Genomic DNA, 124269 nt, shown 5'->3' on the forward strand with positions numbered 1-124269 from the left:
AGTTTTTAAACTGCAACATTAACACCCCTCCTTCAGAGTGCAGGCACTGTACTTCCCATCTCCAGGACTCGAGTCCAGCCTGCCGGTTTCCCTGAATCCCTTCATAAATGTTACTTTGCTCACACTCCAACAGCACGTCAAGTATTAAAAACCGTTTGTCTCCATTCACTCCTATCAAACACGCTCACGCATGCCTGCTGGAAGTCCAAGCCCCTCGCACACAAAACCTCCTTTACCCCCTCCCTCCAACCTTTCCTAGGCCGACCCCTACCCCGCCTTCCTTCCACTACAGACTGATACACTCTTGAAGTCATTCTGTTTCGCTCCATTCTCTCTACATGTCCGAACCACCTCAACAACCCTTCCTCAGCCCTCTGGACAACAGTTTTGGTAATCCCGCACCTCCTCCTAACTTCCAAACTACGAATTCTCTGCATTATATTCACACCACACATTGCCCTCAGACACGACATCTCCACTGCCTCCAGCCTTCACCTCGCTGCAACATTCATCACCCACGCTTCACACCCATATAAGAGCGTTGGTAAAACTATACTCTCATACATTCCCCTCTTTGCCTCCAAAGACAAAGTTCTTTGTCTCCACAGACTCCTAAGTGCACCACTCACTCTTTTTCCCTCATCAATTCTATGATTCACCTCAACTTTCAAAGACCCATCCGCTGACACGTCCACTCCCAAATATCTGAATACGTTCACCTCCTCCATACTCTCTCCCTCCAATCTGATATCCAATCTTTCATCACCTAATCTTTTTGTTATCCTCATAACCTTACTCTTTCCTGTATTCACCTTTAATTTTCTTCTTTTGCACACCCTACCAAATTCATCCACCAATCTCTACACCTTCTCTTCAGAATCTCCCAAGAGCACAGTGTCATCAGCAAAGAGCAGCTGTGACAACTCCCACTTTGTGTGTGATTCTTTATCTTTTAACTCCACGCCTCTTGCCAAGACCCTCGCATTTACTTCTCTTACAACCCCATCTATAAATATATTAAACAACCACGGTGACATCACACAGCCTTGTCTAAGGCCTACTTTTACTGGGAAAAAATTTCCCTCTTTCCTACATACTCTAACTTGAGCCTCACTATCCTCGTAAAAACTCTTCACTGCTTTCAGTAACCTACCTCCTACACCATACACTTGCAACATCTGCCACATTGCCCCCCTATCCACCCTGTCATACGCCTTTTCCAAATCCATAAATGCCACAAAGACCTCTTTAGCCTTATCTAAATACTGTTCACTTATATGTTTCACTGTAAACACCTGGTCCACACACCCCCTAACTTTCCTAAAGCCTCCTTGTTCATCTGCTATCCTATTCTCCGTCTTACTCTTAATTCTTTCAATTATAACTCTGCCATACACTTTACCAGGTATACTCAACAGACTTATCCCCCTATAATTTTTGCACTCTCTTTTATCCCCTTTGCCTTTATACAAAGGAACTATGCATGCTCTCTGCCAATCCCTAGGTACCTTACCCTCTTCCATACATTTATTAAATAATTGCACCAACCACTCCAAAACTATATCCCCACCTGCTTTTAACATTTCTATCTTTATCCCATCAATCCCGGCTGCCTTACCCCCTTTCATTTTACCTACTGCTTCACGAACTTCCCCCACACTCACAACTGGCTCTTCCTCACTCCTACAAGATGTTATTCCTCCTTGCCCTATACACGAAATCACAGCTTCCCTATCTTTATCAACATTTAACAATTCCTCAAAATATTCCCTCCATCTTCCCAATATTTTATGCTTTTTATACTTGCATCACCTTGATCTATTTCTATTTTCATTTTTAACTTTCTTAAGACACCCTCCCAGATGCCTCTGCCATCCTTTGATACTTCTTTTCATAACTGCCCAAAAGCAAAATGTCATCAGCAAAAAGTAACTGTGACAATCTCCACTTCATAACAGATTCATTATCTTGTAAGCCTATTTGTACCTCTCCCAACAATCTAGTATTCACTTCTTTAAGAAATTAGACTTAAACTTACTTATTACATGAAATAAGCTTACTACCAATAGTATTATTATATTCAAAATTGTTAAACCAACCTGGATCATGCAGTGCTGCATGGTCAAGGCATGCATACTGGTACATTAGAGGGCACAGATGTAGAAAGTAGTTATAATTATTACATATAGGAGAAAGCACTAAACCCATAAGGATCATAAAGCACCTGAGGTATGGGAGGCAATCAGGTTCGATCCAAGAAAGGGGAGGACAAATTCAATTCCTTGGATCAAGAGCCCCTCACCAGCATTAAGGAAGGAACTGCCTATGAGGAGTGTGGATATTTTTATACATTTAGGAGGAAGCACCAAACTCAGGGGTCATTCAGCATCTGGAGAATGAGAGGCAATCAGGATCAATCCAAGAAAGGAAAGGAAAAATACAATTCCTTAGATCAAGAGCCCTCTCACTAGCATCAACACACCTCCATTGAGAGATGAGGAGTGTGAAAAGAAGTCACTTCACAATCTATACTGTACTTTAAAAAAAAAAAAATATGTACTTCACATGAAGGGCCTCCCCTCACAAGTCAGGAAGCCTGGCTTATGATCATCCTTAATTAAAAACAGGAATTATTATTATATTTAGGGATAAGCATTAAACCTGCAGGGGTCATACAGTATCTGGGCAATGAGAGGCAATCAGATTCGATCCAAGGAAGGGGAGGACACACCCAATTCCTTGGGTCAAGAGCCCCTTATCAGCATCAAGAAACCTCCCTTGAAGGGTAGGACCAGGAAACCTGCATCTTGTTAAGGGTCCCACTTAATTAATAACAGCAAGCCTGCTACTTGTAAAAGGTCTGCCTTAATTAGGAACATGAAGCCTAACGTGTGAAGAATCCCCCTTAATTAGGAACAGAAAGTCTGCTACTTGCAAAAGGTTGCCCTTAGATATGAACAAGAGCCCAGCGACTTGCCTCAGAGGCAGATAAATGATTTCAGATTTATTAATCTATGAGAAGTGGTATTGCATATTTTTCATGCAGTGTGGCTTGGCATACTTTAGGTTGTAGTTCTAACCCTCATGCTGGCAAGGGGCTCTTGATTTAAGGAACTGAAGCTACTCTCTCCATCCTTGTGTCAAGATAAGATAAAGTTTATTTCTTTGTAAAGGTTACAATGTTTAATTACAATTTTGATTTGCTAAGTACAAAGATAGCCACAATCATGCATTCTGGCAGACTAATCCTAATACATAGTAACTAATCAAAAAACTAGACAAGATAATATGTACATAGTAACTATACTTAAAACTAGACAAGAAGTAGTGGTTAACTGTTTTACAAATTTATTTAAACTTAATACAAATGTAAGGTTCCATAAAATAATCTTGAAATTGCACACAAAATCTATATTACAAGTAATGGTTCACGTGGCAATATTTTATGAATTAGCAGAATTAAAAGCCTAGCGGTCACATAAAACTAATTAGCAGATGTTTTGGTTGATTGGTTAATAATGAGAGATTATTATTATTATAATCAAAAAGAAGCGCTAAGCCACAAGAGCTATACAGCGCTGCAGGGTAGAGAAGGAAGCGAGGGTATCGGGTGGCAGAAGGGGGGAGGGATGATTAGTAGGTTACGGAAAACAGCGGGGCAGGGGATAGTGTGGGGGTAGGGGGTAGCAAGAGATTGAGGTAGAATGGGCTGAAGGTCTCATCAGAGTTTGTGGAGTAAGTCAGTTGTTGTCAAAAAGTCAATGAGAGAGTCCGGATGAAAGGTGGGTCCATCAGCGAGAAAGGAAGGTAAAGAGGGAGTAGTAGAGTGGAGACATCGTTGGAGGTAAATTATGCGTGCTCGTTGATAAATTGGGCAGTCTAACAGAATGTGGCTGACCGATAATGGAACCTGACAATTCTCACAGAGAGGAGCAGGGAGCCTCTCCATGAGATGTCCATGTGCAAGACGAGTATGGCCAATGCGAAGGCGGGAAAGAGTAGTCTCCCAAATAATGAGAGATAAGATGATTTTTTAGCAAAGTCCTAAATTTATAAGTTGTCAGGGGATCCTTAACCTGATTACCACCCATTCCCCACATTTTGTAAGACCCCTATGGGATTAGCACTTACCCCTAAATATAATCTAATATAATGTAATCTTGTATATGCATTCCATTAAATTTTACACATAAAATGGGATATTATACAGTAAGGCCCCGCTTTACGGCGTTTCGCCTTGCGGCGTTCCGCTAATATGGCGATGTCAAATTATGACCAAAATTTGCTATACGGCAAGCGGTCTTTCAAATACGGCACCCCCCCCCCACCCGGTTTGTTTACATTTTCCGTGACCTCATCTATTTTGTCAGGAAACTTGCCAAAATTTCAAGTGTTTTAAAGTTACTGCATATTTTATATGTACTCTGATAATTATACTTAAGTGTACCTGTACTTAAATATACTAACACACTGTGCTGGTGTACAGGTACACATTAAAATCATTAAGTCTCTCTCTACTCATGATGCCAATACAGTACTACGTAATAATAACCACTCTTTGGCACACTAAATGTCTTATTTTACATCAATATAGGCATTTTCATTAATCCATCTATGATATTTTCCTCAAAATTATATATGAAACCCATTACATAGCATGTAAACATGATACATACACTCACAGAATAAAAATTGACGCAAATATGAGATTTGTTTACCAAGCAGCTGTGTAGGTAGTGTCGGAAGAATTACGTTTTCTCTAGTCAAACTGGGAGATAACTGTACAAAAATATTCTTTTCGTATGCCTTTACTCTATATATAGCAATTCACGACCCTTGTGGGTTTAGTGCTTTTTTATAATAATAATAATATTATTATTACTATTATTATTATTATTAATAATATTATTATTTTTTTTTTCAACAAGTCGGCCGTCTCCCACCGAGGCAGGGTGACCCAAAAAAAAGAAAATCCCCAAAAAGAAAATACTTTCATCATCATTCAACACTTTCACTACACTCACACATTATCACTGTTTTTGCAGAGGTGCTCAGAATACAACAGTTTAGAAGCATATACATATAAAGATACACAACATATTCCTCCAAACTGCCAATATCTCAAACCCCTCCTTTAAAGTGCAGGCATTGTACTTCCCATTTCCAGGACTCAAGTCCGACTATATGAAAATAACCGGTTTCCCTGAATCCCTTCACTAAATATTACCCTGCTCACACTCCAACAGATCGTCAGGTCCCAAGTACCATTCGTCTCCATTCGCTCCTAACACGCTCACGCACGCTTGCTGGAAGTCCAAGCCCCTCGCCCACAAAACCTCCTTTACCCCCTCTCTCCAACCCTTTCGAGGACGACCCCGACCTCGCCTTCCTTCCCCTATAGATTTATATGCTTTCCATGTCATTCTACTTTGATCCATTCTCTCTAAATGCCCAAACCACCTCAACAACCACTCTTCTGCCCTCTGACTAATACTTTTATTAACTCCACACCTTTTCCTAATTTCCACACTCCGAATTTTCTGCATAATATTTGCACCACACATTGCCCTTAAACAGGACATCTCCACTGCCTCCAACCGTCTCCTCGCTGCTGCATTTACCACCCAAGCTTCACACCCATATAAGAGTGTTGGTACTACTATACTTTCATACACTCCCTTCTTTGCCTCCATAGATAACGTTTTTTGACTCCACATATATCTCAACGCACCACTCACCTTTTTTCCCTATCAATTCTATGATTAACCTCATCCTTCATAAATCCATCCGCCGACACGTCAACTCCCAAGTATCTGAAAACATTCAATTCTTCCATACTCCTCCTCCCTAATTTGACATCCAATTTTTCTTTATCTAAATCATTTGATACCCTCATCGCCTTACTCTTTTCTATGTTTACTTTCAACTTTCTACCTTTACACACATTCCCAAACTCATCCACTAACCTTTGCAATTTTTCTTTAGAATCTCCCATAAGCACAGTATCATCAGCAAAAAGTAACTGTGTCAATTCCCATTTTGAATTTGATTCCCCAAAATTTAATCCCACCCCTCTCCCGAACACCCTAGCATTTACTTCCTTTACAACCCCATCTATAAATATATTAAACAACCGTGGTGACATTACACATCCCTGTCTAAGACCTACTTTTACCGGGAAGTAGTCTCCCTCTCTTCTACACACCCTAACCTGAGCCTCACTATCCTCATAAAAACTCTTTACAGCATTTAATAACTTACCACCTATTCCATATACTTGCAACATCTGCCACATTGCTCCTCTATCCACTCTATCATATGCCTTTTCTAAATCCATAAATGCAATAAAAACTTCCCTACCTTTATCTAAATACTGTTCACATATATGCTTCAATGTAAATACTTGATCTACACATCCCGTACCCACTCTAAAAATGGCGCGTTGCTGTTTGTTTATTTTGAGCTAACTTGTACAACTTGTACACAATGTAATAAAAAAAATATTGAGGTAAATGTTTTACAAACTCTTACAAATGGACGTGAATGAACTAAAAGTAGACACATATTAATACGCATTTATTTCGCCTGACCAAGCGATCGTCCACTACCTGTTCAGTTTGTGTTCTTACATTGTCTCAACTCTGTATCTCGTTCTCTCTCTCGTTTACTCTTTCGTTAACTAGTTGGCTCTCATTGACGATGGCGTCTAAGGTTAGCTGTGATAAAAAGAGAAGTCGTAAGCCTCTTGCTTTAACCCTTTGAGGGTCGACAGGCCCTCTCCGAAACTCGTTCTCAGGGTCGGCCAAATTTAAAAAAAAAAAAAAATTATTTTCTCTTATGAAAAGATAGAGAATCTTTTCCCGATCATAAAGACACCAAAAGTTTGAAATTTGATAGAAAACTTACGAAATTATGCTCTCGCAAAGTTAGCGGTCTCGGCGATGTTTACGCATCGGCGATTTTGCCCACTTTGAGCCCCATTTTCGGCCAATTTCACTGTACTAGTCGACAAAAAACATGAATATTTCGCTAGAACTCCATTTTTTCTATCGAATGGGTGCAAGAAACCACCCATTTATGAAATTCAACTATCCAGTACAGTGGTCAGAATTTAGCAATTTTGCCAATTTCACACAAATTTCAAAAGATGCCAATTTCCGAATAGGGTCCAGAATAAACAAGAAAGACATTCCTGGCACTAAAATGACATTTCCTCTAGTCATTAGTCACGTCTCAAGGCCCCTCTTATAATCTTTTGCTTTCCATTTTGAATTTTTATTCTCACAAAAAATATAAGATTTACTGTTATGCAGACTACTGCATTAGTGTAAAAAATGGTATAAATATTATTGGTGCACTTGTGAAAGAATATTAGACTCACCAGTTGACGTGTCTTGCACGCTTGGCACGATTTGTTTACTTTTGAAGTTTGGTAAAAATCGAACATTTCTGCTACTTTGAGCTCAATTTCAAGGCACCTTTCATTGTAAAACCAGCCAAAATCATCTCAATTTCTGTAATATGTCTTCCATTCTATAAAATGAGACCAAGAAAACTAGAATACAACAATAAATACCATACAAAAATACACTGCAAAGTCGCTGATTTATTCCAAAAAAATGGTCAAAGTTTTTTTTTTCTCATTATGCACTGTGTGCTGCAGGATTTTTTTTAGACTGTGCACACTGACCACATAGACCCATTCTTTCATATGAAGGCCTACCAGCTTTCTCCCACTAGATTTGAGGCCGCTAGAATTTATGCGTACTAGTACGTCAAAAACCCCTACGCGTAAGACGTACTAGTACGACGAAAACCCTCAAAGGGTTAAGTGCCAAGTTAGAGGATGATGGTGTGCCATTCTGATTTTATTCAATAAACACCCTGCCACTCACCTCTCACACAATAATATTAATATTTTAAGGTAAGTAATAAGTGTACTCTGTGTGTATCTTACCTTTTATTGTGTTTTTAATGCCTATTTCTATTGCTAACTTAATATAAGTTAGTGTAAACTTGTTGTCTGGCATTTATTGCATATTTTATATGCTCTGATAATAATACTTGTGGAGCTGTGTGGTAGCCGGGTGGAGGGACAACATTACGTTTTCTCTGTTCAGCCATCAGAGAAAGCATGTATGAATCTGCGTTTGGCCCAGCCACTCCCTCACTCTGCTTTTGTTTACAATTTTCGGCATGAATTATTCATTACTTCTACCTTCGTTTATGATGGCATCTAAAGGTAGTTGTTAGAAATGATTAAATTCAGTGAACAAGGCATGTCGATGTTAATAATATGGCTCTGGGCCACAGTGTAGGTAGTCGGTAGGTGTAGCCCAGGCGGGGCTACACCTACCGGCTACCTACACTGACTTCCTACAAATAAATACTACTCACCTCTCTTCCTATATTAACCCTTTGACTGTCGCGGCCGTATATATACGTTTTACGAGGTGCCGTGTTTGACGTATATATACTCATAAATTCTAGCGGCTTCAAATCAAGCAGGAGAAAGCTGGTAGGCCCACATGTGAGAGAATGGGTCTGTGTGGTCAGTGTGCACCATATAAAAAAAAATCCTGGAGCACGCAGTGCATAATGAGAAAAAAAAAACTCCGACCGTTTTTTTTAATTAAAATGCCGACTTTGTGGTCTATTTTCGTATAGTATTTATGGTTGTATTCTCGTTTTCTTTGTCACATTTGATAGAATGGAAAACATATTACAGAAATAGAGGTGATTTTGATTGATTTTACTATAAAAAGAACCTAGAAATGGAGCTCAAAGTAGGGGAAATGTTTGATTTTTGCCAATGTTCAAAAGTAAACAAATGATGCCATTGTCCAATAAATGTCCAACTAGCCATTCTAATATGCAGTCATGAATGGGTTGATGTTATTTATACAGTTATTACAGCATTGCAGTAGTCTGCATAATAGTAAGTCTAATATTTTTTGTTTGAATAAAAATTCAAAATAGAAAGCAAGAGTAATATCAGAAGGGCCTGGAGACGTGACTGATGAACAAAGAAAACGTTATTTTAGAGCCAGGAATGTCTGCATTGTTCATTCTGGACCTTATTTTGAAATTGTCATATTTTTTAGTTTTCGTAAAATTGGCCAAATTGCAAATTTCTGACCACATTATTAGGTAGTTGAAATCAGTAAATGGGCAGTTTCTTGTATTCAATCGATAGAAAAAATGAAGTTCTAAAGAAATAGCTATGAGTTTGGGCGACTGGAACAATGGAATTAGCCGAAAATAGGGCTCAAAGTGGGCGAAATCGCCGATTTGTAAACAGCGCCGAGGTCACTAACTTCGCGAGGGCATAATTCCGTCAGTTTTCCATCAAGTTTCGTTTTTTTGGTGTCATTACAATCGGGAAAGGATTCTCTATCATTTCATAAGAAAAAATATTTTTTTTTTTTTTAAATTTTGCGACACCAGAAGACACCTCAGGATTGGGGGTTGCGACAGTCAAAAGGTTAAGACTACACATATTTTAAGGTAAATAATGAGTGCATTGTATGCGTATTTACCTCTCTGGGATGTTTTAAATATCGTATATTAAGTATGAGACGGGGAGCCAGGGCTACCTACACCTGGGCTACCTGCACCTAACTTCCTACAAGTGAGTACTACTCACCTCTCTCCCTACATTAAGATTACAAATACTTTAAGATAAGTAATGAATTTACTGTGAATGTATTTTACTTTGTGTGTTTTTAACCCTTTCAGGGTCCAAGGCCCAAATCTGGAGTCACGCACCAGTGTCCAAGAATTTTCAAAAAAAAAATTTGTTATTTTTTCTTATGAAATCGTAGAGAATCTTTTTGTGAAGGTAATAAAACAAAAAGTACGAAATTTGGTGGAAAATTGACGAAATTATGCTCTCGCGAATTTTGATGTGTCAGCGATATTTACGAATCGGCGATTTTGCCGACTTTGACTCCCATTTTAGGCCAATTACATTATTCCAATCAACCAAATTCTTAGCTATTTCACTAGTATTACTTCTATTCTATCGATTGAGCACAAGAAATCGCCAAGTCAACTGTTTCAACTACAAAATAAAGTGATCGGAAATTGTTAATTTGGCCAATTTAACAAAAAGTTCAAAATATTCCAATTTCAAAATAGGGTCCAGAATGAACAATGTAGGCATTCCTGGCACTAAACTAACATTTCCTCTGATCATTAGTTATGCTTTGAGGCTTTACAAATAAATTCCATTTTGATTTTTTATTCACATAATGAATTTTTATTCACACCAAAAAATAGAAGATTTACTGTTATGCAATACTGTAATAATTGTATAAATATCATCACCATATTTGTGAATGTATATTAGACCCACCAGCTGGCGTGTATTAGACGTGTGAGGTCGTTTGTTTACTCTTGAATATCGGCAAAAATTTAACATTTCTGCTACTTTGAGCTCAGTTTCAAGCCATTTCCAATGCTAAAACCAATCAAAATCATCTCTATTTCTGTAATGTCTTCCATTCTATCAAATGAGACCAAGAAATCGCAAATACAACTATAAAAAACATACGAAAAAACACTGCAAAGTTGCTGTTTTAATCGAAAAATCATGATTTCATTTTTTTTCTCTCATTATACACAGTGTTCTGCAGGATCTGTTTTATGTGGTGCACACATACCACATAGATGTATTCTCTCATATCTAGGCCCAAATGTACCACTCACAGTTTATCAGAGTGAGCTGAGCTCATGGCGTAGATCTACGGTTTGGACCCTGAACGTAAAGCCGTAGATCTACGGGACGGACCCTGAAAGGGTTAATGCCTGGTTCTATTACTAACTTAATATAATTTAGTGTAAACTTGTTGTCTGGCATTTATATGCATTTATAAATGGAAAAAAAATGGCGTTCTGCCTTCCGACGATGTCTGCTTTCTGGCGACAGCCTGGAACCTAACCCGCCGTATAAGTGGGGCCCTACTGTACTTGAAATAACAAACTTAATCTGTTTGCAAACATACTTTATTAGTCTGTGCATTTTTTATTTGCAGAGGTGATATAAGGTAGCTTTTAAAAATCACATCAAATTAGGGAATTCCCCCCCCCCCAAAAAAAAAAAAATTACATTATATACATACATAAAACATTATGCAAAAATTATATATTGGAAGATTTAAATAATTCACAAACTGCTTTATTAAAGTTTGTTTTAAAATCATTTTAAATCAGGTTTTGTGATATCTAAACCAACATTGTCCCTAGTACAGTGGACCCCCGCATAGCGAACGCCTTGCATAGCGAACATTCCGCATAGCAAACGCTTTGATCGCTAAAATTTTGCCCCGCATAGTAGACAAAAACCCGCTCAGCGAACTTCGTCCGAGACGCGTCCAATGTGCGGCCTCAGCCAGCCTCACATGTGCCGCCTGTCCCATTGTTTACCAGCTAGCCTCCGCGGTAACATTCAAGCATACACTCGGAATATTTCGTATTATTACAGTGTTTTCGGTTCTGTTTGTTGAAAATAAGTGACCATGGGCCCCAAGAAAGCTTCTAGTGCCAACCCTGTGGTAAAAAGGGTGAGAATTAGTATGGAAATTAAGAAAGATTTTGAAGGGTTTGGGGCTAACCCTGAGAAGCCTATGCCAGTTGTGGAATCCATTGTGCCTACTTCAAAAATTAAGGAAATGTGTGCACAGTGGGTTGAACTGCAAACCTTTATGGATGAAAATCACCCTGACACAGCTGTTGCAAGGCGTGCTGGTGACTATTTCAATGACAATGTTATGGCCCATTTTAGACAAATCGTAAAGGAACGGGAGGTACAGAGCTCTATGGACAGAAAGAAGTCCAGTGACTCTGAAGCTGGTCCTAGTGGCATTAAAAGAAGAAGGGAAGTAACCCCGGAAAAGGACTTGCCTCCTCAAGTGTTAATGGAAGGGGATTCCCCTTCTAAACACTAACACTCTCTCTCCCCTCCTCCCATCCCATCAATCATCACCAGATCTTCAATAAAAGTAAGTGTCATGTAATTGTGCATGCCTTTTTCAGTTTGTGTGTACTAAAATTAACATTTTTTTGTGGTAAAAAAATTTTTTTTTCATACTTTTGGGTGTCTTGCACGGATTAATTTTATTTCCATTATTTCTTATGGGGAAAATTAATTCGCATAGCGAACATTTCGCATAACGACCAGCCCTCTTGCACGGATTAAGTTCGCTATGCGGGGGTCCACTGTATTAAAACATAATTTTATTTTCAAATATTGTACTTAAGTCAATCAATTCCATTAATCATTTCATAAAAATATAATATTGCATCATTTACAAAATACTTACAAAGCAACTTGGCCAGCCTATCACCTTGGCACAGCATGTCATAAAGGCAATATGTATATGGTATACCCCAAAATGTTAAAAAAAGGTGCCCACTTAAAATTACCATTTGAACTAGAGGCTTCTCACAATGTGGAGCAATCTTGTTAAAATACTGGAAAGAGTTATCAGAGAAAAGTACTGCAGATGAAACCCTTGGAGTATGATGACTACTGACTAGCAAACAGTTTACCTGATGATTGGCAAATTCCTGTATATGATATCAATGATGTTGCTATAATGATCACAAAAATTATTCCAGTACAGTACTGCATTAATTTAGGTTTCAAGAAAACTTTCCATATACAGTAATTCCTCAAGAGAAGCTGATATTGAAACTGCAAATCTTTGAAAGAATAAGACAAACTATTGCAGTAAATGAGACCAAGTGGGCCCAGGTAAGATGAGCCAAAGACTGCTGAGCAGATGTGTGGATCAGCTAGCATCACCTTTTAACACACATCTATCAGCACTGCTTAGCATGGTGTATAGCCCAGTGTCAATCCTGTCAATCACACATTTTTTAATTATCAACTAGCAAGATGGTTTCAGAAAAGGTCACTCTGCTGCTGATCTGTTAAACCTCTCCATTATGTGTCATCAGTCACTGAATGAATCCAAGATCAGCTGTGTAGTAGCACTGGACACAGCTGGAGCTTTCAATTTATTATGGCAAAACTACAAGCACTAGGAGTCACTGGCTCTGCACTATGCCTCCTTAGTGATTACCTTCAAGGTAGTGTACTTGGGTCATTGTTATGGAATGTCAACTTCAATGACCTTCAGCTCATCCCAGAATCACATACATATGCAGGCGACTATACTCTAACATTTATTTATCCAAGGAAGGACATGTCAGCTGCTCTTAATAACATCAATCACTAGCTTACAGCTACATCAACCTGGGGAAAATGATGGCAGGTTACATTTGCTTCTGAGAAAATACAAATGATGATGGTCTCTAGGCACCATGATGGTAATGCTGGAGCAGTGGTAAGACTGAATGGGAGTGTTGGAACCCAGGGATGAGGTTGATATTCTTGGGGTAAAATTTGATTTCAAACTGACTATAAAGAAATCACAGAATGAGTGGGGATTGAACCCATGGCAGCAGGTGAGTCCTAAAACTCAAAGGCCAGTGCACTAACCACTCAGCCAGCAGGCTCTAATAAGATTCATCCAACCATGTAAGTTCCTATATTACCATAGGAAGGGTAGCATGGGCCCCACTGTGACTATGAAGAACCATGTAGTAACTCTCTTTAACAAAGCATATCTCACATCTGCTAAACAGTAGAGGCTGTAAGACTGTACAAGGCACAGATGCACTCACACCCTGAGTATGCTCCATTTTCATGGATTGCCTGCCCCATCTTGCCTATGTCTTCTTGACAGAATAGAGAACAGAGCAATACAACTTATCTCTAGTCTGGACAGATCTGTCATTTCAGCAGAGCTTTCAACACTCGAGGAACATAGGTGGCCTTACTGTTATGTACACTTGGCTCCACTTTGTAGTCAGTGAGAAAGAGCTTTTACATAACAAGATGGGCAGTGAACAGCAATTACACTCTGGTTATACCCTTCTCAAGAGCATCACTTCATCTGATTATTATTATTATTATTATTATTATAATCAAAAAGAAGCACTAAGCCACAAGGGCTATACAACCACTTCATCTGAGATCATTAATTCCTAGAATAACCCAAATCAAGAGCATGTTCACACAGCATAATGACATCAATGAAATAAAGTCAGTTAACCAAATGAAATTGCTGGCCCACATATATGGCTACACTACAACTTTGTCCCATTCTCTATTTGTATGTCTAATAACAATGAAAAGGCTTTCCAATGAGCTGAGATAGGTAACAGCTCTTCGCCTGTAAATAAAGGTAGGAACTCGTAACTTAACCTGGTAAAACCATTGTGCAAATAAAAAAAAAATTGTTTTTATGTGGTACATTATTATTACATTCATGCAAGAGGCACCAAACACATTGGAATCATACAGCACCTGGGAAATAGGAGGCAATCAGGTTTACGCCAAGTAAAGGGAGTGGTCCAATTCCTTGGATCAAGAGCCAATTCCAAGTTTAACATCTCGGCAGGGTGAAGCACACACTAATGCTTGCTTCAAAAGTATTTTTTATGCATACAGAGTAAATGATTTCCCAGAATTTATACAAAACTATTGTCTCTGAATATGACTGCAGACAATGAAAAGATCCTATACAAGACCTGGATAGACCAAGCAAGTGAAGTGACGGATAATAAAATTTAATGTGAATATGTGCCTGTTTTGGCTTTCAGTAGAAAGCCAAAAAAGGCACATATTCAGTAGAAAGCCAAAACAGACTCACAAAGCATGTGATAAATTAGTAAAACAATTAGAGGCATATATTACATCATTGACAAAAGACTCTCACCTGAAGATCATACTAATGAAAGATTGAGAAACTTCTGTACCACACTGGCCAACTTTAAAACATCTTTTAGATAGACAAAAAAAAAAAATACCAAAATTAGACCATGCAAGATTGGTAAAATATTCACACTTGTAAAAACAAAATGCAGACACACTAGAAAAAGTCCAAAGATTAGCTATAAAATGGCTCCTGTAGCTAAAAAAAAAATGAGCTAAGAAGAAAGGCTGAAAACATTAAACATGCCCCTAGTGGCTGATGGCAGGAAAAGAGTTGACATGATAGTTAATAAGCATGATTATAAAAGGATACACACACTAGTACCAGAAGTTGGCTTTCCTAACACCACCACCAAGATGACGACAAACCACAGATGTAAACCAAGACAGAGGAAATGACAAAAGGAAATTAGAAAGTTCTTTGCAGAGTTATAGAGCAATGACATGTTATAAGAGGAGGTAGTAAGTACTATAACTGTAGGAAATAAAAATAAAATATATATATATATCTTTCTTTCTTTCAACACATCGGCCATATCCCACCGAGGTGGGGTGGCCCAAAAGGAAAAACGAAAGTTTCTCCTTTTACATTTAGTAATATATACAGGAAAAGGGGTTACTAGCCCCTTGCTCCCGGCATTTTAGTTGCCTCTTACAACATGCATGGGGCACAGAGGAAGAATTCTGTTCCACTTTCCCATGGAGATAAGAGGAAATAAACAAGAACAAGAACTAGAAAGAAAATAGAAGAAAACCCAGAGGGGTATGTATATATACACTTGTACATGTATGTGTAGTGTGACCTAAGTGTAAGTAGAAGTAGCAAGACGTATCTGAAATCTTGCATGTTCATGAGACAGAAAAAAAGGACACCAGCAATCCTACCATCATGTAAAACAATTACAGGCTTTCGTTTTACACTCACTTGGCAGGACAGTAGTACCTCCCTGGGCGGTTGCTGTCTACCAATCTACTACCTAGGGTATATACAGTGGACCCCCGCATAACGCTATTAATCTGTTCCGGAGAGCTCAATGTTATGCGAAATTATCATTATGCGAATTAATTTTCCCCATAACAAATAATGGAAATCAAATTAATCTGTGCAAGACACCCAAAAGTATGAAAAAAAAAAAATTTTACCACATGAAATATTAATTTTAATACACACAAACTTAAGAAAACATGCACAGTTACATGACACTTACCTTTATTGAAGATGTGGTGATGATTGATGGGATGGGAGGAGGGGACACTGGATGGTTTTAGTGTTTAGAAGGGGAATCCCCTTCCATTAAGACTTGAGGTGTCAAGTCCTTTTCCGGGGTTGCTTCCCTTCTTTTAATGCCACTAGGACCAGCTTCAGAATCACTGGACTTCTGTCACACAACATATCTGTCCACAGTGGCCTGTACCTCTCGTTCCTTTATGACTTTCCTAAAGTGTTTCACAACAGTGTCAGTGTAATAGTCACCAGGACGGCTTGCAATAGCTGTCTGAGGGTGATTTTCATCCATGAAGGTTTGCACTTCAAGCCACTTTGCACAGATTTCCTTAATCTTTGAAGTAGGCAACTTCTTCAATTTCTCTCTCCCCTCCTCCGAAGCAATTTCCTCAGGTGTGGCCTCTTGTTGTTGAAGTTGATCTAGCAGCTCATCAGTGGTTAGTTCTTCATTGTCCTCCTCCATCAACTCTTCCACATCCTCCCCACTAACCTCCAACCCCAAGGACTTCCCCAATGCCACAATTGATTCCTCAACTGGCATAGGATTCTCAGGGTTAGCCTCAAATCCTTCAAAATCCCTTTGGTCTACACATTCTGGCCACAGTTTCTTCCAAGTAGAGTTCAAGGTCCTCTTAGTCACTCCCTCCCAAGCCTTACCTATAAGGTTTACACAACTGAGGATATTAAAGTGCTCTCTCCAAAACTCTCTTAGAGTCAATTGAGTTTCTGAGGTCACTACAAAGCACCTTTCAAACAGAGCTTTTGTGTACAGTTTTTTGAAGTTTGCAATAACCTGCTGGTCCATGGGCTGCAGGAGAGGAGTGGTATTAGGAGGCAAAAACTTCACCTTAATGAAGCTCATGTCCCCACAAAGTCGCTCTGCCAAGTCTGTAGGATGACCAGGGGCATTGTCTAACACCAGGAGGCACTTAAGGTCTAATTTCTTTTCAGTTAGGTAATTTTTCACAGTGGGGGCAAATGCTTGGTGTAACCAGTCATAGAAAAAGTCCCTAGTGACCCATGCCTTACTGTTTGCCCTCCACAGCACACACAAATTAGCCTTGAGGATATTCTTTTGCCTGAACGCTCTGGGAGTTTCAGAGTGATACACTAATAAAGGCTTCACTTTGCAATCACCACTAGCATTGGCACACATGAGAAGAGTAAGCCTGTCTTTCATAGGCTTATGTCCTGGGAGTGCCTTTTCCTCCTGAGTAATGTAGGTCCTACTTGGCATTTTCTTCCAAAACAGGCCTGTTTCGTCACAATTAAACACTTGTTCAGGTTTCAGTCCTTCACTGTCTATGTACTCCTTGAATTTGTGCACATATTTTTCAGCTGCTTTTTGGTTCGAACTGGCAGCCTCACCATGCCTTATCACACTATGTATGCCACTACGCCTCTTAAATCTCTCAAACCAACCTTTGCTGGCCTTAAATTCACTTGCATCACCACTAGTTGCAGGCATTTTTCTAATTAAATCCTCGTGCAACTTCCTAGCCTTTTCACTTATGATCGCTTGAGAGATGCTATCGCCTGCTATCTGTTTTTCGTTTATCCACACCAATAACAGTCTCTCAACATCTTCTATCACTTGCGATCTCTGTTTCGAAAGCACAGTTAAACCTTTGGCAAGAACAGCTTCCTTGATTGCCGTTCTCTTGGACACAATAGAAGCGATGGTTGATTGGGGTTTACTATACAACCTGGCCAGCTCGGAGACACGCACTCCACTTTCATACTTAGCAATGATCTCTTTCTTCATCTCCATAGTAATTCTCACCCTTATTCCTGTAGGGTTGGCACTAGAAGCTTTCTTGGGGCCCATGGTCACTTATTTTTCAGGTGAAATCACTATAAAAAGGCTGTAATAATACGAAATGTTCCGATTGTATGCTTGAATGTTACCACGGAGGCTGGCTTGTAAACAATGCCACTGGCAGAACAAGTGAGGCTGGCTCAGGCCGCATGGACGTGTCTCGGACGAATCGCATTGAGTGAATTTTTTAGCACTATGCGAGGCAAAATTTTAACGATAAAATGTATCGCTATGCGGATTTAACACTATGCGATGCCAACGTTATGCGGGGGTCCACTGTGTGTGTTGGAGTGTGAGCAGGGTAATATTTAGTGAAGGGATTCAGGGAAACCGGTTATTTTCATATAGTCGGACTTGAGTCCTGGAAATGGGAAGTACAATGCCTGCACTTTAAAGGAGGGGTTTGGGATATTGGCAGTTTGGAGGGATATGTTGTGTATCTTTATGTGTATGCTTCTAAACTGTTGTATTCTGAGCACCTCTGCAAAAACAGTGATAATGTGCGAGTGTGGTGAAAGTGTTGAATGATGATGAAAGTATTTTCTTTGTGGGGATTTTCTTTCTTTTTTGGGTCATCCTGCCTCGGTGGGAGACGGCTGACTTGTTGAGAGAAAAAAAAAAAAAAAAAAAAAAAAATTTATTGTTTACCAGCCAGCCTCCGCGGTAACATCCAAGCATACACTCGGAATATTTCGTATTATTACAGTGTTTTCGGTGGTGTTTCTGGAAAATAAGTGACCATGGGCCCCAAGAAAGCTTCTAGTGCCAACCCTGTGGTAAAAAGGGTGAGAATTAGTATGGAAATTAAGAAAGATTTTGAAGGGTTTGGGGCTAACCCTGAGAAGCCTATGCCAGTTGTGGAATCCATTGTGCCTACTTCAAAGATTAAGGAAATGTGTGCAGAGTGGTTTGAACTGCAAACCTTTATAGATGAAAATCACCCTGACACAGCTGTTGCAAGCCGTGCTTGTGACTATTTCAATGACAATGTTATGGCCCATTTTAGGAAAGTCTTGAAGAAACGGGAGGTACAGAGCTCTATGGACAGATTTGTTGTGCGACAGAGGTCCAGTGACTCTGAAGCTGGTCCTAGTGGCATTAAAAGAAGAAGGGAAGTAACCCCAGAAAAGGACTTGCTACCTCAAGTCCTAATGGAAGGGGATTCCCCTTCTAAACAGTAAGAAGATAATGCTCTCCCCTCCTCCCATCCCATCAATCATCACCAGATCTTCAATAAAAGTAAGTGTCATGTAATTGTGCATGCCTTTTTCAGTTTGTGTGTATTAAAATTAACATTTCATGTGGTAAAAAAAAATTTTTTTCATACTTTTGGGCGTCTTGCACGGATTAATTTTATTTCCATTATTTCTTATGGGGAAAATTAATTCGCATAACGATTATTTCGCATAACGATGAGCCCTCTTGCACGGATTAAAATCGTTAACCGGGGGTCCACTGTATATATATATATATATATATATATATATATATATATATATATATATATATATATATATATATATATATATATATATATATATATATATATATACACAGTGGACCCCCGCATAACGATTACCTCCGAATGTGACCAATTATGTAAGTGCGTTTGTACGTGTATGTTTGGGGATCTGAAATGGACTAATCTACTTCACAATATTTCTTATGGGAACAAATTCGGTCAGTACTGGCACCTGAACATACTTCTGGAGTGAAAAAATATCGTTAACCGGGGGTCCACTGTATATATATATATATACAGTGGTCCCTCGCTTTTCTTAGTTCTTGGCAATCGTAAATTTCGCCAATCATAGGGGTATTTTCATATAAACATGGACTCGCTTTTCATAGGTTGACTAGCGAATAGTAGTTCGTCCGGGACGCGTACGCAAGGTGTGAGCCGGGGCGGCCTCCCTACCCAGCCAGTCTGGCATTCTTTACCAGTGAGTGAAGGTCCCCTCAAGTGCTCCTACGAAATATTTCATAATATTCCACTCATTTTAGTGCTTCCAATTACTAAATAAGCTACCATGGCTCCAAAGAAATCTCTTAGTGCCAAGCCTGTGGTAAAGAAGGTGGGAAATATGTACAGTGACAAAGTCTTGGGCCATTTTAGGGAAGTGTTAAAGACACGCCAGAAACAGAGCTCTCTCCACAGTTACTTTGCGAGACAGGACTAGAGTGACTCTCAAGGTGGTCTTAGTGGCATTAAGAAACAGAGAAGAGAAGCAACCCCAGAGAAGCAATTGGTACCTGAGGTGTTGCTGGAAGGGGATTCCCCTTCCAAACTGTAAACAATCCAATCTCTCTCCTCCTCTAATCTCCCATACACTAAGAAGAATCTCCAATAAAGGTAAGTGTTATGCTGTTAATGTTTCATTCATCCTTTCCCATTGTATTGTTTATGTACTATATGTATATTTCATGGAAAATTATTTTTTTTGTTTTAATACTTCTGGGTGTCAGGAACGGATTAATTGTATTTACATTATTTCTTATGGGGAAAATTGATTCGCAAATCGTAAATTTCGTTTATAGTAACAGCTCCAGGAACGGATTAATTACAAAAAACGAGGGACCACTGTATATATATACATATATATACATATATATATATATATATATATCTATATATATATATATATATATATATATATATATATATATATATATATATATATATATATATATATTTATTATCCACCAAGGCAGGGTGGCCCGAAAAAGAAAAACTTTCACCATCATTCACTCCATCACTGTCTTGCCAGAAGGGTGCTTTACACTACAGTTTTTAAACTGCAACATTAACACCCCTCCTTCAGAGTGCAGGCACTGTACTTCCCATCTCCAGGACTCAAGTCCGGCCTGCCGGTTTCCCTGAATCCCTTCATAAATGTTACTTTGCTCACACTCCAACAGCACGTCAAGTATTAAAAACCATTTGTCTCCATTCACTCCTATCAAACACGCTCACGCATGCCTGCTGGAAGTCCAAGCCCCTCGCACACAAAACCTCCTTTACCCCCTCCCTCCAACCCTTCCTAGGCCGACCCCTACCCCGCCTTCCTTCCACTACAGACTGATACACTCTTGAAGTCATTCTGTTTCGCTCCATTCTCTCTACATGTCCGAACCACCTCAACAACCCTTCCTCAGCCCTCTGGACAACAGTTTTGGTAATCCCGCACCTCCTCCTAACTTCCAAACTACGAATTCTCTGCATTATATTCACACCACACATTGCCCTCAGACATGACATCTCCACTGCCTCCAGCCTTCTCCTCGCTGCAACATTCATCACCCACGCTTCACACCCATATAAGAGCGTTGGTAAAACTATACTCTCATACATTCCCCTCTTTGCCTCCAAGGACAAAGTTCTTTGTCTCCACAGACTCCTAAGTGCACCACTCACTCTTTTTCCCTCATCAATTCTATGATTCACCTCATCTTTCATAGACCCATCCGCTGACACGTCCACTCCCAAATATCTGAATACGTTCACCTCCTCCATACTCTCTCCCTCCAATCTGATATTCAATCTTTCATCACCTAATCTTTTTGTTATCCTCATAACCTTACTCTTTCCTGTATTCACCTTTAATTTTCTTCTTTTGCACACCCTACCAAATTCATCCACCAATCTCTGCAACTTCTCTTCAGAATCTCCCAAGAGCACAGTGTCATCGGCAAAGAGCAGCTGTGACAACTCCCACTTTGTGTGTGATTCTTTATCTTTTAACTCCACGCCTCTTGCCAAGACCCTCGCATTTACTTCTCTTACAACCCCATCTATAAATATATTAAACAACCACGGTGACATCACACATCCTTGTCTAAGGCCTACTTTTACTGGGAAAAAATTTCCCTCTTTCCTACATACTCTAACTTGAGCCTCACTATCCTCGTAAAAACTCTTCACTGCTTTCAGTAACCTACCTCCTACACCATACACTTGCAACATCTGCCACATTGCCCCCCTATCCACCCTGTCATACGCCTTTTCCAAATCCATAAATGCCACAAAGACCTCTTTAGCCTTATCTAAATACTGTTCACTTATATGTTTCACTGTAAACACCTGGTCCACACACCCCCTACCTTTCCTAAAGCCTCCTTGTTCATCTGCTATCCTATTCTCCGTCTTACTCTTAATTCTTTCAATTATAACTCTACCATACACTTTACCAGGTACACTCAACAGACTTATCCCCCTATAATTTTTGCACTCTCTTTTATCCCCTTTGCCTTTATACAAAGGAACTATGCATGCTCTCTGCCAATCCCTAGGTACCTTACCCTCTTCCATACATTTATTAAATAATTGCACCAACCACTCCAAAACTATATCCCCACCTGCTTTTAACATTTCTATCTTTATCCCATCAATCCCGGCTGCCTTACCCCCTTTCATTTTACCTACTGCCTCACGAACTTCCCCCACACTCACAACTGGCTCTTCCTCACTCCTACAAGATGTTATTCCTCCTTGCCCTATACACGAAATCACAGCTTCCCTATCTTCATCAACATTTAACAATTCCTCAAAATATTCCTTCCATCTTCCCAATACCTCTACCTCTCCATTTAATAACTCTCCTCTCCTATTTTTAACTGACAAATCCATTTGTTCTCTAGGCTTTCTTAACTTGTTAATCTCACTCCAAAACTTTTTCTTATTTTCAACAAAATTTGTTGATAACATCTCACCCACTCTCTCATTTGCTCTCTTTTTACATTGCTTCACCACTCTCTTAACTTCTCTCTTTTTCTCCATATACTCTTCCCTCCTTGCATCACTTCTACTTTGTAAAAACTTCTCATATGCTAACTTTTTCTCCCTTACTACTCTCTTTACATCATCATTCCACCAATCGCTCCTCTTCCCTCCTGCACCCACTTTCCTGTAACCACAAACTTCTGCTGAACACTCTAACACTACATTTTTAAACCTACCCCATACCTCTTCGACCCCATTGCCTATGCTCTCATTAGCCCATCTATCCTCCAATAGCTGTTTATATCTTACCCTAACTGCCTCCTCTTTTAGTTTATAAACCTTCACCTCTCTCTTCCCTGATGCTTCTATTCTCCTTGTATCCCATCTACCTTTTACTCTCAGTGTAGCTACAACTAGAAAGTGATCTGATATATCTGTGGCCCCTCTATAAACATGTACATCCTGAAGTCTACTCAACAGTCTTTTATCTACCAATACATAATCCAACAAACTACTGTCATTTCGCCCTACATCATATCGTGTATACTTATTTATCCTCTTTTTCTTAAAATATGTATTACCTATAACTAAACCCCTTTCTATACAAAGTTCAATCAAAGGGCTCCCATTATCATTTACACCTGGCACCCCAAACTTACCTACCACACCCTCTCTAAAAGTTTCTCCTACTTTAGCATTCAAGTCCCCTACCACAATTACTCTCTCACTTGGTTCAAAGGCTCCTATACATTCACTTAACATCTCCCAAAATATATATATATATATATATATATATATATATATATATATTTATTTATTTATATATATATAAAGGTGAGTGGTGCGTTGAGGTATATGTGGAGTCAAAAAACGTTATCTATGGAGGCAAAGAAGGGAATGTATGAAAGTATAGTAGTACCAACACTCTTATATGGATGTGAAGCTTGGGTGGTAAATGCAGCAGCGAGAAGACGGTTGGAGGCAGTGGAGATGTCCTGTCTAAGGGCAATGTGTGGTGTAAATATTATGCAGAAAATTCGGAGTGTGGAAATTAGGAGAAGGTGTGGAGTTAATAAAAGCATTAGTCAGAGGGCAGAAGAGGGGTTGTTGAGGTGGTTTGGTCATTTAGAGAGAATGGATCAAAGTAGAATGACATGGAAAGCATATAAATCTATAGGGGAAGGAAAGAGGGGTAGGGGTCGTCCTCGAAAGGGTTGGAAAGAGGGGGTAAAGGAGGTTTTGTGGGTGAGGGGCTTGGACTTCCAGCAAGCGTGCATGAGCGTGTTAGATAGGAGTGAATGGAGACGAATGATACTTGGGACCTGACGATCTGTTGGAGTGTGAGCAGGGTAATATTTAGTGAAGGGATTCAGGGAAACCGGTTATTTTCATATAGTCGGACTTGAGTCCTGGAAATGGGAAGTACAATGCCTGCACTTTAAAGGAGGGGTTTGGGATATTGGCAGTTTGGAGGGATATGTTGTGTATCTCTATACGTATATGCTTCTAAACTGTTATATTCTGAGCACCTCTGCAAAAGCAGTGATAATGTGTGAGTGTGGTGAAAGTGTTGAATGATGATGAAAGTATTTTCTTTTTGGGGATTTTCTTTCTTTTTTGGGTCACCCTGCCTCGGTGGGAGACGACCGACTTATTGAAAAAAAAAAAAAATATATATGTATATATATATATATATATATATATATATATATATATATATATATATATATATATATATATATATATATATATATATATATATATAATATATATATACAGTGTATATATATATATATATATATATATATATATATATATATATATATATATATATATATATATATATATAGGTAGTAGGTTGGTAGACAGAAACCACCCAGGGAAGTACTACCGTCCTGCCAGATGACTGTGAAACAGAAACCTGTAACTGTTTTGCATGATGGTAGGATTGCTGGTTTCTTTTCTTGTCTCATAAACACGCTAGATAACAGGGATATCTTGCTACTCCTACTTACACTTTGGTCACACTTCACAGACACGCACATGCATATACAGTGGACCCCCGGTTAACGAACTTTTTTCATTCCAGAAGTATGTTCAGGTGCCAGTACTGACCGAATTTTTTCCCATAAGGAATATTGTGAAGTAGATTAGTCCATTTCAGACCCCCAAACATACACGTACAAACGCACTTACATAAATAAACTTACATAATTGGTCGCATTTGGAGGTGATCGTTAAGCGGGGGTCCACTGTATATATACATACATCTAGGTTTTTCTCCTTTTTCTAAATAGCTCTTGTTCTTCTTTATTTCTTCTATTGTCCATGGGGAAGTGGAAAAGAATCTTTCCTCCGTAAGCCATGCGTGTCGTATGAGGCGACTAAAATGCCGGGAGCAATGGGCTAGTAACCCCTTCTCCTGTAGAAATTTACTAAAAAAGAAAAGAAGAAAAACTTTATAAAACTGGGATGCTTAAATGTGCGTGGATGTAGTGCGGATGGCAAGAAACAGATGATTGCTGATGTTATGAATGAAAAGAAGTTGGATGTCCTGGCCCTAAGCGAAACAAAGCTGAAGGGGGTAGGGGAGTTTCGGTGGGGGGAAATAAATGGGATTAAATCTGGAGTATCTGAGAGAGTTAGAGCAAAGGAAGGGGTAGCAGTAATGTTGAATGATCAGTTATGGAAGGAGAAAAGAGAATATGAATGTGTAAATTCAAGAATTATGTGGATTAAAGTAAAGGTTGGATGCGAGAAGTGGGTTATAATAAACGTGTATGCACCTGGAGAAGAGAGGAATGCAGAAGAGAGAGAGAGATTTTGGGAGATGTTAACCCTTTCAGGGTCCGTCCCGTAGATCTATGGCTTTACGTTCAGGGTCCAAACCGTAGATCTACGCCATGAGCTCAGCTCACTCTGATAAACTGTGAGTGGTACATTTGGGCCTAGATATGAGAGAATACATCTATGTGGTATGTGTGCACCACATAAAACAGATCCTGCAGCACACTGTGTATAATGAGAGAAAAAAAATGAAATCATGATTTTTCGATTAAAACAGCAACTTTGCAGTGTTTTTTCGTATATTTTTATAGTTGTATTTGCGATTTCTTGGTCTCATTTGATAGAATGGAAGACATGTTACAGAAATAGAGATGATTTTGATTGGTTTTAGCACTGGAAATTGCTTGAAACTGAGCTCAAAGTAGCAGAAATGTTAAATTTTTGCCGATATTCAAGAGTAAACAAACGACCTCACACGTCTAATACACGTCAGCTGGTGGGTCTAATATACATTCACAAATATGGTGATGATATTTATACAATTATTACAGTATTGCATAACAGTAAATCTTCTATTTTTTGGTGTGAATAAAAATTCATTATGTGAATAAAAAATCAAAATGGAATTTATTTGTAAAGCCTCAAAACATAACTAATGAACAGAGGAAATGTTAGTTTAGTGCCAGGAATGCCTACATTGTTCATTCTGGGCCCTATTTTGAAATTGGAATATTTTGAACTTTGTGTTAAATTGGCCAAATTAACAATTTCCGATCACTTTATTTTGTAGTTGAAACAGTTGACTTGGCGATTTCTTGTGCTCAATCGACAGAATAGAAGTAATACTAGTGAAATAGCTAAGAATTTGGTTGATTGGAATAATGTAATTGGCCTAAAATGGGAATCAAAGTCGGCAAAATCGCCGATTCGTAAATATCGCTGACACATCAAAATTCGCGAGAGCATAATTTCGTCAATTTTCCACCAAATTTCGTACTTTTTGTTTTATTACCTTCACAAAAAGATTCTCTACGATTTCATAAGAAAAAATAACAAATTTTTTTTTTGAAAATTCTTGGACACTGGTGCGTGACTCCAGATTTGGGCCTTGGACCCTGAAAGGGTTAAGTGAATGTATAGGAGCCTTTGAACCAAGTGAGAGAGTGATTGTGGTAGGGGACATGAATGCTAAAGTAGGAGAAACTTTTAGAGAGGGTGTGGTAGGTAAGTTTGGGGTGCCAGGTGTAAATGATAATGGGAGCCCTTTGATTGAACTTTGTATAGAAAGGGGTTTAGTTATAGGTAATACATATTTTAAGAAAAAGAGGATAAATAAGTATACAAGATATGATGTAGGGCGAAATGACAGTAGTTTGTTGGATTATGTATTGGTAGATAAAAGACTGTTGAGTAGACTTCAGGATGTACATGTTTATAGAGGGGCCACAGATATATCAGATCACTTTCTAGTTGTAGCTACACTGAGAGTAAAAGGTAGATGGGATACAAGGAGAATAGAAGCATCAGGGAAGAGAGAGGTGAAGGTTTATAAACTACAAGAGGAGGCAGTTAGGGTAAGATATAAACAGCTATTGGAGGATAGATGGGCTAATGAGAGCATAGGCAATGGGGTCGAAGAGGTATGGGGTAGGTTTAAAAATGTAGTGTTAGAGTGTTCAGCAGAAGTTTGTGGTTACAGGAAAGTGGGTGCGGGAGGGAAGAGGAGCGATTGGTGGAATGATGATGTAAAGAGAGTAGTAAGGGAGAAAAAGTTAGCATATGAGAAGTTTTTACAAAGTAGAAGTGATGCAAGGAGGGAAGAGTATATGGAGAAAAAGAGAGTGGTTAAGAGAGTGGTGAAGCAATGTAAAAAGAGAGCAAATGAGAGAGTGGGTGAGATGTTATCAGCAAATTTTGTTGAAAATAAGAAAAAATTTTGGAGTGAGATTAACAAGTTAAGAAAGCCTAGAGAACAAATGGATTTATCAGTTAAAAATAGGAGAGGCGAGTTTTTAAATGGAGAGTTAGAGGTATTGGGAAGATGGAGGGAATATTTTGAGGAATTGTTAAATGTTGATGAAGATAGGGAAGCTGTGATTTCGTGTATAGGACAAGGAGGAATAACATCTTGTAGGAGTGAGGAAGAGCCAGTTGTGAGTGTGGGGGAAGTTCGTGAGGCAGTAGGTAAAATGAAAGGGGGTAAGGCAGCCGGGATTGATGGGATAAAGATAGAAATGTTAAAAGCAGGTGGGGATATAGTTTTGGAGTGGTTGGTGCAATTATTTAATAAATGTATGGAAGAGGGTAAGGTACCTAGGGATTGGCAGAGAGCATGCATAGTTCCTTTGTATAAAGGCAAAGGGGATAAAAGAGAGTGCAAAAATTATAGGGGGATAAGTCTGCTGAGTATACCTGGTAAAGTGTATGGTAGAGTTATTATTGAAAGAATTAAGAGTAAGACGGAGAATAGGATAGCAGATGAACAAGGAGGCTTTAGGAAAGGTAGGGGGTGTGTGGACCAGGTGTTTACAGTGAAACATATAAGTGAACAGTATTTAGATAAGGCTAAAGAGGTCTTTGTGGCATTTATGGATTTGGAAAAGGCGTATGACAGGGTGGATAGGGGGGCAATGTGGCAGATGTTGCAAGTGTATGGTGTAGGAGGTACGTTACTGAAAGCAGTGAAGAGTTTTTACGAGGATAGTGAGGCTTAAGTTAGAGTATGTAGGAAAGAGGGAAATTATTTCCCAGTAAAAGTAGCCCTTAGACAAGGATGTGTGATGTCACCGTGGTTGTTTAATATATTTATAGATGGGGTTGTAAGAGAAGTAAATGCAAGGGTCTTGGCAAGAGGCGTGGAGTTAACAGATAAAGAATCACACACAAAGTGGGAGTTGTCACAGCTGCTCTTTGCTGATGACACTGTGCTCTTGGGAGATTCTGAAGAGAAGTTGCAGAGATTGGTGGATGAATTTGGTAGGGTGTGCAAAAGAAGAAAATTAAAGGTGAATACAGGAAAGAGTAATGTTATGAGGATAACAAAAAGATTAGGTGATGAAAGATTGAATATCAGATTGGAGGGAGAGAGTATGGAGGAGGTGAATGTATTCAGATATTTGGGAGTGGACGTGTCAGCGGATGGGTCTATGAAAGATGAGGTGAATCATAGAATTGATGAGGGGAAAAGTGTGAGTGGTGCACTTAGGAGTCTGTGGAGACAAAGAACTTTGTCCTTGGAGGCAAAGAGGGGAATGTATGAGAGTATAGTTTTACCAACACTCTTATATGGGTATGAAGCATGGGTGATGAATGTTGCAGCGAGGAGAAGGCTGGAGGCAGTGGAGATGTCATGTCTGAGGGCAATGTGTGGTGTGAATATAATGCAGAGAATTCGTAGTTTGGAAGTTAGGAGGAGGTGCGGGATTACCAAAACTGTTGTCCAGAGGGCTGAGGAAGGGTTGTTGAGGTGGTTAGGACATGTAGAGAGAATGGAGCAAAATAGAATGACTTCAAGAGTGTATCAGTCTGTAGTGGAAGGAAGGCAGGGTAGGGGTCGGCCTAGGAAAGGTTGGAGGGAGGGGGTAAAGGAGGTTTTTTTGTGCGAGGGGCTTGGACTTCCAGCAGGCATGCGTGAGCGTGTTTGATAGGAGTGAATGGAGACAAATGGTTTTTAATACTTGACGTGCTGTTGGAGTGTGAACAAAGTAACATTTATGAAGGGGTTCAGGGAAACCGGCAGGCCGGACTTGAGTCCTGGAGATGGGAAGTACAGTGCCTGCACTCTGAAGGAGGGGTGTTAATGTTGCAGTTTAAAAACTGTAGTGTAAAGCACCCTTCTAGCAAGACAGTGATGGAGTGAATGATGGTGAAAGTTTTTCTTTTTCGGGCCACCCTGCCTTGGTGGGAATCGGCCAGTGTGATAATAAAAAAAAAAAAATATACATTATATATTTTATTTTTTATTTTTCAACAAGTCGGCCGTCTCCCACCGAGGCAGGGTGACCCAAAAAAAGAAAGAAAATCCCCAAAAAGAAAATACTTTCATCATCATTCAACACTTTCACCACACTCGCACATTATCACTGTTTTTGCAGAGGTGCTCAGAATACAACAGTCTAGAAGCATACACACATAAAGATACACAACATATCCCTCCAAACTGCCAATATCCCAAACCCCTCCTTTAAAGTGCAGGCATTGTACTTCCCATTTCCAGGACTCAAGTCCGACTATATGAAAATAACCGGTTTCCCTGAATCCCTTCACTAAATATTACCCTGCTCACACTCCAACAGATCGTCAGGTCCCAAGTACCATTCGTCTCCATTCACTCCTATCTAACACGCTCACGCACGCTTGCTGGAAGTCCAAGCCCCTTACCCACAAAACCTCCTTTACCCCCTCTCTCCAACCCTTTCGAGGACGACCCCTACCCCGCCTTCCTTCCCCTATAGATTTATATGCTTTCCATGTCATTCTACTTTGATCCATTCTCTCTAAATGACCAAACCACCTCAACAACCCCTCTTCTGCCCTCTGACTAATACTTTTATTAACTCCACACCTTCTCCTAATTTCCACACTCCGAATTTTCTGCATAATATTTACACCACACATTGCCCTTAAACAGGACATCTCCACTGCCTCCAACCGTCTCCTCGCTGCTGCATTTACCACCCAAGCTTCACACCCATATAAGAGTGTTGGTACTACTATACTTTCATACATTCCCTTCTTTGCCTCCATAGATAACGTTTTTTGACTCCACATATACCTCAACGCACCACTCACCTTTTTTCCCTCATCAATTCTATGATTAACCTCATCCTTCATAAATCCATCCGCCGACACGTCAACTCCCAAGTATCTGAAAACATTCACTTCTTCCATACTCCTCCTCCCCAATTTGATATCCAATTTTTCTTTATCTAAATCATTTGACACCCTCATCACCTTACTCTTTTCTATGTTCACTTTCAACTTTCTACCTTTACACACATTCCCAAACTCATCCACTAACCTTTGCAATTTTTCTTTAGAATCTCCCATAAGCACAGTATCATCAGCAAAAAGTAACTGTGTCAATTCCCATTTTGAATTTGATTCCCCATAATTTAATCCCACCCCTCTCCCAAACACCCTAGCATTTACTTCCTTTACAACCCCATCTATAAATATATTAAACAACCATGGTGACATTACACATCCCTGTCTAAGACCTACTTTTACCGGGAAGTAGTCTCCCTCTCTTCTACACACCCTAACCTGAGCCTCACTATCCTCATAAAAACTCTTTACAGCATTTAATAACTTACCACCTATTCCATATACTTGCAACATCTGCCACATTGCTCCTCTATCCACTCTATCATATGCCTTTTCTAAATCCATAAATGCAATAAAAACTTCCCTATCTTTATCTAAATACTGTTCACATATATGCTTCAATGTAAACACCTGATCTACACATCCCCTACCCACTCTAAAACCTCCTTGCTCATCCGCAATCCTACATTCTGTCTTACCTCTAATTCTTTCAATTATAACCCTACCGTACACTTTTCCTGGTATACTCAGTAAGCTTATTCCTCTATAATTTTTACAGTCTCTTTTGTCCCCTTTCCCTTTATATAAAGGGACTATACATGCTCTCTGCCAATCCCTAGGTACCTTCCCCTCTTTCATACATTTATTAAACAAAAGTACCAACCACTCCAACACTATATCCCCCCCTGCTTTTAACATTTCTGTCATGATCCCATCAGTTCCAGCTGCTTTACCCCCTTTCATTTTACGTAATGCCTCACGTACCTCCCCCACACTTACATTCTGCTCTTCTTCACTCCTAAAAGATGGTATACCTCCCTGACCAGTGCATGAAATTACTGCCTCTGTTTCTTCCTTAACATTTAAAAGTTCCTCAAAATATTCTCGCCATCTACCCAATACCTCCATCTCCCCATCTACTAACTCCCCTACTCTGTTTTTAACTGACAAATCCATATTTTCCCTAGGCTTTCTTAACTTGTTTAAGTCACTCCAAAATTTTTTCTTATTTTCATTAAAATTTCTTGACAGTGCCTCTCCCACTCTATCATCTGCTCTCCTTTTGCACTCTCTCACCACTCTCTTTACCTTTCTTTTACTCTCCATATACTCTGCTCTTCTTATAACACTTCTACTTTGTAAAAACCTCTCATAAGCTACCTTTTTCTCTTTTATCACACCCTTTACTTCATCATTCCACCAATCACTCCTCTTTCCTCCTGCCCCCACCCTCCTATAACCACAAACTTCTGCCCCACATTCTAATACTGCATTTTTAAAACTATTCCAACCCTCTTCAACCCCCCCACTACTCATCTTTGCACTAGCCCACCTTTCTGCCAATAGTCGCTTATATCTCACCCGAACTTCCTCCTCCCTTAGTTTATACACTTTCACCTCCCTCTTACTTGTTGTTGCCACCTTCCTCTTTTCCCATCTACCTCTTACTCTAACTGTAGCTACAACTAAATAATGATCCGATATATCAGTTGCCCCTCTATAAACATGTACATCCTGGAGCCTACCCATCAACCTTTTATCCACCAATACATAATCTAATAAACTACTTTCATTACATGCTACATCATACCTTGTATATTTATTTATCCTCTTTTTCATAAAATATGTATTACTTATTACCAAATTTCTTTCTACACATAGCTCAATTAAAGGCTCCCCATTTACATTTACCCCTGGCACCCCAAATTTACCTACTACTCCTTCCATAACATTTTTACCCACTTTAGCAATGAAATCCCCAACCACCATTACTCTCACACTTGATTCAAAACTCCCCACGCATTCACTCAACATTTCCCAAAATCTCTCTCTCTCCTCTACACTTCTCTCTTATATATACATATATATATATTTATATATATATACACCTACCATCCGACTTACGACCTGCTCGACTTACGACCACTCGACTTACGACCGTGTTTTTTTTGGCAAATTTCTGGGAAATAAACAACTATTTGTGTTGTACACAGTGTTTATCCTAAACCTTACAGTATAAAATACAGTACTAACAGCATAAGAAGTAAAGTAAAACATGAAATACCAAAATAAAAAAATAAAATAAAGTCATTACAAAAATGTGATGTTGATATTCAGTAGTAAAGTTCGAATTACGTCCATTTCGACTTACGACCGGTTTCTCGGAACCAAACTCAGTCGTAAGTCGGATGGTTGGTAGGTAGGTAGGTAGGTATATGTATGTATGTGTATATGTATGTATATGTATGTGTGTGTATATATATATATATATATACATGTATATATATATATATATATATATATATATATATATATATATATATATATATATATATATATACATGTATATATATATATATATATATACATACATACATATACATATTACATATATATATATACATTTTTTTTCAACAAGTCGGCCGTCTCCCACCGAGGCAGGGTGACCCAAAAAGAAAGAAATTCCCCAAAAAGAAAATACTTTCATCATCATTCAACACTTTCACTTCACTCACACATAATCACTGTTTTTGCAGAGTTGCTCAGAACACAACAGTTTAGAAGCATATACGTATAAAGATACACAACATATATATATATATATATATATATATATATATATATATATATATATATATATATATATATATATATATATATATATATATATATATATATATATATACACACACATATACAGTTACTAAGACCACACCGTTAAACAAATTCATCACTAAGTGAGGAGCGTACTGTAATGGTAGTGGGTTTGTGTCAGCCATCTTTGATATTGTTTTAATGTCACCTTTGCACTATTTATAATATTTCTGGTATATTTTTAAATGTTTTTACAGCAGTGTACTGTATAATGTAATAAACAGAATAGAGAAAAATCAGCTCTAATATACATTATTTAGGTATGCATACTGGTCAGAGAGCCTGTCGTAAGTCTGAGGCATTGGTAAACGAGTACATCTCTAAGTGAGGGGAGGGTGTGTGTGTATAAGACACATTAAACACCTAAGCTGGAACACTGCAAACTTAGCTCTGCTTCTGCAGTTACAGACAGGTACAATAATTATGAACATATGTACCTCCTGTGACATCAAAGACAATGGACTGCCAAAACCAGTGATGCATTATTTAAAGACTATGCTATACTAAGTGGAAATAAAACAAGTTAAAAAACTGATGTATAGTACTGGTGCAATACACCAATATTTGACACCTAAGATAAGATTCAAATTTATTGCTGCTATTGTGGATTAACTTCCATAACAAAGCACAGTAATATATTGCATAGGTATACAGTAAATATACTCTTAATATGCATAAAACAATAAACATTACATATTCTTTACACATTTACATAAATAGCTAAATTTAAACAATAGTAAATTAAATAATCAGATTCTAAGAGCTTGGTCAGCTGTCAGGTACATCTCTCAGTCCTTATTCATACAATACCTACAGTTCAAAGATATGACTGGCAGTGGCTAATTATCTTAAGATGTTAAGCTCTTTTGGTCTGTCTGTTAATTTTTCTTTTATTTTTAGCTAAGACAAATTTAATGAAGGTTTAAAGTAATCAACTATTTTTGTGGGCTCTTCCTGGGACTTCTATGAAGAAAAACTTTCCTGAATCGTACCTGAGGCAGTCTTTGGTGAAGTACTTGTAATATTACATAAATATATTATTTACAAATTGCCTCAAATTATGATGTATTTTCTGATGTTATCACTACAACACTTTGTGCAGCTGAACTTGAAATCCCTAAATTCAACTTCCTTTTTACTTGATGCCTCTTGACAGGAACTATCACTCTGTCATTTGTAGGATGAGTTTCTGATGATGTCACTAGGGAACCTGATACAATTGCTGCACTTGAAGGCTTGTCATTATACTTAATGTTTTCTTCACTGTTGTCCACATTTGGAAAAGACAATTTATTTGGAATTTTGTTACACATTTCTGGTGATGACACTCTCATTTTCTTTCTACCTATATTTTCCTTCTCTGTTATGCAAATTATTGGTGACAACTGTCGTTTCTGAGGATAAATGGGTTTCTCTTTAATGGGAGACATGAATGGTAATTCAGGGAGTGCTTTGGCCTTTCTCTCAGAATTTCTCTCTCTTGGTAACTTGTTACTGGCATTCTTCAAAGGCTTTTTGCAGGGTACAGAACTTGAAGCTTCACTATCACTGTGCACAACCGAGATGACATTTTGAACATTTACACATGTTAACTTACTTTCTGAAGCAGTATTTGCCATAAAATTTCCCACTCTTCTCCGTCTATACCGAACAACAGTTTCTATTACTGAACTAGATTTGCCTGTAGATGATGGTACTGATTTTTGCTTTACACAAACCACTTGATTGCATGAATTACCAAGCCTTGTTTCTATGCTGTTAGTCTGATATTTCTTATTCTCCAACAACTGACTCTGAATAAGATCTGACTGTATAATTTCTTGGCTTACATTACTGGTAGCAAGTAAATTTCTTTGCCTGTTACCCTTTCGTTCTATCCCAGTCTCAGCTGTCTCTAAATACCCAGTTTTTTCCTTGGGGGCTGACATTCTGGTCTTAATTCCAGAGATATCTATGTCCTCAGAATTTATTACAGAAACATCTGGCCTAGCTTTAGCAGAGTCATCTTGAGCTTTCTCAGTGAAGCAGGAGTTTGGAGAGGCATGCAGAATATTCTTTATCTTGTTTCCAGGATCACTATAAGAGGTTGAGAGAGTTATTCTGCAAGGTGACTCATGTGGAGTTTTTCTGCAGAGTGATTTACATGGAGTTTTTCTGCACGGTGATTTATGTGGAGTCTTTCTACAAGGTGACTTATGTGGAGGTTTTCTGCAAGGTGACTTATGTGGAGTTTTTCTGCTGGACAACTTGCATGGAGTTCTCTTGAAAGGTGACTTATGTGGTGCTTTCCTACAGGGTGACTTATGGGCCTTGTGTGGTGTTTTTTGCAAGGTCTCTATTAAAGACCGAGGTGATTCTTGTCCAGTCTCTCTAGGAGGAAGTTCATCAGAAATTTTACTTGACAATGGATTATTCAAAATAGGCAGCAGGTTGCTAGTTGTTTCCTCAAGTTTTTTCACTGAATCTAGAGTTAAGTCCTTCATGTTATTTTTATTTTCATCGTCCAAACCAAAATGTTTTCCATCAGAAAGGTTTGTAATATCAACTTCTGAGTTAGTATCAGATCCTGAAGAAGAGCTGCTGCAGCAGCTACTGCTACTGCTATCACACTTGCTACACTCACAATCACTGTCAGAATCTGAATCACTGGAGCTGCTAGAGGAGTTGCTATCATCACTGTTTCTTGACCCATGTCCTGTCTGCACAAGATGCTCTGCCTCACTGTTGGTATCAGGAGAGAACAGTGAACCCAAGTCCTGTGTGATACCTAAACTCATATTGGTATTGTTGGATTCATATTTTTTATGAGTCTGGGTACCACTAGCAGAGGTTATATTGCAACTGTTATTTTCCTGATTAGTAATGCAACTACGCGAATTTGCAACCTCAATTTTGTCCCTAATATTACTTGTTTTACCTGTACTGTGTTTGGTGAGATTTGACTCTTTCTCTCTGATGTCATTCTCAGAGACTTGCTTGTCACTGTATGTAAATTGCAAGTTAATTGACTGATTAACCTCTTTTACTCTAGCATCAGTGTCTTGAGTTGGTGTGCAATCCAAATTTACTGCAGGAATGTTTCCTGAATTGCTTATATTAACACTTTCACTCACTGTAGCAAATGGGTCATCAATTTCCTTCCTATTAAAACTTGCCATAGTCTTGTTAAAAAGTTGTTGTTCTGAAATTTTACCCTTCAGGCCTCTAGAGGCAGACTTATTGGGAATATGTGCAGTTTTCTGAGAAAGACCATTAGTCTTGGATTTAATGTTTACTTCATTATTCTCTACACTACATAATTTATTTTTGCTATTAATAGTACTCTCACCTAATTTAGTAGCTTCAGACTTACTGTCTATTTGATGTTTTCCAATATCCTCTACTGTGACTTCTGACTCATCATTAATAAATTGCAAAAGGGACATTTCAGAGTCATTACTTGAACTGTCATGGCAAAAAGAATATTTTTCATTGTGCCTCTGAACAATCATATCAATTGTGTCATCATTACTTGATGCTGACCCATAAACTGATGGCAGGATCATTTTATCAGTTTTTGACTGCTGTGGGACATCTTGGGAGAGATCAGTGGAGTAGAATGTAGAATCCTCAATAATACCTTTAGTGTCATATGATTCTCTTCTGTGATTTTTTGTCATAGTTTCTCTGGAGTTTTCAACTGACTTAATCTTACTCTTCACCTCTCCTGAAATCTTACCAAGCTCCTTATTTTCGTCACAATTTTTTATCCCAGAAACTATCTCTTCTTTACAAACATTAACCCCTTTATAATTAGCTACCCTCTTGGATGACCTAATTTGCTTATCTACACACAAATGTTTATTTTCCTTAAGCAAATTTTCTTGATAATGTAGCTCCTCATCCTTTGTTTCATTAGAGATTTTTTTACTTTCTGGCCTGTGAGCTTTCAGCCTCTTGTCTACTGCAATCTCCTGTTTTAATTCATTCTCTTTATTTAAAATAGTACTATTAGCTTGACCCTTATCCGATTTCTTTATTTCTGATATTAGAGCTTCACATTCATCATCCTCATCATCTAATTCTCCTTCTTCTTTTTCTTCTTCTACCTGGGAATATTTTGAAGGAGTCTGGGACAGCATTATCTGCAACAATTTACTATCAACTGGTATCTTAGAGGACTTACTTTTCACTGCATCTTTGTCCCCCAAAGTTTCCTTGCTGTGGTACTTGTTACCTAATACATCCTTCTCATTGAAGCCCATCCTCCTATTCCTATGAATTTCTCTATCTTGAATATTACTGGCAGAACGATCCCTGTGTCTTACATCAGCAGACTGAATTCTTAGTCTAGTGCTCATTCTCTTGCTACTCTCTTGCTCTGGTGAAGCATGCCTCCTGTGCCTTATAAAATTTTCATTTTCATTATCACTATTTGATGGCCTACTCAAACGGCTCTTTATTGATCCTCTCTTTCTCTTAGTTGGTATTTCATCCAAACTATCCTGCCATTCTTTTCTCTTGAGAATGCCTCTTTCAGCCTTACCCTGAGGTGAACAGCAATTTTTATCCCTATATGTTGTGTCTTCTATCATCAGCTCTTCAGTTTTCCTGGTTAGATGTCTACCTTCATTTGTTCTCTGTGGGCTAGCACTACATCTCTGCAGTGATGCATGAGGCCTATCATTTCTTTGTGACACAGGGCTTATTATTTTTTGCTCCTGAAGGCTCTTCCTATCCACTTTGTTGGTTTTTTCTCTCTGCAATTTAGAAGTCCTTGTTCTTACAGGCCTACTATTTTCTCTTTTCTGTGGAAATTCTTGCACACCACTCTTCTTAGAATGCATCTTGTTTTCCCTGAACATTAAAGGGCTAATGCTCTCATCAGTCCCTGAAATATTTGTTTTCTCAATGTTCTGGGTTACTATTTTAATCCTATTATCAAGTCTTTCAGGATGGCACATCTTTCGGGGAGATTTGTTCTTTAAGCAAATCTTCTCGTCTCTTAAATCTTGGAAATTGGAGTCATCATCTCTTGAAGAACAGCTTTTAGATTTATTTTGCAATGTCTTTTCTGTGTAATCATTAGAAGTACTTTTCCTTCCATCACACACTCTGTTTTTAAAACACAATCTCTCATGAACACTTTTGTTTTTACGTACTTTCTTATCCAATGGTTCCTTAATTTCCTGATTATTTTCCTTATCCACCTGTTCCTTGCCAGACTGTTCTCCAATTTCCTGAATATTTTTCTTGACCAACGGTTCCTTAATTTCCTGAACATTTTTCTTGTCGGCCTGTTCCTCAATTTTCTTATTATTTTCCTTGTCAGGTTGTTCTCTAATTTCTTGAATATTTTTCTTGTCCAACTGTTCCTTACTGTTTTCCTTGTTAGACTGTTTTCCAATTTCCTGAACATTTTTCTTGTCCAACTGTTCCTTAATTCCATTACTTTTCTTGTCCAAACATTCACTACTTAATTGTGCATACACTTTCTCATCATGTGCATTTCTGTTGGGCAAAGTATTAGCTTCAGTACTTTTATTTTGAGTGCTACATATATCATCTCTCCCCCCCAATGTATTAATGTTTACCTTAAAATTTAACTCATCTATATAGTGAAAAGAGTCATCATTTTCACTATCATCCGTTTCTCCATCATACATAAGCTCTTCTTCCTGTGGAAAAATGCTCTCCTCACCTCTAGGGTCATGTATGTTATGTAATGTGTTTTCTCCAAGCTCACTGTCAAACACCTGGTTTTCTTCTTGTTCTTCTCCAGCAGATTTAATATTTAACAGTATTTCTCTCTCAGTACTGTGTATCTCTCTTTCACTACTGTGTATGTCTCTTTCACTACTGTGTATGTCTGTTTCACTACTGTGTATGTCTCTTTCACTACTGTATACACCTCTATTGTTACTGTGTATGTCTCTTTCACTACTGTGTACATCTCTCTCATTACTGTGTATATCTCTTTCATTACTGTGTATGTCTCTTTCACTACTGTGTACATCTCTTTCACTACTGTGTATGTCTCTTTCACTACTGTGTACATCTCTTTCACTACTGTGTACATCTCTTTCACTACTGTGTACATCTCTTTCACTACTGTGTACATCTCTCTCATTACTGTGTACATCTCTTTCATTGTATGTCTCTCTTTCACTACTGTGTACATCTCTCTCATTACTGTGTATATCTCTTTCATTACTGTGTATGTCTCTTTCACTACTGTGTACATCTCTTTCACTACTGTGTATGTCTCTTTCACTACTGTGTACATCTCTTTCACTACTGTGTACATCTCTTTCACTACTGTGTACATCTCTTTCACTACTGTGTACATCTCTTTCACTACTGTGTACATCTCTTTCACTACTGTGTATGTCTCTTTCACTACTGTGTACATTCCTTTCATTACTGTGTTTGTCTCTTTCACTACTGTGTATGTCTCTTTCACTACTGTGTATGTCTCTTTCACTACTGTATACACCTCTATTGTTACTGTGTATGTCTCTTTCACTACTGTGTACATCTCTCTCATTACTGTGTACATCTCTTTCATTGTATCTCTCTCTTTCACTACTGTGTACATCTCTCTCATTACTGTGTATATCTCTTTCATTACTGTGTATGTCTCTTTCACTACTGTGTACATCTCTTTCACTACTGTGTACATCTCTTTCACTACTGTGTACATCTCTTTCATTACTGTGTATCTCTCTTTCACTACTGTGTACATCTCTTTCATTACTGTGTATGTCTCTTTCACTACTGTGTACATTTCTTTCATTGTATATCTCTCTTTCACTACTGTGTATTTCTCTTTCACTATGTATGTCTCTTTCATTACTGTGTACGTCTCTTTTGCCAATGTGCACATCTCCTTCACTAACATGTACTTTATTTTTATTACTATGCATGTTTCCTTTGTTGCTGTGTATATTTCTTTCACGATTGTGCATGTCTCTGATTCTTTCTGCTTCTCCTTCAGAAGCACTGTGTAATCCTTGAAATGCAATATTTTCCTGCATTTTTTCATTTTTTAGTGATATCAAATATTTTTCTCTTATATCTAAATTTTGCTTTTTCTCTTCTAACTGGCATATTTGCATTTTTCTGCATTCTGAACTAATGTTTTGCTCCACTTCTAACCTTTCATATTCCTCAGTTTTCTGTTTACAATTATCACTTGTTTCAGCCCCGAGCTGCTTCTCTGCCAATGCTTCAGCCTGCTTGAATTTTACAACTTTCCCAGACACTTGTGATTCTTCATCCTTTGTCTTCATATTTCTAGCTTTTCCCTTTGACTTCATTTCATTTCTCTTTCTCTCTCCTGACTTCATATTTCTTTCTTCCTCAATTAATATTATTTTTCTTTCATCTTTCTTTGACTTCACTTTTCCTTTTTCTTCCTTAGATTCTATTCCTTTTCTTTTCTCATCCTTTAATTTCACTTTTCCTTCTTCATCTTCCAATTTTTCTATACTTTCCTTTGATTTATTTTTTTTTCGTTTTCCCTCTTTTGATTTAGTTCCTTTTCTTTCTTTACAGATTGACTTTACATCACTTTTCAGTTCTTCTTCTGACCCTTTTCTTGTTCCTACTTTTGATGATACATTTCTCTTTTCTTTCTGATATTTTATATCTTTTCTGGGTCTTCCTTCAGATCCTGTCCTCTCCTTGTTCTCTTCTGGCTTCTCTGTATTATGCTCCTGATTTTTTTTCCTTCCCTCCTTTTCTTTTGCTTGTTTCTTTTCTTCAAAAGTTACTTTAGTTTTTTCTGCTTTCCTTGTTTCTTCCATATGATCTTTCTTGTTTGTATTATCACTCTTTCTTTCTCTGCATTCTAGTCTGTCTTCTATAATAGTTTTGTGTCCATGTTTAGGTAAACTTTCATCTGCTGTACTTCTGTCTTTCAGTTCTAAATTCTCTGGGCAAAAATCACTAGAAGTACTGAGATCTTTCTCTCTATTCAATACTTTTGGTTTGTTAGGGTATAACAGTATGATTTTCTTTAAATTCTTTCCATGTTTTGTGTCCAATTCTCCCTCAAGTATTTTTCTCAATACTTCAGGTTCTTTAATTTTTGTGGTTTCACTGTAGGAAGACTCTTTCATGCCTGTTCTCATAATACTGTCTACATTAGAAGGTATGCCATTCACCCCCATTACTTCTAATTTTTGAAGTCTTCCATCATCCACCTGTGTTTTGTTTTCACCTTCTGGACTATTAATGACCATGCAGGCATTTGAATCTTTGGAACTAATGTCTTTTAAATGCAGTTCACATTTTTTTCCTGCTCTGCTTTTACCTTTCTCTTTCAACTGTGTGTGGCAGCTTTTATTCTGTGATTTATATTCATGGCATACAGACCTTGTTCTTTCTGAATCTGAGAAACTAGAAATATCTCTCAGATTTTTAGGGTTATCAGATGGATTCCTCTTGATTTCAAGTTTTTTTTGCACAATATGCACCCCTTCATGAACAACGGGTTTTACACACTCCACATTATTTACTTCACTTTCTTTATCTCCTTTTTGTGTAAGAGAATGCATACTACATATTACCAAATTATCATTTACTTTATTATCTGTTAATTTTAACAATGAACGAGAATCAGTACCAGAATTTTCTGCTAAAGACTGCCTTGAGACTAAATTAACATTAGACACTGTTTGTGATTTTTTCATGTTTTTAAATTTAGCTGCCATTCTCTGACCAAAGAGTGATTTTGTCAACATTTCATCTTCTTGTAATGCACTGGAATTTTCATTTTCTGTAAAATTACAAGTCTTGTCTTTCTTCCAAGCTTCTTTTTGTTCTTCAGGCACTGTGTGAGAATCTGTACTCAATGAATTTTTAACCCTAGCTGCATCACTTGTGTCAGTGGAACCTTTCATATCCAAGCTTCCTGCTTCTTGAAGCTCACCTGTTGCATCTTTCTCTCTAAAACTACCATTACTCTTGTTTTTGGCTTCAGTATTCAATAATCCCGGAGTATGCAAATTTATATTATTAGATTTGTAAAGTATTTTGACATGTTTATCACTCTGAGCAGCAGCTGGGACATCAACTGGGTAATTGGCCTCATTTTGATTTAAAGCTTCTCTATTCCCTAACCTAGAAAACACACTTATTCTGCCACTTTTGTCATCATTACATGTTTTTGACCTATCATGGTTATAGTCAATTGGATAATTAATATTTCTTTGTAACTTTTCACCCTCATAACTAGAAATAAAACTCTGATTTTCTGAATTCACTTGATCCCATGACCTCCTAAATAACCTAGTCCTACTCATATCAACTTTCTCCTCATAGTATGTAACTCTTTCTCCTAGTTTTCCCATCATGCTCTGGAGACTGCGGGCATCATTGTCTGTGGGGGAGCTAATGCGCTCTCCTCTTACACTACGCTGAATCTGTTGGATAACATTTCCTTTTCTGGCAAAAGTCAATTCTCTCTTACCACAAGCACATTCTTTTCCCTCCTTCTGCAGACTCTGGAACACAAAGAAATTGAATTTCACTTTTTTTAAATTAGTTTAAATCACATTTTGCCAATTATTATTATTATTATAATCAAAAAGAAGCGCTAAGCCACAAGGGCTATACAGCGCTGCAGGGTAGGGAAGGAAGCAAGGGAATTGGATGGCAGAAGGGAGGGGGGATGATCAGCAGGTTACAGAAAACAGCGGGGCAGGGGATAGTACGGGGGTAGAGGGTAGCAAGAGATTGAAGTAGAAAGGGCTGAAGGTATCAGAATTTGTGAAGTAAGTCAGTCGTTGTCAAAAAGTCAATGAGAGAGTCCGGATGAAAGGTGGGTCCATCAGCGAGAAGGGAAGGTAAAGAGAGAGCAGCGGAGCGAAGACAACGACAGAGGTAAATTCTGCATGCTCGTTGATAAAGTGGGCAGTCCAACAGAATGTGGCTGACTGATAATGGAGCTTGGCAATTCTCACAGAGAGGAGCAAGACGCCTCTCCATGAGATATCCATGAGTAAGACGAGTATGGCCAATGCGAAGACGGGAGAGAGTAGTCTCCCAACCTCGACACTGGTGATAAGAAGACGGCCAGTAACCTATACTCGGTTTAATAGACTGAAGTTTGTTGCCGAGCATAGTAGACCAACGTTGTTGCCAACGGGTGTGAAGGTGGGAAGATATTGCAGCAAAATAGTCCGTAAATGGAATACCTCTATAAGAAACTGGTAGGTCATGTACTGCTGACCGCGCAGCAGTGTCTGCCTGTTCATTGCCCTGTACGTCAACATGACCAGGGACCCAACAAAAAACAATATCTTTATGCTTGGTAAAGATGCGGCGTAGCCAAAGTTGGATACGGAGGACTAAGGGGTGAGGTGTATCAAATTTTTGTATAGCCTGTAAAGCACTAAGGGAGTCTGAGACAACCACAAATGATGACACAGGCATAGATGCAATACGGATAAGTGCTGTAAGGATGGCATATAATTCAGCAGTAAAAATACTAGCCGAAGATAGTAAATGCCCTTGTACGATGCTGTCCGGAAACACTGCTGCGAATCCTACGCCGTCAGAAGACTTAGAGCCATCTGTGTACACAGCAATGGCATGAGAATGAGAGTGAAAGTGGTCAAGAAAAAGAGAGCGGGAAGCGACCGTAGACAGTTGGGCTTTCGAGCAAGGGAGGGAGAAAGAACAGACTCGAACAGCTGGAACTTCCCAGGGGGGTAGGGAAAAGTGAGATGCTACATGTACATAGAAAGGTGGTAGTTGAAGAGAAGACAAGAGCGAATGAAGGCGAAGAGAGAAGGGACACAGTAAACAGGGGCGGCGAACAAATAAAGAATGTCTACTAATATCAGTGACCATTCTATAAATGGAAGGATTGCGGAGATCATGAGAGCGTACATAGTAGCGCAGGCAATGGGCATCACGGCGATCGGATAAGGATGGAACGTTCGCTTCTGCATAGAGGCTCTCGACAGGGGAAGAGCGAAAAGCACCAAGGCATAAACGTAATCCTTGGTGATGAATGGGGTTAAAGCTAGAGAGAGTAGCAGGAGATGCCGCTGAATAGATCTGGTCACCATAATCAAGTTTCGATAAAATAAGGGTGGAATGTAGGCAAAGGAGGGTTCGACGATCAGCTCCCCACGAAAGATGAGCAAGGGTTTTAAGAAGGTTCAGCCGGCTGTGACAAGTTGCCTTCAGAGAGGTAATGTGAGGTTTCCAGGATAACCTACGATCAAAGAGGAGGCCCAGAAACTTGACTGTATCACGTTCAGGGATACGGGAGCCATAGAGGTACAAAGGATGATCGGAGATTACAGAGCGTCTAGTGAAAGTGATTTGGTGGGTTTTAGTGCTGGAAAATTTAAACCCACGTGTGGTGGCCCAATTGGAAACACGGTCGACTGCATGTTGGAGAGAAACTGTAAGGAGGTGACAGTCAGCGCCTGCACAGGCAATAGCGAAGTCATCAACATAGAGTGATGACCAAATATTTGATGGAAGACTAGAGGCCAAATCATTAATAGCAAGGAGAAAAAGTGTTGTGCTCAGAACACATCCCTGGGGGACACCTTCAGCTTGGATAAAGTCCGGGGAGAGCACATTATTAACCCGAACACGGAAATGCCTGTCAGTTAAAAAGTTCTTAACCCTTTCAGGGTCCGTCCCGTAGATCTACGGCTTTACGTTCAGGGTCCAAACCGTAGATCTACGCCATGAGCTCAGCTCACTCTGATAAACTGTGAGTGGTACATTTGGGCCTAGATATGAGAGAATACATCTATGTGGTATGTGTGCACCACATAAAACACATCCTGCAGCACACTGTGCATAATGAGAGAAAAAAAATGAAATCATGATTTTTCGATTAAAACAGCAACTTTGCAGTGTTTTTTCGTATGTTTTTTATAGTTGTATTTGCGATTTCTTGGTCTCATTTGATAGAATGGATGACATATTACAGAAATAGAGATGATTTTGATTGGTTTTAGCATAGGAAATGGCTTGAAACTGAGCTCAAAGTAGCGGAAATGTTAAATATTTGCCGATATTCAAGAGTAAACAAACGACCTCACACGTCTAATACACATCAGCTGGTGGGTCTAATATACATTCACAAATATGGTGATGATATTTATACAATTATTACAGTATTGCATAACAGTAAATCTTCTATTTTTTGGTGTGAATAAAAATTCATTATGTGAATAAAAAATCAAAATGGAATTTATTTGTAAAGCCTCAAAACATAACTAATGAACAGAGGAAATGTTAGTTTAGTGCCAGGAATGCCTACATTGTTCATTCTCGACCCTATTTTGAAATTGGAATATTTTGAACTTTGTGTTAAATTGGCCAAATTAACAAATTCCGATCACTTTATTTTGTAGTTGAAACAGTTGACTTGGCGATTTCTTGTGCTCAGTCGATAGAATAGAAGTAATACTAGTGAAATAGCTAAGAATTTGGTTGATTGGAATAATGTAATTGGCCTAAAATGGGAGTCAAAGTCGGCAAAATCGCCGATTCGTAAATATCGCTGACACATCAAAATTCGCGAGAGCATAATTTCATCAATTTTCGTCCAATTTTCGTACTTTTTGTTTTATTACCTTCACAAAAAGATTCTCTACGATTTCATAAGAAAAAATAACAAATTTTTTTTTTTAAATATCTTGGACACTGGTGCGTGACTCCAGATTTGGGCCTTGGACCCTGAAAGGGTTAAGAAAGGATGGTAGATTGCCTCGAAGGCCTAAGGAGTGGGCTTGGGCTAAAATATTATACCTCCAAGTTGTGTCATATGCCTTCTCAAGGTCAAAAAATATGGCAATTACTGAGTGGTTATTCGCAAAGGCATTACGAACATACGTATCCAAGCGTAGTAAGGGGTCTATGGTAGAACGTCCCTTACGAAAGCCATATTGACGAGTGGAGAGACTGTTGTGTGTCTCTAAATACCACACTAAACGTCTATTTACTAGGCGTTCCATTACTTTGCAAACTGCACTGGTAAGAGCAATGGGACGATAGTGGGAGGTTTCATGTCCCGTAGTGCCTGGTTTGCGGAAAGGGAGAACAATGGCGGATTTCCACAGCTGTGGAAGAACTCCTTGTGACCAAATAAGATTGTAAAGGCGTAATAGGACTGCAAGGGCTGACTGATGTAAATGTTGTAGCATACGAATATGAATGTCGTCGGGCCCAGCTGCCGATGATCGACAAGCTGAGAGTGTTGCCTCCAGTTCTTGAAGTGTAAAAGGCACATTATACTGTTCTTCTCTGAGAGAAGAAAAGTCCAAGGGTGCTAACTCTCTGGCAGACTTTGAGGAAAGAAATGAGGGGCATAGATGGAGTCCCTGAGAAATACGGACCAGATGATTGCCAATTTCATTGGCAACATCTAGTGGGTTTGCTATATCAACACCGGCAACCCGCAGAACAGGAGCCGGGTCAGGAGAATATTTACCACTCAGTTTTCGTACTTTTTTCCAGACTGCACTCATAGAGGAAGCAGAGGTGATGGTGGAGACATAATCTCGCCAGCAAGTGCGTTTAGCGTCACGGATGACACGGCGAGCGATCGCACTCTTCTGTTTAAAATCAAGGAGTCGCTCTGTGGTTCTATTGTACCGGTACCTGCCCCATGCAGCGCGTTTCAAACGTACTGCACGAGCACAAGCAGGAGACCACCAAGGCACGCATTTCTGAGAATGTCTGCCCGAAGTTTGGGGTATAGAATGAGAAGCTGCGGTGAAAACGGAGGACGAGAAGAGATGTAAAAGCTCATCGATGGAGGACAAAGAAGGAACCTCTTTAAAAACAGTTAGGTGTGAGTAAAGGTTCCAATTTGCCCGATTAAATTGCCAGCGTGGGGTGCGAAGAGGTGGCGAATATGAAGGGGAAGTAAGAATGATTGGGAAATGATCACTGTCATGTAAGTCCGGGAGAACAGACCAAGTGAAGTCTAATGCAGAGGAGGAAGAGCAGACTGAGAGATCGATGCAAGAGAGAGTATGAGTCCGAGGATCAAAATGGGTGTGAGTACCTGTATTTAAAACATGGAGGGGGTGGGTGGCAAGAAAAGCCTCTAACTGAATTCCACGGGAATCACAGTGAGACCCCCCCCCCAGAGGAAATGGTGGGCATTAAAATCACCAAGTAACAGAATCGGTGGCGGTAATGACGAAACAAGGAAGGCAAAATCCGGAATAGATAATGCCCGAGAAGGAGAGAGATATAAAGAACAGAGCGTATACCACCTATGTAAGTGGATACAGGCTGCTGTGTAATGGAGCGAAGTATGAACAAATAGCTGATGGTACGGAATATCAGTGCGGAGAAGAAGGGCACTTTCATTAAAGGTCCCATCAGGAAAAGGATCTGAAGAATACAATAAATTATAGCCTGAGATGTGAGAAATAACAGCAGAGTGTAATTTTGGTTCCTGTAAGCAAACACCAACAGGGGCAAACTGGGAGAGTAACATCTGAAGCTCACCCCGATTACCCCTGAGGCCGCATATATTCCACTGTAAATAGGCCATGATTGGCAATGATAAAGATACTTGAAATCCGCAGGTAAGGGTTCCTACAGACTAGAAGGGTTAGAAAAGTCCACATGCGGAGGCAGTGGAAAACGTTCAAGCAGCGAAGGAACGGTGCGCTGTGAAGAAAGGAGTTGCGCAGATGGAGCAGAGGAGAGAGAAAGAGCGGAAGGTGGATCAGTGTCCATTGATGGTTTGGTCTCTGCAATATATTCAGAGATTGCTTCAAGTGTTTCGGAATTCAGAGATGTCATATGGGAGACAATATTGGGAATGGTAGGGGGAGGATGAGTAAAGATTGGAACTGTATTGGACTGTACCAAGGTAGGGGGGGGCGAAAGGGTGGAGGGAACTGGAGAAGCGTGGCAGGGGACAGAAGAGGCAGGAACCTGGGAGGTGGCAGAAGAGGAAGAAACTTGGGAGGGAACAGGGGAGGAAGGTACATTACGAGGAGGAGGGTGAACCTCTGCACTTGTAACTGAGCCAGTGAGAGGGGAAGAACCAGGGACAGAGACAGGGAGGGTAAAATGAGGAGGTGGAAGATGGGTAGGAGGTGTTACCGGACCTTTTTTTGACTTTTGAGAAGTAGAGGGACGATTGGGAGGAGGTGTCGTACGAGGTCTCGTCGATACTGAGGCTTGTGAGAGAGAACTTGAAGAAGCGAGATTAGACTGAGGCGTTGAAGTAGGGACGTCTGAGCCGAGGACAGCAAAAGGATTAGATGCAGGAGTGATTATGGGAGAGGTAACCACAGAGGTGGGTGTAGATGGGATACCAGAAGTGGGGGGACGTTTTGAAACACGGGAATAACAAACACGTGGGAGTCTCCCTTGGAGGCGGAGATGAGAAACTGCCATGGCATAAGGGAGACCTTCTGTCTCTTTGAGGTAACGGATTTCCCGCTCATTTAAATAGACCTGACAACGGCGAGAGTACGAAGGGTGAGCCTCATGACAGTTAAGGCAAGAGGGAGATCGATTGCAAGACGTATTAGAATGGTCATCGGCACCACAGACTGGGCATTCGGCGATAGATCTGCAATATTTCGCTGGATGGCCAAATCGCCAGCAATTTCTACACTGTTGTGGTGTAGGGATCACCTTTCGAACTTGTAACCGATGTCCTGCTATATAAACTGAGGATGGGAGTTCTCGGCTGTCAAAAGTTAAAAGAGCCACATTGCTAGGGTATCGTCTCCGCCCACGGGCAGGAAGAACGTAAGTGTCTACCTTGAGGATTGGGAGATCTTGGAGTTCCAGCTGTTCTAGAATGTCAGTGCCACATGTCTGGAAATTTTGTTGAACTATGGTATGGGGCAGAATGACGGTACCACTACAAGAATTGAGGGAATGATGTTTTTCAAGAGTGACAGGAACAGTATCGATATGGGAAAGACGAGAGAGCTCATGAGCCTGGGTAGCATTCTGTACAGTAATGATGCGCGTACCGCTCTTAAGAGCATGAAAAGAAATATCTTTACCAACATGGCGTAGGAGTGCCTTGCCAATACTATGGTCAGAAAGATAGGCAGTAGAGGAAGTTGGTCGTAAAGTGAAGAATTTAGTCCACTGTTCAGTCTGAAACTGAGCGTGGAAAGGTAGTGAAGGACGTGTCGATCGTTTCTGAGAAGAACGAGAAGGTGGAGAAGTATCATCAGCAGGTAATTGTCGTTGCCGTTTAGGAGTGGGACCAGAGTTGGTCCGACATGGAACGGGTCGGCGATTTGAAAATTGCCGCACCGTAGAGGGAGAGGCCGGAAGCATAGTCAGAGGAGAGCGTAGGTCCGATAAATCGAAGGAGTCAGTCGAGGCCTCAGTACCTGAAGCGGGTGAGGAAACAGCACCGGCAATAGGTACAGAGGCATGAGGAATGTCTGAAGAGTGGTCCAAAGACGAGGCGGGGTCAGAACGGGGTGCGGTATCAAGAAGGGGCCCGGGGGTACCAGGTTCATGGACTAGGGCTGCCATGGTTAGGTTACTTCTTTCTTTTTGTTTTTAAGAAAAAAAAAGAAAGAAAAGAAAATAAAAATAAAAAAAAGAAAAAAAAAGGGGGGACCGGGGAGGGATAGGTCCTAGGAGGAATGAAAGGGCCAGAAATCTCCCTCCGCGCCCAGAGGACCTCAGCACCGCAAGTAGCGCAGATGCAGCATGGAATCCGTGCCATACCCTACCCATCATGCTAGTAAACTAACAATCCGGGATAGCAACCTCACATCTGCTGAGCTACCTCGGTGGACAAAAGAGAGGGCGGCCGGATATCCGCCACAAAGCATACCTCCTTCGGCCACCACCCCCGGAATCCGAAAGGTGGCTTCCAGAGATACACTCGTCGCCCGAAAGACACCCAAAGCTACTCCGGGATACCGGAGAGGGATCAGGACATCCCCAGGCGATCCAGATTCCACGGCAAACTACGCCACCGCTAAGAACCTCAACGGAATGGGATGGACCCCGGTATCCTTTCCCCTACCTAGGAACTAGCGCGCCTGTGGGAGAAATCCCAAAGGACAAAAAGAGGAAGGGCAAAAGGGAGGGGTGGGGAGGAGGAGGAGGAAAGGAAAAAGGGGAGGATGGGATAGGGGAGGGGAGATTGGGGGGTAATTAGGTTCGGTCTGAGGAAGAAGACCAATAGGTCTAATTCCTCAGACCAAGAGCCTCTTCACCACGCCAAGGAGCCCCCCTTGAAGAGGACATTTTGCCAAGAAACATTACTGCAGAGTTGATAACTCTCCTCAGTTTTCAGTGATGTTCAAGAATTTTGCTAAAATTTACTGCTAAAGTATTTCTGTTCTGTCACTCTATCAAGTGAGAACCTCTTGTTTACACACAGTCAAAAGAAACAATCCCAAGAAAATGTTGTGTACATACTGTCATAAGACATTCATTATCACAGAAGAAAATTAAAGACAGAGCTCTAAGATTACAACTATTTCAAGCTTAATTCTTAAAACTGTCTTTAATTTTTCCCATGGAGCTAAAATTTCTTCCACCTCACCACCACTGATGTTTACTGTTACATGCAATCTCATCAATATTTGTCACAAGTGGCACCTCACAATTACACATTTGGAAATACAGTGGACCCTCTGTTTTCGTCGATCTTCATTATCGCCAATTTTGGTTTTGGCTGACTTTTTTCGTCGATTTTTTGGCTCCATTTTCGTCGATCGTACAGAACCTGTCTAGTGCTGAGCGAGCAGACAAAGCTGCCTCCCACACTATACTCAACCAGTGTAGCATTGTTTCTCGGTGAATGAACATATCCTGCCAGGTCAAACGAAACATTTCATAATAATCCAATGTTTTTGCCACACTTGTTTATTGTGTGTGACTGCTAAATAAGCGACCCGGCCCCAAAGAAAGCTCCTAGTGCCAGTGCTTTGGTAAAGAAAGTGGGGGACACCATAGAACTGAAAAAAAGAAATCCTAAGAAAATATGATAGTGGCATATGCATTGCTGAACTCGGCAGGATGTACGAGAAGTCGCCATCAACAATCAGCTCCATTGTGGCAAAGAGAAAAGAAATCATGGAAGCTGATGTTGTGAAAGGGGTGAATGCGATAATCAAACAGAGATCCCAAACAATTGAAAAAGTGGAGAAATTGTTGTTGGTGTGGATCAGAGATTAAGAGTTAGCAAGAGATAGTGTTGTACAGTCAATTATTTGTGAAAAGGCAAGACAGTTACATGACGACTCTCTTAAAGAAACTGTCTGAAACAAGTGCTGATGTAGGTGAATTTAAGCCCAGCAAAGGCTGGTTTGAAAAATTCAAGGAGTGTTGTAAGGCATGGTGAGGGTGCCAGTTCAGACAAACAAGCAACTGAAAAATTCGTGCGGGAGTTCAAATGTTATGTAGAGGCTGAAAAATTCCAACCCCAACAAGTGTTCAATTGTGATGAAACAGGCCTGTTTTGGAAGAAAATGTCAAAGAGGACCCACATTACGCAGGAGGAATAGGCACTCCCAGGACACAAGCCTATGAAAGACAGGCTAACTCTCTTGTTGTGTGGTAATGCTAGTGGGGATTTCAAAGTGAAGCCTTTACTGGTGTATCACGTTGAAAATCCCAGAGTGTTCAAGAAAAGCAGTGTTGTCAAGAGTAAAGTGTGTGTGATGTGGAAGGCTAACAGTAGGGCATGGGTTACTAGGAAAATTTTCCTGGAATGGTTCAATGAAGTGTTAGGCCCGAGTGTGAAGAAATACCTCCTGGATAACAAATTGCCACTCCAGTGCCTCCTGTTAATGGACAATGCTCCTGCTCATCCTCTAGACTTGGAAGACTAATTGTCTAAGGAATTCAGTTTTGTAACAGTGAAGTTCTTGCCTCCTAACACCACTCCTCTCCTCCAGCCCATGGACCAGCAGATCATTGCAAACTTTAAAAAAAACTGTATACCAAAACAGTGTTTCAAATGTGCTTTGACATAACCTTGGACTCTGAATTGACCCTAAGAGAGTTCTGGAAGAATCACTTCAATATTTTCCACTGCATAGGCCTTATAGATAATAAGGCTTGGCAGGGAGTGACTTCCAAGACGATGAACTCTGCTTGGAGAAAATTGTGTCCAGATTGTGTCCAAAAGAAGGATTTTGAAGGGTTTGAGGCTGACCCTGTCAACCCTACACCTGTTGTGCAATCAATTGTGGCATTGGGGAATTCCATGGGGTTGGATGTGAGTGGCCAAGATATGGAAGAGTTGGTGGAGGACCACAATGAAGAGCTAACCATTGATGAGCTGCAAGAGCTTCATCTGCAACAGCAACAGACCACAGCTGAGGAAATTGCTTTAGATGAGGAGGAAGAGAGATGGAAGAAAGTGCTTTCTTCAAATATTAAGGAGATTTGTGCAATGTGGACTAAAGTGCATTCATTTGTGGATGAACATCACGTGAGAAAGCTGTTGCAATCCGTGCTGGTGACTTTTACAATGACAATGCCATGTCCCATTTTAGGCAAATCTTAAAGAGATGCCAGAAACAGACCTATCTGTACAGATATTTTGTGCGACAGGGGTCCAGTGACTCTCAAGCTGGTCCTAGTGGCAGTAAATAACAAAGGAGGGAAGTGACCCCAGATAAGGACTTGGTACCTAGAGTCCTTATGGAGGGGGATTCCCCTTCCAAACAATAATCTATCTTCCCTCTTCCCTCCTCAATGTCTTCCTTCCAGCAACAACAGCCTTCAATAAAGGTAAGTGTCATGTGTAATGTTCATTCATTTGTTCATGTAACTATCTTTAAGGTAAAAAAAAATTTTTTTGTTGATACATCTGGGTGTCTGGAATGGATTAATTCCATTTACATTATTTCTTACGGGGAAAATGGTTTTGGTTTTGGCCAATTTCAGTTTTGACCGATGGCTCTCGAACGGATTAAACACGAAAATGAGGGTCAACTGTATGATAAAATTCATGTGCATTTACACAAAGACTGGCAAGGTGTAAATATCAATTCATTATTTCTTACTTGTACAGTGCTCGTCACTAAAGTACACTGGATGGAAAGCAGGCAATGTAATTTAACCCTTTCAGGGTTTCCAACGTACTAGTATGTCTTACACACCAGGGTTATTGATGTACTAGTACGTGTAAATTCTAGCACCTTCAAATCTAGCAAGAGAAAGCTGGTAGACCTACATATGAAAGAATGGGTCTATGTGCTCAGTGTGTGCAGTATAAAAAAATCCTGCAGCACACAGTGCATAATGAGAACAAAATTTTTTTGACCGTGTTTTTGGATTAAAACAGCGGCTTTGCACTGTATTTTCGTATGGTATTTATGGTTGTATTCTAGTTTTCCTGGTCTCATTTTATAGAATGGAAGACATATTACAGAAATTGAGATGATTTTGACTGGTTTCACAATGAAAAGTACCTTGAAATTGAGCTCAAAGTAGCAGAAATGTTCAATTTTTGCCAAAGTTAAAAAGTAAACAAAACTGCACTGATATTAGTTATACCATATCTACACTAATGCAGTAGTCTGCATAACAGTAAATCTTCTATTTTTTTGTGAGAATAAAAAATTCAAAGTGGAAAGCAAAAGAAATGTAAGAGGGGCCTGGCGACGTGACTAATAAACAGAGAAAATGTTATTTTAGTGCCAGGAATGTCTGTCTTGTTTATTCTGGACCCTATTTGGAAATTGGCATCTTTTGAAATTTGTGTGAAATTGGCAAAATTGCCAATTTCTGACCACTTTATTGGATAGTTGAAATTGGTAAAAGGGCAGTTCCTTGTACTCATTCAATAGAAAAAATGGAGTTCTAGCAAAATAGTTATGATTTTTGTTGACTAGTACACTGGAATTGACTGAAAATAGGGCTCAAAGTGGGTGAAATTGCCAATGCGTAAACATAGTTGAGACCACTAACTTCGCGAGAGCATAATTCCGTAAATTTTCCATCAAATTTCATACTTTTGGTGTCATTATGATCGGGAAAAGATTCTCTATCATTTCACAAGAAAAATAATTTTTTTTCCCCAAAAAATTTTCGTCCTGAGAACAAGTTTTAGAGAGGGCCTCTCGGCCCTGAAAGGGTTAACATCCAGAGTAATACCCTACCCAGGCACAACTGTTGTTGAGACAGAAAATTATATTGGCTTGGCAATTCAAAGCGGGAAGTCTCAGGCTTTCCTATGGCTACCAGTTGCCTCCTAAGTTCATTCTGAGTTTGTGTGGTGGACAGTTTTGTCCATGGGCCCCCCTGCACTGTGTGGTCTTGAGGAGTTTGTTGACATTTTTGGCTACTGACAAATTAAATATGAGCAGGAGTAAGTCGCTGACATACAAGACAACTGCAGATACAGTGGTCCCTCGCTTTTCGTAGTTCTCGGCAATCGTAAATTTCGCCAATCAAAGGGGTATTTTCATATAAACATGGACTTGCTTTTCAAAGGTTGACTCGTGAATAGTAGTTCGTCCAGGACGCGCACGCACGGTGTGAGCCAAGGCGGCCTCCCTACCCAGCCAGTCTGGCATTGTTTACCAGTGAGTGAAGGTCCCCTCAAGTGCTCCTATGAAATATTTCATAATATTCCACTCATTTTAGTGCTTGCAAGTACTAAATAAGCTACCATGGCTCCAAAGAAAGCTCCTAGTGCCAAGCCTGTGGTAAAGAAGGTGAGAAATATGCACAGTGACAAAGTCTTGGGCCATTTTAGGGAAGTGTTAAAGAGACGCCAGAAGCAGAGCTCTCTTCACAGTTACTTTGAGAGACAAGACTAGAGTGACTCTCAAGGTGGTCCTAGTGGCATTAAGAAACAGAGAAGAGAAGCAACCCCAGGGAAGCAATTGGTACCTGAGGTGTTGCTGGAAGGGGATTCCCCTTCCAAACTGTAAACAATCCAATCTCTCTACTCCTCCAGTCTCCCACACACTAAGAAGAATCTCCAATAAAGGTAAGTGTTATGCTGTTACTGTTTCATTCATCATTTCCCATTGTATTGTTTATGTACTACATGTATATTTCATGTAAAAAAATTTTTTGTATTAATACTTCTGGGTGTCAGGAACGGATTAATTGTATTTACATTATTTCTTATGGGGAAAATTGATTCGCAAATCGTAAATTTCGTTTACAGTAGCTTCTCCAGGAACGGATTAATTACGAAAAACAAGGGACCACTGTATACGTAATTGGATTATCTAAAGCACCCCATCAAACACAGAAAATAGCAAGAGCAAGTGATGTATGTAAGTGTGCAGCAAGGGCCTGATTGCATTAGTTCCTTGAGGAGAGTGATCATGACATGCCCACAACAAAAGCACACCCAGAGAAGCCTAGAAAAACGTCTCCACTAACCCCCTAATCTTTCACTCGGTGTGCTGTAAGATTTTTATGTAAAAACAAGTGTTCCTTGGCACACCATGAAATCTGTTGTTCAATGGTTTCATGACTGTGAGGTACTCTTCTTCTTTGATGACTGGACAAGCAACTACCCAAACTTGAATCCATCAAGAACCTCTGGGCTAAGATAGAGATCTACTAGGGGGAACACTATCTGCCCACTCCCATGGCTTTAGGACACTATCTGTGAGCTGTGGGGAATTTACCCCATGAAACTCTGAAGAATGTGTTCAACACTTTCTAGACAGTTGTCCTATAATATAAAAGACAACTTATTTCGTGGATGTGATTTTAGAGGAGGCCAGCATACTTTAACCCGTAAACGGTCCAAACGTATATATACATTTTTACCGCTAGTACCCCAAACATATATATACGTTTTATGTGTCCTACATTTAACATTGCCACGATAAGCCTGAGTCACCTAGACATGTGAGAATGGGTGTGAGCACTCACTGTGCACCATATTAAAATAATTGGGGATGCCTGGGTACCATATGCTCCTTTTTCCTATTAAAAAACAACAATTTTTTTTTTCTCAAAAAAGTTGGGGCAGTACGTTAGTGAACGTATATATACGTTTGGACCATTTACGGGTTAATGACAAGCACTGTTGTATTTAATATACAGTGGACCCCCGGCATACGATGGCATCGGTATACGTTAAATCCGGTATACGATACATTTTAACGCAAAAATTTTGTCTCGCCACTCATTAACCCTTTGACTGTCACAGGCTCCTTTCTGAAACTGTCATTCTGTCGCAAAATATTAAAAAAAAAAAATTATTTTTTTCTTATGAAAATGTTAGGATTATTTTACTGAGTGTTTTAAGCCTAAAAAATATTTTTGCCATCAGTACTTACCGAGATATAGAGCCGCAAAGTTGGCAGAAAATAAGGTGCGTACAGCAACAGCGGCGAGTGCCGCCCACCCAGTATTCTTTTATTTACTCTAATTCAAAAGTTTCTTGTATTTTCCAATATTTTTCTTTTCCAAGTAACTTATGTGGCCTGTGAGACCAATGTAAGGTGCATTGTTCAAATATACACTCATTGTTTACAACACAATAACTGAACAAACTTTATCACTATTAGTTTGTGTATAAAATTTGTTTACACAAACAAACAATACAAAACAATGTTTATTACTATTGTTCCATAATATATATACATATGTACAGTCACTAAACACGTTCCTAGAACTGCTGCAGCTTGTGGAACTCTTTGAAACATGGGTATATGCAGAGTGGCACTTGACACTCCTCACACATAAAACGAGTGTCTCTGCGTGTTTGTGGGCATTTTGTGGTATGTGTACATAATAACACCTCTTCTGAGCATTTTTCTTGGAAGCAGTAGAAGGCAGCTGTATGGGGTAGTGATCACCAGGCCTCAAACGAGATTGCGTGTGTTGGTAATTTCGTGGGCGCTGGTCTATTGCAGGTGTTGGTCCTTGGTACTTTGCGATTATTTGTCTGATTACTGACAAACAAAATTCACCATATTTTGGTGTTTTGTTGGTCTTCAACTTATATATGTTACAAGCATTTAGCATGGAGATATCAACAAGATGGAAAAAAAGCTTTATATACCGCTTATAACTCTTGCGTACACAATCAGCAAACCCAATCTGCATGTTACATTTGTCCACTAAGTGCATATTGAGGTTGTAGTCCATGACAGCTGCAGGCTTTAGAATGGGTTCATTGGTCTCTCTGTTGTGCCTGCCACTGTGTGCCATTTCGTTTCGGTGAACTGATGTCAACAATGTGGCATCACGTTTGTCATGTCACCGAAATGCCATGATGTCATTGGCAGCAAAGGCTTGCACCTCACCTCTGCAAGTGCCAGCGTTGAACCTTGGCATATGTTTACGATTACCACTCACTGTGCCACACACATCTGTCAAGTTCACTCGCAAGAAATCACTGAGTAAGGGGCTTGTGTACCAGTTATCAGTAAATAACATATGCCCCTTACCAAGATATGGTTCCATCATTGTTCTAACCACATCACCAGTGATACCCAATAACTTCATGGTATCTTGCAATGTATTACTGCCAGTGTGCACAATGATATCCAAAACTAGACCACTTCTGCAATCACACAGTACAAATAACTTTATACCGAAGTGTTTCCTCTTGCTTGGTATATATTGCTTGAATGAGAGTTTTCCTTTGAATAAAATCAAAGACTCATCAATAACAAGCTTCCTGAAGGGATAAAAATACATGCAGCACTTTTGTTTCATGTACATAAACACATTTCTTATCTTATATAACCTGTCGCTTCTGTCAGGCCTGGTTTTGTCTGAAAAGTGTAACATACGTAACAGTATCAAGAAACGATTGACACCTATAATGTCACTAAAACCTGGAGTTGAAATCAGGCGTTCTGTTGCCCAGTATATGGTGACAGTGTGCTTATACACATGTGGCATAAGCATTATTGTGGCAAAAAACAGGTACATCTGTGCCACAGTTGTCTCCTTCCACTGGTGTAGCCGTGATCTTGGTGAGAGAATTGTATTTGCCATGGTGTATTCATAGTATGTGTTGGTTTCCCTGACAATGATGTCCATCAGGGGTTCATCGAAGAATAACTAAAAGCATTCCAGTTCACTAGCATTGTTCCCAAGTGGACATGATGGCTTTATTCCACTTTGTGTTTCATCAAAGTCATGGGGACTGGGAACAAACTCGTCACCTTCCTGCCAATCCCAGATGCAGTCTGCTGGTGGGTTCTGGATATTGTACCATGGTTGTGGTTGTGCAGGTTGTGGTTGTGCAGGTTGTGGTTGTGCAGGTTGTGGTTGTGCAGGTTGTGGTTGTGTAGGATGTGGTTGTGTAGGTTGTGGGAGTGTGGAGTTGGGTGAGGCTGGTTGTTGTTGTGCAGAGTCAGCAGCGCAGGTAGTAGCGTGGCCCGCTGCTGGTGCCACATGGGTCATGCCACCATCACTATCACCACCACTGCCTGCTGCCTCACTTACATCATTCATACCCATCATAACAATATCATCATCTTCACTATCAGGTCGTGGTGTAGGGCCATGGGATGTGCTCCCAGAGTTTCTCCTTCCCCTTGGAACAGCATATGAAACACTACCAGACCACATGCTACGTCGTACATACTGCCGCTTCACTGGGGAATGTTCACCCTCACTGTCACAACTAGAACTGCTTTCAATAACCTTGAAATCACTATCACTATCACATTCACTGCTAACATCTGGGTCTTGTACACGACCAAATATTTTCCTCTTTCGTCCTGGTACAAGTGAACGTGAACGTGAACAAGCTGGCCCAGCACCAGAGGTGGATGGTTGTGAGTCATCTGGGTTTTCATCACTAATTACGTCACCCTGTGCACTTTTTTCGGTCACACTCACTTGAAAACCCTGGAATTCACTGTCACTGACACTTTCATCGCTGTTAGAGCTATCACTTGGGAACAAAAGACCTCCAATCCGCCGAGGAGTGAGGTACTTCTTACCATGAGGCATGGTGAAAATGGACTACCAAGATGGCATTCCCATAATGCACCGCTGAGTCCCAGATTTTTTTCACAGGGTGCACACCCACCACTGAGACCCATTCTCTCTCATGTAGGCCTACCAGACCTTTCCCACTTGATTTGAAGCTGCTGTGCACACCCACCACTGAGACCCATTCTCTCTCATGTAGGCCTACCAGACCTTTCCCACTTGATTTGAAGCCGCTAGAATTTATGTGTATAAATACGTCAGAAACAGTGGCGCGTAAGACGTATATATACGGTGTAAACAGTCAAAGGGTTAAAAAACCCGCCACATGCGATTTGTCTGGGACGGGTCCATATGTGGCCTGAACTGCCCCGTGCGTGCCAGTGTTTACAAGCCAGCCAGTGTGCTCACATCTAAGCATACATTCGGTACATTCCATATTATCACAGTGTTTTTGGTGCTTGTTTCTGCAAAATAAGTCACCATAGGCCCCAAGAAAGCATCTAGTGCCAACCCTTCGAGAAAAAGGGTGCTAATGACTACTGAAATGAAGAAAGAGATAATTGCAAAGTACGAAAGTGGAGTGCGTGTGTCGGAGCTGGCCAGGTTGTATACAAAACCCCAATCAACCATCGCTACTATAGTGGCCAGGAAAACGACAATCAAGGAAGCTGTTCTTGCAAAAGGTGCATGTCTGTTTTCAAAACAGAGATCGCAAGTGTTAGAAGATGTTGAGAGACTGTTATTGGTGTGGATAAATGAAAAACAGATAGCAGGAGATAGCATCTCTCAAGCGATCATATGTGAAAAGGCTAGGAAGCTGCATGAGGATTTAATTGAAAAAATGCCTGCAACTAGTGGTAATTTGAGTGAATTTAAGGCCAGCAAAGATTGGTTTGAAAGATTTAAGAATGGTAGTGGCATACATAGTGTGATTAGGCATGGTGAGGCTGCCAGTTCGGACGAAAAGCAGCTGAAAAATATGTGAAGGAATTCAAGGATTACATAGACAGTGAAGAATTTAAACCTGAACAAGTGTTTAATTGCGACGAAACAGGCCTGTTTTGGAGGAAATTGCCAAGCAGGACCTACATTACTCAGGTGGAAAAGGCACTCCCAGGGCATAAGCCTATGAAAGACAGGCTTACTCTTCTGATGTGTGCCAATATTAGTGGTGATTGCAAAGTGAGGCCTTTATTGGTGTATCACTCAGAAACTCCCAGAGCGTTCAGGCAAAAAAATGTCCTCAAGGCTAATTTGTGTGTGCTGTGGAGGACAAACAGTAAGGCATGGGTCACTAGGGACTTTTTCTAAGGCTGGTTACACCATGCATTTGCCCCCAATGTGAAAAATTACCTAACTGAAAAGAAATTAGACCTTAAGTGCCTCCTGGTGTTAGACAATGCCCCTGGTCATCCTACAGGCTTGGCAGAGCGACTTTCTGGGGACATGAGCTTCATTAAGGTCAAGTTTTTGCCTCCTAATGCCACTCCTCTCCTGCAGCCCATGGACCAGCAGGTCATTTCCAACTTCAAGAAACTGTACACAAAAGCTATGTTTCAAAAGTGCTTTGAAGTGACCACAGACACTCGATTGACTCTAAAAGAGTTTTGGAAGGATCACTTTAATATCCTCAATTGTGTAAACCTTATAGGTAAGGCTTGGGAGGGAGTGACTAAGAGGACCTTGAACTTTGCTTGGAAGAAACTGTGGCCAGAATGTATAGACAAAAGGGATTTTGAAGGATCTGAGGCTAACCCTGGGAATCGTATGCCACTTGAGGAATCCATTGTGGCACTGGGGAAGTTCTTGGGGTTGGAGGTTAGTGGGGAGGATGTGGAAGAGTTGGTGGAGGAGGACAATAAAGAACTAACCACTGATGAGCTGCAAGATCATCTTCAACAGCAAGAGGCCACACCTGAGGAAATTGCTTCGGAGGAGGGGATAGAGAAATTGAAGAAGTTGCCTACTTCACAGATTAAAGAAATGTGTACAATGTGGACAAAGGTGAAAACCTTTACGGATGACAAACACCCTCACACAGCTATTGCAAGCCATGCTGGTGACTATTACAATAACAATATTGTGAACCACTTTAGAAAAGTCATAAAGGAAAGAGAGGTACAGGCCTCTATGGACAGATTTGTTGTGCGACAGAAGTCCAGTGACTCTCAAGCTGGTCCTAGTGGCATTAAAAGAAGAAGGGAAGTAACCCCAGAAAAGGACTTGCTACCTCGAGTCCTAATGGAAGGGGATTTCCCTTCTAAACATTAACAACTTCGACACTCTCCCCTCCTCCCATCCCATCAATCATCACCATATCTTCATTAAAGGAAAGTGTCATGTATTCTATTGTTAGTAGAGTACTACAAACTGTGCATGTCTTCTTCAATTTGTGTGGATTAAACTTAATATTTCATGTGGTAAAACTTTTTTTTTTTCATACTTTTGGGTGTCTTGCACGGATTAATTTGATTTCCATTATTTATGTGGAAAATTAATTCGCCTTCCGATAATTTTGGCATACGATGAGCTCTCAGGAACGGATTAATATCGTATGCCGGGGGTCCACTATATAGTTTGTAACACATTTTTTTTTTTAACAAGTTGGCCATCTCCCACCGAGGCAGGGTGACCCAAAAAGAAAGAAAATCCCCAAAAAGAAAATACTTTCATCATCATTCAACACTTTCACCTCACTCACATATAATCACTGTTTTTGTAGAGGTGCCCAGAATACAACAGTTTAGAAGCATATATGTACGTATAAAGATACACAACATATCCCTCCAAACCGCCAATATCCCGAACCCCTCCTTTAAAGTGCAGACATTGTACTTCCCACTTCCAGGACTCAAGTCCAGCTATATAAAAATAACCGGTTTCCCTGAATCCCTTCATTAAATATTACCCTGCTCACACTCCAACAGCTCGTCAGGTCCCAAATACCAATCGTCTCCATTCCCTCCTATCGAACACGCTCACGCACGCTTGCTGGAAGTCCAAGCCCCTCACCCACAAAACCTTCTTTACCCCTTCCTTCCAACCTTTTCGAGGACAACCCCTACCCCGCCTTCCTTCCCCCTAAAGATTTATATGCTCTCCATGTCATTCTACTTTGACCCATTCTTTCTAAATGACCAAACCACCTCAACAACCCCTCTTCAACCCTCTGACTAATACTTTTATTAACTCCACACCTTCTCCTAATTTCCACACTCCGAATTTTCTGCATAATATTTACACCACACATTGCCCTTAAACAGGACATCTCCGCTGCCTCCAACCGCCTCCTCGCTGCAGCATTTACAACCCAAGCTTCACACCCATATAAGAGTGTTGGTACTATACTTTCATACATTCCCTTCTTTGCCTCCATAGGTAACGTTTTTTGTATCCACATATACCTCAACGCACCACTCACCTTTTTTTCCCTCATCAATTCTATGATTAACCTCATCCATCATAAATCCATCCACCAACATGTCAACTCCCAAGTATCTGAAAACATTCACTTCTTCCATACTCCTCCCCTCAATTTGATATCTAATTTTTCTTTATCTAAATTATTTGATACCCTCATCACCTTACGCTTTTCTATGTTTACTTTCAACTTTTTACCTTTACACACACTCCCAAACTCGTCCACTAACCTTTGCAATTTTTCTTTAGAATCTCCCATAAGCACAGTATCATCAGAAAAAAGTAACTGTGTCAATTCCCCTTTTGTATTTGATTCCCCATAATTTAATCCCACCCCTCTCCCGAACACCCTAGCATTTACTTCTTTTACAACCCCATCTATAAATATATTAAACAACCATGGTGACATTACACATCCCTGTCTAAGACCTACTTTTACCAGGAAGTAGTCTCCCTCTCTTCTACACACCCTAACCTGAGCCTCATTATCCTCATAAAAACTCTTTACAACATTTAGTAACTTACCACCTATTCCATATACTTGCAACATCTGCCACATTGCTCTCCTATCCATATGCCTTTTCCAAATCCATAAAGGCAATAAAAACTTCCCTACCTTTATCTAAACACTGTTCACATATATGCTTCAATGTAAACACTTGATCTACACATCCCCTACCCACTCTAAAACCTCCTTGCTCATCTGCAATCCTACATTCTGTCTTACCTCTAATTCTTTCAATTATAACCCTACCGTACACTTTTCCTGGTATACTCAGTAAACTTATTCCTCTATAATTTTTACAGTCTCTTTTGTTCCCCCTTCCCTTTATATAAAGGGACTATACATGCTCTCCACCAATCCCTAGGTACTTTCCCCTCTTTCATACATTTATTAAACAAAAATACCAACCACTCCAACACTATATCCCCCCCCCCTTGCTTTTGACATTTCTGTCATGATCCCGTCAGTTCCAGCTGCTTTACCCCCTTTCATTCTACGTAATGCCTCACACCCCCCCCCCCAAACTCACATCCTGTTCTTCACTCCTAAAAGATGGTATACCTCCCTGTCCAGTGCATGAAATTACCGCCTCTCTTTCTTCATTGACATTTAAAAGTTCCTCAAAATATTCTCGCCATCTACCCAATACCTCCATCTCCCCATCTACTAACTCCCCTACACTGTTTTGAACTGACAAATCCATTCGTTCCCTAGGCTTTCTTAACTTGTTTAACTCCAAAAATTTTTCTCATTTTCATTAAAATTTCTTGACAGTGCCTCTCCCACTCTATCATCTGCTCTCCTTTTGCACTCTCTCCTCAGTCTCTTCACCTTTCTCTTTCTCTCCATATACTCTACCCTTCTTATAACACTTCTGCTTTGTAAAAACCTCTAATAAGCTAACTTTTTCTCTTTTATCACACCCTTTACTTCATCATTCCACCAATCACTCCTCTTTCCTCCTGCAATACATAGGGCTCATAATTTGTGTGGGCTACATTCTCGAAATTAGTGCTATGCTATTTATGAAACTGCAACTTAGGGTGTGACCTTCCTTTTAAAAAGTCAAACAAATTTTCTTAAATTACATATTTCATCAAGATAATGAGGTTTTAGATACCCTACACTATACCTGGAGTTTACCTGGAGAGAGTTTCGGGGGTCAACGCCCCCGCGGCCTGGTCTGTGACCAGGCCTCCTGGTGGATCAGCGCCTGATCAACCAGGCTGTTGCTGCTGGCTGCACGCAAACCAACGTACGAGCCACAGCCCGGCTGATCAGGAACTGACTTTAGGTGCTTGTCCAGTGCCAGCTTGAAGACTGCCAGGGGTCTGTTGGTAATCCCCCTTATGTGTGCTGGGAGGCAGTTGAACAGTCTCGGGCCCCTGACACTTATTGTATGGTCTCTTAACGTGCTAGTGACACCCCTGCTTTTCATTGGGGGGATGGTGCATCGTCTGCCAAGTCTTTTGCTTTCGTAGTGAGTGATTTTCGTGTGCAAGTTCGGTACTAGTCCCTCTAGGATTTTCCAGGTGTATATAATCATGTATCTCTCCCTCCTGCGTTCCAGGGAATACAGGTTTAGAAACCTCAAGCGCTCCCAGTAATTGAGGTGTTTTATCTCCATTATGCGCGCCGTGAAAGTTCTCTGTACATTTTCTAGGTCGGCAATTTCACCTGCCTTGAAAGGTGCTGTTAGAGTGCAGCAATATTCCAGCCTAGATAGAACAAGTGACCTGAAGAGTGTCATCATGGGCTTGGCATCCCTAGTTTTGAAGGTTCTCATTATCCATCCTGTCATTTTTCTAGCAGATGCAATTGATACAATGTTATGGTCCTTGAAGGTGAGATCCTCCGACATAATCACTCCCAGGTCTTTGACGTTGGTGTTTCGCTCTATTTTGTGGACAGAATTTGTTTTGTACTCTGATGAAGATTTAATTTCCTCATGTTTACCATATCTGAGTAATTGAAATTTCTCATCGTTGAACTTCATATTGTTTTCTGCAGCCCACTGAAAGATTTGGTTGATGTCCGCCTGGAGCCTTGCAGTGTCTGCAATGGAAGACACTGTCATGCAGATTCGGGTGTCATCTGCAAAGGAAGACACGGTGCTGTGGCTGACATCCTTGTCTATGTCGGATATGAAGATGAGGAACAAGATGGGAGCGAGTACTGTGCCTTGTGGAACAGAGCTTTTCACCGTAGCTGCCTCGGACTTTACTCTGTTGACGACTACTCTCTGTGTTCTGTTAGTGAGGAAATTATAGATCCATCGACCGACTTTTCCTGTTATTCCTTTAGCGCGCATTTTGTGCGCTATTACGCCATGGTCACACTTGTCGAAGGCTTTTGCAAAGTCTGTATATATTACATCTGCATTCTTTTTGTCTTCTAGTGCATTTAGGACCTTGTCGCCTGCTGATCTGGGAGAATACTGATGTGGCACATAAACGGTATACAGTAGGGCCCCACTTATATGGCAGGATAGGTTCCAGGCTACCGACGTAAAGCTGAAACCGCCATGAAGTGGAACACCCTTTTTTTTCCACTTATAAATGCATAGAAATACTAGATAACAAGTTTACACTAACACATATTAAGTTAGCAATAGAATTAGGCATTAAAAAACAATAAAAAAGTAAAATACACATATAGTACACTCATTACTTACCTTAAAATATTTGTAGTCTTAATCTAGTGTAAAATGAGTAATATTTATTGAAAGAAATCAAGTGTGGTATGTATGGTAGCCAGCCAGGCTACCATACCAGGCCACCCCACCCACACATAATATTCTATGACATTTAACCCTTTCAGGGTTTCGGACGTACTAGTACGGCTTACGCACCAGGATTTTTGACGTACTAGTATGCCTAAATTCTAGCGCCCTCAAATCTAGTGAGAGAAAGCTGGTAGGCCTACATATGAAAGAATGGGTCTATGTGGTCAGTGTGCGCAGTATAAAAAAAATCCTGCAGCACACAGTGCGTAATGAGAAAAAAAAACTTTGAGTGTTTTTGGTTTAAAACAGCGACTTTGCACTGTATTTTCGTATGGTATTTATGATGGTATTCTAGTTTTCCTGGTCTCATTTTATAGAATGGAAGACATATTACAGAAATTGAGACGATTTTGATTGATTTTACAATGAAAAGTACCTTGAAATTGAACTCAAATTAGCAGAAATCCTCGAATTTTGCCAAAGTTCAAAAGTAAACAAATCATGCTACGCGTCCAATACACATCAACTGGTGAGTCTAATATTCTTTCACAAGTGCGCTGATATTATTTATACCATTTCTACACTAATGCAGTAGTCTGCGTAACAGTAAATCTTCTATTTTCTGTGAGAATAAAAATTCAAAGTGGAAAGCAAAAGAATGTAAGAGGGGCCTGGGGATGTTACTAATGAACAGAGGAAATGTTATTTTAGTGCCAGGAATGTCTTTCTTGTTTATTCTGGACCCTATTCAGAAATTGGCATCTTTTGAAATTTGTGTGAAATTGGCAAAATTGCTAAATTCTGACCACTTTATTGGATAGTTGAAATCGGTAAATGGGTGATTTCTTGTACTCATTTGATAGAAAAAATGGAGTTCTAGTGAAATAGTTATGATTTTTGTCGACTAGTACACTGGAATTGGCTGAAAATAGGGCTCAAAGTGGGCAAAATCGCAGATGCGTAAACATCGTCAAGACCGCTAACTTCACAAGAGTATAATTCCGTAAGTTTTCCATCAAATTTCATACTTTTGGTGTCATTTTTTTTTTTTTTTAAATTTGGCGACCCTGAGAACAAGTCTCGGAGAGGGCCTGGCGACCCTGAGTACAAGTCTCAGAGAGGGCCTGCCAACCCTGAAAGGGTTAAGCATCCCAGAGCGATAAAATGCATATACGGTTCACTCATTAATTACCTTAAAATATTTGTAGTCTTAATCTAGGGTAAGATGAGTAGTATTTATTGTAAGAAATCAAGTGTGATATGTATGGTAGCCAGCCAGGCTACCATACCAGGCCACCCCACCCACACATAATATTCTATGACATTTAAGCATCCCAGAGCGATAAAATGCATATACAGTTCACTCATTACTTACCTTAAAATATTTGTAGGGTCAGAGGTGAGTAAACAAGATAAAACGAATAAATGAGAGAGAGAATTAGTACATGAGATAGGACACTTGCGGAGTTATGTAAACAAACCAGGCAGACATGAGCTTTGTAAACAAACCAGGCAAACACGTCTGGTTTGTGTACAAGTTACATTGTGTACAAGTTGTCTCTATGTTGACACGGTAGAATAAATAAAGAGGAACACTCCCATTCTCGTGTAACACCATTTTTAGAAGAAATGACGCTCTGAGTGAAGGCATATGAAAGGAATAATTTTCTACAGTTATGCCCAATAACACATTTTCTCTTATGTTGGACTAGAGAAAACGTTATTCTTGCCATCACTCTTACAAGTTGTCTGGTTACCAAATCTCATATTTATATTCATTTATTCTACTCTGGGGGTGTATTTATCATCTTTATATACTATGTATCGAGTTTATTATATAATTCTGAAAAAATATCATAGATGGATTAATGAAAATGTGTATATTAACGTAATATATGACATTTAGTGAGACTCAGTGATTATTACTGAGTATTATTATTATCATTACTAATATGGCATCTCGAGACATAAGACACTCTTACTGATTTTAATGTGTACCTGCATGCCAGCACAGTGTGTAAGTTTATTTAGGCACAGATAATTATCAGAATATATATAAAATATGAAATAACTTTTCAAAACACTTGAAATTTTGGAGTTTCCAGACATAATGGAGAGACGTAGTGTTTACGGAGCTCACGGATAATGTAAATAAACTGGGTGGGGCGCAGTGACCATATTAGAAAGCCAGGTGGGGGGAGCTGTATAGAGAGTTTTGGTCATAATTTGAAATAAACGTACAGTGGTCCCTCGTTTTTCGTAGTTCTCGGGAATCATAGATTTCGGAAATCATAGGGATATTTTCATATGAACATGGGCTCGCTAATCATAGGTTGACTCGCGAATAGTAGTTCGTCCGGGACGCGTACACACGGTGTGAGCCGGGGCGGCCTCCCTACCCAGCCAGTCTGGCATTGTTTACCAGTGAGCGAAGGTCTCCTCACGTGCTTCTACGAAATATTTCATAATATTCCACTCATTTTTGTGCTTGCAAGTACTAAATAAGCTACCATGGCTCCAAAGAAAGCTCCTAGTGCCAAGCTTGGAGAAAATTGTGGCCAGATTGTGTCGACAAGAGGGATTTTGAAGGGTTTGGGACTGACCCTGATGAGCCTATGTCTGTTGTTAAATCAATTGTGGCACTGGGGAGTTCCATGGGGTTGGATGTGAGTTTGGAGGATGTGGAAGAGTTGGTGGAAGACCACAACAAAGAGCTCACCACTGAGGAGCTGCAAGAGCTTCAGCAGGAACAGCAACAGATCGCAGCTCAGAATCTTGCTGCAGAGGAGGAAGAGAGATGGAAGAAGGTGCCTTCTTCAGAAATTAAAGAGATTTTTGCTATGTGGGGTAAGATGGAAAGCTTTATGGAGAAACATCACCCTGACAAGGTTGTTGCAAGCCATGTTGGCAACATGTACAGTGACAAAGTCTTGGGCCATTTTAGGGAAGTGTTAAAGAGATGCCAGAAACAGAGCTCTCTCCACAGTTATTTTGCGAGACAGGACTCCAGTGACTCTCAAGGTGGTCCTAGTGGCATTAAGAAACAGAGAAGAGAAGCAACCCCAGAAAAGCAATTGGTACCTGAGGTGTTGATGGAAGGGGATTCCCCTTCCAAACTGTAAACAATCCAATCTCTCTCCTCCTCCAATCTCCCATACACTAAGAAGAATCTCCAATAAAGGTAAGTGTTATGCTGTTAATGTTTCATTCATCATTTCCCATTGTATTGTTTATGTACTACATCTATATTTCATGTAAAAAATTTTTTTGTTTTAATACTTCTGGGTGTCAGGAACAGATTAATTGTATTTCCATTATTTCTTATGGGGAAAATTTATTAAAAAATCGTAGATTTCGATAATAGTAGCAACTCCAGGAACGGATTAACTACGAAAAACAAGGGACCACTGTATTAGCGGAACGCCGTAAAGCAGGGCCCTACTGTACGTATAAAGTAGATTTAACCTAGGGTAATCCAAAAAATCAGTGTGACTGAACAACTAAAAAAGTTTAATAAAATAAATTTCCTACCTTAATCCAGAAATAAAATTTCCTGTGTGTATGTATGACAATTTTCCAAAAAAAAAAAAAAAAAAAAATAATCACTACAACACCTGCCCTCCATTTCAAATCCACTGTCTCATACACAAAAAAATCAATATTTTTTCCAAATATCTTTGCTAATAAACAATAATTAAGAATGCTTGGTCATGGTTTAAGCCATCCCAATAATTGTTGCACATCTACTAAAAACCCATAAAACAGACTGCGGAAGATGGGGGAAGGTGGGGTGGGCCTCAACTCTTACCCCCCAAAAATCAACCATTTCTACCACTTTAGAGCCTATTTCTTAAACCAATCAAAACTTTCTACAAATCTAACATGTCTTCTGGTGTATCTATGACACCTAGAAACAGTCTATAAAAGCACAAAAACTACACTAAAAAAAAAAAAAAGTTGGTATTTTAACCCAAATGCTGGGACAGAGGTTCTGTTCTCAACCATACACTGCCTGGGGCAGCATATTTTTTAATACTGTGCACACCCACTGCACAAACCCATTCTCCCATGTCAAGGCCAAAATTTCCTGCTCATCTCTGGTACAGCTTGATAACATAAGGATGTGTTTTCGTAAGACACCTGCTGTCAATGTTCACCCATCAGTATAAAATGGGTACCTGGGTGTTAGTCGACTGGTGTGGGTTGCATCCTGGGCCAAATCTGACCTAATTTGCCCGAAATGCTCTGCATAACAAGGGGCTTTCTATATAGTAGTATGTCATTGATGTCAGTTTGGCCTGTATACCTTGTACATGTACTTGTAGAAGATATTATTATTATTATTATAATTATATTATTATTATTATTATTATTATTATTATCATCATCATCATCATTCACACTATCACTGTGACCCGAAAAAGAAATACTTTCACCATCAATCACGCTATCATTGTCTTGCCAGAGGTGTGCCGATATGACAGTCCAGATGGCCCTCCAAACAGGAAATATCTCTAAACCCTCCTTTGGAGTGCAGGCACTGTACTTCCCACTTCCATGACTCAAGTCCAGTTAACCAGTTTTCCTGAATCCCTTCACAAAATGTTACCTTGCTCACACTCCAACAGTTTATCAGGTCCCTAACATCATTTGCACTCATGGATGCTGAGTGCTATGATGTACTTGTACATGACAGACAGCCTAAGGGTTAAGGGTTTATTTTTCTATGTAGAATAAAACAAAAAATAAACAAAATTGGAAAATTTACAACTTTATGATAAATAACAAAAAGGCACAATACCGTGACTGGAACGATACACAAATAACCCGCACATAAAAGAGAGAAGCTTACGACGACGTTTCGGTCCGACTTGGACCATTGACAAAGTCACTTTGTCAATGGTCCAAGTCGGACCGAAACGTCGTCGTAAGCTTCTCTCTTTTATGTGCGGGTTATTTGTGTAACTTTATATGTTGAAAGTGAAGAAAAATTATCACTTGTAGTATAAATACCTTAGCAGTATATACGTTGTACAATTTATACTATGTACACTAGAGTTTCTTATGATGTTCAGTGTGTTTCAAGGTGAATAAACAGAATGGTGGACATGGTGGTGAACCACACCCTGCTGATTACAGTCCAATGCTATACCATCAATCTGGTACTTGGAATATGCAGGTGGACCCTCAAGTTTTGAACTTAATCCATTCCAGGAGCTTGTTCTAAAGTCGAAACGTTCGAAAGTCAAACCAATATTTCCCATAAGAAATAATGGAAATACTACAATTACATGTAATCCATTCCAGAAACCCAAAAATATTCACAAAAAAAATACATTTTGTAAAAATTACATTATAGTTTTACATACACACAACAAACATACATAGTACAATTAGTAGTAAATTTAAATAAACATATAAAATAACATTTTTACTTACCTTTATTGAAGACTGGTGATGGCATCTGGAAGATAGGGAGGAGGAGAGAGGGAGTTGGGGGTTAGTGTTTGGAGGGGAAATCCCCTTCCATAAAGGCTTTAGGTAACGAGTCCTTTTCTGGGGTTACTTCCCTTCTTTGTCTTTTAATGCCACTAGGACCAGCTTGAGAGTCACTGGACCCGTCTCACAAAATAAACTGCCCACGGTCCTCTGTATCTGGTGCCTCTTTAACATTTCCCTGAAGTGGGACATGGTTCTGTCACTGAACTTGTTGCAGATATGGCTTGTTTCAGCTTGGTTAGGGTGATACTTTTCAACAAAAGTTTGCAACTCCTTCCACTTTGCACACATGTCCTTAATCAACTTCTCAACCTGATCGACTGTCTATGGTCTATTTTTGGTTAGCATATCAACAAATTTCGCAACATCAGCTTCCTTGATTTGTTCTTTCTTTGCCAGGATAGAAGCGATGGTTGACTTGTTTTTGACGTACATTCTGGCAAGCCCAACAAGTCTCACACCACTCTCATATTTTTGTATTTCCTTCACATCTATGGTGTTTCTCACTTTCTTTACCCCAGGAGTACCACTAGCAAGTTTCTTTGGGCTCATGGTAGCTTATTTCACAGTCCCACAAGCACTAAACACAATGAATTAATAGTGAAATGTTTGAATGAGCGTGCAGGTTAGTGTTCACTCAAGCATCAACAAAGCCAGACTGCTCATGACGCTTGCGCGGGGATGTGGACAGAGCAGGCTGGCAGACAGGTCCGGCACCCAGCGGTTCAAAAGACGGGTAGAGTTCGATACTTGGAACAAAATTGGTTTGAAAAAAGGGGTTGAAACTCGAAAAGTTCGATAATTGGTACGTTCAAAACTCGAGGGGCCACTGATAAGGGAAATATTACTGAAAAATGAGCTAGTATTAAGAAGCACACAGGAAAGTAAAGTGTACAGATGCTCCTCACTTTACAATGGCTCAACTAATGATATTTCAACTTTACAATGGTGCGACAGCAATGCACATTCTGTAGTCACCTATCATTCCGTGAACCCCAGAACATTCAAGAATGTGAGCAAGCATATGCTTCCCTTCTTTTATTGCCACAACAAGAAAGCCTGGATGACATCAGCATTGTTTGAAGACTGGTTTTTGAACTGTTTTATTCCCCAGGTGAAAGAATATTTTTGTCAAAACAACATGCCCTTTAAGATAATGCTCCAAGACATTCATAGTAATTATTGGTTATTTATTTATTTATTTATCATATCACATTCATATTCGACTTACAATATTTTCAACTTACGATGGGTTTGTCAGAATGCAACCCCATCGTAAGTTGAGGAGCACCTGTATTACTGAACGTAAGTAGAAGTTTTTAGGTTTTACCTGTTAATGAAACAAAAAAAAAATACTATGCCAGCAATTCTGTCAGGGTGCAAAACTTTTAACAGGCTTCTGTTTCTCACTCATATTAAAGGACAGCAGTAGCTCCCTGGATGGTACTGTCCACCAACCTACTACCTGAGTTTCACACTCATATTAACAGTGCTGAATTTTACAGCGTTTTGCCAATACAGCAGTTTTCAATTATATCCATTCTTCATTTATTCAGACTTCCTACAATAAATATATTCAACACAGACTATAAGCCAAGGACAAAAATATTGTAATGTGTGTACTGTATATTCATTTTTTAGGCCTAGCTCTATTGGTCACTTAATATATGATAGTGTAAACATGTTATCAAGCTTTTTATATGCATTTGAAAGTGAAAAAAAGACTATGTTTCACTTAACCCTTTGACTGTCGAAAGGCCCAATCCTGAAGTGTCTCCTGGTGTCGCAAAATATTCGAAAAAAAAAATTATTTTTTCTTATGAAAATGTTAAGATTATTTTTCTGATTGTTTTAGTCCCAAAAAAAAATTTTTCCCATCAGTACTTACCCAGATATAGAGGCATGAAGTTTGCAGAAAATGAGCCACGTATGGCAACAGCGGCGACTGCCGCTCACCCGGTAAACTTTAGTTTACTTGTATTTGAAGGTTTGTTGTTTTTTTCACTATTTTATTTTTTCACTTAACTTATGTGGCCTGTGAGACCAAAGTAAGGTGCAATGTACATATATACACTCGTTGTATACAACACAATAAGCACACAAACATAATTATCAATATATTGTTTACAAAACTTGTTTACAAAAACAAACAATACAAAAAATTGTTTATTACTATTGTTCTATAATATATATACCAATATACAGTCACTGAACATACTCCTACAAGTTCTGCAGCTTGTGGAACTCTCTGAAACATGGTGTCATACACAGTGGTGTTTTACTCTTTGTGTGTAAGAAAATGTATATTTCATGTAGTAAAAATTTTTTTTTTTCATACTTTTGGGTGTCTTGCACAGATTAATTTGAGTTCCATTGTTTCTTATGGGGAAATTAATTCAACCTACGATCATTTCATCTTATGATGGGCTCTCAGGAACGGGTTAATGTCATAGGTCGGGGGACCACTATATTATCTTAATCCTTCCTGCTCCAACATGGAACTTCTGCCTTCATTTCATCTACACTGGGCTCTCAGGAACGGGTTAATGTCATAGGTCGGGGGACCACTATATTATCTTAATCCTTCCTGCTCCAACATGGAACTTCTGCCTTCATTTCATCTACACTCAACCATAAATGCAGTACAGTATATAATCTTCTACATGAGGTATAAAAGACATTCAGCAACTCTCTAACACACAAACAAAGAAGAGATTTGTGAGCCACAGTATGATATAATATAGTACAGCCACAGTATGATATAATACAGTACAGCCACAGTATTATATAATACAGTACAGCCACAGTATGATATAATACAGTACAGCCACAGTATGATATAATACAGTACAGCCACAGTATGATATAATACAGTACAGCCACAGTATGATATAATACAAGTCACAATAAAACATACCTGCATAAATGAAGCAAATTCCTCCTTGTTGTAGGCAGTAATGCGAGACACAACAAGATCAAGCTCATCTCTAGGGACCTGCCGCATTGCCCTCCGAAAGATGAGTGCCTCTTTCCTGAAATTAGAGTTTATAATTCAGTATTCTTCAGTTTTAAACACTGCTGTACTTTATTTGTATTAACACCCAAAAAATGGTTCGGTTACACTTACATAAATTCACATTCGAGTTAACCAAACAAGGCTTTTCCCCAGTTACGACATCCCTTGAACTAAACCCCATTCACAACATCCTTCAGTACTAGACCTTAGTCATAAGACCCTTTAGCATTAGACTTCAAAAAATGACACTACTCATTACCAGACCCCCGATAAGATACCTTTCAATACCAGACCCAACAAGACACATCTCAATACCAGACCCCAATCATGACCTCTCAATATTGGACCCAAGTCGTGACGCCCTTCAGTAGCAGACCCCAGTCGTGACACCCCTCTTTCTGTATTAGATCAGTCACATCCCTCTGTACTAGATCAGATCAGTGTTTTCAAGTTGTTTTGCAGAACCTTGGGATTCCACATGAGTCTGATGGGATTCTATGGGTTATGGAGAAAGAGAGAGAGAGAGAGAGAGAGAGAGAGAGAGATCATTTATCCTCAGGATGACTCAAGTATGGAACCTATTCATACAGCATTATGATGTCAACGAGATAAAGTCAGTTGATCAAATGAGAATGCTGGCCCACAAATGGCTCCAACTTCATCCTGTTCCCTACTTGTATGTCTCATAACAATAAAAATGCTTTCAAATGAGCTGATGTAGGTAACAGCTCTTAGCTTGTCAATAAAGTTAGGAATCCTGAACCTGTAAATAGCTTGTCAATAAAGCTTGGGATCCTTAACCTAACCTTCTCAAACCCTATGTCAAAAAAAAAAGAGGTAGAGAGAGGTAAAGAGAGAGAGGTAGAGAGAGAGGGAAAGAGAGGTAGAGAGAGAGGTGCCACTAAGTGGCACCAGTCACTGGATGAATCCAAAGTCAGCTGTGTGGTAGCACTGGACATTGCTGGCGCTTTCGACCGGGTGTGGCACCAAGGCCTCTTAGCAAAACTTCAAGCACTGGGAATTGCAGGCTCTACGCTATGTCTCCTCAGTGATTACCTTCATGGTAGATCTCTAAGTGTAGCTCTCAATGGAACGGAATCAGCAAGACATCCTATTGGGGCAAGTGTTCCACAAGGAAGCGTGCTGGGTCCATTGTTATGGAATGTCTACTTCAACGACCTTCTTCATCTCATCCCAGAATCACATGCATATGCAGACGACTGTACACTGACATTCACTTATCCAAGACAAGAAATGCCAGCTGCTCTAAGCTACATCAATCACCAGCTGAGAGCTATATCAGCTTGGGGAAATAGATGGCAAGTAACATTTGCACCTGAAAAAACACAAGTGATGATCGTCTCCAGGCACCATGATGGTAATGCTGGTGCAGTAGTAAGGATGAATAGGAGGATGTTGGCACCTGGAGAAGAAGTTGATATCCTTGGGGTGAAATTTGACTCCAAACTAACCATGAAGAACCATGTTGTAAATCTTGCAAACAAGGCAGCCAGGAAGCTTACAGCACTTCGCCGTATCTCCCATCTGCTTGACAGTAGGGGTTGCAAGATCCTGTACGAGGCACAAGTACGCTCGCACCTTGAGTATGCTCCACTTTCTTGGTTTGCCTGCCCCCCCCTCTCATCTGCGACTGCTTGACAGAGTAGAGAACAGAGCAAGACGTCTCATCTCTCGCCTGGACCCATCCTGGATAGATCTGTCATTTCAGCAGAGCCTTCAACATAGGAGGGATGTGGGTGGCCTTACTGTTATGTACAAGGCCAATATTGTCAAAATACCACACTTGGATCCACTTCGAGGACAGCGTGAAACAAGCTTTTATGCCACAAGACGGGCAGAAAGCAGCAACTTCACTCTGGCTGTACCCTTCTCCAGAACATCACTCCATCTGAGATCATACATACCCAGGATGACTCGAGTATGGAACACATTCGTACAGCATAATGATGTCAACGAGATAAAGTCAGTTGATCAAATGAAAATGCTGGCCCACAGATGGCTCCAACTTCATCCTGTTTCCTACTTGTATGTCTCATAACAATAAAAATGCTTTCAAATGAGCTGATGTAGGTAACAGCTCTTAGCTTGTCAATAAAGTTAGGAATCCTTAACCTGTAAACAGCTTGTCAATAAAACTAGGGATCCTTAACCTTGTCAAACCCTGTGTAAAAAAAAGGGGGGGAGGAGAGAGAGGAAGGAGAGAGAGGAAGGAGAGAGAGGAAGGAGAGAGAGAGAGAGGGGGGGAAGGAGAGAGAGGAAGGAGAGAGAGGAAGGAGAGAGAGGAAGGAGAGAGAGTAAGGAGAGAGATGAAGGAGAGAGAGGAAGGATAGAGAGGAAGGAGAGAGAGGAAGGAGAGAGAGGAAGGAGAGAGAGGAAGGAGAGAGAGGAAGGAGAGAGAGGAAGGAGAGAGAGGAAGGAGAGAGAGGAAGGAGAGAGAAGAAGGAGAGAGCAAGAGAGGGGGTGTATAATAAAATAATATCAACAAGCAACTTTTATCTGCTAGTAGTTCAGGGCATAATCCTCTTCATGGCTCAGACTCAGGCCAGGCCTCATAGGCTGGAAAGGAAATATGCATACAAGATTAAGAGCTATTAACCCCTTCAGGGTCCAAGGCCCAAATCTGAAGTGGTGCCCCAGTGTCCAAGAATTTAAAAAAAAAAAATTTTTTATCTTTTCTTATGAAATGGTAGAGAATCTTTTTGTGAAGGTAATAAAACAAAAAGTACGAAATTTGATGGAAAATTGACGAAATTATGCTCTCGCGAATTTCGATGTGTCAGCGATATTTACGAATCGGCGATTTTGCCGACTTTGAGTCCCATTTTAGGCCAATTACATTATTCCAGCCAACCAAATTCTTAGCTATTTCACTAGTATTACTTCTATTCTATCAATTGAGCACAAGAAATCAGCAAGTCAACTGTTTCAACTACAAATTAAAGTGATCGGAAATTGTTAATTTGGCCAATTTAACACAAAGTTCAAAATATTCCAATTTCAAAATAGGGTCCAGAATAAACAATGTAGGTATTCCTGGAACTAAACTAACATTTCCTCTGTTCATTAGTTACGTTTTGAGGCTTTACAAATAAATTCCATTTTGATTTTTTATTCACATAATGAATTTTCATTCACACCAAAAAATAGAAGATTTACTGTTATGCAATACTGTAATAATTATATAAATATCATCACCATATTTGTGAATGCATGTTAGACCCACCAGCTGACGTGTATTAGATGTGTGAGGTCGTTTGTTTACTCTTGAATATCGGCAAAAAATTAACATTTCTGCTACTTTGAGCTCAGTTTCAAGCCATTTCCAGTGTTAAAACCAATCAAAATCATCTCTATTTCTGTAATATGTCTTCCATTCTATCAATTGAGACCAAGAAATCGCAAATACACCAATAAAAAACATATGAAAAAACACTGCAATGTCGCTGTATTAATAAAAAAATCATGATTTCAGTTTTTTTATCTCATTATACACAGTGTGCTGCAGGATCTGTTTTATGTGGTGCACACATACCACATAGATGTATTCTCTCATATCTAGGCCCAAATGTACCAATCACAGTTTATCAGAGTTAGCTGAGCTCATGACGTAGATCTACGGTTTGGACCCTGAACGTAAAGCCGTAGATCTACGGGACGGACCCTGAAAGGGTTAAGAAGCACATAGTTAAGTAAATGTACAATATGTGCATACTAAATGCAAGTACAGTGGTCCCTTGAGTTACAATGGGCTGGAGTTAGTATAATTTTATGTTATGATTTGCCCTCATAAAGAAATTTAGTTTTGAGTTGCAATGAAAAATTTGAGATATGATACATGTACGATGGTCAGAGGGTGTGGGTGGACCTCAGTCCAGAGACAACACAGGGTGAGGAAAAGGTCTTAAATGAAGAGATGGTGGAGGATGTGTTGGAGGTGAGTGGGAGGAATAGTGGTGGAAGGGAGTGAGGGAGGCTGGCTGGGAGGAAAAAAGATCATACATGTACCAGATGCAGACAGTGGGAGACTGACAACAAGCATGTTAATATTAAATCTACAATTCTTTACCAATCTGCTTGCCTGCCTGCCTGCCTGCCTGCCTGCCTGCCTGCCTGCCTGCCTGCCTGCCTGCCTGCCTGCTTGCCTACCTGTCTGTCTGTCTGCTTGTCTGTCTAGGTACCAATACCTATGGATATTTCAAGCAGCAGCCCATACTTGTTTATCACTCAAAAAACACCCAGAGTGTTTAAACAACAAAAAGAATCCATGGGAAAGTTGGGTGTGTTCTGGTGTCTTGGAACAAATTACCATTTTTTTTTTTAACAAGTCAGCTGTCTCCCACCAAGGCAGGGTGACCCAAAAAGAAAGAAAATCCCCAAAAAGAAAATACTTTCATCATCATTCAACTCTTTCACCTCACTCACATATAATCACTGCTTTTGCAGAGGTGCTCAGAACACAACAGCTTAGAAGCATATATGTATAAAGATACACAACATATCCCTCCAAACTGTCAATATCCCGAACCCCTCTTTTAGAGTGCTCGCATTGTACTTCCCATTTCCAGGACTCAAGTCTGGCTATATAAAAATAACCAGTTTCCCTGAATCCCTTCACTAAATATTACCCTGCTCACACTCCAACAGATCGTCAGGTCCCAAATACCATTCGTCTCCATTCACTCCTATCGAACACGCTCACGCACACCTGCTGGAAGTCCAAGCCCCTCGCCCACAAAACCTCCTTTATCCCTTCCTTCCAACCTTTTCGAGGACGACCCCCCACCCCGCCTTCCTTCCCCTACAGATTTAAATGCTCTCCATGTCATTCTACTTTAATCCATTCTCTCTAAATGACCAAACCACCTCAACAACCCCTCTTCAGCCCTCTGACTAATATTTTTATTAACTCCACACCTTCTCCTAATTTCCACACTCCAAATTTTCTGCATAATATTTACACCACACATTGCCCTTAGACAGGATATCTCCACTGCCTCCAACCACCTCCTCGCTGCAGATTTACAACCCAAGCTTCACACCCATATAAGTGTTGGTACTACTATACTTTCATACATTCCCTTCTTTGCCTCCATAGATAATGTTTTTTGTCTCCACATATACCTCAATGCACCACTCACCTTTTTTTCCTCATCAATTCTATGATTAACCTCATCCTTCATAAATCCATCCACCGACACGTCAACTCCCAAGAATCTGAAAACATTCACTTCTTCCATACTCCTCCTCCCCAATTTGATATCCAATTTTTCTTTATCTAAATCATTTGATGCCCTCATCACCTTACTCTTTCCTATGTTCACTTTCAACTTTCAACCTTTACACACATTCCCAAACTCGCCCACTAACCTTTGCAATTTTTCTTTAGAATCTCCTATAAGCACAGTATCATCAGCAAAAAGCAACTGTGTCAACTCCCATTTTGTATTTGATTCCCCATAATTTAATCCCACCCCTCTCCCGAACACCCTAGCATTTACTTCTTTTACAACCCCATCTATAAACATATTAAACAACCATGGTGACATTACACATCCCTGTCTAAGACCTACTTTTACCGGGAAGTAGTCTCCCTCTCTTCTACACACCCTAACCTGAGCCTCACTATCCTCATAAAAACTCTTTACAGCATTTAGTAACTTTCCACCTATTCCATATACTTGCAACATCTGCCACATTGCTCTCCTTTTCTAAATCCATAAAGGCAATAAAAACTTCCCTACCTTTATCTAAATACTGTTCACATATATGCTTCAATGTAAACACTTGATCTACACATCCTCTACCCGCTCTAAAACCTCCTTGCTCATCCGCAATCCTACACCCTGTCTTACCTCTAATTCTTTCAATTATAACCCTACCGTACACTTTTCCTGGTATACTCAGTAAACTTATTCCTCTATAATTTTTACAATCTCTTTTGTCCCTCTTCCCTTTATATAAAGGGACTATACATGCTCTCTGCCAATCTCTAGGTACCTTCCCCTCTTTCATACATTTATTAAACAAAAATACCAACCACTCCAACACTATATCCCCCCCTGCTTTTAACATTTCTGTCATGATCCCATTAGTTCCAGCTGCTTTACCCCCTTTCTTTCTACGTAATGCCTCACACACCTCCCCCACACTCACATCCTGTTCTTCTTCACTCCTAAAAGATGGTATACCTCCCTGTCCAGTGCATGAAATTACTGCCTCCCTTTCTTCGTCGACATTTAAAAGTTCCTCAAAATATTCTCGCCATCTACCCAAAACCTCCATCTCCCCATCTACTAACTCCCCTACTCTGTTTTTAACTGACATATCCATTTGTTCCCTAGGCTTTCTAAACTTGTTTAACTTTTTTTTTTTTTTATTATCACACTGGCCGATTCCCACCAAGGCAGGGTGGCCCGAAAAAGAAAAACTTCCACCATCATTCACTCCATCACTGTCTTGCCAGAAGGGTGCTTTACACTACAGTTTTTAAACTGCAACATTAACACCCCTCCTTCAGAGTGCAGGCACTGTACTTCCCATCTCCAGGACTCAAGTCCGGCCTGCCGGTTTCCCTGAATCCCTTCATAAATGTTACTTTGCTCACACTCCAACAGCACGTCAAGTATTAAAAACCATTTGTCTCCATTCACTCCTATCAAACACGCTCACGCATGCCTGCTGGAAGTCCAAGCCCCTCGCACACAAAACCTCCTTTACCCCCTCCCTCCAACCCTTCCTAGGCCGACCCCTACCCCGCCTTCCTTCCACTACAGACTGATACACTCTTGAAGTCATTCTGTTTCGCTCCATTCTCTCTACATGTCCGAACCACCTCAACAACCCTTCCTCAGCCCTCTGGATAACAGTTTTGGTAATCCCGCACCTCCTCCTAACTTCCAAACTACGAATTCTCTGCATTATATTCACACCACACATTGCCCTCAGACATGACATCTCCACTGCCTCCAGCCTTCTCCTCGCTGCAACATTCATCACCCACGCTTCACACCCATATAAGAGCGTTGGTAAAACTATACTCTCATACATTCCCCTCTTTGCCTCTAAGGACAAAGTTCTTTGTCTCCACAGACTCCTAAGTGCACCACTCACTCTTTTTCCCTCATCAATTCTATGATTCACCTCATCTTTCATAGACCCATCCGCTGACACGTCCACTCCCAAATATCTGAATACGTTCACCTCCTCCATACTCTCTCCCTCCAATCTGATATTCAATCTTTCATCACCTAATCTTTTTGTTATCCTCATAACCTTACTCTTTCCTGTATTCACCTTTAATTTTCTTCTTTTGCACACCCTACCAAATTCATCCACCAATCTCTGCAGCTTCTCTTCAGAATCTCCCAAAAGCACAGTGTCATCAGCAAAGAGCAGCTGTGACAACTCCCACTTTGTGTGTGATTCTTTATCTTTTAACTCCACGCCTCTTGCCAAGACCCTCGCATTTACTTCTCTTACAACCCCATCTATAAATATATTAAACAACCACGGTGACATCACACATCCTTGTCTAAGGCCTACTTTTACTGGGAAAAAATTTCCCTCTTTCCTACATACTCTAACTTGAGCCTCACTATCCTCGTAAAAACTCTTCACTGCTTTCAGTAACCTACCTCCTACACCATACACTTGCAACATCTGCCACATTGCCCCCCTATCCACCCTGTCATACGCCTTTTCCAAATCCACAAATGCCACAAAGACCTCTTTAGCCTTATCTAAATACTGTTCACTTATATGTTTCACTGTAAACACCTGGTCCACACACCCCCTACCTTTCCTAAAGCCTCCTTGTTCATCTGCTATCCTATTCTCCGTCTTACTCTTAATTCTTTCAATTATAACTCTACCATACACTTTACCAGGTACACTCAACAGACTTATCCCCCTATAATTTTTGCACTCTCTTTTATCCCCTTTGCCTTTATACAAAGGAACTATGCATGCTCTCTGCCAATCACTAGGTACCTTACCCTCTTCCATACATTTATTAAATAATTGCACCAACCACTCCAAAACTATATCCCCACCTGCTTTTAACATTTCTATCTTTATCCCATCAATCCCGGCTGCCTTACCCCCTTTCATTTTACCTACTGCCTCACGAACTTCCCCCACACTCACAACTGGCTCTTCCTCACTCCTACAAGATGTTATTCCTCCTTGCCCTATACACGAAATCACAGCTTCCCTATCTTCATCAACATTTAACAATTCCTCAAAATATTCCCTCCATCTTCCCAATACCTCTAACTCTCCATTTAATAACTCTCCTCTCCTATTTTTAACTGACAAATCCATTTGTTCTCTAGGCTTTCTTAACTTGTTAATCTCACTCCAAAACTTTTTCTTATTTTCAACAAAATTTGTTGATAACATCTCACCCACTCTCTCATTTGCTCTCTTTTTACATTGCTTCACCACTCTCTTAACCTCTCTCTTTTTCTCCATATACTCTTCCCTCCTTGCATCACTTCTACTTTGTAGAAACTTCTCATATGCTAACTTTTTCTCCCTTACTACTCTCTTTACATCATCATTCCACCAATCGCTTCTCTTCCCTCCTGCACCCACTTTCCTGTAACCACAAACTTCTGCTGAACACTCTAACACTACATTTTTAAACCTACCCCATACCTCTTCGACCCCATTGCCTATGCTCTCATTAGCCCATCTATCCTCCAATAGCTGTTTATATCTTACCCTAACTGCCTCCTCTTTTAGTTTATAAACCTTCACCTCTCTCTTGCCTGATGCTTCTATTCTCCTTGTATCCCATCTACCTTTTACTCTCAGTGTAGCTACAACTAGAAAGTGATCTGATATATCTGTGGCCCCTCTATAAACATGTACATCCTGAAGTCTACTCAACAGTCTTTTATCTACCAATACATAATCCAACAAACTACTGTCATTTCGCCCTACATCATATCGTGTATACTTATTTATCCTCTTTTTCTTAAAATATGTATTACCTATAACTAAACCCCTTTCTATACAAAGTTCAATCAAAGGGCTCCCATTATCATTTACACCTGGCACCCCAAACTTACCTACCACACACTCTCTAAAAGTTTCTCCTACTTGTTTAACTCACTCCATATATTTTGGGGTTTGAGTTACGATATTTTGGAGACACGACACGTCTTCTGGAATGGATTAATATCGTAACTCCAACGACTCCTGTGCTATAAATTTTTGTAAACTTTACCTGTAATTTTACATGTTCATGAGACAAAGAAATGATCAGCAAACCTGCCTAAGTACAAAAGTTTAAGAGATTTCCATTTCACACTCATTTAACAGGATGGCAGTACTACTTCCTTGGATGGTTGCTGTCTACCTAACTACTACTAGGTGATAATGGTGGGGGGTAGACACTCCAAACCCTCAATAGGCACAGAGGAGCTGCAGCTAATTTTTGAAGAGACCTAAGAGCTATAGTTCAACTCTATGTATGTACTGTACATTTCTTACTTACTCTCTTTGCAGTTTATTTATCTCATTGGTCTTGAGTCGTAGTTGTGACAGTGCCGTCTTCCACAGAGCTGAAATGTTGGTGAGTAATGCCTCATTGTCACTCTCCAGGCCTCTACACCGACTCAAGCACTCATCCAGTTGCTTCTTTAGGGTTTCTTGTTCTGAATTTAGCTTAGCTATCACTTCATCCCACTGACAATGAAATTGAAAAATTAAATGCAGAGTATAAAAAGAAAAATGAACAAATAGATTTTGGACATTATTCAGTTATCTTCTCCAGGTCACCCTTTAATGAGGGAGGGGGGCCACCTTAATGCTGGTGAAGTGCTTTTAATGAGGTATTGGAGCTACCATCCTTCTTCAGACCAAACCCATTCCTTAGGCAATGTACAATAAAAATTCTTCAGGCCAATGCTTCCTGCCCCATGACACTGTATGAAAGACTAATGTGGACCAATATTGGTCAGATAAATGAATTTATCATATACAGGAGGGCCCCGCTTTACGGCGTTTCGCTTTACGGCGTTCCGCTAATACGGACATTTCAAATTATGACCAAAACTCGCTATACGGCTCCCCCCACCTGTCTTTCTAATACGGTCACAGCGGCCCACCGAGTTTGTTTACATTCTCCCTGAGCACATCTCCTTATTATGTCTGGAAACTTTCCAAAATTTCAAGTGTTTTAAAGTTATTTTATATTTTATATGTATTGTACTTGATAATTAAACTTGTGTACACCTGTACCTAAATAAACTTACACACTGTGCTGGCATGTAGGCACACATTAAAATCACTAAGTCTCTCTCTACTCTTCATGCAATAATAATAATAATAATAATAATAATAATAATAATAATAATAATAATAATAATAGTAATAATAATAGTAATAATAATAATCTCTTGGGCGCATTAATGTCGCATATTACGTTAATATAGACATTTCCCTTAATCTATCTATGATATTTTTTTCAAAATTATATAAGAAACACATTATGTAACACACAAACATGATACATGCACCCACAGTATAAAAATTTATACAAATATATACGAGATGTTTACCAAACGGTTTGTAGAAGTGTCGGAAGAATTACGTTTTCTCTAGCCCGTCACCTGTTACTAGGGATAACTGTAGAAAAATATTCCTTTCGTATGCCTTCACTTTATAGCTATAATTCTGTACTAACTTGTACACAGTGTAAGAGTATTTGTTTCGTGATTTAATTATTATAATAATAATAAAAATATTATAAGGTAAAAGTTTCACAAACTCTTACAAATGTACATGAATGAACTAAAACTGGACACGTATTAATACCGTCTATTTCGCCTGACCGAGTGATCGTCCACAACCTGTTCAGTTTGTTTACGCTGTCTGAGCTCGGTGTATCATTAAATGTTGTATATAACGTTAATATACACATTTTCATTAATCCATCCGTGATATTTTTTTTCAAAATTATATAATAAACACGATACATAACATAAATACATAACAACATATGTGTAGAGAACCTAGGATAACCCAAAAAAGTCAGAGTGACTTACTTCCATTGCCTTCACTCAGAGCATCATTTCTTCTCAAAATGATGTTACATGAGAATGGGAGTGTTCTTCTTTATTTATTCTACCGTATCAATGTAGAGACAACCTGTACACAATGTAACTTGTACACAAACCAGACGTGTACACTTCGTTTGTTTACAAAACTTACGTTCGCCTGGTTTGTTTACATAACTCTGCGCCTGTCCTCTCTCATGTACTCATTCTTTCTCTCTCTCGTTTATTCGTTTTATCTCATTTACTTACTCCTGACCCTACATTAAGACTACAAATATTTTAAGGTAAGTAATGAGTGAACTGTATATACATTTTATCACTCTGGGATGCTTAAATATCATAGAATAGTATGTGTGGGTGGGGTGGCCTGGTATGGTAGCCTGGCTGACACCATACATACCACACTTGATTTCTTACAATAAATACTACTTGTCTCACCCTAGATTAAGACTACAGTGGACCCCCGCATAACGATTACCTCCAAATGCGACCAATTATGTAAGTGTATTTATGTAAGTGCGTTTGTACGTGTATGTTTGGGGGTCTGAAATGGACTAATCTACTTCACAATATTCCTTATGGGAATAAATTCGGTCAGTACTGGCACCTGAACATACTTATTGAGTGAAAAAATATCGTTAACCGGGGGTCCACTGTATAAATATTTTTAAGGTAAGTAATGAGTGCACTGTGTGTGTATTGTACTTTTTTATTGTTTTTTGATGCCTGGTTCTATTGCTAACATAATATATGTTAGTGTAAACTTGTTATCTAGTGTTTGTATGCATTTGTAAGTGGAAAAAAAGGGTGTTCCACTTTACGGCGGTTTCCGCTTTACGGCGGTAGCCTGGAACCTAACCCGCCGTATAAGTGGGGCCCTCCTGTACAATCATCCTTACAAATTAATGGGCTTATATATTTGTGAATTTTAATTAGTGAATGCTTTTATTGATGGGCAACTCACGAATACATATGATTAACCACAGATTTTTGTGCAGTGACCATTTTTCCCAGGTTTGGCTCTTGATCCTTGAATTGACAACTAGCATAAGAATTCAAATTGTGCTTAAAGATTTTCCCACATACAAACCTCTTGTTACCCTGCTTATTATTCCTTAATAATATCAATATTAACCAGAATACAATGATATATCAATGGCAGTGTCTACAACCACAAACAGGGAAGACAATACAAGAAGAGAATATAAATTTCTAGCAACAATTCTGCCAAGAATTTCAACCCTACTAAAAAAAAAGACGACCTGTCTGTGTTGGAAGCATGAACTTTTTCTGAAGCAGGCAACATAAAACATAAGCCAAGAACTGGAAGGCCATCAACTGGAGGCCAGCAGAGCAAACTGAATGAAGAGTCTGTTGCCAGGTTACCACAAGTTGAGCTGTAAATGATATGTGAAGCTTGGAATATCATGTTCAACAATGCAAAAGTACAGTGGAACCTCAAAAATCGAACTTAATCCGTTCCAGGAGCTAGTTCTAAATTCAAAAAGTCTGAAATTCGAAGCAATATTTGCCATAAGAAATAATGGAAATACAATTAATCCGTTCCAGAAACCCAAAAATATTCACACGAAAAATACATTTTATGGAGATTAATTCCAGTTTTACATACAACAAATACTATAGTTTTTAATTATGTATAGTAATACATATAAAATAACATTTTTACTTACCTTTATTGAAGATTGGTGATGGCATCTGGAAGATAGGGAGGAGGAGAGAGGGAGTTGGGGTTAGTGTTTGGAAGGAGAATCCCCCTCCATGAGGACTTCAGGTAAATCCCTCTCTGGGGTTACTTCCCTTCTCTGTCTTTTAATGCCACTAGAACCAGCTTGAGAGCCACTGGACCCCTGTCTCACAAAATAACTGTCCACAGTCCTCTGTTTCTGGTGCCTCTTTAACTGAACTTGTTGCAAAGATGGCTTGTTTCAGCTTGCTCAGGGTGGTACCTCTGCACAAACATTTGGACATCATTCCACTTGGCACAAATCTCCTTAATCTTTGAAGAAGGCACCTCATCCACTCCCTATATTAACACCTTTCGCAACATCAGCTTCCTTTATTTGTTCTTTCTTTGACAGGATAGAACCGATGGTCGACTTGTTTTTCCCATACATCCTGGCAAGCTCAACAAGTCTCACACCACTCTCATACTTCTGTATCATTTCCTTCTTCACATCTATGGTGTTTCTCACTTTCTTTACCACAAGGGTACCACTAGCAAGTTTCTTTGGGCCCATGGCAGCATATTTCACAGTCCCACAAGCACTAAACACAACGAAATAATTGTAAAATGCGTGAATGAGAGCGCAAGTTAGTGTTCACTCAAGCATAAACAAAGCTAGACTGCTCACGGCGCCTGCGCGGGGACACGGACAGAGCGGGCGGCAGACAGGTCCCATACCCGGCAGTCCGAAAATAGGGGAGCGTTCGATAATAGGGACACAGTTTGTCCGAAAAAATGGTCCTATTTTCGAAACGTTCAATATGTGATACGTTCAATTTTTGAGGTTCCACTGTACATAATTTTTTTTTTATTAACACATCAGCCATTTCCCACCATAGCAGGGTGGCCCTAAAAAGAAAAACTTTCATCATCATTCACTCCATCACTTTCTTGACAGATGAGCACTCAAACTACAGTTATAAAAATGCAACATTAACACCCCTCCTTCAGAGTGCAGGCACCGTACTTCCCACCTCCATGACAATCATATCCTCTGTGCACTAAAATAAGAGTAGTGCTTTTATACTGAGTACAACTTTTAGCCCCCTTCAGCACTGCCAACTAACATGATAAAAACAAAGTTATTATTTCTACAAGTGGTAACAAGACATTGTGGCTGCTCTGGTAGTTTAATTCTGCTTGAAATAGTGTACACAATTTTTTTTTTAACCTATTTTTTTAACACATCAGCTGTTTCACACCATGGTAGGGTGTGATTATTGTAATTCTCATTATAAATTTCCTTATTATTTTGAACAAAATCATTTGGTTAGTTTTGAATTTAGGAGTCATAAACAGTTCTGGGAAATATCTTCTCCAAGGACCCCCTTTCTCTCAGACCAGGCCATTTAGGTTGGGAAGGAAATATTACAGGATTAAAACATAGTATGTTAAGAAGCATATGGGAAAGTAAAGGTATGTGTATACCAAATGTAAGTAAGTCACTTGTTATGTTGTGTTTAAAAGACAAAGAAAAGATCAGTAATCCTGCCAGAGTACAAAAAATAAAATGAACAGGTTCCCATTCTGCACTCATTTGACAAGACGGTAGTACCTCCCTGGATGGTTGCCATTATCCTACTACCTGCTACTAAGTGGTAATGGTGGGTTAGGGTCACTTCTCACCCTGACCCACCACCACCATTATCTAGGGAGTCAAACCCACAAATACCAGTCACCTCATTTTATCACACAATCTACCACCATTATGTAGTCCTCATAACACTATCTCCATTATCTAGTCACAACAGGGATTTATAATATGTGATTTGACTCACATGCAGTGACCCTCCTTCTACAAGGAATTCAGCACAAAGCAGAAGTTCAACAAAACAGACCCCCATAAAGTGGATGTAGGTTAAAACAGATAAAAAAAATCTTGCCAGACAAATAATAATAGTAATAATATCTTTATTTCTACAAGTACATATACAAGGTATACAGAACTAGCTGACATCAATGACATACTACTATATAGAAAGTTGCTTGTTATGCTGAGCATTTCAGGCAAATTTGGTCAGTTTTGTCCCAGGATGCAACCCACACCAGTTGACTAAAACCCAGGTACCTATTTTATACTAATGGGTGAACATGGACAGCAGGTGTCTTATGGAAACACGTCCTAATGTTATCCAGCCATACCAGAGATTCAAACTCCGGACCTCAGTGTGTGAGCAGAGTGCACTAGTGATCGAGCTATGGAACACCTAAAGTTCAACATGTACGTACGTTTAATGGAGTGTCAGATTAAAACAGCCATGAAGCAGACCAAATCCACCATACTGAATGGTTATCCAGTCGATAAAATGAAGGGAAGGAGGGAAGAGTGCAGAGTGAGAGGGAGAGAAGCAAAGTAACACAGCTACTAGTCCCAGACTAGGCCCCCCTCCTGGGTCTGCCCCCAACCTCCCAATCATGACTGGGGTCTTCCTCATTAACTGCATGCTACCCACACATCAACATGCCACACCAACCACCCTCCTCTCCTTCCCCAGCCTGCCAACAGCTTACTTACTAACAAAACATCAATAAGAAATCTAGAGTTCTTGACCAATCTCTAACAGAAGATGTGAGGTCTTTATATATGTATGAAATGAGCATTCACAAATTATGAATGCATCTGGTAAAAAAAAAAAAAATTATACATGGAATTTGTAAAGTCTGAGACTGAATCTCTATCTTTTACATGTTATATGTGTAATGGGTTTGATATAAGAACATAAGAATGGGGAAACACTGCAGAAGGCCTACTGACCCATACAAGGCAGGTCCTTACCAAAATGACCTCTACCCAAAGCAACCAAAGAATTTACTCCCGTACCCAATGACACAAATCAAACCCAGCCCCTCCCACTCATATACAGTGGAACCTCAAATATCGAACTTTCTTCGGTCCAGAAGGCTGTTCGAGTGCCTTTACCGAATGAATTTATTCCCATCAGGAATAATGTAAATTAGATTAGTCCATTTCAGACCCTCAAAAATACACTTATAAAAGCACTTACAAAAATACACTTACATAATTGGTCGTGATGGGAGCAGTTAGATTTTTGAGGTTCCACTGTACGTATTTGTCCAATCTCTTTTTAAAGCTGCCCAAAGTCCTAGCCTCGATCACCCTACTGGGAAGATTGTTCCACGCATCCACAACTCTGTTAGAAAACCAGTACTTACCTATGTCCTTTCTAAATCTAAATTTATCCAACTTAAATCCATTATTTCTGGTTCTTACCTGGTTCGACACCCTCAGTACTTTATTAATATCTCCTTTGTTTATGCCCGTCATCCACTTATACACTTCATTATTATCTCCCCTCATTCTACGTCTCTACAGAGAGTGGAGATTTAAAGCTTCAAGTCTATTTTCATACGGGAGATTCCTTACACAGTAAATCATTTTAGTCATTCTTCTCTGTATGTTCTCCAATGAGTCTATGTCCATCCTGTAGTAAGGAGACCAAAACTGAGCAGCATAATCTAAACGAGGCCTCACTGTAAAATAACTTTTGGACTTCTTTTACTTGTACTTCTTGAGATAAATCCAAGTAATCTGTTAGCCTTGTTGTGCATACTTAGGCACTGCTGTCTTGGTTTTAGATTTCTGTTTATCATGACTCCCAAGTCTTTTTCACATTCTGTATGATCAAGCTCTACTTCACCTAGTTTATAGCTTCGAGGGTTATCATTACCAAGGACTAGTACCTTACACTTATCGACATTGAACTCATGGAGTTCATTGCTATCTTCCTCAGAATGAATCATACGGCCTATCTTTGTATCATCAGCAAATTTACTCATGTCACTCGTAATCCCTTCATTAATGTAAATTATGAACAAGAGGGCCTAAAACTGATCCTTGTGGAACACCACTAGTGACTAATCCCCATTCAGATTTGACCCCATTAATGGAAACTCTCTGCTCTCTATTGGTAAGCCATGCCTCTATCCATGCTAGAACTTTACCTCCTATACTATGAGCTGCCACTTTTCTTAAAGAGTCTCTTGTGAGGTACTCTATCGAAGGCTTTACTAAATCCAAGTAAACAACATCATATTCTTTATCACTGTCTACTGCCTCAAATGTTCTATTGTAGAACATCAGTAAATTTGTCACTTCATGTGCCAATAACCACATGTGCCAGACCTTCAAGCGAACCACAGAAAACCACGATGTTCAATGAGAACAAATTGTAGGTTACCCTTGCTATGGAAATTTAAAAAAATATGGTACAAAGTACAAAAACTCAAACCACCCACTGAAGATTTATATTAGGGACTTTGGAGTGATAATTTAAGAAAAAAAGGCTGGAGGGAGGGGGTAGAGGAGGTTTTGTGTGCAAGGGGCATGGACTTCCAGCAAGCGTTCATAAGCGTGTTAGATAGGAGTGTGTGGAGATGAATGGTTCTTATGGCTTGACATGCTGTTGGAGTGTGAGCAAAGTAACATTTATGAAGGGATTCAGGGAACCAGTTAGCCAGAATTGAGCCCTGAAGATGGGAAACACAATGCCTGCACTTTGAAGGAGGGGTGTTGATATATTGCAATTTTTTTTTTTTTTTTGCTGTAGTGTAGGCATGCCTCTGGCAAGACAATGCTGGAATGAATGATGATGAAAGTGTTCCTTCTTTTTCAGGTCACCCTGCCTTGGTGGGAAACAGACGATGTGTTAATAAAAAAAAAAAAATCTCACATTCAGGGATCACAACAATTATTATCATAAATGCATGGAAAATGGAAAATAATAAGATAAATAATTAGAACCCTCAAAACAAAAAAATTACTATCAACTAACAGACCTTTACAAGGTAGGAAAAACTGGTGACCTGGAGAACACACACAATCTTCACTATCCCTATAAATTCAGTGAATTATTTAAATTAATAGCATTCAGCAAGACAAAAAATATAACAGCAAAACAACTCTTGAATAATTGTAGTTTGTCACATGAAGCCCTTTAGTTAAAATGCTGAATAACTAAAGCATGTGACTACGTATATGTACAAAATTACTCATACAGTATTGTTATTGTCTTATTAATCTTTTAGTCTCAAGTTTGCCTGAGGTGCTTTGCATATAAAGGGGCTTTCAGCATGTACACCCAAATGTCATTCTTCTTTGTACACACACTGTAACATGCTGAAATAAATTTATCATTATTATTTGAAGTGGGAAGCTCATGAATCTGGAAGTTCTACTGAACTATAATACAATGGTACCTCGAGTTTCAAACGGCTCCCAACTCGAACAATTATGTAAGTGTATTTTTGTAAGTGATTTTGTAAGTGTATTTTTAGGGGTCTGAAAAGGACTAATCTAATTTACATTATTCCTTATGGGAACAAATTCGTTCAGTAACAGCACTCGAACAGCATCCTGGAACGAATTAAGTTCATAACTCGAGGTACCACTATATTTTAATGAACTTCTCACTATTGTACATGCCTTCATCATCACTGAATATAAACACTCAAACAAGAGGTTTACTTACATTACTTGAAAAAACAAAAAACGACCAGAGTAAGCTCCTGTAACATGACATGCTTAGAGATTTTCTTGCAACATAATTCAGAAAGCTCATCAAAACATTTAACAAAGCACAAAAGTCTTGATATTACATACCAAATTGCACTGAAATAATAATAAAAATGAGAAATATTGGTATGTACATACTAAAGAATTATGTTGCACTCAAAATTTGGGTACCACACTCGAAGTACATGAGTCAAAGGGATGTTAGGAAGTACAGTATTTCTTCGGTCATAGACTTGTCAGGAAGTGGAGTAGTCTGGCAAGTGATGTAGTGGAGGCAGGAACCATACATAGTTTTAAGACGAGGTATGATAAAACTCATGGAGCAGGGAGAGAGAGGATCTATTAGCGACTAGTGAAGAGGCGGGGCCAGGAGCTGAGTTTCAACCCCTGCAACCACAATTAGGTGAGTACTCCTTCTCTCCTACTGACAACCCATGTCACGTACAATTGCATTCTGGAAGCATCTTGGGCCTTGTTCCCTCATGTTTATAGTTATTATTGGATATTTTAATCATTATACAGTGGAACCTCTACTTGCAAGCGTGTCCACGTGCAAGTTTTTCCAAATACAAGCAGTTGATGGGTCGATTTTTTGCTTCCATACGCAAGCAAAATTTCCACAAGCAAGCAGACCTCGGGAATTGTATCTCATTTGTTTGTTGGACTACCTTATTGAAACTTGGGCAATGTATGATGGAAAGATACTTCTTAATGTACACCAAAAATGAAAGAAATCTAAGCATAAATAATGGAGTTCACTTTTCAGCAATTAGCCACCCTTTTGCGGTAATTTTGAATGGTTTTTACGGTTGTATTCTCGTTTTTTTTTGTCTCATTTGATAGAATGGAGATATATTACAGAAATAGATATGATTTTAATTGCTTTCACGACAAAAAGTACCTTGAAATAGAGCTCAACCTAGAAGAAATGGTCCACTGCTTGGCTGTTTCAGAATAAACAAAGAGTAAACATTGTCCATTCCAGTATGCAGTCATGAATGGGTTGACATTATTTATACAATTATTGCAATAAGGAATAACAGTAAATCTTATATTTTTTGTGTGAATAAAAATTAAAATTTATAATAATAATAATAATAATAATAATAATAATAATAATAATAATATGTATAATACTAATACAGTGGACCCCTCTTAACGATCACCTCCCAATGCGACCAATTACGTAAGTGTATTTATGTAAGTGCGTTTGTACGTGTATGTTTGGGGGTCTGAAATGGACTAATCTACTTCACAATATTCCTTATGGGAACAAATTCAGTCAGTACTGGCACCTGAACATACTTCTGGAATGAAAAAATATCATTAACCGGGGTTCCACTGTAGTATAATAATACAATAATAATCATAATAATAAAATAATATGTATAATAATAATACATAATAATAATGTACTACATATAATAATTATAATAATAGATGGCTTCAAAAGGCCGTCACTAGATGGCAGTGTTTACCACAACAAAGAGGGAGTGGTTGTGGCCGCCTCCACCTATTACATAATGACATATTTTATTCATTCTAGAGTACATATCATGTTTCTATGTTATTTATATTGTTTGTTATGTCATATTAGATGAACTGTGATATATAAATAAGCTGTATAGATGATATTAGCAAAATTATTCATGAAGTATTTTGCCCGGTCTCCAGACAAACTCTCGTCCACCACTGACACCGCCCATACCATTACATGAATGACATATTTTATTCATTTTAGAGTATACATCAGGTTTCTATGTTATTTATATTGTTTATTATGTCATATCAGATGAAGTGAGATAGATAAATAAGCTGTAGAGTTGATATTAGCGAAATTATTGAAGTACAGAATTCCACAGGAACGGATTAATTGCATTTCAGTTAATTTAAATGAGGAAAACTGACTCTGTAAATGAGCAAATCCAGTTGCGAGCAAAGTCATGGAACGGATTAAACTCGCAAGTAGAGGTTCCACTGTATCTGGTTTCTGGATATTAACCATGGTCCCAAGAGAAATGCAGTAAACCCTCAATATATAATGCAGAAATAGGACTACCAAGCGTCTGTTATATCAGAATGTTAAAAAAAAAATTGCAGAAAAATTATTGAAGTACTCTACAGTATACCTAATACAGCACTGTACACACAATTTACAGATATGCTGCAATAAACATTAAAAATAAATGAGTTAATATTGTATACACAATTTACAGATACAACAAACACTGAAAATATACAAGTTAAAAATCTTTGAAAGGGTTCTAAGAAGCAAGACAAACAAATGCAGATATATTATACACAGACTTTGCAAAAGCCTTCAACAAGTGCAATCATGGTGTAATAGCACACAAAATAAGATAAAGGAATAACAGGAAAAGTTGGTAGATGAATCTATAACTACCTAACAAATAGAACACAAAGAGTAATAGTAAACAGAGGCAGCTACAGTGAAAAGCTCTGTTCCATTTGGCACAGTACTCGCCCCCATCCTGTTCCTCATCCTCATATATGACATAGACAGGGATGTAAGCCATAGTACCGTGTTTTCTTTTGCAGATGACACCCAAATTTGCATGACAGTGTCCTCCATCGAAAACACTGCAAAACTCCAAGCAAACATCAACCAAATCTTTAAATGGACCACAGAAAACGAAATGAAGTTCAATGAAGAGAAATTTCAATTACTCCGATATGGAAAACTTGAGGAAATTAAAACTATATTGGAGTATAAAACAAATTCCAACCGCACAATAGTGAAAAACTAATGTGAAGGACCTGGGAGCGATAATGTCAGAAGATATCATTTTCAAAAATCACAACAATGTATTTACGACATCTGCTAGAAAAATGGTAAGATGGATAATGAGAAAATTCCAAACCAGGGATGCCAGGCCTATCAAAGATCACAACAATGCATTTGCCATATCTGCTAGAAAAATGATAGGATGGATAATGAGAACCTTCAAAACTAGGGATGCCAAGCCTATGATGATTCTCTTCAAATCACTTCTCTTTAGGCTGGAATATTGCTGTACACTAACATTGCCTTTCAAGGCAGGAGAAATTGCTGCCTTGGAGAGTGTACAGAGAACCTTCATGGTACACATAAGTACGATAAAATACCTAAATTACTGGGAATGACTAAGTTCCTTGACTTGTATTCCCTGGAACACAGGCGAGAAAGATACAGTGGCACCCCAAGTTTTGGCCACCTCCTAACTCAAACAATTATGTAAGTGTATTTTTGTAAGTGCTTTTGTAAGTGTATTTTTGGGGGTCTGAAATGGACTACTCTAATTTACATTATTCTTTAGGGAAACAAGTTCGTTCGGTAATGGCACTCGAGCAGCCTTCTGGAACGAATTATGGCTGAAACTCGGGGTACCACTGTACATGATAATATACACTTGGAAAATCCTAGAGGGGCTAGTACTAAATTTGCACATGAAAATCACTCCCTATGAAAGCAAAAGACTCAGCAGGCAATGCAACATCTCCCCCAATAAAAAGCAATGGCTCCACAAGTACACTATGAGAACACAATAAGTGTCAGGGGCCCAAGAATGTTCAACTGCCTCCCAGCATACATAAGGGAAATTACCAACAGACCCCTGGCTGTCTTCAAGAAGATGCTGGACAGGCACCTACAGTCACTACCTGAACAGCCGGGCTGTGGTTCCTTAGTTGATTTGTGTGCAGCCAACAGTATCAGCCTGGTTGATCAGGCTCTGATCCATGGTGAAGCCTGGTCACAGACAGCAGTAAAAAAATTTTCTGGCAAATTAGGAAGGTCTAGCCATGTTTTTCCCATACGTATACTCTTCACTAAACATAACACTATTTTATGTTACATATGATTTTTAGGAACCTAACATGCATGTTACATGAGGGTTTACTGTACGTACTTAAAAAAATAACGAAGTCTGAATATATTTTTGAAGGCCATGATAGCATATGCCATATAAGCTTACAGCTAGTAATGTGAGGCCCAGGGCCATCCTCCAACAATTTTCTGATGTTTCTAGAGCTCAGAACAAGTATAACTACATTATAACAAAATCTGAGTAGGGTGCAATTTTCAAATGATTTGAACTCAATTTTTACATGTTATTCAATTTGTATAGTGAACTTTTCCAGGACACTAATTTTCTAAAAATGAAACTGATGCTTTTTTTTGGAGTCAACTGTACTATACATATTTCCATTATCATTGGATTTTATTTTTTTAAAATTCAACACAGCTTTTAAAAGGATGTTCACTCCGCTCCTTCATGGGAAAACTGTCTTGATACAAGTGAAGGATTCTTGATCTGAGAAATTCGGCTGTTCTCCCCTTCCTCAGAACAAACCTGATTAACTTATATTCTCCAGGTTCTATTATGACCCCCATGGATTTAGTGTTTTCCCTTGAAAGTGATAACATTTATTCACTTAAATTCAAATTTTTATTTTTTTTATGCTGTACAAAGATAATGTAGTTTACATGTAGTAATAAAACACTGTTAGGTACAAAAGAAAGTCACTAGTATGCAAATGCATTTTGGGCAAATCAATCCTAATGCTTAAAGACTACTTAAAATTTTGACATAGACTATTAAGTAGGATTTTTTCTGCAGTTAACTACAATTATATGTACAAAAAGAAAGGTAGCTAATATATGAAAGGTACAATTTTTTCATATAGTCGGACTTGAGTCCTGGAAATGGGAAGTACAATGCCTGCACTTTAAAGGAGGGGTTTGGGATATTGGCAGTTTGGAGGGATATGTTGTGTATCTTTATATGTGTATGCTTCTAGACTGTTGTATTCTGAGCACCTCTGCAAAAACAGTGATAATGTGCGAGTGTGGTGAAAGTGTTGAATGATGATGAAAGTATTTTCTTTTTGGGGATTTTCTTTCTTTTTTTGGGTCACCCTGCCTCGGTGGGAGACGGCCGACTTGTTGAAAAAAAAAAAAAAAAAAACAATTTTAAAAGTATGATTTATTATCTCAAACTGATTCAGTAAGCTTTAGTTTTGTGGAGTGATTAATACAGATGAAGGTACAGAAAGTTACTTTGTTACAGTAGAAATATAATGGGACAAGATGAACAATTAATTTTCTATGAGAGTTAAAGGAAGACTGGAAGAACAAGGAGAGAGCTGGATGATATGGTTTTGTCTGCTTTCATATTGCTGGTTCAGTTAACCCTTGATTTAGTAGGGCCTCAACTTAATGTACAGGGAACTTCTGAAATACATAAAATATGCTAGGTCAATTCAATTGGAAACAATGAACAGAATTGTCCAATATTGTTACAATCACAGCAAAACAATCTCATCTCTAAAATAATTGTATGTAACACTGATTACTCACCTCATGTTTGTTTTGGTCAACAAGAAAGTCCTCAAACAGATCCATCTGAGAGCTAACTTCACTCCTTGATTTACTTTTCCGTCTCGCTCTATTCATCTGCTTTACTGGTGTACTTTTGGTAACATCACTTATTTCACTGCTTACGCTCATGAAGTCAACTGCTCTCACTTTTCTCATATGATGCTTAACACATGCGGGACGTTCACCACATGTGGGATTTTCAACATGTATGGGATGATCAACACTTGTGGGATGCTTAGCACATGTTTGATGTTTAACACATGTGGAATGTTCAACATCTGTGGGACCCTCAGCACAAATAGGATGTTCAACTTTTGTGGATTGTTTAAAGCACGTGGGATCCTCAACACATATGGGACCAACACATGTGGGATAGTCATCATGTGTAGGATAGTCATCATGTGTGGGATGGTCAACACATGTGGGATCCACAACACAAGTGCGATCCACAACACACGTGGGATTCTCAACATGTGTGGGATCCTTAACATGTTTGGGATCCTCAACATGTGTGGAATGTGGGGGATGGTCAACACATGTGGGATCCACAACACATGTGGGATGCACACTACTGAGATCCTCAACACATCTGGAGTCCTCAACACATGTAGGATCTACATGTTTGGTATCAGTATGTGTAGGATGCACATGTTTGGGAGCCTGAACACATTTGGGATCCTCAGCACATATGGGATGCACATGTTTGGGATCCTCAACATGTCTGGAATCTGCAACATGTCTAGAATCCTTATTGCATTTGGGATCACTACCATGTGTAGAATCTTCAATACAAGATGCATCCCCAACACACATGGAATCCACAACACATTTGGGATCCCCAACAAATCTGGGATCTCCAACACATGTGGTATGTGCATGCTTGGGATCCTCAACATGTCTGGGATCTGTAACAGGCCTGGGATCTGCAACATGTCTGGGATCCTCAACAGGTCTGGGATCTGCAACATGTCTGGGATCCTCAACATATTTGGGATCTGCAACATGTCTGGAATCCTCATCATGTTTGGGATCTGCAACATGTTTGGGATCCTCAACATATTTGGGATCTGCAACATGTCTGGGATCATCATGTTTGGGATCTGCAACATGTTTGGGATCCTCAACATATTTGGGATCTGCAACATGTCTGGGATCCTCATCATGTTTGGGATCTGCAACATGTCTGGGATCCTCAACATATTTGGGATCTGCAACATGTCTGGGATTCTCAACATGTTTGGGATCTGCAACATGTTTGGGATCCTCAACATATTTGGGATCTGCAACATGTCTGGGATCCTCATCATGTCTGGGATCTGCAACATGTCTGGGATCCTCAACATATTTGGGATCTGCAACATGTCTGGGATCCTCATCATGTTTGGGATCTGCAACATGTCTGGGATCCTCAACATATTTGGGATCTGCAACATGTCTGGGATCCTCATCATGTTTGGGATCTGCAACATGTCTGGGATCCTCAACATATTTGGGATCTGCAACATGTCTGGGATCCTCATCATGTCTGGGATCTGCAACATGTCTGGGATCCTCAACATATTTGGGATCTGCAACATGTCTGGGATCCTCATCATGTTTGGGATCTGCAACATGTCTGGGATCCTCAACATATTTGGGATCTGCAACATGTCTGAGATCCTCATCATGTTTGGGATCTGCAACATGTCTGGGATCCTCAACATATTTGGGATCTGCAACATGTCTGGGATCCCTAATGCATTTGGGATCACTACCATGTGTAGAATCTTCAATACAAGATGCATCCCCAACACACATGGAATCCACAACACATTTGGCATCCCCAACAAATCTGGGATCTCCAACACATGTGGTATGTGCATGCTTGGGATCCTCAACATGTCTGGGATCTGTAACAGGCCTGGGATCTGCAACATGTCTGGGATCCTCAACATGTTTGGGATCTGCAACATGTCTGGGATCCTCATCATGTTTGGGATCTGCAACATGTCTGGGATCCTCAATGCATTTGGTATCACCAATATGTGTAGAATCCTCAATATATGATGTATCCCCAACACATGTGGAATCCTCAACACATTTGGGATCCTCAACACATTTGGAATCCTCAACACATTTGGGATTCTCAACACATTTGGGATCCTCAACACATTTGGGATCCTCAACATGTGTGGAATGCACAAGTTTGGGCTCCTCAATAGGTCTGGGATCCTCAACATATGGAGAATGGTTAACATATTTAGGATTCTCAATACACGTGGGATGGTCAATATGTGTAGGACAGTCAACAGGTTTGGGATTCTCAACACATGCTGAATGCTCAATATGTAAAGAATCATCAACATATGCAGGATGGTCAACACATGTGAGATCCTCAACATATGCTGGATGGTCAACATATGTGGGACCCTCAACATGTGCAGGACGGTCAACACATGTGGGATCCTCAACTGGTGCAGGATGGTCAACACATGTGGGATGGTCAAGACATGCATGATGGTCAACACTTGCAGGATGGTCAACGCATGAAGGATGGTCAACGCTTGCAGGATGGTCAACAGGTGTAGAATGGTTAGCATTTTTTAGATGGTCGAGACGTATAGGATAATTAATACGTGCAGCATAGTCTAGACATGTAGGATGGTCAACATTTGCTGGATGGTCGAGATGTTTAGGACAGTTGAGACGAGTAAGTTCATCGAAACATGTAGGATGGTCGAGACATGGAGGCTCTTGGAGACATGTAGGATGGCTGAGATGTGAAGGCTCGCCAAGATATGTAGGATGGTCAAGACATGAAGGCTCGGTGAGACATGCAGAATGGTCGAGACATCTAGGATGGCCAACACATGTAGAATGGTTGACATATGTAGGGTTGCCAACATGTGTAGGGTGATTAACACATGTAGGGTTGCCAACACATGTAAGGTGGTCAACATGTGTAGGGTGATTAACATGTGTAGGGTGGTCAACACATGTAGGGTGGTCAACACGTGTTGGGTGATCAACACGTGTTGGGTGATTAACACATGTAGAGTGGTCAACATGTGTAGGGTGGCCAACATGTGTAGGGTGGTCAACACGTGTAGGGTGGTCAACACGTGTAGGGTGGTCAACACGTGTAGGGTGGTCAACACGTGTAGGGTGGTCAACATGTGAAGGGTGGTCGACACGTGTAGGGTGGTCAACACATGTAGGGTGCTCAACATGTGTAGGAAGGTCAACACATGTAGGGTTGTCAATACGTGTAGGGTTGTTGACACATGTAGGGTTGTTGACACATGTAGGGTTGTTGACACATGTAGGATGGTCCACACTGGTAGGGTGGTTGACACATGTAGGGTTATCAACATGTGTATGGTGGTTGATGTGGGTAGGGTGGTTGACAGGTATAAGGTGGTCGACAAGTATAGGGTGGCCGACACGTGTAGGGTGGCCGACATGTGTAGAGTGGTTGACATCTGTAGAGTGGGCCACATGTGTTGGGTGGTCCACACTGGTAGGGTGGTCAACGTATGTAGGATTGTCGACACGTGTATGGTGGTCCACACTGGTAGGGTGGTGGACACGTGTAGGGTGGACGACAAATGTAGGGTGGTCGCCACGTGTAGGGTGTTCGACACGTGTAGGGTGATCGATACTCATGGTATTCCTAACACGTGTAACATCCTCAATAAGTGTGGGATGTCTTGCTTGAGTGGCAAGGTAAGCACGTGTGGGTGCACACACTGTGTCAGTTTCACTAACTGTGGGACTCGGTTGGCTTACCATCCTATTTCTTTTCCTTTCTGGCATAATATTTTCCATAATTACACTTAACGATTTTTCATAATTCATCCCTTGTTGGCGAGAAATACAGGAGATAATAAACTGAACATCTTTATTGCTTGTAAGTTTATTAGTGTTATTTTCTGGTTGCAAAAGTTGACTTGCTGGTTTTATTTTGAGAGTTCCTTTAGTTTCACACTTGCTACTTTTGGATTCCATGTTATCTCTTAATTCCTTTTTATTTTGCAAAGTTTTACTAGTTCTTGCAGGTTCTGTATTTGCAGTACTGTGTGTACTAATTTGATTATCATTTTTATCAGATATAATTTCAGATGCACCAAGCTGACTTTTAATATCATCACTGATCAGCTGCTGAGTACTTTGTGACACAACTGTAGCTAAATGAGAAGCCTCACCTTCCTGGTGTAAATTAAGCGGCATTCCAAGTTCTAAAAATATATCAGCATCATCCACATCTTCATTAGCAGACACCTCCAAGGGCCTTGCTTCTGACAGAGAAAGTTCTAAGTCACCATAGAGATCACTTTTATCAGAGTCCACATCAGAGTACTCTGTCTCAGTTTCAAACTCCTCCTCTGATGTCCAGTTTCCAAAATCTTCCATGGTTACACAAGGTATAAATGAACTTGATGATTATGAATATGATACACCTGCAATGATGGAAAAATATACATTAGAAATTTTGATACAGTATTACAATTTTTTTAACCCATATATATTTACAACTGCAAACTACTATATGTATGTACGTACAATTTTGTAGGTCAAAAGCCCTCCACACACACCCATGAACATTGTCAGACCTTAGTTTTAAAGAACACAAAAGCATTACTATCACACCTGCAACATTTATTATTTATATTTTATTTCATTACTGTACCATAACAAAATTGGCATAAATGCAATTGCCTCCCAGAATCCCCTTCTTCCACTCTATTCCATTCCTCTTCCTCCCTCCTTGTGTTTGCCTCTCCCTCTGCCCTTCTGAGGACTGAGTGTGGTTGACTGAGCAATGTAGAATGAGTGCAATATGGAGCAACTGATGTAATAGAGGATAGTATGTCAGTAAATACTTGCAATTATCTATTTGTATTCAGGAGCAGAACTGAGCTTGTGGTGTCCCAGCTTCAGTATATATTTAGTTCTACTCTTACTGATTCCAATTTCAGTCTAACATTTTTTCATCACATTCCAATTTTGGTCTGAATAGTTTTTGGGGTATTTCTATTTAAAAAATAGCCAGTGTTACATTGGAGTTTCTGATTACTGTATATTGGGCACTGGTGATTCATTTGTAATAACTAGTGTGAAAGATGTTTAAGAGCTAAGACAATTACAGACTGAAAAATGGTGATAATTAATAATTAAAATTATTTTTGGCTTGTTGAAGTATGACCTGATACTCCTAGTAACCAATGTCATTAAGAAAATTTTAACTGAACTGATTTTCCTGGTATATACTGTGTAAATATTTGCCAACTCAATTACCACAACTGTGGATGTGGTAGTGGAAACCTTGGCATAGGGAGAGAGTGCAAGAGTTAGGTTTCTAATATTATTAACTTTACACTATCTTTATCAACTTGCTTCTGTCGTGACCAATTTACTCTCATATTACATAAATCACAACCATGAAACAAGTAAAACTATTCAAAGCATTTTTCACATTCCACACTCCATATCAATAATTTGTTCTGTGTCATCGGCCATGTCAGCAAATTTAGATGAAAGGAGAAATATCCCCATCCTTTATGATGAGAGTAATGTTGGTTTGTTAATCAGCTAAGTACTCTGTGAAGAGTGGCACTCATCCCATAAAAGAAAGGCCTCTACCCTTAAGCATAAGCCACTCAAACATCATCCCCACCACCATATTAAGATGACCCAGTGTAGGGAAAGAGGAATACATATATAGGATAGGTGATCTGAATCTACTGTGGGTGAAAAGTTGGAAGTCTGGTATGAGTGAAGGGTAGTGGGTAGTGCATGGTGGGAGTCTTGGTGTCATTGATAGAAGTCTTGGTATGGGCAGTGGGAGTCTTGGTGTTGGTGGTGGGAGCTTTGGTATTGGTGGTGGGAGTCTTATATTATAAGCAACATCCAAACTATCCATTCTACAGAAAAGAGTTGCTTGTGCAAATTATTTATTTATGTAATAATAGGCAAAGTAAGAATATCATTTATTATTAGCAGGTTTTGCAATGGAAACAGTTAAATTTTGGATAAATAAGACAGAGTCTTAATTTTGATAAATAAATTTAATAATAATCCAACTTAACCAAACCTAACTTAGACCAGCCATAAAACTTTTGATTAGGTTGGGATGGTAACATTAACTTAGGTTATGTAAACAAAAAGGTCTTTTCTCATAGGCACTAAAATTAAATATTTCTATTACAGAAAGCACTTAATATTAGAGAATTTATATAACAAAAACAAACCCAGGTGTAAACATTGATTCCTAGTCATGGTGCAATATGTTAAATACATCAGTCTTCCTCCTGAAGCCTTCCCTGTAAGGTGTTTCTTAACACTTAACACTGCCAAGTTAGGAAATAAATGGTATAAAATACCGACACAATGGCAATATAAACACAAATGCAGTATAATGTGATCCTTTATTGACTACGTTTCGCCCACACAGTGGGCTTTTTCAAGTCACTTGAAAAAGCCCACTGTGTGGGCGAAACGTAGTCAATAAAGGATCACATTATACTGCATTTGTGTTTATATTGCCACTGCCAAGTTAGGTTAGGTTTGATCGTGTCACCTCCAAGAACTCCACTGGAAAAAATTCACTGACTTTTTTTTTTTTTTTTTGGGGGGGGGGGGGTTATCCTTGGTATTTACACATGTTATTGTATAAGACAACTGGTTGATGCTTCCATGATCATTATTGGACTTTCATCAAGTAATTCCCTAATGAAGCAGCTTGAAAAAACTTTTTAACTATATTCACATATGCCCATGTCACAATGGACACTGTCAAATAACATGCAACAGCATTCATGCCAAGGGGATCTCGACCAGCCAACTAAGGCTACCAAGCATGTGATTAAATACCATTAGATATTACCAGTAACGTGTTACACTGAGTGTCTGAGGTTTAATCCCAACACGGATGGAAACGTTGGGCATGTTTCCTTACACCTGCTGTTCCTGTTCACTCAGAAATAACTAGGTACCTGGGTATTAGTAGACCGGTGTGCGTCACATCTTGGGGAACAAGACTGACGGATACAAATAAAAATACACACTCTCCTCGATGACGCACATTCTTGGGTTATCCTGGGTGGCTAACCCTCCAGGTTAAAAATCCGAGCAAATCTTATCTTAAGGGTAACCACAACGACAGGTTCGGCCTTGACTTTGGAACACCAATAAGTCTCAAACTTTCTTACTTCAACACATCATTCGGATTACTAACCTAGAGTTAGTTACCCAGACTATCTCATCAATATAATAAAAATCATGAATATAAATCAGCGTTCATGTCCTGTAATACTTATGTGACGCCCAAGTAAACAATATACCAAATTCGTTTCCAGAAACTTATTTTTGACTTGCACAACTTTCAGTTAGACTTTGCAAACACGTTATCTTAGTAATATAGTCATTATCCATTAATAATGATATTGGTTAGTGTAACAAGTAAATATTACTGTGGTAAAAGGTCAAGTGAAGTTCAGAAGATAGAGTGACACTCGCGCCCTGAGGACAAGTTCTCATTGTAAACAAACAACCAGCAGGAAAGCGCGCCAAATGTTGAGAAGAAACGCAGGAAGCGCAGTGTTAGTCTTGGTTCTAGTTCTGGTTCCAGTCCTGGCTCCTGTCCTGGTTCCAGTCCTAACTCCAGTCCTGGCTCCAGTCTTGGTTTCAGTCCTGGTTCCAGTCCTGGTTCCAGTCCTATTTCCAGTCCTGGTTACAGTCCTGGCTCCTGTCCCGGTTCCAGTCCTGGCTTCTGTCCCGGTTCCAGCCCTAACTCCAGTTAAGATAAGATAAGATAAGATTTCGTTCGGATTTTTAACCCCGGGGGTTAGCCACCCAGGATAACCCAAGAAAGTCAGTGCGTCATCGAGGACTGTCTAACTTATTTCCATTGGGGTCCTTAATCTTGTCCCCCAGGATGCGACCCACACCAGTCGACTAACACCCAGGTACCTATTTGCTGCTAGGTGAACAGGACAATAGGTGTAAGGAAACGTGTCGAAATGTTTCCACCCGCCGGGAATTGAACCCGGGCCCTCCGTGTGTGAAGCGGGAGCTTTAGCCACCAGGCCACCTGGCTCCAGTCATGGCTCCAGTCCTGGTTCTAGTCCTGGTTCCAGTTCTGGCTCCAGTCCTGGTTCCAGTCTTGGCTCCTGTCCTGGTTCCAGTCCAGGCCCGGTGGCCTGGTGGCTAAAGCTCCCGCTTCATACACGGAGGGCCAAGGTTCGATTCCCAGCGGGTGGAAACATTTCGACATGTTTCCTTACACCTGTTGTCCTGTTCACCTAGTAGCAAATAGGTACCTGGGTGTTAGTGGACTGGTATGGGTCGCATCCTGGGGGACAAGATTGAGGACCACAATTCAATTCAATTCAAAGTTTATTCTCTATAAGGATTACAATGTTGAATTTACAGAATTTGGTTATTGTGTGGTTTACATGTAGTTAAATAATGATTACAGAGTGTACCACTAGAACACCTAGCATGGCTAGGCATTTCGGGCAGACTTAGTTTAATTCTTTATTTTAAAATATTACAAAGTATGAGGTAAGTTGGTATTATGGCTAAGTGACTAAATACTAGTTTGTGAGTTTAGCAATGTGAATGCTTTTGTTTTGGCACAGTATGGAAATAAGTTAGACAGTCCTCGATGACGCACTGACTTTCTCGGCTTATCCTAGGTGGCTAACCCTCCGGGGTTAAAAATCCGAACGAAATCTTATTTTATCTAGCTCCAGTCCTGGTTCCAGTCTTGGGTAGTTTCAAATTTAGGTTGGATAAATACATGAGTGAGAGAGGTTGGATTCGAGTGGGACTTGCACGTGAGTAAACAGAATTGTATAAACCTTGGTAATAAATACCGACAAGTTGGTTTAGAAAGACAAGTAAGCAAACACCTGGAGTTTACCTAGAGAGGGTTTCGGGGGTCAATGCCCCCGTGGTCCGGTCTGAGACCAAGCCTCATGGTGGGTCAGGGTCTGATCAACCAGGCTGTAACTGCTGGCCGCACGCAAGCTGACGTACGAACCATAGCCCGGTTGGTCAGGTACTGACTTTAGGTACCTGTCCAGTGCCTTCTTAAGACAGCCAGCTGGGAGGCAATCGAACAGTCTTGGGCTCCCGACACTTATTGTGTTGGCTCTCAATGTACTCGTGGTTCCCCTGCTTTTCATCGGGGAATGTTTCATCTCCTGCCGAGTCTTTTGCTTTCATTTGGAGTGATTTTCGTGTGAAGGTTTGGTACCAATTCCCCCAGGACCTTTCAAGTGTATATTATCATGTATCTCTCTCGCCTGCATTCGAGGGAATACAGATCAAGGACCTTCAACCGTTCCTAGTAGTTTAGGTGCCTTATCGCACTTATGTGTGCCGTGAAAATTCTTTGTACACTCTCCAGGTCTGCAGTGTCACCAGCCTTGAAGGGAGCCGTTAATGTAAAGCAGTATTCCATCCTAGAGAGCACAAGCGATTTGAAGAGAATCATCATGGGCTTGGCGTCCCTAGTTTTGAAGGTTCTCATTATCAATCCTATCACTTTCCTAGCGGATGAAGTAGATACATTGTTGTGGTCTTTGAAGGCGAGATCCTCTGCCATTATCACTCCCAGGTCCTTCACATTACTTTTCCGCACCATTGTATGGCTAGAATTTGTGGTATACCCTGACACATTTTTAATTTCTTCAGGTGTTCCGTATCTGAGTAGTTGAAATTTCTCCTCGTTGAACTTCATATTGTTTTGATTGGCCCATTCGAAGATTTGTTTAGGTAAGACACATATGCAACAGTTAGGTATCTTTATTTCGAAACGTTTCGCCTACACAGTAGGCTTCTTCAGTCGAGTACAGCAAAGTTGATAGAAGCAGAAGAGACTTGAAGACGATGTAATCAGTCCATCAACCTTAAAGTTTTGAGGTGGTCAGTCCCTCAGTCTGGAGAAGAGTATTGTTCCATTGTCTGGAATATTATTCCAGACAATGGAACAATACTCTTCTCCAGACTGAGGGACTGACCACCTCAAAACTTTAAGGTTGATGGACTGATTACATCGTCAAGTCTCTTCTGCTTCTATCAACTTTGCTGTACTCGACTGAAGAAGCCTACTGTGTAGGCGAAACGTTTCGAAATAAAGATACCTAACTGTTGCATATGTGTCTTACCTAAACAACCTGTCGGTATTTTATACCATTTTATTGTTCATTCGAAGATTTGATTGATGTCCACTGGGAGTCTCGCAGTGTCTTCGATGGAGGTCACTGTCATGGTGATCCGGGTGTCATCTGCAAAGGAAGACACGGAGCTATGGCTTTCATCTCTGTCTATGTCAGAGATGAGGATGAGGAATAGAATGGGAGCGAGTACTGTGCCTTGTGGAACAGAGCATTTTACCATGGCTGCCTGGGACTTTACTGTTTACTATTACTCTTTATGTTCTATTTGTCAGGAAGTTGTAGATCCATCTACCAACTTTTCCCGTTATTCCTTTATCCCGCATTTTGTGTGCTATTACACCATGGTCACACTTGTCGAAAGCTTTCGCAAAGTCTATGAATATTACATATGTATTTTGTTTATCCTCTACAGCATCCAGGACCTTGCCATAGTAGTCCAGTAGCTGGGACAGGCAGGAGCGACCTGATTTAAACCCGTGTTGCCCTGGGTTGTGTAACGGATGGGTATCTAGGTGGTTGGCTATCTTGCTTCTTAGAACCCTCTCAAAGATTTTTATGATATGGGATGTTAGTGCTATCGGTTTGTAATTCTTTGCAATTGCTTTACTGCCACCTTTGTGGAGTGGAGCTGTCTGTTGTTTTTAGTGTGTGTGGGATGACCCATGTGTCCATGCTCCCTCTCCATAAAATGCTGAAGGCACGCGATAGGGACTTCTTGCAGTTATTGATGAACACGGAATTCCACGAGTCTGGGCCTGGGGCAGAGTGCATGGGAATAAGTAAGTAAGTTTATTCAGGTATACACAAATACAGTTACATAGAATTATCATACATAGGAGTATATGTGTAGAGAACCTAGGATAACCCAAAAAAGTCAGACAGAGTGACTTATTTCCGTTGGGGTCCTTTTACCTTATTATTATAATATAAAGGTTATAATATTTTCTTATTATCATACATTTTATTATCATACTAAAAAGACTATCTACTACACGAGGGTCATTCAGACTATCTACAATACGAGGGTCATTACTAGGGATAAGGTAAAAATTTACACGCATGTTAGCTAAAAAATAGAAAATCATTCCCCTCCCTTTCTGTAGCTACATTCATCAGACACCTTTTGGCACTCTTCTTGAACTGGTTCATGCTACGACTGGCTTTGACATGTGCGGGCAGTCTGTTCCATTCTTCTATTGCTGTACAATAAAAGGTGTTTGAAGCCTGGCCACTAACTGTGGGTACAACAAAGTTGTGCTCTCTCCCCCTAGTACTATGATTGCTTTGGTTTCCAACCTTGACAAAACTGACAGCAAGATATTCTGGACACTGTTTGTGAGCAATTTTATAAACATGATTTAGCTTCAGTTGTTTTACTCTGTCTTCAACATTCAACATATCCAACTGCTGTAATTCATTCTGGCCTACATGCTCTCTTGGTCCCAGCCCCAGGATGAATCTTACGATTTTGTTCTGGGTGATTTGCAGTCTATCTTTCAGTTTTTCTGTCAAGGCAGAGTACCATGAAGAGCAAGCGTAATCCATATGGCATTGAATAGTGGGATGAATTGTAAATTATTATTATTATAATCAAGGGGTAAGCGCTAAACCCGGAGGATTAGACAGCGCCTGGGGGGGGGATGTGGAAGGCATTCAGGCTTAATTGATGAATTGTAAAGGACCTGCCTAGTATGGGCCAACAGGCCTGCTGCAGTGTTCCTCCTTTCTTATGTTCTTATAAGGGCTAGACATAGGGTCCTGCGAGCCTCAGTAGGTAGACACTGTGCTTGTCTATACAGGAACTTCAGTCTGGCATTCGCTTTCTTTACTACACTGTTCCCTATCAATTCTCCTGACATGCATGGGTCAAAGGGGATTCCCAGATATTTTACTGATGAATGGGCATGTCATTAATTGCCTCTTCAAAATCTTGTGGAGTTATAATAATATCTGAGAGCTTTGGAATGACCAAATTTTGGGTTTCGTTCATAAAGAATTCATTTGGATTGTCGACCCTTAGAGTGGGCAGTGGCTCGCTGAACATTGAGTCATATTGGGACTTTAGTATCTCACCCATTTCTAGACTATCATCTGTGTATGTCCCATCCCGCCTAAGCAGGGGCCCAATACTGGATGTTGTTTTTCCCTTAGATTTTTCATAAGAGAAGAAGTTTACTGCCAGAGAGGAATCATAGGCCTGTGTTCCGTGTGCAAAATAATAATAATAGAACTTTTCTTTGTCAGAGGAAAGAAAGTCTCCCTGATAACAGATTATCCAACTTACGAGGTGATATAAAAAAGACCTGGAAAACCCTATCAGAAATTCTGGGAACAAAAAAGATATCACGAAATAGCGAAATAAAATTAGCAAAATCAGATGAACCCCAACTCCCACCAACAGAAACAGCAAACAGACTCAATGATTTCTTCTCCACTATAGGACAAAACCTTGCCAATAAAATCCCAAGCTCAGATACCCCACCAAATGACTACCTCACCGGCAACTACCCGAACACACTGTTCCTAGCTCCGACTAACCCATACGAAGTCTCCCTTATTATCAATGCACTAAAAAACAAGGCAGGAGATTTAAGTACCTTACCACCCTTTATATACAAAAAAGTGTCACAAGTGCTATCTCCAATCATTGCAACACTCTTTAACAAATCCATCGAATCCTCCACCTTCCCTACAGTACTCAAAATAGCAAGGGTCACCCCGATCCACAAAGGAGGAGACCAAACAGAGTTGAATAACTATAGGCCAATATCCAACTTACACCCTCTCTCAAAAATCTTTGAAAAATTAATTCATAAACGAATCTACTCCTACCTTATCTCCCAAAACATACTCAACCCCTGCCAATTTGGATTCAGGCCTAATAAAAATACTAATGATGCTATTATACACATGCTAGAACATATATACACTGCAATAGAGAAAAAAGAAGTCCCACTGGGGATCTTCATTGACTTACGTAAAGCTTTTGATACAGTTGACCATGACTTGCTCCACGTAAAATTGTCACACTATGGTATAAGAGGGCACTCCCTCAACTACCTCAAGTCATACCTCAGCAACAGAAGCCAATATGTGTACGCAAATGGGGCAAACTCTTCTGCGCAACCAATTACAGTTGGTGTCCCACAGGGAAGTGTCCTTGGCCCTCTTCTCTTTCTCCTATACATAAATGACCTTCCAAATGCTTCGCAATTACTCAAACCCAGACTATTTGCAGATGACACTACATACGTCTTCTCTCACCCGAGCCCAGTCACACTAGCCAATACTGTAAATACCGAATTACAGAAAATATCTACCTGGATGAGGACTAACAAACTTACACTAAACATTGACAAAACCTACTTCATTCAGTTTGGTAACAGAGCTACAGATGTCCCTCTTAACATAATGATAAACGGATCACCTATCACAAAGCTAACAGAGGGAAAATTCTTAGGAATCCACCTTGATAATAGACTCAAATTTCATACACATATACAACAAATTTCTAAGAAAATTTCCAAGACCGTAGGCATACTATCGAAGATACGGTACTATGTTCCACAGTCAGCCCTCCTGGCCCTATATCACTCTCTTATTTACCCCTATCTCACCTACGGAATTTGTGCATGGGGCTCAACAACAATTAACCATCTCAGACCACTAATTACCCAACAAAAGGCTGCAGTTAGAATGATAACAAATTCTCACTACAGGCAGCACACTCCACCAATATTCAATACACTAAACCTACTCACCATACAAAACATCCATACTTATTACTGCACCTATTACATACATAGAACACTTAACTCTGATATTAACCCTCCCCTCAAACATCTCCTTGCCAACCTCAACAGAACACATGACCATAACACAAGGCACAGATCACTCTTTGATGTTCCTCGTGTTCATCTCACACTATGCAAAAACTCAATGCACATAAAAGGCCCTAAAATCTGGAATTCATTACCTGTAAATATAAAAGAAACACTACCTGTTTATAAATTCAAGTCTCTACTCAAAGATCACTTACTCACCCAAAACCAAATAAATACTGAATAACTGAACCTTATAAATTGTATATCTTAAATGTTTCTCACAATTATATCACATAAATGTTAAACCTAAAACCGAATCTAACTTTATTATTTTTTAAATACACTACCTAACAGAATCCTTCATATGACTAAATGCAACCATATGACCTGTCTTTGTAATACTCACTTGTGCTTTATAGTAATCTGTTTACATTAATGTTTTATCACTGACTTCATCATTGCTTAGTTAATCTTAAGTTAATTCTAAGCCAGCCCGTAATGCTATGCATAGTATAAGTGGCTTTGGCATGCTGCTCTTATCTGTATTTTTTTGTACCTCTGTATGTGTGCTCAAATTTATAATAAATAAATAAATAAATAAATAAATAAATACATAGTGTATAGTGTATATTACAGTGGCTCCCTAGTATATAGATGATAAAGGCTAAAGTGTCATTTGGAAACAGGTGAATTTGTAAATGAAGTGATGTAATATATACAGACTTTGCAAAAGCCTTCGACAAGTGTGACCATGGCGTAATAGCGCACAAAATGCGTGCTAAAGGAATAACAGGAAAAGTCGGTCGATGGATCTATAATTTCCTCACTAACAGAACACAGAGAGTAGTCGTCAACAGAGTAAAGTCCGAGGCAGCTACGGTGAAAAGCTCTGTTCCACAAGGCACAGTACTCGCTCCCATCTTGTTCCTCATCCTTATATCCGACATAGACAAGGATGTCAGCCACAGCACCGTGTCTTCCTTTGCAGATGACACCCGAATCTGCATGACAGTGTCTTCCATTGCAGACACTGCAAAGCTCCAGGCAGACATCAACCAAATCTTTCAGTGGGCTGCAGAAAACAATATGAAGTTCAACGATGAGAAATTTCAATTACTCAGATATGGTAAACATGAGGAAATTAAATCTTCATCAGAGTACAAAACAAATTCTGGCCACAAAATAGAGCGAAACACCAACGTCAAAGACCTGGGAGTGATCATGTCGGAGGATCTCACCTTCAAGGACCATAACATTGTATCAATCGCATCTGCTAGAAAAATGACAGGATGGATAATGAGAACCTTCAAAACTAGGGAGGCCAAGCCCATGATGACACTCTTCAGGTCACTTGTTCTATCTAGGCTGGAATATTGCTGCACACTAACAGCACCTTTCAAGGCAGGTGAAATTGCCGACCTAGAAAATGTACAGAGAACTTTCACGGCGCGCATAACGGAGATAAAACACCTCAATTATTGGGAGCGCTTGAGGTTCCTAAACCTGTATTCCCTGGAACGCAGGAGGGAGAGATACATGATTATATACACCTGGAAAATCCTAGAGGGACTAGTACCGAACTTGCACACGAAAATCACCCACTACGAAAGCAAAAGACTTGGCAGACGATGCACCATCCCCCCAATGAAAAGCAGGGGTGTCACTAGCACGTTAAGAGACCATACAATAAGTGTCAGGGGCCCGAGACTGTTCAACTGCCTCCCAGCACACATAAGGGGGATTACCAACAGACCCCTGGCAGTCTTCAAGCTGGCACTGGACAAGCACCTAAAGTCAGTTCCGGATCAGCCGGGCTGTGGCTCGTATGTTGGTTTGCGTGCAGCCAGCAGCAACAGCCTGGTTGATCAGGCTCTGATCCACCAGGAGGCCTGGTCTCAGACCGGGCCGCGGGGGCGTTGACCCCCGGAACTCTCTCCAGGTAAACTCCAGGTAATAAGCCTATAGAGGCAGGTGCCAGAAGTTTACCTGGAGTTTACCTGGAGAGAGTTTCGGGGGTCAACGCCCCCGCGGCCCGGTCTGTGACCAGGCCTCCTGGTGGATCAGCGCCTGATCAACCAGGCTGTTGCTGCTGGCTGCACGCAAACCATCGTACGAGCCACAGCCCGGCTGATCAGGAACTGACTTTAGGTGCTTGTCCAGTGCCAGCTTGAAGACTGCCAGGGGTCTGTTGGTAATCCCCCTTATGTGTGCTGGGAGGCAGTTGAACAGTCTCGGGCCCCTGACACTTATTGTATGGTCTCTTAACGTGCTAGTGACACCCCTGCTCCTCATTGGGGGGATGGTGCATCGTCTGCCAAGTCTTTTGCTTTCGTAGTGAGTGATTTTCGTGTGCAAGTTCGGTACTAGTCCCTCTAGGATTTTCCAGGTGTATATAATCATGTATCTCTCCCTCCTGCGTTCCAGGGAATACAGGTTTAGAAACCTCAAGCGCTCCCAGTAATTGAGGTGTTTTATCTCCGTTATGCGCGCCGTGAAAGTTCTCTGTACATTTTCTAGGTCGGCAATTTCACCTGCCTTGAAAGGTGCTGTTAGAGTGCAGCAATATTCCAGCCTAGATAGAACAAGTGACCTGAAGAGTGTCATCATGGGCTTGGCCTCCCTAGTTTTGAAGGTTCTCATTATCCATCCTGTCATTTTCCTAGCAGATGCGATTGATACAATGTTATGGTCCTTGAAGGTGAGATCCTCCGACATAATCACTCCCAGGTCTTTAACGTTGGTGTTTCGCTCTATTTTGTGGCCAGAAATTTACCACAGGTCAGCTATTTTTAATAATCTTCCTGGCCTGCTAGTGTACTCGCATATAATATAGTAATACCAGTGAATAGCAGAATACAGTGCTGTAGTAGCGACTAACCAGTATTATAATGGTACTTAGTGGAGTGGAGTGACTTTCATTATTTTCTTTTTTCTTGAAATACCAGACGTATACTGTGAATTTCATATAACCTGTAGTTACCAGCGGTCGCAATATACACAACGAGAAGGAATTATTACTACAGAAAAAGCGTCCTTCCTCCAAAATTTTCACCAGTCAACTATAGTGATAATATAGCATTTATTGTGGTGGAGACGAAAAAAAAAATAGAAAAGCTAGATACAGCGATTGATAAACAAGGGTTGAGAGAAAAAAGAAGTCCCACTGGGGATCTTCATTGACTTACGTAAAGCTTTTGATACAGTTGACCATGACTTGCTCCACGTAAAATTGTCACACTATGGTATAAGAGGGCACTCCCTCAACTACCTCAAGTCATACCTCAGCAACAGAAGCCAATATGTGTACGCAAATGGGGCAAACTCTTCTGCACAACCATTTACAGTTGGTGTCCCACAGGGAAGTGTCCTTGGCCCTCTTCTCTTTCTCCTATACATAAATGACCTACCAAATGCTTCGCAATTACTCAAACCCACACTATTTGCAGATGACACTACATACGTCTTCTCCCACCCGAGCCCAGTCACGCTAGCCAATACTGTAAATACCGAATTACAGAAAATATCTACCTGGATGAGGACTGACAAACTTACACTAAACATTGACAAAACCTACTTCATTCAGTTTGGTAACAGAGCTACAGATGTCCCTCTTAACATAATGATAAACGGATCACCTATCACAAAGCTAACAGAGGGTAAATTCTTAGGAATCCACCTTGATAATAGACTCAAATTTCATACACATATACAACAAATTTCTAAGAAAATTTCCAAGACTGTAGGCATACTATCGAAGATACGGTACTATGCTCCACAGTCAGCCCTCCTGGCCCTATATCACTCTCTTATTTACCCCTATCTCACCTATGGAATTTGTGCATGGGGCTCAACAACAATTAACCATCTCAGACCACTAATTACCCAACAAAAGGCTGCAGTTAGAATGATAACAAATTCTCACTACAGGCAGCACACTCCACCAATATTCAATACACTAAACCTACTCACCATACAAAATATCCATACTTATTACTGCCCGGTGGCCTGGTGGCTAAAGCTCCCGCTTCACACACGGAGGGCCCGGGTTCGATTCCCGGCGGGTGGAAACATTTCGACACGTTTCCTTACACCTATTGTCCTGTTCACCTAGCAGCAAATAGGTACCTGGGTGTTAGTCGACTGGTGTGGGTCTCATCCTGGGGGGACAAGATTAAGGACCCCAATGGAAATAAGTTAGACAGTCCTCGATGACGCACTGACTTTCTTGGGTTATCCTGGGTGGCTAACCCCCCGGGGTTAAAAATCCGAACGAAATCTTATCTTATCTTATCTTATAGAACACTTAACTCTGATATTAACCCTCCCCTCAAACATCTTGCCAACCTCAACAGAACACATGACCATAACACAAGGCACAGATCACTCTTTGATGTTCCTCGTGTCCATGTCACACTATGCAAAAACTCAATGCACATAAAAGGCCCTAAAATCTGGAATTCATTACCTGTAAATATAAAAGAAACACTACCTGTTTATAAATTCAAGTCTCTTCTCAAAGATCACTTACTCACCCAAAACCAAATAAATACTGAATAACTGAACCTTATAAATTGTATATCTTAAATGTTTCTCACAATTATATCACATAAATGTTAAACCTAAAACCGAATCTAACTTTATTATTTTTTAAATACACTACCTAACAGAATACTCCATACGACTGAATGTACAATAATGCATGCAACCATATGACCTGTCTTTGTAATACTCACTTGTGCTTTATAGTAATCTGTTTACATTAAAGTTTTATCACTGATTTCATCATTGCTTAGTTAATCTTAAGTTAATTTTAAGCCAGCCCGTAATGCTATGCATAGTATAAGTGGCTTTGGCATGCTGCTCTTATCTGTATTTTTTTGTACCTCTGTATGTGTGCTCAAATTGTTCATAAATAAATAAATAAATAAATAAAACGACCGTTCGTCACTGTAGGAGCTGCCAGAAATCACCGGTTTCTTCAACACGCAAGTTATACTTTTGTATCAATCAAATCACATATTACTCGGGTAGATAATTTCCAGTAGATCCTTCATGTGTTAGCTCAAATCACCGACAAGTATGTTTTAAATAAGTGACCCACTGATCAGATCAGATCGACTGGTCCGAACCCTTGACTGGTTTGAAACGGATTCGTTGGACAATTAAGCAGACTGTAAACGGATGGGGTTGTAGGCGCCCTTATAAACACAAACAATAAATATAAATCAGGAACGTGCACGGTAAGCTGTCCAATATACAAGTACAGTTAGAAATAGAAATACAAATAGCTAGAGCTTCATTTAAGGAGGTTATTGATAGAATATTCAAGAGGTTGCTAGTGGAATTACAGTAAATCAACCATTCAAATCATTATGAAGCTCTGTGTACTCTGCGGTCAATCGAACAAACGGGCTTCCACATGGATAAATTGTCATTTTTGTGGAAATTGGTGTCACGCCCCTTGTGAGATATCCAAGAACTAGCTACAAGCAGTATTAAAACAGGGAAGTGTTTTTGGGTATGCCCAAATGAGATAAATCTGTGGACTAAAATCACAAGGGTATTAAAAGAGGATAACATCAAAGCTTTCATAGACAACCTGGAAGCTTTCTACAACAGATGGGGACATAAAAAGTCTGGGCTGAATGGTACTGCCCTTGATACTGGCCATGTAGTCAGAAACTGTAAGGCTGGAGGTTAGATTTTTAGATTTTGCCACCGAAGTGGCTAGTTTATTGTGCACCCCATATCCATCCTGTGGACGGTAGCGCGAGAGCATATGGATACACAAAAGGCCTAGGAACTAGGCCCCAAAGGGTTAACAGGAATACATATGGATTTATATCTACATATCTATAGTTCACTTATCTGTTACAAGCAAATTTAGGAAATTTGCTTAGTATATCTGGTATCTTATTTTCATTAATAAGATATCTTGACATGTCACATAGGTTATTATACTGTCTGTCTCTGTATTCCTCAATGAGTGGACAATTAAGCACATAGTGTTCAAGAGAGTGACCATATGCCTGATCACATAATTTACATTAGGCTGGAGGTGATGTCCTGGTAGTCAGTAAATGTGGGGCTGATAGTGCTGTCCTGGGAGACAGTAATGGTGAAGCGGGAGGTGCTGTCCTGGGAGACAGTAATGGTGAAGCTGGAGATGCTGTCCTGGGAGACAGTAATGGTGAAGCTGGAGATGCTGTCCTGGGAGACAGTAATGGTGAAGCGGGAGATGCTGTCCTGGGAGACAGTAATGGTGAAGCTGGAGGTGCTGTCCTGGGAGACAGTAATGGTGAAGCTGGAGATGCTGTCCTGGGAGACAGTAATGGTGAAGCTGGAGGTGCTGTCCTGGGAGACAGTAATGGTGAAGCTGGAGGTGCTGTCCTGGGAGACAGTAATGGTGAAGCTGGAGGTGCTGTCCTGGGAGACAGTAATGGTGAAGCTGGAGGTGCTGTCCTGGGAGACAGTAATGGTGAAGCTGGAGGTGCTGTCCTGGGAGACAGTAATGGTGAAGCTGGAGGTGCTGTCCTGGGAGACAGTAATGGTGAAGCTGGAGGTGCTGTCCTGGGAGACAGTAATGGTGAAGCTGGAGATGCTGTCCTGGGAGACAGTAATGGTGAAGCTGGAGGTGCTGTCCTGGGAGACAGTAATGGTGAAGCTGGAGATGCTGTCCTGGGAGACAGTAATGGTGAAGCTGGAGGTGCTGTCCTGGGAGACAGAAATGGTGAAGCTGGAGGTGCTGTCCTGGGAGACAGTAATGGTGAAGCTGGAGATGCTCTCCTGGGAGACAGTAATGGTGAAGCTGGAGGTGCTGTCCTGGGAGACAGTAATGGTGCTTCATCCTCCATTGATGAGCTCCTACACATCTTCTCGACGTCAGTTTATACCGCAGCTTCTCATTCTATACCCCAAACCTCAGGCAGGCATTCTCAGAAGTGCGTGCCTTGGTGGTCTCCTGCTTGTGCTCGTGCAGTACGTTTGAAACGTGCTGCATGGGGCAGGTACCGGTACAATAGAACCGCTGAGAGACTTCTTGATTTTAAGCAGAAGCGTGCGATCGCTCGCCGTGTCATCCGTGAAGCTAAACGCACTTGTTGGCGAGACTATGTTTCCACCATCACCTCTGCTTCTTCTATGAGTGCAGTCTGGAAAAAAGCAGTTAGGCCTGAGTGGTTGAGGGGAGAGGACGTGTGTGTGTTGAGGGAAGTCCTAGGCCTTCTATATCAGAACTGCTTATCTCACCCGACTGATAACTCATCATGCAACAAATATCGTTGGAGCGCAGCTGAATTGCTGCTGGAACTCTTATGTGTGAACTGTGACTAGTGATATACCTAGTGAAACACAAATATCTTGATTTGACTTCACTCCACCTCGCCTCTCTCCCCTCCTTCCTCGATTTGGAACTCAGCCATTCGCCTCTATTTACTTATGGTCTAGAGGCGGTTTTTGCCAGACCACATAAATGCTTGAGTGCCCGTGTCAGTCCTCTGTGCCGCACTCCACTCACCTTACGAATAAGTCTCCTGTGTGCCTACCTGCCTGCTACAAGCAAATATCCTAGTGGTTGTGTTAAGTGCTGCAGATTTGTTGTAACTATTTGCACGAGTGGATTTCACTGACTTAGGACATTGTGCTACCATCAGTACCTACGTAGGCTTAAAATGAGTGAGGAATGTCTGGCCTGCTGGGTGACCTTGAAAATGGCACTATAAGACTCGCATGCCACTTACACCCATACTGCGTGTGTCTAGTGAGGTGAATGTCCCTTCCTCGACTTTCCTATTCACCGGTATCCCTTAACTCGTCGCCATTATCTACATATGGGATAAGGGCGAGTTTAGCTGATCCAGGCTAAACAGCGCTCCAAGCCAGCCAGTGAAGGCCAAGTTACAGAATGCCTTTGTGAACGTTCTACAGTGTTCCGGCCGTACCTTCGGTGTTGTGAGAACTAGTTCTTAAGTAGTGAAAATTTGTCTGTCATTCCAAGACACGTGTGCTAGATGTGTTAAGTGCTGCGGGTCTGGAGTAATTAACAAGTAGTACAGTGTTGGTAACTCTCGAGACGACTGTGGGCCCAGTGAATGACCTTGAAAATCGCACTGCGACCCGCAGGCCACTACACCCATATTGCCTGTGTCTAGCGAGGTGAATATCCCTTCCTTGTCCCTTCTCTCTTATGGAATAAAGGCGGTTTCACTGACCCAAAAGTAACAGACTAACTCTTCCATCTCAAGCAGCTGAACTAAAAGTGACCTATGGATGTGAACGAAGTAAATGATGGTGAAGGCGAATTCGTACGTTTTAGAAGTAAGGGAGCTTTGAAAAAAGAAAGAGGATTTCAAAGGAGACTTGCTGCAAGAAACAACGAGAGCAACAACAACCATTGCAGAACGGTTAGGCTTGATTTCCCTGCTAACACTGAGTTTGAGGTCAAGTTTAGATGGTTTTACGAAGCTTCATTAGACAACCCAGAAAAAAACCTTCGGATTCGCTTTCGTCATGACGAGGATAATTACGTTTTTGTTACTAACGACCCAACATTCATAGAAAAACTTCTTACTCATAAATATGCTAACATCCAACTCCAAGCTGCCCCACCAAGATCACCTAAAGTACTTATTGTTATCCACAATGTCAATAAGTACATGGATCCTAAATTCCTGTTGTCAGATCAAGTTGCAAACCCTCGTCGACTTCCAAATGATCTGATATTGGCTGAGTGGATTGGTCAAGGGACTCCACCATCATATATCTACTCTCGTGCAGCGCTTAACAGGAGTTACAAAATAGCTTTGTACAAAGCACCTCACCGTAGATGCTACAAGTGTCAGCGCTGGGGTCACATTGCTTGGAAATGCTCATCTAAGTCACACTGGTGTGCAGTGTGTGCCAAGGCCCATCCTTCTCACCAGTGCTATGATATGATCAAGAAACACCAGACCGTTGCATTAGAATGTATCAATTGTAAGACTCCAGGAGTCACAGCTGCTCATGCTGACTGCAGAGCGAAAGCTGCCCACATCGCCAGCCGCAGAGCTCCCGCCTCACCCATCACCCCCCATGATGAGGCAATAGGCCTACCAGATACTTCATGTCTGAATACTGACCCTTGCCTGAACTCAGACAATATGGTTGAGCGAGTCACTCTGGGAGTACATCAACAGAGCACGATCACGTCTGCTATCAACACTAGTAATGCTGCTGGTGTTGACACCATCTGTCTGGCTGAGTCAGCTGTCAGTCAGCCACCTGACTCAGCTGATCGGGACTTCATACTTCCTGATGACGCTAGTCTTGCTGGGGTGGTACACAACATGCAGCTGCGCATAACAGTACTGGAGAAGCAACAATGGTGTTTGAAACAACAACTTGAGCACCACGAGGAAAAACTTACAGAGGTTGCAAATGAGTACATCAACCCACAGATAGTCAGCCATTATGAAAATGAGTGTGGTGATGATGAACAAACTGATGATTGCAGTGGTGTTAATAATCACAAAAACGATGAATCTGATAGTGGTGTTTACAATCACAGTGAAGATGATAAGGGCAGTGAAGGCCATCATGATAGTCAACCTGATGAGTGTAATGTATTGATAGATACCGAGTGTGGAGATGGCCCGGTTGTTGATAATGGTGTATGTATCACTGGTCATAATGATGAGGGAAGTGATACATGTGATGATAGTGATGAGTGTAATAAAAGCGGAGAGTTGAGTGCGAGGGATAGTGTCACCTTCCATACATTCACAGACAAAGAGCGCAGTGACCTCTGTGTACAAAGACTCCCAAGAGGTCTCACTAATGGAAGTGCACTTAGGAGACTCATGGATAAGGATAATACTGATGATATTGATATTGATTATGTCTGTTTGTTATTTAGTAAGTTTTTTCATTTTGCTGAGAAATTGAAAACTATCCCTGGACTTTTATAATGGAACCAAACTCGTATAAACTATCCATTTTAAGTTGGAATATTGCGTCACTTAGAAAAAGATTTTCTGACCTGCATCATAAAGTAACCACTGAATCCATTGATATTGTGTGTCTACAAGAGTGCAGAGTCCCTGAAAAATCCCAACCCCCTAAATTGCCATCGTTTGTTGCATATAACCTCAAATCTACTAATTCTTGTGTTCTATATATTAAAAAATCACTTCCCCATCAACTTCTTGCACATAAGAAAACAGAGGGGCTACAGTATCACGGTGTTAGGATTTATATTGGGAACTCTGCTCTCAACATATTTAACTTGTACGCTCCTGCTGATAAGTTTAATTACTTGGAGCTCCCAACTTGTGCTCAGTCTGAACCTACTCTCATTATTGGTGATTATAATGCAAGACACAAAAGCATTGGAAACTCTCAGTTTGGTAATCGTAATGGCAATCAACTGTTGTCACTCTTAAACAGTCATGATAATGTGCAAATTGTAGGTGACCTTGAACCCACACATATCTATGGAGGTGTCCTTGATCTGTGTCTTGGCTTCAACATTACTTCTGCCAGCTGTGAGTCTTCCATTGTAACAGATATAGCGTCTGATCATTTCCCAAGGCTAACCTCTCTAGATATTGGTAATACTATTCTCCCTGGTGGGATATTCAAACGGAAACGTCTTAATGTTTCCCCTGATCAACATGATGACTTTGTTGCACATGTGACTGACTGGTATAATTCCTATGAGTGTACCTCTGTCGAGACTTTTAACAATGACCTTGTGAGCAGTATTCAGAACTTCTTAGAGCCGCCTCTGAAACCTCCTACTACTCTAAATCCAAATGACTTCCATAATAATCATAAGTCTTATAAAAATCATACCTATTACAATGATTCTAAACTTCGAACATTGAAACGTACTGCTCGCAGACTAGGCCTAGCCTATAGAAACCATCGTACCCCTGAAATGCTGAGCCTCTTCCAAACTGCCCTTGCTGCTGCCAGAGAGCGTATGACAGAGCTGCGGCAAACAGACTGGGAACAATTTGTCAATGGTCTCAATGCTCACACCCCACTTAGCCGGGCATGGAGGGACATAAATAGAATTAAGGGTAACAGAACTGGGCAGATCGCGCACCCTCATCCCTTGCATAGGGCGAATGAGTTAGTCAGTGCTTGGGCTGCTACATCTAGCTATGACAGTCTTCCCAGTACCACACAGGCGAAATTAATGGACAAATATGATGCAAGGGAGAGACTTGTTTGCTTTATGCTCAGCAAGGCAGATGACTGCAACATTCCTTTCACTAATTATGAACTTGATGCAGCACTAACTAAGGGCAACTCCACGTCGCCTGGTGAGGATGGTATTACTTACAACATACTCAGATTGCTGTGTCGAGTACCAGGTAATCCTTTACTTGAATTATATAACATGAGTTATGTCACTGGGGAGCTCCCTAAATCATGGACCAATAGCCTCATTATTCCCATTCCAAAGCCCAATCAACAAAACTCATTTCGCCCAATATCCCTTACTAGCTGCTTGTGTAAAACATTTGAAAGGATGATTCTTAATCGTCTTATGCACAGAATTAAGGAATTCTTGTCACCCCGGTTGCATGGCTTCATGCATGGAAGGAGTGTGCATCATTGCATTACCACCTTTCTCACTCTGCACACTGACAGCTCATACACTACGTTCCTTGACCTTAAATCCGCTTTTGATGTAGCCAACAGACATGTAATCATTAGTGAACTTGCCAGAATGGATGTTGGAGGATGGCTTCTCCGCTGGATTAAAGGTTACCTGTCCAACAGAAAGTCGTCTGTGTTGTTCCAGGGACATAGAAGTGTAACTAAAGATTTTGAATTAGGAACCCCACAGGGAGGTGTGCTTAGTCCCACCCTTTTCAACATTTTGATTAATGCCTTACTTAATGCCATGCCTAGCCAGCCCCATCATTATATGGTTAGTTTTGCTGATGACATAATGATTCACACTACCGGATTCTCCAACACCCAAAACATTCTTAATCATGTTTTAGCCTCGTGTCAGGACCTGGGGTTAATAATCTCAGGGGATAAAACAAAGATACTCAACAGGCGTCCTCCTCGGCAGAGAGGCACAGTTCGTCAGATCCAGTTGCATGATGGGTCTCTTCTAGAATATGTAAGCAGATACAGGTATCTAGGCTTTGAGGTTCCACTACTTGGACCTGTTGTAACGAGACTTTGTCGCCAATACAAAGAAAGGCTGAGAGCACTTAGAGTTGTGGCAGGTTTTCATCCCAGGTATGGTGCTAATGTTAAAATTGTGAAAATGATGTATCTTGCTTATATTAGATCATTGGTTGATTATGCAGCGCCACTACTTGCACTCGTGTCTGACTGGAAGCTTGGAGGGCTGGAAAAACTGCAAAACGAAGCAATGAGGATCATCCTAGGATGCCCTCGTACTGCTAAAATTTTAAATATGCGGAAAGAACTTAATATTCCAAGCATTAGAGATCGTGTTACTG

General features: G+C 40.1%; 1 protein-coding gene across 1 annotated transcript; it reads right to left on the reverse strand.

Moving 5' to 3' along the window:
• Positions 1 to 33564: 33564 nt before the first annotated feature.
• On the reverse strand, positions 33565 to 105345 carry LOC128698702 (uncharacterized). Its single transcript, XM_070097777.1, has 5 exons — positions 105261 to 105345; positions 97789 to 102248; positions 83589 to 83779; positions 73967 to 74081; positions 33565 to 42525 (listed from the first exon to the last, which is right to left on the reverse strand). The coding sequence occupies exons 2-5, from the start codon at positions 102199 to 102201 to the stop codon at positions 34096 to 34098; spliced, it is 13149 nt and encodes a 4382-aa protein (XP_069953878.1). The 5' UTR covers positions 102202 to 102248; positions 105261 to 105345; the 3' UTR covers positions 33565 to 34095.
• Between the last annotated feature and the right edge of the window lie 18924 nt (positions 105346 to 124269).

This window comes from Cherax quadricarinatus, chromosome 59 (genome assembly GCF_038502225.1).
Source record: "Cherax quadricarinatus isolate ZL_2023a chromosome 59, ASM3850222v1, whole genome shotgun sequence".
Lineage (NCBI taxonomy): Eukaryota > Metazoa > Arthropoda > Malacostraca > Decapoda > Parastacidae > Cherax > Cherax quadricarinatus.

Coding starts and splice junctions, on each gene's coding strand:
- LOC128698702 (XM_070097777.1), bottom strand. CDS start 102,201: ATGGAAGATTTTGGAAACTGGACATCAGAGGAGGAGTTTGAAACTGAG. Junction 83,780..97,788: donor TTGACCAAAACAAACATGAG/GTGAGTAATCAG, acceptor TTTCATTGTCAG/TGGGATGAAGTGATAGCTAA. Junction 42,526..73,966: donor AATTTGCTTCATTTATGCAG/GTATGTTTTATT, acceptor TTTGTGTTCCAG/AGTCTGCAGAAGGAGGGAAA.